Source organism: Diadema antillarum, unplaced genomic scaffold, assembly GCF_040938485.1.
Source record: "Diadema antillarum isolate AM-2024a unplaced genomic scaffold, OU_Dant_1.0 seq00001573_RagTag, whole genome shotgun sequence".
Taxonomy (NCBI): Eukaryota; Metazoa; Echinodermata; class Echinoidea; order Diadematoida; family Diadematidae; genus Diadema; species Diadema antillarum.
Genome location: NW_027272293.1, coordinates 602,331 through 731,105, shown reverse-complemented (window position 1 = coordinate 731,105; position 128,775 = coordinate 602,331). Strand labels below are relative to the sequence as shown.

The 128,775-nt window shown below is 38.5% G+C and overlaps 3 protein-coding genes across 3 annotated transcripts; all 3 read left to right on the top strand.

Moving 5' to 3' along the window:
• The first annotated feature begins 23,589 nt into the window (after nucleotides 1–23,589).
• LOC139710837 (thialysine N-epsilon-acetyltransferase-like) lies at nucleotides 23,590–68,984 on the top strand. The gene is made up of 4 exons (XM_071622754.1): nucleotides 23,590–23,707; nucleotides 62,198–62,371; nucleotides 67,711–67,751; nucleotides 68,643–68,984. The coding sequence occupies exons 1-4, from the start codon at nucleotides 23,590–23,592 to the stop codon at nucleotides 68,850–68,852; spliced, it is 543 nt and encodes a 180-aa protein (XP_071478855.1). The 3' UTR covers nucleotides 68,853–68,984.
• Nucleotides 68,985–74,164: 5,180 nt separating this feature from the next.
• On the top strand, nucleotides 74,165–92,474 carry LOC139710833 (uncharacterized). Its single transcript, XM_071622752.1, has 4 exons — nucleotides 74,165–74,556; nucleotides 89,806–89,946; nucleotides 90,886–90,977; nucleotides 92,062–92,474. Exons 1-4 carry the CDS (start codon nucleotides 74,391–74,393, stop codon nucleotides 92,389–92,391), a joined length of 729 nt encoding a protein of 242 aa, XP_071478853.1. The 5' UTR covers nucleotides 74,165–74,390; the 3' UTR covers nucleotides 92,392–92,474.
• A 5,267-nt stretch (nucleotides 92,475–97,741) lies between these two features.
• On the top strand, nucleotides 97,742–108,488 carry LOC139710827 (sulfotransferase 1B1-like). The gene is made up of 6 exons (XM_071622745.1): nucleotides 97,742–97,895; nucleotides 101,636–101,865; nucleotides 105,589–105,712; nucleotides 106,456–106,550; nucleotides 107,133–107,325; nucleotides 108,376–108,488. Exons 1-6 carry the CDS (start codon nucleotides 97,742–97,744, stop codon nucleotides 108,486–108,488), a joined length of 909 nt encoding a protein of 302 aa, XP_071478846.1.
• Nucleotides 108,489–128,775: the final 20,287 nt, after the last annotated feature.

The following is a 128,775-nucleotide window of genomic DNA, read 5'->3' as shown; positions in this document are numbered from 1 at the left end:
CCTGTCTGCCCATGAAGTGCCACAAAATGAAGATGATTTTAGACAAAGGGAGTCAACGCTGTTCAGAACATTTCAGGATACTTAAAGGACAAGTTCACCTTCATAGACATGTGGGTCGAGTGAATGCAGCAATATTAGTAGAGCACATCATTGAAAGTTTGAGGAAAATCGGACAATCCGTTCAAAAGTTATGAATTTTTGAAGTTTCTGCTCACTCAAGGCTGGACGAGAAGACTATTATAGCTTGTGATGTCACATGAGTACAACGATATAAAGAAAGAATAAAGAAAATTCAACATATTCTCACTTTTCTCGCATAAGAAAAGAACACCTGACTTCTCTCTTTCAGAAGGCAGGGGGAATAATATTACCCTTAACATATGTCAGTAACAAGTCGAAGAAATTTGCACTTAATTCAAAAAGTAAAGTTTTGTGAAATTCTCTGTTTATTTTCTTTATATGGTTGTACGCATATGACATCATACACTATAGTAGTCTTCTCATCCAGCAGTGACTACGCAGATACTTTAAAAATTCATAACTTTTGAACGGATTGTCGGATTTTCCCCAAACTCTCACTGATGTGTTCTACTAATATTGCTGCATTCACTCAATCCACATGTATATGAGGGTGGACTTGTCCTTTAAGGGTTAACCTCACTTTAGAACAACCTAGAAATATTCGCTCAACTGAGCAAATTTCAGCGTGCTGGACTGTTGACTTGGCACGATGGTGCTACTACAAGGTATATGTAGAGGGTTGTGCAATGAAAGAACCAACAAAAGTATACTGGGAAAAATGATTACTTACATTCATGAGAGTTTTTGCCATAATTGTTGGAGAAAATTAGTTTTAACGTTGAAAGAATGTAATTAAGTTATATACAGCCAAGCCTGTCTATAGCGGCCACCCACGGAAGGCGAAATAGTGGCCGTTATAGAAAGGTGGCCGACTTTTGTGTGCATTGTCTACATGCAAATGTATCATCGTTGTATACATCTATAACTACTTACATGTACATATGTGTTTAATATGCACACGTGTGTTTCATGCATTTAACAATGCCGGTGTTGATCAAGTTGTTGCACAGTAGCATAAATAATACAGTCGTGAAGAGAGCTTCACACTAGTGCATTATTATAACTAAATGAGTGATGAATGCAGGAGTGGCGGTCACCGAGCGTTACTCATGAATGACTGGCACGGCTACAGAGCAGAAAAAACACGCCTGACAAAATAATGCCTGAATTGTCGGCTCGGCTGCGGCTCCGTGTGACTCTATGGCCGCTATTATAATCTTATAGACAGGTTAAAATCTACCGCGGGGAAAAAATTTTGGCCGCTGGCCGCGTTGGACAGGTGGCCGCTATGCAAAGGGTCTTTAACAAGACTAATCGGGGAGGGGGTTCAGTGGCCGCATACAGCAGGTGGCCGCTATAGACAGGCTGCCGCTAACGCAGGATTGACTGTATTTACAAGGGAAATATGAGTGCTTCATTTCTGATCGTGCATCTCCTACCCCAGATATTATAGTCATCTGTACATGTACTGTAGAAATCAGTGGAGTACATACTGGCAATAAACAATGGTCTATTCACGAAACGTGATCGCGCCCAACTGAAATAGGTTATCATGGCAGTCGAAGGAATCTTAAAATAATTTCCAGAGGTAAAAAAAAATTCTCTATTGTAGATCACCGCCACTCATCAAAACATTTGATCACTCGAACTGAAACCAAAAAAGTCAAGATCGTTTAGAATTTAAGAGCATCATTATAGAAAAGATATTTTGACAAACATGCAAAATACCATGCTGTCTGAGAGATTTGCGTACGACTGTGTTGTCGTATTCTTTTGTGGTTTGAATGCTAAGTAGAGAAAATGTGTTTTTCCTGAAATCGCAATGTATACATTCATTCTATCTTGGAGGATGACTGCTTTCTTTCTTTTTTCTTTTCTTGTTTGCTGCACTTTAAATTCAAAGCAACATTAAAAAACGAAACGAAAACTCAAACTGTAACACCTCTTACAAAAACAAGTAAACTACAGTGTATACAAGCTGTCCACTTTCGATTTATGTGTCTGCGAGGACTAAAATGACATTCCCCTGACTAGCAGGCCACCTTCAAAGGGTCTACGACGATCTGAACAGTCAAACAGAAGTCACTCCGTTCCAGTTCCACCTCCATGGTTCCAGTTTGCAATGCTAACGAGGTCAAACATGTCAAATAAAGGTCGATTCATGATCACTTGTATGTCACGTAAATCTAAGGACGCCTTTTGTGTATTCAAAGAATTCAAGGTAAGTTTCAGTTTGCACAGTTCATACACCCGTTTGTACTTCGAGGCAAATTTTTACACAGTCTGCTCTGGAAAAGACTGAAATATACGTGATATATGATAGCCCTTGTTTGCCAAACTTGACGGGGAACTCAGAATGGCTTATTGTGACTTAAATTGACAATTCACTCGACACTCAGTCAAAGCATTATTAGCGATATGACGGTACAGTTCTCATAATGGAAACCCACCATTTTTATATACATTGTAGTATAGTGTTGAGTGCGTGGAGATATTACTCGCTTCCATCGAGAGAAAGGAAGAGAGGAAGGTTTAAACAGTGCACATGTAAAGAAAAATGCCTCTTTCTGCAATCCCCATCAAAAGTATAATGTAACCTCTTTTTTTCATTGATTACTTATGTTAATATTTCTTTACGTTCATGTACATTGTGCCTATATGTTAGAAATCATGTTTAGATGGAAAAAAATAAAATAAACTTGAACTTGACCTTGTACCATGTGCTTTGCTGATGGAAGGTAAAGATTAAGGTTCTTGATCTGCAGCTTCTCACTCAGTTATTTTGTTTGTTTTATTTCGTTTAAATTTCCATCTAAGAAGATAGCCCACATTTATACTATATACACTATAGTTGGTCTTCCATGCGGTCCAGTTGGAACTTAATCGGGAGGTGAGGATTCAGCTTGTATAACGTTTTGCGGGATATTTAGAAACCACTGTATAAAATGTTAAAGAGCACACAATTCTAAGGGGAATCAAAAGTTTGTTTGATGAAAATCAGTTTTGAAATTACTGAGATATCCAAAAACAAGGTAAAACAAAGAGATCCTAATAAAAGCCGTGGCCTGTCAATTTTATTAGAACTGCTTTTTTCGTATACCTCAGCCATTTTAAGACCAATTTTCATCAAATAAACGTTGAATCCTTCTTGGAATTACATGCTCTTTCATACTTCATAAGAGGTTTCTCATTATCTCACCAAAAGTGTCATAAACCTGAAGATAAGTCTCAACCAACATTGACCAAAACTATATTATACGTTCCCTTTTGTTACACACCCTGCTCTTTGCGATGAATAAATGAAGTGGGATCTTTTACGTGCATGAGTTGTGACTTTCACACATGGGACCTCCATTTTGTGTCCTATCAGGGGCAGAGTGTTTTGCTTCTTATTTAGAGGGGACGGTATGATTGCACACAACATGACAACGAACCCGGGTCCTTTGGATCTGGAGGCAGACGCGCTACCGACTGAGCCAACTCATGTGATCATCTGCTTTGACAGCAGCCCCCTCCATTTCCAAAATCTCTTGTTTGGGTACAGTCATACAGTTCGCAGCACAGATAGAATCAAGTTTCTATTCCCAGCAGTGTTTTCCTTTAATGCAATGTTGTATCGATTTCGCATAGCTTGTGTTGCGTATAGGTAAATGTTTTACTGTAACTCCATTTTTGTTGGAAGTCAAAATAAATGAAATGAAATGAAATGGATGAATGATTGAATGAATGAATGAATGAATGAATGAATGAATGAATGAAGGCCAAAGAATTGAAAATGATAGTGAAAGCTTTGAATATCTTTGTCATCTTCCAGCTGCACCGCCTGTAGTGGGACCAGTCTGCTTTATTATTCCAAACAATGTCAATCCACTAGCAAAAAAAAAAAAAAAAGATAAAAAATAAAATAAAATAACCCATGGTCATCTGAAAACGTAATGACTGCATTGGTCATGTGACATTATTGACGTCCTTATTCACAGAAGATAATGTGCTAAAACACTACAATTTTGTGGAGCTTCATAAACAAAGATGTTATGCCATGCATCGGTTGAACACTACTCACTACATTATATTGAAATTTCAGCACTGTTGCTACTGGTGAAAATTCACTTTTCACAATAATCCCTGGCAGTGAAGTATAAAGAATGTTCCTCCATTATCCATGAAAGATGTTACTTTCTCTAAAGAAGGAATGCAAGTTATTGTACAGTAATACATGCAATCGAACTACTAAAAGTAGGTCCTATAGCTCTGTGATCAAACAATAGCAGGCCCATAGGACTATACGTGTGTGTGTGTGTGTGTGTGTGTGTGTGTGTGTGTGTGTGTGTGTGTGCGTGTGTGTGTATGTGTGTGTGTGTGAGTGTGTGTGTGTATTGTGGAGGGGGTTCAAGGGGCGCCAGTGAGCCCCCCCCCCCTTATATTCCATCGACTTGTTACTGACATATGGGGATATTGTTCTCCCTGCTGTGAAAAAGAGGTAAGTCAAGCGCTCTTTCATTTTACTAGAAATATGAAGATATGTTGAATTCTCTTTATACTTTCTTCATATGGTTGTAGGCTACCTACATAATTTAGTAGATTTGAATTCGTTTTGTTTGTTTGTTTTATTGTTTACTTACCAAAACTAACTTTTTATGCCATTTTTCTAGTCAAACATGTGTGTGATGAGAGGGGCTGCAACTCCCAGTCTCGGCTTCCGCGACAGTAATTGATAGAGAATGCACTACATTGGGTTTAGCTCTCAAACAATCCACAGAATCAAGAAATGTCGAGCAATTAAACAAAACAAAAAATAGGATGAAAATGAACAGTGCAGAAAAATAAGGGACAAAGCAAGCTGACCTGCAGATTTAGGAGTGGTGAGTGAGAAATACCCTACTACACCTTAATACCTTGATACACATTGCAAGTCTCTTTTCCTGTCATTCAACAGCTTTATTCACACACACACACGCACACACACACACACACACACACACACACACACACACACACACACGCACACACACACATACACACTCACACACATACCACCCACCCACACACACACACACACACACAAGTCGATACAGTTGTCGTGTAAAAACAAACATCTTACATTCCATCTTTTCTGATAATAGTATTATACCGCCACGCAAATTGAGTCACTAGCAATACATCACGTTTAACGAGGTCCGGAAATCGGCCGCTGTCTTTCTCAATAAAGAATTAAATGTTTATTCTATATCCATAATCCTTCGATTTCCGTGGTGGCTGTGTGACATGCAGGTACATGAACCGCAATATAACACACCGGGCTCCCCGATGACTGCCATACACGCGCAAGAGGGACAGTCACGATTGACATGGCAACGTGAGAGAGTGGGCCATTGGTTGCTTCGGGGCGTACGGGCGGCGCGCCTCGTCGTCTGCTGTCATAGGATTGCCTCATCGAGACTCCACGCGTGCTTGTTGCGACAGGCAGCGCAAGTCAGCGAGTGTTCGTTCAAAGGAAACTATAGCGCACTTGAATTCCCGTGGGCAAAAATAGCCACGGCTCTACACCGTTCGACGTCGACCACAAGCTTCACTTGCGGGCAGACCCGTGCGTGTGATAGGAGGAGTGTTTCTCTGCGAGAACATAGGAGGAATATAGCTACTCTGATGCATTCACGAGATATGCATATGATCGTTGAAAAGCACCAACGCGTCAACCGAGTTTTGAGGAAGTATTATTACCTGGCAATAATGAACAAGACTTGAGAATTCTTGGATATTAAGACGGAAATATATACGTTCTCTTCCAGTAAAAGGTATGTACACGGTTTTCTAATGCACTTTATTGTATTTGAGTGAAACACAAACGGGTGTAATCACAGTCTAAACAAGGAAGAACGGATACATTGATAATATGCATTTCTGTAGACAGGAGATAGTGAAAGGAAGAACTATATTATCGCAAGGCAAAGGCGGAAACCCAAAATGGAGAGGGAGGGGAAGGGAAGGAGAAAAATGGGACAGCAGCCATTAAAGGCCTTGATTCAGAGTCATGATTCTCATTTCACCTACCCACTATGACAGAGACACAAAAAGTGCGATGGGCCATCTGTCTCCCGGAATGCAATTATCTATCTTAATTTTTGTACATAATTTGTACATAATCATCGTATGAACTTGAAAAAAAAAAAACACCACCGAATGATGTGTTCATATCAAAGACCAAATTAAGTGTCCTGTGGATTGCAGAGTTCATGAATAGATTTATCTACTTCACTGTTTTGGACCGCCGCCGTTTTAAACTATTGATAGATCGTACAGTACGATTACAAGTAAATAGTAAAGATGATAGGATCAGAATCCCAGAAGCACGCCCGCTTGCTGAGGAGGATGACAATGAGGAGATTCGTATCAGTTGTGTGACAGAGACTCGAGGTGGGAGGAACAGCTGTCAAAGCAATGGATGTCACTGCGTTATCATTTATACCCTAAATTCTGTCCAAATTGTGTGCAGTCTCAACCATCCTGCGAGGTGACACAGTACTCTCTTGTACTCCCGTTTTCAAGGCTTTACAGCTTGGCCATGGAGCTCCAACAAGTTGTATGTATTATAGCGCCATGGTTGAGACATCCGAATACGACGTTTGCACCAAAAACCGGTAAACATACATGCAGTGTGGAGATTATGTATGCTATAAATGGTATAAAGGCAATGCCGTAAGTTTGTTTTGGTTGTTCACCTTGCATTTACCAATCATGATGGACAGGAATACATTCAAATCAGAACTCTTGAGCTCAATTCAGGTTTCCTCATTGTCTGCTTTTCAATCCTACAAACCTGTGAATGCTGCTGGCAGTTTCCATTGTGAGTAATTTGCGAGTCAGACTATTCGGCTAATCGTCGTGATATACTTTCGTGGATGCATTCACTTCTATTTTTATCCATTTACGGGTGATACAATAAGTATTGTTGAGCTGTCGACCACAAGGTCTTGCCACAGACACTCAAGAGCTGCTACAAATTTCGCTTTTGTGGGTTATCATATTTACAAACTCGTATAAGTTTTGCAGGGCCCGCGGAACGTTTTTCAGTGTGTGTGTGTGTGTGTGGGGGGGGGGGGGGGGGGGGGGGGCTGCCGGACACCGGGGTGTCATGGTCAAGGCACCCCCCCCCCCCCCCCCCCGCTTAGACGCACCGGCGCGGCGTAGCCAGGATATGATCGGGGGGGGGGGGGGGGGGGGGGCGGTTACTATGCGAGGGATCGAAGCGACCGAGCCCGAGCGGAGAGAGCCAGAGGGGGAGGGAGTGAGAGGCGGTGCCCCCCTCCCACGATGGGTGAGAACTTTTTGCATTTTGATGTTGTAAATGGTGCAATTTGATGCATGTTTTTGCGTGCTTTATCGACTTGAAACGGCCCCACCTGTTTAAGGTAGCAGGATGTTTGATGTGGATTATTATTGAACAATTTGCCTTTAAAGTGGTTGCATTCAAATAAACTTCTTGCATTAATTCTTACAATGAATTTCATGAACGCTGTCGGTAAAAGGCGTGCACACGAGGGTGTACATAAGGGATATTTCTCCTCCCACGCGAAGATAACTTTACATTTTCAGACCTGAAATGCTGCGATCTGGTGTAAACTTTTGGTGCAGTACTTGGAATTTTTTGTAGCTCCCCCCCCCCCAAAAAAAAATGATAATAATGGAAAAAAATTCGGGCGTTTTTTTTTCAGGGAAGTGTTAATAGCAAAATCACGGAATTTAGCTCTTATTCTGAGTGTGCATCATCTCTGTGTTTGTATAAAGTCTAATGAGGTAGAGCTAAGGGAGGGTGTGGGAGTTGTTGCCCCTCCCTATCGACGGAGCTTTTGCGTTTTTAAAATTGAAATAAAGCGATCTGAAGCACTTTTTTGTGGGAAATTCGGAAATTGTCATTCCCCAAATAATACTATACTATAGAGGAGACGAATCAATGGGAGGGTGGCAAGATATCCCTCCCATATTCGAGGGAGCTTTTTTTTTTCATTTAGAACTGAAATTCAACTTGGGCACTTTTCTGTTGGAATATCTGGAAATTGGTCTATTAGAGAAGTGCAAGTCTGTGGAAGGAGACATAGCAGGAGGATGTGGGAGGGGATAAGCCAGGGCTATTCCCCCTCCTACATGAGGGAGATTCTGTATTTTCTAATTGCAGTTAAACGTTTTGGTGCACACATTTTGTGGCACCTGTATACTGTATTTGGAGAACTAAAAGTCTATAGGTATGTATAGCCATAGTCTACTTCTATGCACAGGGCGGGGCAAACTGGGAGAAAGCATGGGAGAGTGCTATCCCCACCCTTCCCGTACGAGGGAGCTTTTGCCTTTTTAGAGTTAAAATTGAGATATCTCGTTTATATACGCATATTTGATGGAATATTCGGGAAATTGTCCCCCCCCCCCAAAAAAAAAAAATGATCGGGGGAACTGAGAGAAGAAAGGGTTGATTAAAAGGGGATATTTTCCTTATAGGCCTACATGAGGGAACTATTGATTTTTCGGAATGTAAGTGTGGTGCTTAGACAGGAACTTTATGTAAGGGCGGAATCTTAGGAAATTCAAATTTTTAAAGTGGGCGTTGTGATTTTTTCCCCGATTTCCCCCCTTTTTTTTCTCTCTCTTTTTTGTCACGAACCAACAGTGGGGGGGGGGGGGGGGCTGCAGCCCCCAGCCCACCCCCCACCCCTGTTGCGCGGCCCCTGTTTTGTCGTTTTGTCAGTCAAAACACGCGACTCGGTGGTTATTCAGTGTTTGACAAGAAATCGAAGACTAAACAAAATCAGTCTCATGTTCTCTTAGTTTTGTTTGATTTGGTTTAATTCTGTACTTTTTTTTCTCCAGATATAGTAAAATAGATACAAACTGTGCAAAATAGAAGACACAACTCAACAGAGGAATCGTCAGTTCTATTCTCTCTAATATACAATAAACAGCAATGTTGTGAATTTTCATATTACATAATCGGTCATTGAGAGTATACAATATGAAAACAATACAAAAGAAAATGGGCCTACTGAGATATCCAGAACAAGTCATTCTATCACCATAAAAGGTGAGACCTGCCTTTTATTTAGATCACATTGTTTTACTTTGTTTTGGATATATCAGCCATTTCAAAACCGATTTTCATCTTATAAACTTTGAATTGTTTGCTCTGTAACATTTTCAGTAGCCTATCTCGCAAAAAGTAAAAAAGCTGAATCGACTTACCTCCACCATACCCTCCCTTTAAATTTCCATTATTTTGTTTTAATGCATTAGTGACTCTGGGAAGTGAATTGTTTATAAACGACGCCATAGTCACAGTCGAGTAACCTTTTGAACTCTTTTCACGTCCAGACCTGTAGGACATGACGTTAAATAGACATTGACTTTCAAACATTGCCGTAACCTTGTTACCTCATTGCCTATTGATTCTAGTCAGTATCGTGCAAGGTCTGTCCGGATTTCAGAATCCCGTAGAGAATGTGTTAAGTAAGTACGTTCCTGGTCTATTGTTAACTCGGCTTTTACCCACATTTTACCATCGTTAAGATTCTGTCCTTAGGTTTCGATTCTCGTTTAAATCGAGAAGAATTTCTAACATTGCGAACTTCATCCGTCTTCAAAGCCTTCTCCGATATGCCCGATCATGCTCCGGGTTTTCTTTGACCCACGACTTTCAGCTAGAGCAGTTGTCGCGTTCGGGGTGATGTTGAATTCGAGAATAAAATAAAATCGAGCTTTGGTGGTTTTACATAATGCAGAGTTTTAGCTCTAACGCGGTTGTAGGTCCTTCATAGTCAGCCAATTCGGAAGAAAGAATGAATGAGCGTTTCAGTCTGTTACACGCCCTTGAGGGGATGGGATGTTTGGTTACTATCGTGCGCTGCATCCAAACACTTTCAAAGGAGATTGAACAAGTGTTGCCTCTTAAACACTTTTCTTGATATTCATTGTCCTAAGCAAGGCACCTCCTCCGCAGTTTTGCTCCTCGCAAACTTATAGCGTGGTTACTTAAGTACGAGAATTCGATCACTGTCATGGTCGTAAGGATGTGTGGGTCAGAAGGTGTGAAAATGACAAACCGACAAGAATTGTTGTGCTTGTGCATGAACTTGATGATGAAGATGAGTGAGTGTATTGAAGGGGCGGGCGGATTCCAACAAGGACTTTCCAAAGACTATTGTCAACATTAAGTCTTTGAACATTGGTTACGATCGATATTCAAATCCAAGTGGTTTCATCATTGTCAGTTTCATCACAATTAGACGTAATGATCATATTGAAAATAAAAATTAGATAAGACTGCTGATCATGATGATTACTAATTCTGATCATTGTTATCAATTTCATTATATTTGTTATCATCACTATACCATGTATAATGACATCTGTCTCACTGCTAATGTACGCACTGCAATAAGACGAATGTAGCCTGTTGTACCACTGCTAATCACCCACGGTTCACCCACCCATCTCTCCCCCACCCCCAACACACATACACACACACACACACACACACACACACACACACACACACACACACACACAAACTCAAGAGTCTAAAACGAGAGAAAAGTCTGTGCATGTGTGGTGTACATTGTGGATAAAAACCATCCAGACATTGCATATAACTGGAATGGTGTCAATAGGGATTTACGCCTTGTAATCTCGAGAGAGTTTTTTTTTTTTAATCAAAAGACGTAAGTAAATACTAAGATATATAGGAATTTCACTCAGTATCGTTGCCTTGGGGACTGGGAGATTTAGCGCAGCCAGCCTGCCTTGTGATTGGTGAGCCACAATGTCATAAAGAAATACTAGCCGTGATGTATATCGGATGTACTCCTTTATAGTGCCGTGTTGATATGTCGCGGCGTGTCTCACCTTTGCCGAGCAAGTTAAAGGTAGGAGCGCATTTAAAATAAAGTTGTGAGATGCTAGCTCACATCGCGAGACGTCGTATTTACTTTTATAAGCCATGCGCTATGTTGTAAACAACACTGGAAAATCTGTTGTTTTGAGCGTAAAACGTTTGTGTTTTCATTCCTCGAAAATTAGGTGTTTTCTCATTAACTATGTAACCACGGAGAAACACTTAAAGACTTACTAAACTTGATAAAGAATGTTTTATGATGATACATAACAGAGTCTTTTCAGTTTGCTGTGAACGAGGAGAACCTGGTTTGGCTTCCAGAGTTCGCTACTTGTTCGCCTTTAGCAATGAAAATCCGAGTAGCTGGAGTAATAGTTTCCCAATACACATACCTTTCGGTGAAGTGGCAATTCATAAGTAGGTCGGCTGCCCTTGTGCTCCCAGTCCCGTGGCATGTCGTCTATACTGTGTGCTGAGATTACAGCGTGTCTGTACGTTTCACCCGAATGCTGGTTGATTGAGAGGGACAATTACTGTAATGAGAGGACACTTGTGCCATATTCTCATATCAGCTGGTGACATCATGCTCTAAGATAGTTGTGAACATGATATGGAGTCCAGTGTGGTGCATGCACACTTGTTCGGACAATAAGCAGCGCCCACCTCCTTCCTCCATTGACCATTGTTCCTCTTGGCCCACATGTTTTAGGCCTGCTTGGCAGTGCTGGGTAATTATGATGGTCCATTAGTCGCCATCGCAAAATAGTGCTTATTTCCCTGGCTAGATAAGACTATGTGACAGTGCTGGTCTTGATGAGATGTGTTCAATACCTGAACCACGGATCTCTCCTCACTCAAATGAAAAAAAAAAGAGATAAGAATCAACGAAAAAGTAAATGAGTCATTGCATAGTCCATCTTCTTGATTTGATTTCAATGTGATAAAATTCAATCATTTTCCACACAATAAAAAGGATAAAATCTCATACAAAGCAAAAGTATACATTTCACATATCATTGCAATTGGTGTAATTGTCACATACATAGGTCCGTCCCATGAATCCCATACTAACGAGTCTTTTTATCACAGTAGCGTTGAGCCACGCTCATTACCTCATTCATACTCCGAACCCTTTCATCTCCCTCATACTGAATGGTACTGATCCAATCTTCCGCATATGCTTGACCTTTCATTGCAATAAATTAGTGACTGTGTAGAGCGTATGACCAGAGTAGCTCTTCCGTTTTGAGATATAGAGCATGCAGAGTGAACACATTGGATCTTCGTCTGTAGGTCGAATTGATGCCGCGAGAGTCGAGTCGACTAAGCTCCTTGAGTCGAGGAATGGCCGGCTTGGAAGTATGGGAGGAGTTCATGTAGAGAGCATGATCTGGCACTTCAAAACGCGTATTCAGCTGTGTTCTGTAGGTGATAAAAGTTCTTTTACATAATATGCTAACAAAGAAGAGTGCAAACAACAACATCCAATAACAACAGAAAAAAAAATCATGGGCGTACATACTCGAGCAGGATTCGAGTATGTACGCCCATGATTTTTTATCATGGCTACTACTAAAACACTGATCAATTCAGTGCTTATTTATTTACGTCGATGTAGGGCAATTTGTCAATCAGTTGCAATGAAAACATCTCGACGGAAGAATTTCATGAATTTGAAGAAAAGAAATCAGTGACATAAATTCAGAATTGGAAGTGTCAGAACTCATCATTCATTGTCAGTGAGAGGTCAACGTTTTGCTAATTTTCCTCTGCTTACTTTTCGACGGTATGACCTCTTGCCCTTTAGCAGTTATGGATCAAGAAAAGTCAAAATGTCAAAGGAAGGAACTTGGACACAGTAATTTTAGGATATTGATGGTCCGGATAAAGAGTATGGAACGCACACAAACATCTTATCCGTTCATGGATTTGAAATTTGTGTGCATGTGATGTGTGCGCATGCGCTGGCCGTAGTATTGAGTGTATGTAGCTCTCCCAAGGTCCTCTCGACCGAGTCACATTCAGTCATCAATTCGAACAGAAAGGGACTATTGGCAGAACCAAACGTTGCCCGAAGCCTGTTTTCAATACTTCCAACTTAATTGGTAAGTCTTCAAATTGAAGAAATTTTTGGATTTTAAGTTGATATTTACCCGCGATACCTAAGTTTGTCATGATCCTGAATGCTACAATGCGAAGCCCCATTACGCCATGCGTATGGGGCTGCTGGTCGCAGTTAATTGCATGATTACTAAGACATGAGAGCACTTTGGGGCGAGTAAGTCTAACAGTGTTAGTTATATGAAAGGTACTTTAACCTGAAACACAACAAACTAAGACAAGGAAATTCAGGGAAACTTTTGAGGTACCAAAACTTTATATTATCTTTGATGGGAGCGCGCACGGAAGGTGACTCCACAGCATGTGCAGTGGGAAACTGCACATCATTCTATACGACGTTTCCCAGAAACGGTCGAAATTAGTGTCTGAATGGTCTGTCGGCTATACGATGATTCTTTATACGTCGTTTCGTTATCGAGTTTTGGTGTAAAATGGCATGCGTCTGAATAGGGGGTCAGACGTGAGAAAATAATTTCACACGAAAGCTTTCCAAGAATAAGTTTTAGCAAGCACAAAGACTGCACTGTTCATGATGGAGAAGATAATTCTACGTGTACTTCTGCCGTCGGGAAGGTCGTGAGTTTCAAAGTGGCAGGTCAAACCCGAAGTGGGTTGGCGAGATTTGTTTAGAATCGAACAGCTTCACAAGACTGAAGAGCTTGACGAAATACATTGCAGTCGTTCCATGATATTAACCGATTTGCTTACAAACATTTGAAAATAATCCATCTCATCTCAAACAAGCATGACATGATACACTTAGCTCACGGCGGTGATCCCATCCCCCCCCCCCCTCCGACCGTCTGTAATCTCAGACGTGTCTAAATAATTTCACACGAAAGCTTTCCAAGAATAAGTTTTAGCAGCACAAAGACTGCACTGTCCATGATGGAGAAGATAATTCTACTTCTACTTTTGCCGTCGGGAAGGTCGTGAGTTTCAACGAGGCAGGTCAAACCCGAAGTGGGTTGACGAGATTTGTTTGTAATTTAGAATCGAACAGCTTCACAAAACAGAAGAGCTTGACGAAATACATTGCAGTCGTTCCATGATATTACGGCTGTCCTGTCTGAAACGAACGGCCTCCACGTAAGTGTACCAATAATGCAAGTCTCTTCAATGTGCTAACGAGCAGAATAAACATGAGCACCAGTTTCACACATGCAGATTGAAGACACGTGCATGTGATACGTTTAGTTGGTGTAGTATTGGTGGTGATGAGGGCTGGGCTTTTAGCTTTTTGCGAGATACCAAGAAACAACTAATGAAATAGTACAGAGCATAAGAGGAAATCAAAGTTTATTTGATGAAAATCGGTTTTTAAATGGCTGAGACATCTAAAAACGAGATAAAACAAAGGGATCGTAATAAAAGGCGGGTCCCACCTTTTATTAGGATTGCTCTGTTTTGGCTATCTCAGCCATTTCAAAACCAATTTACATCAAATAAACGGTGAATTCCTCTTGGAATTACGTGTACTTTCATATGTCATGAGAGATTTCTCGTTATCTCACCAAAAGAAATGTTAGAAACATGAAGTTAGCCCTTTACCAAAACTATACGATCCCGTAGAAGACGTCAATATTCTTAGTTTCAAGATGTATCCTTTGTTTCTGTTTTCAGAAACTGAGGATAAAATAGAGGATAAACAGAGGATATTACGGACAAAATCTTCATCCATATAAATTACGCTGTATGCTCTATTATCCTTTCATATCTCATAATTATGATTTTCTGTTTCACAAGAGCATACATATCTCTTTTGGGGTAGAATTAGGTCAGTATGATATTCCTATAATTGTCTAAAGGGTATCATCCTGTTTCAGATAGTATGAACTTGCGTACTACTGTCATCAAAGACTTATTTTGCACTTTACACACAGTATTGACATTATTTTAATATTGCCATGTACGTATAACAGGATGTCCTTGATTCTTTACTTTGTGTATTGTACTTTGTTATAAGCCAGTTCACAGTTAGCTCATTTACACATTGGTACAAATGACCTTTCTTTTTTCTCAATTGGTTAGGCACTTCACTCATTTTCAAAGCAGCATGATACATAAGCATGCCCACATTCACGTTCAAACAAAGAATGAACTTGCACAGAGCAGGTTGACAAGAGTGGTCTATCAATGGACACTTCGGCAGGCATTCATTTCATTGTTTGGTGTTGAATGCATAAACAAAGTCTTTCTACAAACATTGCTAAATAACAGGCTGACTGTCAGGTGAATGTGCTAGTAAGCACCATTTACAAGGGTTACATGAATAATCATTACATCAGGAATGTCTGTCTAATGGCTCCGTTACAAATACCAGTAAGAACTGACTACGAACGCCGTACGAACGATTTTTAGACAATTTGGTAAGATTTACCTAAGAAGGCCATACGAAACCAGCGTTCGTAGACCGTTCGTAGACCGTTCGTAAGCTCGTAGCCTGGTCGATGGTCTTGTCCAAGATTTTTTTTTTTTAAACTTCGCACGAAACCCCCTCTTCGCAAGATATATTGGCAAGGCGGCCATACGAACGTCGTACGAACATCGTAAGAACTACGCAAGATTTTGTAGGGTCGAGAGGGCAAGCTACGCGGGCTTGTGACGAGGAGGTAGTTTCCAGCACGTAGAAGATTTTCCGCGGGCGAACAAGAATGTTTGCAATTTTCGCATTTGTTTCTTACCTACTAGACGCGTGCTACTTAGCGTCTACTTGCGTGCATTCCGTGTGACCTGCGTGAGAGCCAACTCCTGCGAGGTGCTGCCGGTAAGGATCTCCTATCTGGTGTTCTGCGTGTACTTCTGCGAGCGAACCCCACGAGTCACTCGGAACAAGTTTTGAGCATGCTCAAGGCCTTGTTATACCGTATCTGGGGAAGTTTTGCGGCTTGACTTGCGGGGAAACAAATTTGCTACCTGGAGCTCTCCGCAGTTGGTCCGTACCTGACAGTACCTAGCGCGTATCTCGCCTGTAGTTGCCCGGAGGTGCTCACGCAAGTTTTGAGCATGACTAAAACTTTTTCCGGGTGAGTCGCGGGGATACCAGGAGAGGTCCACGCAGAACGCCAGTAGGAGGCCCTTAGCGGCAGCACTTCGCAGGCAACTCCCTCGCAGGTACTTCGTAGTCCCCGTATGCAGCCAAGATAATGACATTCCTTGGGACTTTAGTCATTCCTTCAGAGGAATTCCTTCACTGAGTTGTCAGTCCCCACGCGACTGGTACAAAGGTCACACAGTATACCCGCAAGTAGAATTTAAGTAGAACGCGTCCAGCAAGTAAGACACATGCACTGGCTCGCCCAAATCCTTGTTCGCCCTCAGAAATTCCCGGTATGCTGGAAAATCCCTACACGCAACAGAATGCATAGCTTGCCCGCAAAGGTGTGACAGGGCCTAAACATGGTTGCGGGTAAAAAGATTTGCGTGCACACCTCCGGGTGACTACGGGTGAGATACGTGCTAGGTACTGTCATGTGCGGCTCATTCCGGGGACCTCTGGGTAGTAGAAATTGTTCTTTGCAAGTCGCACGCAAGGCTTGCCCGGAAAGGTGTGACACGGCCTTAAAATTCTTACAATGATTGTAAGAACGCCTTAAGTCGTTCACAGAGGTCTCTTACGTCTTTCGTAAGAATTCCTTTACGAACGTAGATTCTTACGGCGTTCTTACGAACAACTCTTCGAGTTTGTAAGGTGGTCGTGAGGGACTCGTAAGGCGTAGGTACACAATTTGTGCAACTGTTGAGTTTTAGGGGGTAAAAAGCCAAACGTGCGAAGTTTAACCCTCACTCTGTTCTAGGTGTTCAACCAGAGAGCATCTCTGTTAAATATGTGACCGCTACAACCACTCGATGTTCTTCTTCTTTTTCCTCCCCCTCCTCCTCCTCTACTTGCAGATGCAGCTGCAGTTGTAGTCTCCTTGGCACTACTGCCATCTTGAAGTATAAAACTTTCAATTGTTACAGAATTTTCGACAGGACACGGCAGCGTCTTTTTAACAACAAGACAAAATATACCAAAAATAAAATCGTAAAATCTTTCTACAAATGATTTGAGAGTGCCGTGAGTTGCACTTACGACTATCTTGCGACGAAAAGAAATCGTGAGATGGCCGTAAGTCTGACGAAAGAATACCTCAAGGGCCCCAAGGCGTTCTTACGAAAAACGTACGAATTCTAGGGCCATTGTATAACTGAAAATCATTTCGTTTCTCTAAAATGTCTGAAGTTGTTCTTGCGAATTAAACAGCGTTACGAAATTCGTAAGAAGGCCGTAAGAATCTGTGCCCCATCTACGAATCTCTACGAACTCAAGAATTCGTACGAACAGTGACATTCGTACGAACGCATCGTTCGTACAAACCTTTGTGACCGTAGCTTTAGTGAATTCAAAGACAAACACGCCTGATTGTGCCAGGGAGGTGGTTTCCACCTCCCTGATTTTACAAATGACCTTCTTCTGCTCACGCGCAGAGATGAACTGTAAACTGGCTTATTCTGTTGCAAGGCCCGCAAGAATAACAGTGTATAAACCACTGATGGGGCTACCCCTGGGTAAAGAATACTGAATAAAATGAATAGATAAACAGATTTATTTATCATTTTTAGGAAAAGAATTGATGTTGATGTGAAAAACGAGGCGCCAGACCAACCTCAGTGGTCGCGAATTTTGCGTAGGGTCAAGAGAGTCCAGTTTTATGGGAATTCAGTTTGACATTGCAGCTGACTTTCCCATGCCCTGTCCCTTTCGAATTGGACTATAGAGAAAAAAGGAAAATAGGAAATCCAAAGGGATTCGGACGTCTGCTGTGTAATTGGGGTCATGCCACGGCCTCCATGTCAAACTTATTTCAGAGAGGAAAAGGAGAAGAAAGCCCTGATTCAAAACTCTGATTTTTTTTTTTTTTTTGCTCCCTTCCTCCCCTGACATTTCATGGACACTCTAGGGACGTCCCCTGTCCGAGCCGTGAAGTTCCTGTGGTCATGAGGAGTCCACATCGAGCGGATGTTGCTATCAGATTATCGGATGCATCAAATTCTTAGCTCTAACACTGTCTCCTTGTATGGCGGTGAGAGAGGTTTTCTGAATATGTCTGGCATTTAATAGATTCTCTCAACTACCACCAGCTTGTAATACAGTACAAGTTTTTACCATGATTCTCTTACAAGGTTTGATGATAAACCTAGATCCTTACTCATGTTTCATGACATTATGTTTACTACATTAATTTTTCTATTCCGGTATCCATTGCCTTTTTTTGGGATGGGGGATGTTTTGCTCAGTAATCTGTTTGCAGGAAGACCTGAAAGTAATGCGACATATCTTATTTAAGTTAAGAGGGAACCATGCATACAAACAGTGAAAGGAAGAAAGACCTTTGGACTAAATACAGTATTACAGGAATTCATGCCAGAGACCTTCTTTAAAATGACCATGACGTTTACAAAAATACAAAGGGAGAAAATTATGTTTCGGCCAGAAAGAGAAACATCATTGCTGAACGCACACCTTGAAAAAAATTGAAGATATATTCCTTTTGATTTGATTTTGATTTGATTTGATTTATTTATTCTCTGTATGCCATATTTCCAAATACATCAACTTTCTGCAATTTCATTAACAAGGTACAAAATACCGGTAGTAAACTTTATACAATTTTCATCATTTTCATCAATTATACAATACATCTGTAGTATAATTACATGAGTAACATGTTAATAATTTGCATACAGAACGATTGCCAATAATAAGCACAACGCTTGATTGTTTGAAAACCGATAACAAATAACATTACAATGAAGAAAAACGAGAGGGTCCAACATGATGCTCGTGGAATAAGGGTTAGAGAGAGAGAAACAGAAAAAAGATAATGATCCATAAAGTATTTATTAACGAGCAGAGAAACAACGAAGTCTCTGTCCTTAATAGTCTGAGTGGTATTACATGAATATTTGATGCCCGTCGTATATTTAGGCTTTAAAACTGTCCTCTCTTTTTTTTTGTTTCACTGAGAACGATTAGAAGCACCATTCGTGTAAGTGTATTGACAGTAACCCTTGATAGGCTTACCACTCTGAATTTCATGTCTAGTATTTTGTCCAGACTGGTCCTGATTGTAACCCTGTTGATTAGGATCAAATAGATACTTCAGATCGATCACGTCCACCCAGCTGGTTTTTTATTCGTCTTGACATTGCGAGTATCCATGGCATCCTCATTGGGATGGGCGTCTTTCCACCTGTGCTGAGGTCATGAGAGGTACTATACCTGTTTAGAGATCCCTATATGCTTCATTAGTACCTCAGCAATGGCAGGTTCACATCTGTACACATGCAATAAGAGTGATACCAAAACACACCCATACACATTTTCTTGAAAGTACCTCTGCTGCCGAATCCCGACATGATAAGGACGTGCCTGAGAAACATAGCAAAGGAAAACAGAGGAATGAAATGCGAATGCAGATCATTTACTTCATCGTGATTGAGCATGAATTTGACGATAAGAATCCTCTCTAGAGTACTCTTTGATACATCAATTCAGCAACATCCTCACCATCCAACGTGATCAAGTGGTCGTATTTTGTGACCACATTACTTTCAGCAAGGAGGTTTTATACACTTTCAGTGACGTGGGGAAACGTCCACGGAAAACGATCGCCATAGCTGCCTCCCTGAATGTCCCCCATCGCTTGTCGGGAGTCTTTCTCTGGTTGTCATGGGCTACCTAGCGACGGGCGGGAATGAATACTTAGTACTTCAGTCGAGCTGCGATGTTTACACGATGTCTTATCGAGTTCGATCAACCGTAGGCACTGGCTCGCCATCTGAATACCGGCGCCAATACACAGGGACAATGTCTAATGAGACTATAGGCATAATTCAAGGCCGATCTCTGATGACCACTGCATGTTTTACTTCTCATGTGGAAATGACTGAGTTCGAGACTGGCAGAATCTAAAATGCCAATGTCGATGTGGAATATAAGGGAAAAACACAAAATAAAAACATAAACATAAATTTGAATATGCAGTCGATATAATGTATCATGGTCGAATTCACAATGTCGCAAGAGAAGTGGAGAATCACAGATAACGCTACATTTCCTAGCTGACAGTAATTCAGTAGAATTCATCAATCTACGCTGAAATCAGGGAGATTCCTGTCTCCCTGATTTAACTTTCGAAGTTGGACCTAACCACAGCTGCTCAAGTATACAAACGAACACGGGATCTCTATAAGAGACAGGTTGAATACCCGTCAGACAGAGCGACCGGCGAAGGGCATGCCATTTCATGACGTCATTGGTCGTTTACTGCAGTCAATTGGAAACGTTTGGAGACAGCAGCTTAATACTAGAATGCAGCCTTTAAATGTCACTCTTGAAACTTCTGTACTATAAAGTTAATTTCTCAGGGGATTATTCTCTCGTGTACCACCATGTTTTACCATCCCATCATCTACACTCCCCTCTCCCCTTTCACCCCTCTCCCCATCACGCCTCTCCCCCATCACCTCCTCTCTCCATCATCCCCTTCCCCTATCAGCTCCTCCCCATTACCCCTCCCCTCCTTCCCCTCTCCCCATTACCTCCTTTTACCCGCCATCCCCTCTCCCTTTCAACTCCTCCCCTACATTCCTCTCCCCATCATCCCTTTTCCCATCAGCCCCATCCCGTAACCCTCTCTCCATTACCCCCTTTTCCCCATCACCTCTCCCTTTTAACCCTCCCCATCACCTTCTCTTCCTGACATCGCTATCCCTATCTGCCCCTCTCCATTAACCCTCCTTCCCATCATCCTATCTCCACTTTCAGCCTCTCCTCCATTACCCCCTCTCCCATTATCCATTCCCATATATCCGTTTTATGATGACATATTATAATATAAATTACACACACAAAAAAGAAGACAGTACGGAAATTGTACCTTCCCTACTGTCGCTTTGGAGCTATCGAAAAGTCTAGACCTTAAATAATGCAGTTCTGCCGTTAGAATACTAGAAGGTTACGACGATCAAATGAATATTTCTTTTCAAGCCAACGTTGACAGAAAAGAGCAGAAGAACTTCTCAGTGTGTGTCGAGAAAGGTTTTTAGTCTGGAGCGATACCTAACGGTGAGTAGAGGACTTGTTCACTTTGGGGATCGCGGAGCATCAGTACCAGGGGCCCGTTGCATAAAACTCCAACTGCATTTTTTCCGGTTGAAATCACAAAATTCCGGTTGGAAGCTCCCAACCAGAGTTTTTATGCAACGGATTTTACATTCTTAGATTAGCAACCTTAAAAAATTCAGGTTTGGCAAATCCCAACCAGAATTTTCTGAGGTTGCTAAAAAAGTTTTATGCAACGGGACCCAGGCGTTTAGTCGCCATGTGCACCGCAAAATGCATTTGTACTTACTATCTATTCACCCCGAGATTTACTGAAGGCTACTCAGTATGACCGTCACTGCATTGCACTTTAGTAGCCTTAGTAGTAGAAAAGCTTTTCTTTCGTGTGAAATGACTATTGATAGAAAACGTATTATTTGCCTGAGCAGGGCTGTTGACAGGTCGAAGTAAACTGGGGCACATTTTCCTCTCGTAACTTTACATCCAATAAATGTAAAGAGAGAGAGAGAGGGGAAGACTTTTTTTTGAAAAAAAAAAGCGGAAGACTTTGGAAGAGTTCCCCTACAACTTATTACCTCTTGATAATGATATACTAGTAGTTTGCCATCTGAAACAGGCCTAAGAAGAACTGGGGGGCATTTCATGAAGCATTTTGTCCAACAACTTTGTCGGACAAATTTGCTCCCAGCCAATCAGATGCAAGGATTTCAGTAGCTTTTAACAGTTTGTCAGACGAAATATCCGACAAAACGCTTCATGAAATGACCCCCTGGTGTACAGTGTGAAATCTATAAGATCGGAGTATATACGCCGTTGACAGTACCACCAGGTTTGAATTTTCACTACATGGTATCAAACAGCTGAATCGTCAGTATTCCCCAATACTTTCTGTCAACTCGTGTATTTTCTTTTCATCTGCCTCATGTACTAAATGCTTCCGGTTACAAAGTAAAAGCAGCTGCGTCACAATCACCGTTCTCTAACCATGCACTCTCAGTATCATGGCAATAACAAGGAAGAAGGTAAATGAAAAGATTGAAAGGAAGAAACAAACGGAAAGGAAAATTGTCGATTGCAAAATGGGTTGCACACGGCACAGATTACAATTATCATTACAAATATAACACGGCGACATAAAGGTGTGATATTCAATGGAAATAATTTCGCTTGAAACGAAACCGTGAGGTGTACGTGATATTAGAGCATTCGTCCCTTCTGATTTTTTGTATTTTTTTTTTAAAGATTGTGATGGCCACAAGGCTTTCAAATTATGATTACCTGTTTATACTACTTCGTTTCGCACAGAGCTAAAGATAATTAAGAAAGGAAATGGTCAGTAGATTCAATTTATCGCAACTGATTGACAGATTAACTTGAAAGATTCAATCTAATCTTTCAGATTCTTGAAATGGTTTTTCACTCGCCAAGAACTATGATGAGTTCTAGAGAGATGCGAGAATATAATGACATGAGATTATGAAGTTTTGTTATAGGTGGTTTTTTTATATTTTGTTTTCTTTCGTCTCATGTTTGTGTATTCCCACTAGTCGTACATTGTAGTATAGGGTGCGACTAACTCTATGGCAGATGTGCGAATCCTTCGCTCCTGTATGGATGGTATAGGAAATCCATACAGTCTGTATAAAGTTTGTCAGTGGAGAGCATGTTACCCCTCCCCCCCACCCCCTTGCAGACCCACAAATAAAAAGAATGTTCATGGTTGTACTGGTTTATACAAATACACAATTATGTTTACATAATTATAATCTCTGTGTTAAAATGTGATGATTGATAATGCTATTTCTGTGTTTAGAACGGTCGTCTTAGATATATTTTAGCAAATGCCAAAATGGCCAATAAATATTTATTACATAATGTGTACCTTATAAGCCGTCGTAAGTTCAGTTATAGCAAAATTTCACTTCCAGATAAGCACAGAAAGGATAGATGTTTGTGTATTATTACTTGAACAAATGGAAAGAGATCACACTTTGACAGTTAACGTTTGTCCATAAGGCAGCTCTGGCACCATTTTAGCCCGATTTGGCCTTGGCCAACTTCACGTCACCACTCACTGTAGGAATTATTATAGGGTAGCCTTCATTGTTCATTGAATGGCTGTCGTGGTGCCGCCGGGATAAAATTCCTTCCTTACTTATGTTGACAAAACCGGCTTAGGAGCCATTGGACCGAATCATTTCCGAAAGGTACATCACACCGAGTGGACCATTTCCCATCGTCCTAAAAGGAATTCTTACCGATATCGTTCATTTAACTGCTCCCAACAGCAAACAGTGGCAAAGTCAGAGCGAGAGTTCATCCTTCCCGGAAGTTGTCCTTTGCCGTCGTCGCAGTCATCGTCGTCAACGCAGCATCAGTCGACATCGGTTTGGTTCTCATCATGGTGTCCTTCATCATCCGAAAAGCCACGCCAAATGACTGCGGACATGTATTGACTCTGATGAAGAAACTCTCTGCACTGGAAGGATTCGCAGACGAAACGAAAATTACCGAAGAAGGTTGGTGATACCATTCTTTTTAAAGAAAGTAATTTGCTTGTTACAGCTTGAGTCTAAAAACACTTTCTGAAAAGAAGACCAGTTATTTCCGTCAACGTACAGTATGCGAAAGACGGAAAACGGACGAAACCGATCTAAAATTTTGCAAGTTAGTATCTTGTGCTGAGACTGTTCTTGTATACAGACACAGAATACACGAGTATAAGGATATAATGATCATCAAGTCCGGTCTTTGTTCGAGATCTCAGTCCCTTTTTTTTTCATTTCCACTTTATTTCACTTCCAACAGACCATGAAAAAAATCACAAGGCTCTTACAAGTGCTATACATAAATACATGTAGGCCTATATATTTAACAATAACACAATGCAGGGAGTGATTAGCAGTCATAAGTCATTGTTAGTCCAAAATGTAGACTTACAATCTCATATAGGTACTGTCGATTTGAAGTACGTGTACGAATATATATTCTCGCAGATTGTGTAACGCCATCTGTATATGCATGCGACTGCAGTGTTTTCACACTTTGTTGGAATGAATTCAAATGAAATATGACGGCACAGCAGGTTTGATAGTCCACTTCGCATTCGAGATAGGCCTATTTTTCTTGCGCGAATATAGTTAAGAAAACGTTCAGCCAAGCCAAATTTTTCCTTTGTAGACGGGTACTCTATTCACTACTATACACAATGGGATAATAATCGCTATCAGCATGCAGTTGGAAGGTTACTTATTCATATTTATCGTTGGTGCGATCGTTGTATAGTGACGTTTGAGGAAAATGAGTGCATGAGTTATCCATTGTGGGATGACAAGGTACTTTACCATTTAGATACGCTGAGGTCAAGGTCAGAATTTTGTAGGTCATAAGGTGAATGTCAGCTTCCCAATATTCGTGAACTAAAGTTATGGATGACAACATAAAGTGCAGATTTGCGCAAATTAAGCTGAAAGCTAGATGCTTTTGTCGAAGACCACTGTCAATTCTTTGTAAAGGATTGTTCATACAATGAAGTCGAAGAAAAATCCCTCTTTTTTAATCAATGCATATTATCTTTCTTATGGCAGTAGTGTGGCAGACCAATGAATTAATCTGCTTTGCAGTTAATCGTTATAAATTTCTCCATGGGCGCCATGTTTACAAGCATCGCTTTGAATGAATCTTTAAAAAAAAACCAAAAAAACATAGCACTCTTAATGAATTCAATTGCAATTTACATTCTTTCAATAATGGTGTCAAGAAAATTTTACAATACCGATGCTGAAAAATAACAACTTAAAAGTAAAAAGTGAAAACGAAAGTAAGAAATAATGGTTAACTTCTAAAATTCATCCTTTCTTTAAATGAACTGACCAAGTAAAAACCAAATTCCAACAGTTTGGAAATACAGTGAAGCAGTATTAAGCCAAAATGTCAAAAGGTCAGCAAGTTTGCAGAATGAAGAGCCTGGGATTTTTAATACAAATTTTAATGATTTGCCGAGAGATTTACAGTATGTTCCAAACAACCCTGTCACATCATTGAGAAGAGACGTTAAAAGACATAATGTCTCCCACCTGTGGGTATGTAGGACACCACTCCCACGTGTGTTATGCAAAAGGACGTTGGCAAGGTATAGTGAAGGGACAATGTTGAAGTCGTTTTCAATTTTTATTGATTATGATACTCCAGTAATAATCGCCATTTTGTGATGTATTTACCACCGCCTAGATTTTTATAGCTACTTCATATATGTCGTGATTTATATTCTTCTCCTTCGTATGGCACAACGTGCCTCGTTGATACCCTTTGCTAACATTTACTGGTCACCTGGGGCGAACCATGAGCACGAAGGGTCAACATCACTCGCCAGTTTTCTGATGTAGGCATGTTGGAGACCCACATCTCCGGGTTAGCACCCTGTGGTTTGTGAATCTTCTATCGCACTTTCTGACAAAACAAAAGTCTGAGTTAATTCTTCATTGAAAGAAATTAAGTGCTGAGAAAAAAACACATACAATCGATTGCAATGTCATCTCCTTGTCCTTGTAACCACTTCCCATATACCTCCAGCTTCCCTATCACCCCCCCCCCTCCCCACTTCTACAGCCATCCCATGTAATGCTGATAAAGCATTATAGCAATGAAAGCTACTCTCCATTAATTAAGCTCTTAACTTACTTGAAGGGCATGTCATATAGGTAGAGTCGTCGTTTCATGTGAACTGGACCCTCATCATGTGCGAAAATAAAATTTTTGTTCAGAGAAAAAAGAAAAACCCCGAATACAAATTGAAAAACTGGTCTTAGAAGAGAAAATCCGTTGATGAAAAGAACAGAAAAGCAACCCCTACCTAGAAGTAACATTACATTGTGAACAATGTTATGGCAACATACAGTGCCAATAACTATGTTAACACTAGAGATTGTAATTTGTCATCACTGACAAATTAAGGTGATCCGATTTTTTTTTATCAATGATTCGAGTCCTGATCGCAATAGGCATGACCATACAAGTTTCATCTGTGTTTAGAGACATTGGCCGTGTGATGTTTGCATTCTCATTTAGAAAAGGGAGTCATATCTGCCATCTTTGGTACCAAATTCTGTATACACTGAATAACGAAGATACAGCAATGAATACATATGACCTTTGACCCACCTTTGCACTCCCAAGATTGCATCTGATGAAATAGTGGTTATTTTGTGAAATGATTCTCGCGACATCGTCTATACGTGTGGAAAATATGGGAAAGATAGGACAGGTATTCACTAAGATACAAGATGAAACATTTATGACCTTTGACCCTAATTTACATACCCAAGATGTTGTCCGATCTAGTAGTTGTTATTTTATGAAATAATGTACGAGACATGAACTAAACATGTGCAAAATATGGGGGTGATAGGGCATGTTTTTCTTGAGTTATTGCAAAGAAAGTTGCAGAAAGAAAGAAATATCTCAATACATAGAAGATAAGCTTTAATTTCAACCAATTTTTTATCGTAATTCCGACATCGTATGAAAAAACGAAGGAAATGAAACGATAGCGCAAAGTCTCAGCTACAATATATTAAAATCTGGGAGAAATTCACCGAAGGGTAAGTGAGCTAGTGCTCGATAAAGACAATCATGTCAATTTTCACATTAAAGAAAATTCCCTCCCATAGAGATAACACGTCATAACGAAGATACAAAAAGAAGTACATATGACCTTTGACCTCAATTTGCACAGACAAGATGGCATCTGAGTAAAAAGTGATTATTTTGTGAAATGATCCTTGTAACATGGTCTTTGCGTGTGCAAAATATGGGAAAGATAAGACATGTATTCACTAAGATACAGGGTGAAACACCTATGACCTTTGACCCTAATTTACATACCCAAGATGGTGTCCGATCAAGTAGCTGTTATTTTATGAAATAATTCACGTGACATGAACTAAACATGTGCAAAATATAGAAGTGATAGAGGCCGTTTTTCTTGAGTTATTGCAAAGAAAGTTGCAGAAAGAAAGAAATATCTCAATACATCGAAGATAAGCCTGAATTTCAACCCAATTTTTTGACGTGATTTTGACATCGTATGAAAAAACGAAGGGCACACTTACGGTAGCGTAAAGTCTCAGCTACAACATATTAAAATCTGGGAGAAATTTACCGAAGCTTAAGTGAGCTAGTGCTCGATAAAGATAGTCATGTCAATTTTCATTTCCAGAAAAACTGCACTCCCATAGAGATAACACGTAAACTGGTCAAATTTGACAAGATTACTTTTAATCCATTTTTACGAGGTGATACCGTTATCCAATCAAAATATTGTAATTCTATGTTTGAAAGAACATTAAATAAGCTACATCATACTGAAATCTGGGTGAAAATTGACTAAGGACTAGTGAGATATGCTCGAATGAACTTGAAATTTGATGACGTCATTTTGAAAATTTACTTTTTTTACTTTATTAAGAAATTTGATATCTTTTAATCATTTTGTCAGCATTGCCACCCCATGAAATGACATGTACAACTCATCAGCTTTCAAAATATGTACAGAAAATGGGGGGTCACCGTCCATCCTGACGAGTAAAATCGGATTTAAAATTGGCAGTTTTTTGGCATAGTTGCACTGTATATCGCCATTGACGCGCGCGCGGAATTTCAACTTTGACGGGCCCGTATGACGTCATATTGAGTCGGATTGATTTGAAACTTGGTATAAATATTCCTTAACATTTCAGACATCCGATCAAAGTGAAAAAACTGGAAATTTCAATTGCACATGAGCTGTGCGTGCGTATATGCGCGCGCGCGTACGCGTCCGTCCGATTTTTTCAATTTTTCAAAAAATGCTCCAAATGGTCTGAAACGTGTGCAAAAAAATTTTGAGCTCGATTGGAGCATACAAATATTTCAACGCGCGCGTACGCGCACGTTTTAAGAGAAAATATGAATTTTGAGAACATGAGTAGAATGCGCATAATTTGAAATATATGTGACGTAAATTTCATTGAAAAATTTCATTCCATTAATGAGATATGATTGAGAATGTGTTTTCATATAATGACGTCATAGTGACGTCACGGTCCACTGATCACAATGATACATTAGATTTGTCGTCTTTGGGACATGATGCATACATGGTATAATTTTGAAATTGATAGGCAGCGGACTTTCTGAGCTAACCTCTGCACAACTTTTGCGGAGAAATAAAGAAAGAAAGAAGAAGAAAGAATCCGTACAGATACAGAAGGTGATCCGAAGGATACTCGGATCACCTAATAATCAGGCTATTTTCTTTTCATGGCTTGTTTGATGAAAAGTAAAAGAAAACAGCTTGCGGCTGCTCTATTCGTCTTTCTCCTCCCCCGGAATGTTGTCTCAAAAATATCTCGAGTTATTGCTTCCCCTGACAAGAAATGAGGGAATTACATTAAACTTGTTGTTATCATAATTAAAAGTAAATTTGTTGTGTGTATGTGTGTGTTTGTTTGTGTGTATAATCTTATCGCCTGATCTTGATCTTCACAACTATTTCATGGTTCCCACTGAGCACCTGCTGAGACCTAGTTTGCGTTTAACTACAGTAGGTTCCATGGTACTTTTTTGCATCTCTTCTTAGTTAGGTGATCCGAGTATCCTCTCGGATCACCTATTGTATCTGTACGGATTCTTTCTTCTTCTTCTTCTTCTTCTTTCTTTATTTCTCCCCAAAAGTTGTGCAGAGGTTAGCTCAGAAAGTACTATGCCTATCAAGTTCAAACTTATACCATGTATGTATCGTGTCCCAAAGACGGCAATCGAACTAAAATCAAAGTGATCAGTCGACCGTGACGTCACTATGACGTCATTATATGAAAACACATTCTCAATCATATCTCATTAATGGAATGGAGTTTTTCAATGAAATTTACGTCACATAAAGTTCAAATCAAACGCATTCTGCTCATATTCTCAAAATTCATCTATACCTTAAAACGTGCGCGTACGCGCGCGTTGAAATATTTGTATGCTCAAATCGAGCTCAAAATTTTTTTGCACACGTTTCAGACCATTTGGAGCATTTTTTGAAAAATTGAAAAAATCGGACGGACGCGTACGCGCGCGCGCATATACGCACGCACAGCTCATATGCAATTGAAATTTCCAGTTTTTTCACTTTGATCGCATGTCTGAAATGTCAAGGAATATTTATACCACGTTTCAAGTCAATCCGACTCAATATGACGTCATACGGGGCCGTCAAAGTTGAAATTCCGCGCGCGCGTCAATGGCGATATACAGTGCAACTATGCCAAAAAACTGCCAATTTTAAATCCGATTTTACTCGTCAGGATGGACGGTGACCCCCCATTTTCTTTACATATATTGAAAGCTGATGAGTTGTACATGTCATTTCATGGGTAGGCAATGCTGACAAAATGATTAAAAGATATCAAATTTCTTAATAAAGTAAAAAAAGTAAATTTTCAAAATGACGTCATCAAATTACAAGTTTACTCGAGCGTATCTCACTTATCCTCTGCCAATTTTCTCCCATATTTCAGTATGTTGTAGCTTATGAAATGTTCTTTCATTAATGTAAAAACAACATTTTGATTGGATGACGTCATCGCCTCGTAAAAATGGATTGAATGTATCCTTGTAGAATTTGACCAGTTTACGTGTTATCTCTATGGGAGAGCAGTTTTTCTGGCAGTGAAAATTGACATGACTCTCTTTTTCGAGCACTAGCTCACTTTTGCTTCGGTGAATTTTTCCCAAATTTTAGTATGTTGTAGCTGAGACTTTGGGCTATCGTAAGTGTGCCCTTCATTTTTTCATACGACGTCGGCATCACGTCGAAAAACTTGGTTGAAAATGGCACGTGGCTTCGATGCAGCGTCATTTTGCTTAATACACAGGGCCTATGGAGCATGAAATAGGTCATTGCATAGCGCATCCGACTCGTAATCCTAAGGTCCCTGGTTCGAGGCTCACCCCTGCCAATATTTTTTTTTCATTTTTTTAAACACTTTTTTTCTTCTTTTTCTTTAGTTAGTCTTAATCTCCCTTCCTAACTTTATCTTTTTCTGGTTTTTTTATGCTTCTCCTTCAAATTTCTATAAAATAACATATTTTTTTCTTTATTTTTCTTTCTTTCTACTACTTTCTGTGCAATAGATGAACAACAACAATGGCTATCAATCCCATATTTTGCACATGTTTAGTTCATGTCACGTACATTATTTCATAAAATAACAACTACTTGATCAGACACCATCTTGGGTATGTAAATTAGGGTCAAAGGTCATAAATGTTTCATCCTGTATCTTGGTGAATACATGTCCTATCTTTCCCATATTTTGCACACGTAAAGACCATGTTACAGGAATCATTTCATAAAATAACCACTTTTTGCTCAGATGCCATCTTGTCTGTGCAAAGTGGGGTCAAAGGTCATATGTACTTCTTTTTCTATCTTTGCTATGACGTGTTATCTCTATGGGAGGGAATTTTTTAGATGTGAAAATTGACATGACTCTCTTTATCGAGATCTATCTTACTTATGCTTCGGTGAATTTCTCTCAGATTTTAATATGTTGTAGCTGAGACTTTGCAGTATCAGGACTCGAATCATTGATTAAAAAAAAGATCGGATCACCTTAATTTGTCAGTGATGACAAATTACAATCTCTAGTTAGGTGATCCGAGTATCCTTCGGATCACCTTCTGTATCTGTACGGATTCTTTCTTCTTCTTTCTTTCTTTATTTCTCCGCAAAAGTTGTGCAGAGGTTAGCTCAGAAAGTCCGCTGCCTATCAATTTCAAAATTATACCATGTATGCATCATGTCCCAAAGACGACAAATCTAATGTATCATTGTGATCAGTGGACCGTGACGTCACTATGACGTCATTATATGAAAACACATTCTCAATCATATCTCATTAATGGAATGAAATTTTTCAATGAAATTTACGTCACATATATTTCAAATTATGCGCATTCTACTCATGTTCTCAAAATTCATATATTCTCTTAAAACGTGCGCGTACGCGCGCGTTGAAATATTTGTATGCTCCAATCGAGCTCAAAATTTTTTTGCACACGTTTCAGACCATTTGGAGCATTTTTTGAAAAATTGAAAAAATCGGACGGACGCGTACGCGCGCGCGCATATACGCACGCACAGCTCATGTGCAATTGAAATTTCCAGTTTTTTCACTTTGATCGGATGTCTGAAATGTTAAGGAATATTTATACCAAGTTTCAAATCAATCCGACTCAATATGACGTCATACGGGCCCGTCAAAGTTGAAATTCCGCGCGCGCGTCAATGGCGATATACAGTGCAACTATGCCAAAAAACTGCCAATTTTAAATCCGATTTTACTCGTCAGGATGGACGGTGACCCCCCATTTTCTGTACATATTTTGAAAGCTGATGAGTTGTACATGTCATTTCATGGGGTGGCAATGCTGACAAAATGATTAAAAGATATCAAATTTCTTAATAAAGTAAAAAAAGTAAATTTTCAAAATGACGTCATCAAATTTCAAGTTCATTCGAGCATATCTCACTAGTCCTTTGTCAATTTTCACCCAGATTTCAGTATGATGTAGCTTATTTAATGTTCTTTCAAACATAAAATTACAATATTTTGATTGGATAACGGTATCACCTCGTAAAAATGGATTGAAAGTAATCTTGTCAAATTTGACCAGTTTACGTGTTATCTCTATGGGAGTGCAGTTTTTCTGGAAATGAAAATTGACATGACTATCTTTATCGAGCACTAGCTCACTTAAGCTTCGGTAAATTTCTCCCAGATTTTAATATGTTGTAGCTGAGACTTTACGCTACCGTAAGTGTGCCCTTTGTTTTTTCATACGATGTCAGAATCACGTCAAAAAATTGGGTTGAAATTCAGGCTTATCTTCGATGTATTGAGATATTTCTTTCTTTCTGCAACTTTCTTTGCAATAACTCAAGAAAAACGGCCTCTATCACTTCTATATTTTGCACATGTTTAGTTCATGTCACGTGAATTATTTCATAAAATAACAACTACTTGATCGGACACCATCTTGGGTATGTAAATTAGGGTCAAAGGTCATAAGTGTTTCACCCTGTATCTTAGTGAATACATGTCCTATCTTTCCCATATTTTGCATACGCAAAGACCATGTTACAAGGATCATTTCACAAAATAACCACTTTTTACTCAGATGCCATCTTGTCTGTACAATTTGAGGTCAAAGGTCATATGTACTTCTTTTTGTATCTTCGTTATGACGTGTTATCTCTATGGGAGGGAATTTTCTTTAATGTGAAAATTGACATGATTGTCTTTATCGAGCACTAGCTCACTTACCCTTCGGTGAATTTCTCCCAGATTTTAATATGTTGTAGCTGAGACTTTGCGCTATCGTTTTATTTCCTTTGTTTTTTCATACGATGTCGGGATGACGATAAAAAATTGGTTGAAATTAAAGCTTATCTTCTATGTATTGAGATATTTCTTTCTTTCTGCAACTTTCTTTGCAATAACTCAAGAAAAACACGCCCTATCACCCCCATATTTTGCACATGTTTAGTTCATGTCTCGTACATTATTTCATAAAATAACAACTACTAGATCGGACAACATCTTGGGTATGTAAATTAGGGTCAAAGGTCATAAATGTTTCATCTTGTATCTTAGTGAATACCTGTCCTATCTTTCCCATATTTTTCACACGTATCGACGATGTCGCGAGAATCATTTCACAAAATAACCACTATTTCATCAGATGCAATCTTGGGAGTGCAAAGGTGGGTCAAAGGTCATATGTATTCATTGCTGTATCTTCGTTATTCAGTGTATACAGAATTTGGTACCAAAGATGGCAGATATGACTCCCTTTTCTAAATGAGAATGCAAACATCACACGGACAATGTCTCTAAACAGAGATGAAACTTGTATGGTCATGCCTATTGCGATCAGGACTCGAATCATTGATAAAAAAAAATCGGATCACCTTAATTTGTCAGTGATGACAAATTACAATCTCTAGTTTCTTCATGGATTGGTCACCATGTTCTATACTTTGTTTGTAATGTTCTAGTGAGCCTGGCTGGCTGGATATCACGCATCATATTATTAGGTGATCCGAGTATCCTCTCGGATCACCTTCTGTATCTGTACGGATTCTTTGTTTTTTAGGTGATCCGAGTATCCTCTCGGATCACCTTCTGTATCTGTACGGATTCTTTGTTTTTCTTCTTCTTCTTCTTTATTTCTCCTCAAAAGTTGTGCAGAGGTTAGCTCAGAAAGTGCATTGCCTCTCAATGTCAGACTTATACCATATATGTATCATGTCGCAAAGACGACAGCGCAAGTAAAATCATAGTGATCAGTCGACCGTGACGTCACTATGACGTCATTATATGAAAACACATTTTCATGCATATCTCATTAATGGAATGGAATATTTCAATGAAATTTACGTCACATATATTTCAAGTCAAGCGCATTCTACTCATATTCTCAAAATTCATTTTTATCTCAAAACGCGCGCGTACGCGCGCGTTGAAAAATTTGTATGCTCAAATCCAGCTCAAATTTTTTTTGCACACGTTTCAGACCATTTGGAGCATTTTTTGAAAAATTGAAAAAATTGGACGGACGCGTACGCGCGCGCACATATACGCACGCACAGCTAATATGAAATAGAAATTTTCAATTTTTTCACACGGATCGGATGTCCGAAATTTCAAGGAATATTTCTACCAAGTTTCAAGTCGATCCGACTCAATATGACGTCATACGGGCCCGTCAAATTCAAAATTCCGCGCGTGCGTCAATGGGGATACACAGTGCAACTATGCCAAAAAACCGCCAATTTTAAATCGGATTTTACTCGTCAGGATGGACGGTGACCCCCCATTTTCTTTACATATTCTGAAAGGTGATGAGTTGTACATGTCATTTCATGGGCTGGCTATGCTGATAAAATGATTAAAAGATTTCAAATTTCTTAATAAATTAAAAAAAGTAAATTTTCAAAATGACGTCATCAAATTTCAAGTTTACTCGAGCGTATCTCACTAATCCTTTGCCAATTTTCACCCAAATTTCAATATGTTGTAGCTTATGAAATGTTCTTTCATAAATATAATTACACAATTTTGATTTGATGACGACATCACCTCGAAAAAATGGATTGAAGGTAACCTTGTCAAATTTGACCAGTTTACGTGTAATCTCTATGGGAGTGCAATTTTTATGGAAATGAAAATTGACATGACTATCTTTATCGAGCACTAGCTCACTTATGCTTCGGTGAATTTCTCTAAGATTTTAATATGTTGTAGCTGAGATGTAGGGCTATCGTAAGTGTGCCCTTCGTTTTTTCATACGTTGTCGGGATCACGTGAAAAAACTTGGTTGAAATTAAAGTTTATCTTCGATGTATTGAAATATTTCTTTCTTTTTGCAACTTTCTTTGCAATTACTCAAGAAAAACAGCCCCTATCACCGCAATATTTTGCACATGTTTAGTTCATGTCACGAAAATTATTTCATAAAATTACAACTACTTGATCAGACGCCATCTTGGGTATGTAAATTAGGGTCAAAGGTCATAGATGTTTCATCCTGTATCTTGGTGAATACATGTCCTATCTTTCCCATATTTTGCACACGTAAAGACCATGTTACAGGGATCATTTCATAAAATAACCACTTTTTGCTCAGATGCCATCTTGTCTGTGCAAAGTGGGGTCAAAGGTCATATGTACTTCTTTTTCTATCTTCGCTATGACGTATCATCTCTATGGGAGGGAATTTTTTAGATGTGAAAATTGACATGACTCTCTTTATCGAGCACTATCTTACTTATGCTTCGGTGAATTTCTCTCAGATTTTAATATGTTGTTGCTGAGACTTTTTAGTATCAGGACTCGAATCATTGATTAAAAAAAAGATCGGATCACCTTAATTTGTCAGTGATGACAAATTACAATCTCTAGTCTTCTTTATTTCTCCTCAAAAGTTGTGCAGAGGTTAGCTCAGAAAGTCCGCTGCCTGTCAATTTCAAAATTATATCATGTATGCATCATGTCCCAAAGACGGCAAATCTAATGTATCATTGTGATCAGTCGACCGTGACGTCACTATGACGTCATTATATGAAAACACATTCTCAATCATATCTCATTAATGAAATAGAATTTTTCAATGAAATTTACGTCACATATATTTAAAGTTATGCGCATTCTACTCATGTTCTCAAAATTCATATTTTCTCTTAAAACGTGCGCGTACGCGCGCGTTGAAATATTTGTATGCTCCAATCGAGCTCAAAATTTTTTTGCACACGTTTCAGACCATTTGGAGCATTTTTTGAAAAATTGAAAAAATCGGACGGACGCGTACGCGCGCGCGCATATACGCACGCACAGCTCATATGCAATTGAAATTTCCAGTTTTTTCACTTTGATCGCATGTCTGAAATGTCAAGGAATATTTATACCACGTTTCAAGTCAATCCGACTCAATATGACGTCATACGGGGCCGTCAAAGTTGAAATTCCGCGCGCGCGTCAATGGCGATATACAGTGCAACTATGCCAAAAAACTGCCAATTTTAAATCCGATTTTACTCGTCAGGATGGACGGTGACCCCCCATTTTCTTTACATATATTGAAAGCTGATGAGTTGTACATGTCATTTCATGGGTAGGCAATGCTGACAAAATGATTAAAAGATATCAAATTTCTTAATAAAGTAAAAAAAAGTAAATTTTCAAAATGACGTCATCAAATTACAAGTTTACTCGAGCGTATCTCACTTATCCTCTGCCAATTTTCTCCCATATTTCAGTATGTTGTAGCTTATGAAATGTTCTTTCATTAATGTAAAAACAACATTTTGATTGGATGACGTCATCGCCTCGTAAAAATGGATTGAATGTATCCTTGTAGAATTTGACCAGTTTACGTGTTATCTCTATGGGAGAGCAGTTTTTCTGGCAGTGAAAATTGACATGACTCTCTTTTTCGAGCACTAGCTCACTTTTGCTTCGGTGAATTTTTCCCAAATTTTAGTATGTTGTAGCTGAGACTTTGGGCTATCGTAAGTGTGCCCTTCATTTTTTCATACGACGTCGGCATCACGTCGAAAAACTTGGTTGAAAATGGCACGTGGCTTCGATGCAGCGTCATTTTGCTTAATACACAGGGCCTATGGAGCATGAAATAGGTCATTGCATAGCGCATCCGACTCGTAATCCTAAGGTCCCTGGTTCGAGGCTCACCCCTGCCAATATTTTTTTTTCATTTTTTTAAACACTTTTTTTCTTCTTTTTCTTTAGTTAGTCTTAATCTCCCTTCCTAACTTTATCTTTTTCTGGTTTTTTTTTATGCTTCTCCTTCAAATTTCTATAAAATAACATATTTTTTTCTTTATTTTTCTTTCTTTCTACTACTTTCTGTGCAATAGATGAACAACAACAATGGCTATCAATCCCATATTTTGCACATGTTTAGTTCATGTCACGTACATTATTTCATAAAATAACAACTACTTGATCAGACACCATCTTGGGTATGTAAATTAGGGTCAAAGGTCATAAATGTTTCATCCTGTATCTTGGTGAATACATGTCCTATCTTTCCCATATTTTGCACACGTAAAGACCATGTTACAGGAATCATTTCATAAAATAACCACTTTTTGCTCAGATGCCATCTTGTCTGTGCAAAGTGGGGTCAAAGGTCATATGTACTTCTTTTTCTATCTTTGCTATGACGTGTTATCTCTATGGGAGGGAATTTTTTAGATGTGAAAATTGACATGACTCTCTTTATCGAGATCTATCTTACTTATGCTTCGGTGAATTTCTCTCAGATTTTAATATGTTGTAGCTGAGACTTTGCAGCATCAGGACTCGAATCATTGATTAAAAAAAAGATCGGATCACCTTAATTTGTCAGTGATGACAAATTACAATCTCTAGTTAGGTGATCCGAGTATCCTTCGGATCACCTTCTGTATCTGTACGGATTCTTTCTTCTTCTTTGTTTCTTTATTTCTCCGCAAAAGTTGTGCAGAGGTTAGCTCAAAAAGTCCGCTGCCTATCAATTTCAAAATTATACCATGTATGCATCATGTCCCAAAGACGACAAATCTAATGTATCATTGTGATCAGTCGACCGTGACGTCACTATGACGTCATTATATGAAAACACATTCTCAATCATATCTCATTAATGGAATAGAATTTTTCAATGAAATTTACGTCGCATATATTTCAAGTTATGCGCATTTTACTCATGTTCTCAAAATTCATATATTCTCTTAAAACGTGCGCGTACGCGCGCGTTGAAATATTTGTATGCTCCAATCGAGCTCAAAATTTTTTTGCACACGTTTCAGATCATTTGGAGTATTTTTTGAAAAATTGAAAAAAATGGACGGACGCGTACGCGCGCGCACATATGCGCGCGCACAGCACATATGTCATACGAATTCCCCGTTTTTTCAATCGGATCGGATGTCCGAAATGTCAAGGAATATTTCTACCAAGTTTCAAGTCAATCCGACTCAATATGACGTCATAAGGGCCCGTCAAAGTTGAAATTCCGCGCGCGCGTCAATGGCGATATACAGTGTAACTATGCCAAAAAAACTGCCAATTTTAAATCCAATTTTGCTCGTCAGGATGGACGATGACCCCCCATTTTCTTTACATATTTTGAAAGCTGATGAGTTGAACATGTCAAATCATGGGTTGGCGATGCTTAGAAAATGATCAAAAGATATCAAATTTCTTAATGAAATAAAAAAAGTACATTTTTAAAATGACGTCATCAATTTTCAAGTTTACTCGAGCGTATCTCACTTATCCTTCGCCGATTTTCACCCAGATTTCAGTATGTTGTAGCTAATTTAATGCTCTATAAGTTTTGATCAATTAAAGTTTTAATCAGATGATTTCTTTACCTCGTCAAATGGATTGAAAGTAACCTTGTCAAATTTGACCAGTTTACGTGTTATCTCTATGGGAGTGCAGTTTTTCTGGAAATGAAAATTGACATGACTGTCTTTATCGAGCACTAGCTTACTTACGCTTCGGTGAATTTCTCCCAGATTTTAATATGTTGTAGCTGACACTTAGGGCTATCGTAAGTGTGCCCTCTGTATCTTCATACGATGTTGGGATCACGTCAAAAAACTTGGTTGAAATTCAAGCTTATCTTCGATGTATTGAGATATTCCTTTCTTTCTGCAACTTTCTTTGCAATAACTCAAAAGAGAGAGCCCCTATCACCCCCATATTTTGCACATGTTTAGTTTATGTCACGTACATTATTTCATAAAATAACAACTAATCGATCAGACACCATCTTGGGTATGTAAATTAGGGTCAAAGGTCATAAATGTTTCATGCTGTATCTTGGTGAATATATGTCCCATCTTTCCCATATTTTGCACACGCAAAGACCATGTTTCAAGAATCATTTCATAAAATTATCACTTTTTGCTCAGATGCCATCTTGTCTGTGCAAAGTGGGGTCAAAGATCATATGTGCTCCATTCTGTATCTTCGTTATGACGTGTTATCTCTATGGCAGGGAATTTTTCCAGATGTGAAAATTGACATGATTGTCTTTACCGAGCACTAGCTCACTTACCCTTTGGTGAATTTCTCCCAGATTTTAATATGTTGTAGCTGAGAATTTGCGCTATCGTGCATATGTCCTCCGTTTTTTCCTACGACGTCGAAATTACGTCGAAATCACGTCGAAAAACTCGGCTAAAATCAAAGCTTAGCTTCATTAGGTGATCCGAGTATCCTTCGGATCACCTTCTGTATCTGTACGGATTCTTTCTTCTTCTTTGTTTCTTTATTTCTCCGCAAAAGTTGTGCAGAGGTTAGCTCAAAAAGTCCGCTGCCTATCAATTTCAAAATTATACCATGTATGCATCATGTCCCAAAGACGACAAATCTAATGTATCATTGTGATCAGTCGACCGTGACGTCACTATGACGTCATTATATGAAAACACATTCTCAATCATATCTCATTAATGGAATAGAATTTTTCAATGAAATTTACGTCGCATATATTTCAAGTTATGCGCATTTTACTCATGTTCTCAAAATTCATATATTCTCTTAAAACGTGCGCGTACGCGCGCGTTGAAATATTTGTATGCTCCAATCGAGCTCAAAATTTTTTTGCACACGTTTCAGATCATTTGGAGTATTTTTTGAAAAATTGAAAAAAATGGACGGACGCGTACGCGCGCGCACATATGCGCGCGCACAGCACATATGTCATACGAATTCCCCGTTTTTTCAATCGGATCGGATGTCCGAAATGTCAAGGAATATTTCTACCAAGTTTCAAGTCAATCCGACTCAATATGACGTCATAAGGGCCCGTCAAAGTTGAAATTCCGCGCGCGCGTCAATGGCGATATACAGTGTAACTATGCCAAAAAAACTGCCAATTTTAAATCCAATTTTGCTCGTCAGGATGGACGATGACCCCCCATTTTCTTTACATATTTTGAAAGCTGATGAGTTGAACATGTCAAATCATGGGTTGGCGATGCTTAGAAAATGATCAAAAGATATCAAATTTCTTAATGAAATAAAAAAAGTACATTTTTAAAATGACGTCATCAATTTTCAAGTTTACTCGAGCGTATCTCACTTATCCTTCGCCGATTTTCACCCAGATTTCAGTATGTTGTAGCTAATTTAATGCTCTATAAGTTTTGATCAATTAAAGTTTTAATCAGATGATTTCTTTACCTCGTCAAATGGATTGAAAGTAACCTTGTCAAATTTGACCAGTTTACGTGTTATCTCTATGGGAGTGCAGTTTTTCTGGAAATGAAAATTGACATGACTGTCTTTATCGAGCACTAGCTTACTTACGCTTCGGTGAATTTCTCCCAGATTTTAATATGTTGTAGCTGACACTTAGGGCTATCGTAAGTGTGCCCTCTGTATCTTCATACGATGTTGGGATCACGTCAAAAAACTTGGTTGAAATTCAAGCTTATCTTCGATGTATTGAGATATTCCTTTCTTTCTGCAACTTTCTTTGCAATAACTCAAAAGAGAGAGCCCCTATCACCCCCATATTTTGCACATGTTTAGTTTATGTCACGTACATTATTTCATAAAATAACAACTAATCGATCAGACACCATCTTGGGTATGTAAATTAGGGTCAAAGGTCATAAATGTTTCATGCTGTATCTTGGTGAATATATGTCCCATCTTTCCCATATTTTGCACACGCAAAGACCATGTTTCAAGAATCATTTCATAAAATTATCACTTTTTGCTCAGATGCCATCTTGTCTGTGCAAAGTGGGGTCAAAGATCATATGTGCTCCATTCTGTATCTTCGTTATGACGTGTTATCTCTATGGCAGGGAATTTTTCCAGATGTGAAAATTGACATGATTGTCTTTACCGAGCACTAGCTCACTTACCCTTTGGTGAATTTCTCCCAGATTTTAATATGTTGTAGCTGAGAATTTGCGCTATCGTGCATATGTCCTCCGTTTTTTCCTACGACGTCGAAATTACGTCGAAATCACGTCGAAAAACTCGGCTAAAATCAAAGCTTAGCTTCATTAGGTGATCCGAGTATCCTTCGGATCACCTTCTGTATCTGTACGGATTCTTTCTTCTTCTTTGTTTCTTTATTTCTCCGCAAAAGTTGTGCAGAGGTTAGCTCAAAAAGTCCGCTGCCTATCAATTTCAAAATTATACCATGTATGCATCATGTCCCAAAGACGACAAATCTAATGTATCATTGTGATCAGTCGACCGTGACGTCACTATGACGTCATTATATGAAAACACATTCTCAATCATATCTCATTAATGGAATAGAATTTTTCAATGAAATTTACGTCGCATATATTTCAAGTTATGCACATTTTACTCATGTTCTCAAAATTCATATATTCTCTTAAAACGTGCGCGTACGCGCGCGTTGAAATATTTGTATGCTCCAATCGAGCTCAAAATTTTTTTGCACACGTTTCAGATCATTTGGAGTATTTTTTGAAAAATTGAAAAAAATGGACGGACGCGTACGCGCGCGCACATATGCGCGCGCACAGCACATATGTCATACGAATTCCCCGTTTTTTCAATCGGATCGGATGTCCGAAATGTCAAGGAATATTTCTACCAAGTTTCAAGTCAATCCGACTCAATATGACGTCATAAGGGCCCGTCAAAGTTGAAATTCCGCGCGCGCGTCAATGGCGATATACAGTGTAACTATGCCAAAAAAACTGCCAATTTTAAATCCAATTTTGCTCGTCAGGATGGACGATGACCCCCCATTTTCTTTACATATTTTGAAAGCTGATGAGTTGAACATGTCAAATCATGGGTTGGCGATGCTTAGAAAATGATCAAAAGATATCAAATTTCTTAATGAAATAAAAAAAGTACATTTTTAAAATGACGTCATCAATTTTCAAGTTTACTCGAGCGTATCTCACTTATCCTTCGCCGATTTTCACCCAGATTTCAGTATGTTGTAGCTAATTTAATGCTCTATAAGTTTTGATCAATTAAAGTTTTAATCAGATGATTTCTTTACCTCGTCAAATGGATTGAAAGTAACCTTGTCAAATTTGACCAGTTTACGTGTTATCTCTATGGGAGTGCAGTTTTTCTGGAAATGAAAATTGACATGACTGTCTTTATCGAGCACTAGCTTACTTACGCTTCGGTGAATTTCTCCCAGATTTTAATATGTTGTAGCTGACACTTAGGGCTATCGTAAGTGTGCCCTCTGTATCTTCATACGATGTTGGGATCACGTCAAAAAACTTGGTTGAAATTCAAGCTTATCTTCGATGTATTGAGATATTCCTTTCTTTCTGCAACTTTCTTTGCAATAACTCAAAAGAGAGAGCCCCTATCACCCCCATATTTTGCACATGTTTAGTTTATGTCACGTACATTATTTCATAAAATAACAACTAATCGATCAGACACCATCTTGGGTATGTAAATTAGGGTCAAAGGTCATAAATGTTTCATGCTGTATCTTGGTGAATATATGTCCCATCTTTCCCATATTTTGCACACGCAAAGACCATGTTTCAAGAATCATTTCATAAAATTATCACTTTTTGCTCAGATGCCATCTTGTCTGTGCAAAGTGGGGTCAAAGATCATATGTGCTCCATTCTGTATCTTCGTTATGACGTGTTATCTCTATGGCAGGGAATTTTTCCAGATGTGAAAATTGACATGATTGTCTTTACCGAGCACTAGCTCACTTACCCTTTGGTGAATTTCTCCCAGATTTTAATATGTTGTAGCTGAGAATTTGCGCTATCGTGCATATGTCCTCCGTTTTTTCCTACGACGTCGAAATTACGTCGAAATCACGTCGAAAAACTCGGCTAAAATCAAAGCTTAGCTTCATTAGGTGATCCGAGTATCCTTCGGATCACCTTCTGTATCTGTACGGATTCTTTCTTCTTCTTTGTTTCTTTATTTCTCCGCAAAAGTTGTGCAGAGGTTAGCTCAAAAAGTCCGCTGCCTATCAATTTCAAAATTATACCATGTATGCATCATGTCCCAAAGACGACAAATCTAATGTATCATTGTGATCAGTCGACCGTGACGTCACTATGACGTCATTATATGAAAACACATTCTCAATCATATCTCATTAATGGAATAGAATTTTTCAATGAAATTTACGTCGCATATATTTCAAGTTATGCGCATTTTACTCATGTTCTCAAAATTCATATATTCTCTTAAAACGTGCGCGTACGCGCGCGTTGAAATATTTGTATGCTCCAATCGAGCTCAAAATTTTTTTGCACACGTTTCAGATCATTTGGAGTATTTTTTGAAAAATTGAAAAAAATGGACGGACGCGTACGCGCGCGCACATATGCGCGCGCACAGCACATATGTCATACGAATTCCCCGTTTTTTCAATCGGATCGGATGTCCGAAATGTCAAGGAATATTTCTACCAAGTTTCAAGTCAATCCGACTCAATATGACGTCATAAGGGCCCGTCAAAGTTGAAATTCCGCGCGCGCGTCAATGGCGATATACAGTGTAACTATGCCAAAAAAACTGCCAATTTTAAATCCAATTTTGCTCGTCAGGATGGACGATGACCCCCCATTTTCTTTACATATTTTGAAAGCTGATGAGTTGAACATGTCAAATCATGGGTTGGCGATGCTTAGAAAATGATCAAAAGATATCAAATTTCTTAATGAAATAAAAAAAGTACATTTTTAAAATGACGTCATCAATTTTCAAGTTTACTCGAGCGTATCTCACTTATCCTTCGCCGATTTTCACCCAGATTTCAGTATGTTGTAGCTAATTTAATGCTCTATAAGTTTTGATCAATTAAAGTTTTAATCAGATGATTTCTTTACCTCGTCAAATGGATTGAAAGTAACCTTGTCAAATTTGACCAGTTTACGTGTTATCTCTATGGGAGTGCAGTTTTTCTGGAAATGAAAATTGACATGACTGTCTTTATCGAGCACTAGCTTACTTACGCTTCGGTGAATTTCTCCCAGATTTTAATATGTTGTAGCTGACACTTAGGGCTATCGTAAGTGTGCCCTCTGTATCTTCATACGATGTTGGGATCACGTCAAAAAACTTGGTTGAAATTCAAGCTTATCTTCGATGTATTGAGATATTCCTTTCTTTCTGCAACTTTCTTTGCAATAACTCAAAAGAGAGAGCCCCTATCACCCCCATATTTTGCACATGTTTAGTTTATGTCACGTACATTATTTCATAAAATAACAACTAATCGATCAGACACCATCTTGGGTATGTAAATTAGGGTCAAAGGTCATAAATGTTTCATGCTGTATCTTGGTGAATATATGTCCCATCTTTCCCATATTTTGCACACGCAAAGACCATGTTTCAAGAATCATTTCATAAAATTATCACTTTTTGCTCAGATGCCATCTTGTCTGTGCAAAGTGGGGTCAAAGATCATATGTGCTCCATTCTGTATCTTCGTTATGACGTGTTATCTCTATGGCAGGGAATTTTTCCAGATGTGAAAATTGACATGATTGTCTTTACCGAGCACTAGCTCACTTACCCTTTGGTGAATTTCTCCCAGATTTTAATATGTTGTAGCTGAGAATTTGCGCTATCGTGCATATGTCCTCCGTTTTTTCCTACGACGTCGAAATTACGTCGAAATCACGTCGAAAAACTCGGCTAAAATCAAAGCTTAGCTTCATTAGGTGATCCGAGTATCCTTCGGATCACCTTCTGTATCTGTACGGATTCTTTCTTCTTCTTTGTTTCTTTATTTCTCCGCAAAAGTTGTGCAGAGGTTAGCTCAAAAAGTCCGCTGCCTATCAATTTCAAAATTATACCATGTATGCATCATGTCCCAAAGACGACAAATCTAATGTATCATTGTGATCAGTCGACCGTGACGTCACTATGACGTCATTATATGAAAACACATTCTCAATCATATCTCATTAATGGAATAGAATTTTTCAATGAAATTTACGTCGCATATATTTCAAGTTATGCACATTTTACTCATGTTCTCAAAATTCATATATTCTCTTAAAACGTGCGCGTACGCGCGCGTTGAAATATTTGTATGCTCCAATCGAGCTCAAAATTTTTTTGCACACGTTTCAGATCATTTGGAGTATTTTTTGAAAAATTGAAAAAAATGGACGGACGCGTACGCGCGCGCACATATGCGCGCGCACAGCACATATGTCATACGAATTCCCCGTTTTTTCAATCGGATCGGATGTCCGAAATGTCAAGGAATATTTCTACCAAGTTTCAAGTCAATCCGACTCAATATGACGTCATAAGGGCCCGTCAAAGTTGAAATTCCGCGCGCGCGTCAATGGCGATATACAGTGTAACTATGCCAAAAAAACTGCCAATTTTAAATCCAATTTTGCTCGTCAGGATGGACGATGACCCCCCATTTTCTTTACATATTTTGAAAGCTGATGAGTTGAACATGTCAAATCATGGGTTGGCGATGCTTAGAAAATGATCAAAAGATATCAAATTTCTTAATGAAATAAAAAAAGTACATTTTTAAAATGACGTCATCAATTTTCAAGTTTACTCGAGCGTATCTCACTTATCCTTCGCCGATTTTCACCCAGATTTCAGTATGTTGTAGCTAATTTAATGCTCTATTAGTTTTGATCAATCAAAATTTTCATCAAATGAAGTCTTCACCTCCTAAAAATTGATTGAAGGTAACCTTGTCAAATTTGACCCATTTGCGTGTTTGCTCTATATATTGGAGTGCAGTTTTTCTGGAAATAACCGCCAATTTTAAATCCGATTTTACTCGTCAGAATTAATTGACGTTGATATCCCATTTTCTTTACACATTCTAAAAGCCAATGAGTTGTACATGTCATTTCATGGGTTGGAGATGCTGGAAAAATGTTTAAAAGATATCAAATTTCTTAATAAGATAAAAAAAGGAATTTTCAAAATGACGTCATCAAATTTCAAGTTTATTCGAGCGTATCTCACTTATCGTTTGCCGCTTTCCCCCTAGATTTCAGTATGTTGTAGCTTATTAAATGGTCTTTCATTATTATTACGTTACAATTTGATTGGATGACTGCATCACCTCGGAAAATGATTTAAAAGGAACCTTGTCAAATTTGACCAGTTTACGTGTTATCTCCACGGGAGTGCAGTTTTTCTGAAAATGAAAATTGACATGACTATCTATATCGAGCACTAGCTCACTTACCCTTCCGTGAATTTTCCCAGATGTTGCAGTTGAGACTTTGCGCTATCGTTATCGTTTTTTCAGACGACGTCCGGATCACGTCAAAAAACTTGGTTGAAATTCAAGCTTATCTTCGATGTATTTAGATATTCCTTTCTTTCTGCAACTTTCTTTGCAATAACTCAAGAGAAACAGCCCCTATCATCTTCATATTTTGCATATGTTTAGTTTATGTCACGAACTTTATTTCATAAAATAACAACTACTCGATCGAACACCATCTTGGGTATGTAAATTAGGGTCAAAGGTCATAAATCTTTCATGCTGTATCTTGGTGAATACATGTTCTATCTTTCCCATATTCTGCACACGCAAAGACTATGTTTCAAGAATCATTTCACAAAATAACCACTTTTTGCTCAGATGCCATTCTCGGTGTGCAAAGTGGGTTCAAAGGTCATATGTAATTCTCTCTGTGTCTTCGTTATGACGTGTTATTTCTATGGGAGAAAATTTTTCTAGATGTGAAAATTGACATGATTGTCTTTACCGAGCACTAGCTCACTTACCCTTTGGTGAATTTCTCCCAGATTTTAATATGTGGTAGCTAAGCTTGGCTTGTGCCGAAAGGGTGGGTTGGGTGGTGGCGCGTCGCGTTAATGGGAAAACCCCCCTTCGTCCAATGCCCCCCCCCCGGTTTTGCCGAAAGGGTGCGTTGGGAGCGTTGGATCGCGTCGCGTTGACTGGAACCCCACCCTTCGTCCAAAGCCCCCCCGGTTTTGCCGAAAGGGTGCGTTGGTACTTTTTCTCTTTTTCTCATGTAGCCCTATAAAGCCCAAGCTATCTTGATGTTATTGTTTGATGTTTCATCGTCACATTCGGCACATGGGTAGAGCAACTCATAGTCTACATGACCGCATACTTGATTTTTTTCATGGTGACACATAGAGGGCGCTATTCACCAAAATATAAAGAAATACATAGGAAATATGCTAAAAACATGATTTTTCTGTATAATTTCTTTATCCCCACTATGTGTTATCATAGACCAATATTTTTCATATTTGCCACAAACGATTTGCAAGTCAAAGCTCATTATTTTTTATGGTCGAAATTTCTCAAGGTCACTACATGGGGGCGCTATTCATAACAAAATAAAGAAATACATTATGAGACCTGAGATGTATTGTTAGGGATAGGTACATGCATATAGTTATCATATTTCATATACCAATAATATCGGAATTTTAAGTTTGCAGATTGATAATGTGATAAACAAATGATATTAGAGGTATAACTTGGGTGGAGGAATCAAAATGACACAAAATAGAATGGCAATCTTTGGAAAATACTGTTATTTTCAAGTATCTCTATTATATCTACTGTTTTATGGCATTGTTACAGAAAAACAAAGGAAATAATAGGAAAAACATTTCAGGGCCATAATTACTTCACATTTTGCTCCTTCAGCAAATTTCAGCCAAGAAACGCCCATTTTATACATTATAATATGGGTAATTGGAATTGGAACAGAAAAATATGCAAAATCTGACTGACATGGTTGTCAGTTTTATTGTTGCCATGGCAACCAGCAATATCAAATATAGCTTAATCATATATCAAAATGTTTGGAATAAGATTTTTAGAAAAGTCACCAAATTTGGTTAAAACTGAATTAAGGGCGAAGGAGTGGCGAATGAAAATCGGGTAGGGGGCACAATGTGCCCCCCCCCCCCCTTGGGCTTTATAGGGTTAAAGGACGAGTTTTGAATTCATATCTAACCAACTGATATTAAACAACAAATAGCAATTAGACCAAACAGTAATTGGACGAAATGATGACTAGACCAACTGGTACATATTAGACCAACTGATATTAAACAGTCTATTAGACCAACTGGCTGTAGACCAAGTTGTATTAGAGTGTAAACTGATCCGGACGATAGCCTCTTTGAAATGGTTGTTTGAAGGTTAAATATAAATTCAATTCTTTTGATATTACATAAGAAAAAGTACCAACGCACCCTTTCGGCAAAACCGGGGGGGGGGGGGCTTTGGACGAAGGGTGGGGTTCCAGTCAACGCGACGCGACCCAACGCTCCCAACGCACCCTTTCGGCAAAACCGGGGGGGGGGGGGGGCTTTGGACGAAGGGTGGTGTTTCCATTAACGCGACGCGCCACCACCCAACCCACCCTTTCGGCACAAGCCGCTAAGCTTTTGCGCTATTATTTTCTGCCCTTCGTTTTTTTCATACGATGTCAGCATCAGGTTAAAAAACTTGTTTGAAAATAAATCTTATCTTCTACGTATTGAGATATTTCTTTCTTTCTGCAACTTTCTTTGCAATAACTCAAAAGAAACATGCCCCATCACTTCCATATTTTGCACATGTTTAGTTCATGTCACGTACATTATTTCATAAAATAACAACCACTTAATCGGACAACATCTTGGGTATGTAAATTAGGGTCAAAGGTCACAAATGTTTCATCTTGTATCTTGGTGAATACCTGTCCTATCTTTCCCATATTTTTTACACGTATAGACGATGTCGCAAGAATCATTTCACAAAATAACCACTATTTCATCAGATGCCATCTTGGGAGTGTAAAGGTGGGACAAAGGTTATATGTACTTGTTGCTGTTTCTTCGTTATAGTGTATACAAAATTTGGTACCAAACATGGCAGATATGAGTCCCTTTGCTAAATGAGAATCCAAACATCACACGGCTAATGTCTCTAAACACAGATGAAACTTTCATGGTCATGCCTATTGCGATCAGGACTCGAATCATTGATAAAAAAAATCGGATCACCTTAATTTGTCAGTGATGACAAATTACAATCTCTAGTCTTCTTCTTCTTCTTCTTTATTTCTTTCTCCTCAAATCTTGTGCAGCGGTTAACTCAAAAAGTCCCCCACCTATCACTTTCAAACTTATACCATGTATGTATCATGTCCTAAGGACGACAGATCTAGTGTATCAATGTGATCAGTTGACCGTGACGTCATTATGACGTCATTATCTGAAATCACGTTTACATCAATATCTCATTAATGGAACGGAATTTTTGAATGAAATTAAGATATCATATAGTTCAAGTCAAGGTCTATTGATATATTTCATAAAATTTGGTCACGTTCATACTAAACGAGCGCGTACGCGCGCGTTGAAATTTAAACATGCTCTAATCAACCTCAAAATTGTTTTGCACACGTTTCAGGTCATTTACAGCATTTCAAAAAAAATCGACGGACGCGTACGCGCGCACGCATATACGCACGCACAGCTCATATGCAATAGAAATTTCCCGTTTTATCGCACGGATCGAATGTCTGAAATGTCAAGGAATATTTCTACCAAGTTTCAAGTCGATCCGACTCAATATGACGTCATACGGGCCAATCAAAGTTTAAATTCCGCGCGCGCGTCAATGGCGATATACAGTGCAACTATGCCAAAAAACCGCCAATTTTAAATCCGATTTTACTCGTCAGGATGGACGGTGACCCCCCATTTTCTTTACATATTTTGAAAGCTGATGAGTTGTACATGTCATTTCATGGGGTGGTAATGCTGACAAAATGATCAAAAGATATCAAATTTCTTAATAAAGTAAAAAAAGTGAATTTTCAAAATGACGTCATCAAATTTCAAGTTTATTCGAGCATATCTCACTAGTCCTTTGTCAATTTTCACCCAGATTTCAGTATGTTGTAGCTTATTTAATGTTCTTTCAAACATAAAGCAACAAAATTTTGATTGAATAATGGTATCACCTCGTAAAAATGGATTGAAAGTAACCTTGTCAAATTTGACCAGTTTACGTGTTATCTCTATGGGAGTGCAGTTTTTCTGGAAATGAAAATTGACATGACTATCTTTATCGAGCACTAGCTCACTTACTCTTCGGTAAATTTCTCCCAGATTTTGATATGTTGTAGCTGAGACTTTACGCTACCGTAAGTGTGCCCTTTGTTTTTTCATACGATGTCGGGATCACGTCAAAAATTTTGGTTGAAATTCAGGCTTATCTTCGATGTATTGAGATATTTCTTTCTTTCTGCAACTTTCTTTGCAATAGCTCAAGAAAAACACGCCCTATCATTTCTATATTTTGCACATGTTTAGTTCATGTCACGTACATTATTTCATAAATTAACAACTACTTGATCGGACACCTTCTTGGGTATGTAAATTAGGGTCAAAGGTCATAAGTGTTTCATCCTGTATCTTAGTGAATACATGTCTTATCTTTCCCATATTTTGCAAACGCAAAGACCATGTTACAAGGACCATTTCACAAAATAACCACTTTTTACTCAGATGCCATCTTGTCTGTGCAAATTGAGGTCAAAGGTCATATGTACTTCTTTTTGTTTCTTCGTTATGACGTGTTATCTCTATGGGAGGGAATTTTTTTAAATGTGAAAATTGACATGATTGTCTTTATCGAGCACTAGCTCACATACCCTTCGGTGAATTTCTCCCAGATTTTAATATGTTGTAGCTGAGACTTTGCGCTATCGTTAAATTTCATTTTGTTATTTCATACGATGTCGGGATCACGATAAAAAACTTGGTTGAAATTAAAGCTTATCTTTATGTATTGAGATATTTCTTTCTTTCTGCAACTTTCTTTGCAATAACTCAAGAAAAACACGCCCTATCACCCCCATATTCTGCACATGTTTAGTTCATGTCACGTACATTGTTTCATAAAATAACAACTACTTGATCGGACAACATCTTGGGTATGTAAATTAGGGTCAAAGGTCATAAATGTTTCATCTTGTATCTTGGCGAATACCTGTCCTATCTTTCCCATATTTTGCACACGTATAGACGATGTCGCAAGAATCATTTCACAAAATAACCACTTTTTCCTCAGATGCCATCTTGGGAGTGTAAAGGTGGGTCAAAGGTCGTATGTATTTGTTGTTGTATCTTCGTTATCTAGTGTATACGGAATTTGGTACCAAAGATGGCAGATATGACTCCCTTTTCTAAACGAGAATTCAAACATCACACGGCCAACGTTTTTAACAACAGACGAAACCTGTATGGTCATGCCTATTGCGATCAGGACTCGAATCATTGATGAAAAAAAAAAAATCGGATCACCTTAATTTGTCAGTAATGACAAATTACAATCTCTAGTTTCTTCATGGATTGGTCACCATGTTCTATACTTTGTTTGTAATGTTCTAGTGAGCCTGGCTGGCTGGATATCACGCATCATATTATTAGGTGATCCGAGTATCCTCTCGGATCACCTTCTGTATCTGTACGGATTCTTTGTTTTTCTTCTTTATTTCTCCTCAAAAGTTGTGCAGAGGTTAGCTCAGAAAGTCCGCTGCCTGTCAATTTCAAAATTATATCATGTATGCATCATGTCCCAAAGACGGCAAATCTAATGTATCATTGTGATCAGTCGACCGTGACGTCACTATGACGTCATTATATGAAAACACATTCTCAATCATATCTCATTAATGAAATAGAATTTTTCAATGAAATTTACGTCACATATATTTAAAGTTATGCGCATTCTACTCATGTTCTCAAAATTCATATTTTCTCTTAAAACGTGCGCGTACGCGCGCGTTGAAATATTTGTATGCTCCAATCGAGCTCAAAATTTTTTTGCACACGTTTCAGACCATTTGGAGCATTTTTTGAAAAATTGAAAAAATCGGACGGACGCGTACGCGCGCGCGCATATACGCACGCACAGCTCATATGCAATTGAAATTTCCAGTTTTTTCACTTTGATCGCATGTCTGAAATGTCAAGGAATATTTATACCACGTTTCAAGTCAATCCGACTCAATATGACGTCATACGGGGCCGTCAAAGTTGAAATTCCGCGCGCGCGTCAATGGCGATATACAGTGCAACTATGCCAAAAAACTGCCAATTTTAAATCCGATTTTACTCGTCAGGATGGACGGTGACCCCCCATTTTCTTTACATATATTGAAAGCTGATGAGTTGTACATGTCATTTCATGGGTAGGCAATGCTGACAAAATGATTAAAAGATATCAAATTTCTTAATAAAGTAAAAAAAGTAAATTTTCAAAATGACGTCATCAAATTACAAGTTTACTCGAGCGTATCTCACTTATCCTCTGCCAATTTTCTCCCATATTTCAGTATGTTGTAGCTTATGAAATGTTCTTTCATTAATGTAAAAACAACATTTTGATTGGATGACGTCATCGCCTCGTGAAAATGGATTGAATGTATCCTTGTAGAATTTGACCAGTTTACGTGTTATCTCTATGGGAGAGCAGTTTTTCTGGCAGTGAAAATTGACATGACTCTCTTTTTCGAGCACTAGCTCACTTTTGCTTCGGTGAATTTTTCCCAGATTTTAGTATGTTGTAGCTGAGACTTTGGGCTATCGTAAGTGTGCCCTTCATTTTTTCATACGACGTCGGCATCACGTCGAAAAACTTGGTTGAAAATGGCACGTGGCTTCGATGCAGCGTCATTTTGCTTAATACACAGGGCCTATGGAGCATGAAATAGGTCATTGCATAGCGCATCCGACTCGTAATCCTAAGGTCCCTGGTTCGAGGCTCACCCCTGCCAATATTTTTTTTTTCATTTTTTTAAACACTTTTTTTCTTCTTTTTCTTTAGTTAGTCTTAATCTCCCTTCCTAACTTTATCTTTTTCTGATTTTTTTATGCTTCTCCTTCAAATTTCTATAAAATAACATATTTTTTTCTTTATTTTTCTTTCTTTCTACTACTTTCTGTGCAATAGATGAACAACAACAATGGCTATCAATCCCATATTTTGCACATGTTTAGTTCATGTCACGTACATTATTTCATAAAATAACAACTACTTGATCAGACACCATCTTGGGTATGTAAATTAGGGTCAAAGGTCATAAATGTTTCATCCTGTATCTTGGTGAATACATGTCCTATCTTTCCCATATTTGGCACACACAAAGACCATGTAACAAGGATCATTTCACAAAATAACCACTTTTTGCTCAGACGCCATCTTGGGTGTGCAAAGTGAGGTCAAAGGTCATATGTACTTCTTTCTGTATTTTCGTTATGATGTGTTATCTCTATGGGAGGGAATTTTTTTAATGTGAAAATCGACATGCTTTTCTTTATCGAGCACTAGCTCTCACTTACCCTTCGGTGAATTTCTCCCAGATTTTATGTTGTACCTAAGACTTTGCATTTTGCATCTTGGTGAATACCTGTCCTATCTTTGCCATATTTTGCACACGAATATAGACGATGTCGCAAGAATCATTTCACAAAATAACCACTTTTTCCTCAGATGCCATCTTGGGAGTGTAAAGGTGGGTCAAAGGTCATATGTATTCGTTGCTGTATCTTCGTTATTCAGTGTATACAGAATTGGTACCAAAGATGGCAGATATGACTCCCTTTTCTAAATGAGAATCCAAACCTCACACGGCCAATGTCTCTAAACACAGATGAAACTTGTATTGTCATGCCTATTACGATCAGGACTCGAATCATTGATTAAAAAAAAATCGGATCACCTTAATTTGTCAGTGATGACAAATTACAATCTCTAGTTTTGTTATATTCCATGTATTTTTCCTTGAAAAACTTAAATGAAACGGAATGAATCGCATCAAATTCATAATGATATGACGTATTCTTAACACTTTCTCTGCTAAGCTTTCACCCCGATGCTGGAAATACGAGGTCTCACGGTGATTATAAGGCGTAAACCATCAGCAAACGATAATAGTATTTTATTTATGAAGCATGCGGTGAAAAAACAGGAACGGTGCTTTTTACCGGGATTAAAGGGGAAGGCTAGTAACTGATCAGTGGGAATCAGTGGAAATGCTGGGAGATGATTGTTCCAATCCTTATGGAATTCATTCAAGAGTTCATTGTATATCTATTGTTGTGTGAAAATGATTTGCTTCAGAACGGTCTCATTTTCAAGTAATGTGCAGATTAATGCTCCGTCACTGACCAGGGACGCTAACCTGGAAGCATTAAACTGCACATTACTTGAATATGAGACCATTCTGAAGCAAATCATTTTCACACAACAATAGATATACAATGAACTCTTGAATGAATCCCATAAGGATTGGAACAATCATCTCCCAGCATTTCCACTGATTCCCACTGATCAGTTACTAGCCTTCCCCTTTAAGCGCGTCCGACATTGAAGCGTGAAATAGCTCGATCGGGTAGCTTTTTCTTTCCGCACTGTGACAGAAATAGTGATAGAATATTGTTCCCTTCACAAACAATCTTCTTAAACCTTCCTCTAATGATAATGGCGATTTGTCGTTGAGGCAGAACGTGTGCTATTGTGTAGTAATAGTCTCTGAGGCGTAAGTTGTATTGATATTACCCAAATCCTCTTATTCGGTATGTGTAAAGAAGAAAAGAAAGGCCGTACGAGACTGAAAGCTGAAACACGAATGTTGACTTGATGAAAATATAAATTGGCCCCGAGACACATGAATGTAATTCCATTTCTTGTTTTAAAGTGACATTCACTTTGCGGTCAAAGGTTCAATCTGATATCGTTTGCATACTGCGTGATTGCAGCCAAATTCACTATCCGGTTAAACATAACAGAATTTTAAAGAGTCCGAAACATTCTGTCCTATTTTCATTGAATTCCTCCCGATCTCTTTGTGTTTGCTCTTTGAACGTTGTTCTATAACGACACACCTATACAATATCTCCCCGTCCCCTATTGCTCCGTTGTTACCTGCACTTGATATAGGGTCTACATAATAGTATATATACATATATATAAATAAATAAATAAATATATATATATATATATATATATATATATATATATATATATATATATATATATATATATAATGCATATAGGCCTACAGATAAGGTTTCAGTTTGATTAGAGTCTGTTCATACGCGGTAAAAATACCCAAATCATGCGTAATTACAACAGTGACTGACATAGTTTCCTATTCCTAGTTCACAGAACCTATCATGATGTAACTGAACTGTACATCTTTGTTACTTTTCACTTTTTAGCTCACCTGAGCTATTGCGATCGCTCTTCGTCCGGCGTCCTTCGTCCGTCGTCCGTCGTGCGTAAACTTTTTACATTTTCATCTTCTTCTTGAAAACAACAAAGCCGATTTTCCCCAAACTTGGCAGGTAACATCCCTAGGGGGTTAAGATCTCAATTTGTTAAAATGGGCACCATACCCCACCCAGGGGGCTCCAAGGGGGGCCCAACCCCCCCCCCCCCCAAATTAAGGAATCTTTAAAAATCTTCTCTAGAACCAGAAGTGATAGAGCTAAGTTAATGCTATGAGTTAGTACATTGATGACTGTAGTTTCAAGTTTGTTCATGGCGGGATCAGGGGTGCCCCCCTTGGGACCCAGCAAGGGTAGTGGGGAGGGGTCATAATGGGCCTAAATTGTACATTTTCATATTCTTCTTGAGAATCCCTCGATCTTCTTGAGAATCCCACGACCGATTTTCATCAAACTTGGCAGGTAGTATCCCTAGGGGCATAGGATCTTAATTTGTTCGAATGGGCTCTGACTCCCACCTGGAGGGCCCCAAGGGGCCCAAACCTCCCAAAATTGAGGAATCTTCTCTAGAATCAGAAGTGATAGAGCTAAGATAATACTATGAGTTAGTACATTAATGAATGTAGTTTCAATTTTGTTCAAAGCAGATCCAGGGGTGCCCCTCTTGGAGGCAGGGGGAGGGGTGGGGAGGTCCAAATGGGGGCCTAAATTGTACGTTTTCATCTTCTTACTGAAAACCTCATGATGGATTTTCACCAAACTTGGCAGGTAGCATCCCTAGGTGGTTAGGATCTCAATTCATTAAAATGGGCACCATGCCCCACCCGGGGGGCCCTCAGTCCCCCAAATTTAGGAATCTTAAAAAAATTTTGCCCTTATTGTACATTTTCATCTTCTATAAGAATGCCTGGTCAAATTTTGGTAGAGCTGTGAATAATGTAGTTTAGTGACTGCGTGAAAGGTGAACTTGCGATACTCAGGTGAGCGCAAGACCCCCGGGTCTCTTGTTCATATACTGTTTAGATTCACTAAAATCTACCCAGTGCTGACACTAGAATAAAAGGGAAGAAACGGGGATGACTGGTGGAGTACTCCTCAGTACAGTCGTGTTTCATGAGGCTATGAGAACATTAATAAAACCACAAGAAACCCCGAGACAGTTTATGATGTTTTGAAGCGCTGGGCCACCGGACACATATTGAGCCATTGTGTCTGACGTCTCTGAAAACTCTTTACTTAGTGGTAGCCTTTTTGTGCTTAATATTCCCAGGGCAGAATCATGTGGCAGAGGGAGAAAGAGAGAGAGAGAGAGTAGGGGGGGGGGGAGGGAAGAATAAAGGATCTTAAGGACTTGATCACACGAAGTATTCAAATATCTTATACTAAGTCTAAGACATTTGGCGGAATTATGTGGAACGTATATCGTGATATTTGCATTCATGCAAAAAGTAGCCGGAAAAATGAGAAAATGAACATTCCTTCCTTATTTCATCCACATTTCTTCGATGCATATCCCCTTTGTATCCCACTGCCACAGTACAACGCGTAATGCGTTTGAATTGTAGGCGATTATTTACATGCACTCCGATTTTACTATACTTCACATCGAACTCCATCTACATGTATTCATACTCCAGCAGCCAGGCTTCGATCGGAATCTTAAGGGAAAAGTTCATCTTATATGTGGATTCATGAGTGGATGTTGCAATATTGTTAGAACACATCAGCAATCATTGAAAGTTTGAGGAAAGTTGTTCAAAAGTTGTAATTTTTTTTTTAAAGTTTCTGCTCAGTCATTGCTGGATGAGAAGACTACTGAAGCGTATGATGTCGCATGCGTAGAACGATATAAGGAAAATATAAAGAAAATTTCACAAAATTTCATTCTTTTTTAAAGCACACATTCCCTCGACCTGTTACTAACGTATGTTAAAGGTCAATGATTACTATTCCCCCTGCCTTCTGAAAGAGGCAAGTCAAGTGCTCTTTTATTATGAAAGAAAAACGAAAGTATGTTAAATTTTCTTTATGACATTTTTGTTGTTGTTGTTATTTGTCGTTCTACACATTGTGACGTCATCACAATCTGTAGTAGTCTTCTCATCCAGCGACGGTGGCACTGAAACTTCAAATATTCATAACTTTTGAACGGATGTTCCGATTTTCCTCAAACTTCCACTGATGTGCTGCATTCTCCCAATTTTCATGTACACGAAGGTGAATACGTCCTTTAAGGACACAATGTAAAAGTATGGGGGCCCCAAGTTGAACATTTAATGTCGAACGTTGCTGAATGGGCTGCCTATTGGTGTTCAAATGGATGAAACATGACAAACATTTTTGGCATTGTGGCTATCTATAGATAGGTCTAGCTATATGAACAAAGTATCCGAAACGATTAATTTCAACGGAAGACTACATTGTTTTCGGTGAAAAAAAAAAAGACTGAGAAATCTAGCTTATTACGGTTAATTCGTTCGTTCTCAAAATGTTCACTTTGTGAGCATCTTTGAACTGGAGACATCTATATTTATGATAAAATATGCCTTTATGATAAAATGCGTGCTCATTAACAGAAGTATGTATGGATGACAGTTTAATTACCACTATTCATTTACCTAGAGCAAAGAAGACAACGACGTCTTTTTACCGTCGTTACTCCTGTTCTTCAGTCTCCCATTTTGACCAGCCACGCTGGGATACAGCTATAACCACATGCTTTACTGGAACTATTGAAAATGTCACAGTATTATAAAACGTATTTCTGTTAACAGCATGGAAAGGAAAATGCTGCTGCTCCACGTTTGAGAGTACAACACCTGAGCGCACGTAGCGTAATTCAAAGACTATATTGTGTGCTCCAAATGGATTTAAATATCAAATAGATGATCGTGTTCTGCAAATTGTGTTAGCATGAAATATATCTCGTAATTATTAGCCATGCAAGTAAGAGTGTAAATAAGACGATAAACAAGATACCAATGTAAACTAAGCTATAGGTGAGGAGACTTACACTCATTCATATGGACATTTTTATGTTCTCTTTTTGTCATACTGTGATAACAATCTCATTTGTTCTCTGTTAGCTAAATTCTCGTAATGTATGTGTGGCGTGGATCACATGCTTGTAGTATCCCGTGTTTATACAATTCTCCCAAACTCTGTACGCTATATTACACAGTTCGACAAGATTTTTTTTATAATGTGTGGTGTTTTCCTGACGTCGTTGTTCAAATGGCAAAAAAAAAAGGAAAAAAAAGTAATGTCACTGACATCAAAATACGGAGATATTCAAGTAAGTAATGCTGGTGATGACTGCACATGACAAACCTTTAATAGGCCCTAAAGGTTATCCGTAGCATCCAGAAAGTTCAGTGTGTGTGCAGCTTTAAATATGTATAGCTTAGCTTGATGGAATAGCTAGGTACGTACTCGAGAGAAATATAAGTCGGCCTTTTGGAAACTCTTGATGTGGTAATAATTACGTTCGATTTTTTCATGTTCGAACTCTGTGCTTGAAAAAAAAAAATCAGCACATGTTTTATTGAGTCTCCCCCTCTACCCCCCCCCCCCCCCCCCCCTCTTTCCCCACCCCAGCTCTCTTCCTTCTCGATCGATGCTTTCCAGCGTGAAAAGCCTCTGCACTTTCTGGCAGTATGTAAATGTAAATACCAATACAATTTGGAACATTGATTCCACTACCTGAATAAGTGCATGTCTAACAACGTGTCCTTGCTTTGCCCAGCATGATGATTATTAATTGCAGGTGTTGTAGTGATGCGCATGCCCGAAATCCTGGCATTAGCCTTCAACGGCCTTTTCCTTTCACTATCTGTGAGTCTCACGGAAGGTCGCTACTTCATTAACCATCGTTGATCAATTCTCACTTCTCCTTCAACTCTTTTTGTGCCATGGAGTCAAAATGAGCACAAATTTCATATTCGTACCTAAGTATACTAATCTATAATGGACAGGAAATAAACATGGCGCACAGAGGGTAAGGGAAGTCTCGTCGCTAGCTGATTGTATTTCAGTAAGTTCGTATGATCAAACACAAGTAAACAAACAAGCAACCACACACAAAACAAACAAACAAACAAACACAACCTATGGACAGAAAAAAGGTGAAAGAGTTCATACCCTGTAAGTGGGAGTGTATACTGCTAATAATTATCTTGTCCATTTCCCGCCAATCGTAATGGTATGATAAACATAAAGTCTTCGACGCAAGAATGAATACGCAATAATGAAATTATGACTTGATTAACTCATGGGAGAGAGAAACTGCTCTCTGCCATCTCATTTTGAGTAAATCATGTTGAGATGGAGATGGATAGGAGATAAGGAAGAAAAGTTTGATTACGTTTTAAGAGCAAACTTACACCCAACACATCCGTTTCGCGTTTCTGAAGATAGTAGCCTAGTATCCCTGGCATACAGTGATAGCTTTGTAGCAGCATAGGGCAGCCAGGATTTCAAGATTGAGACCCCTGTCAGTGCAGTGAAGCAGGCAGGGAGAACATGGAGGTGTGTGTGTGTGGGGGGGGGGTGAGGGAGATCACTTTTCTGGATCACATCAAGCCACCTGGAAGGTCAAGAGTAGGTCACAGATGATGAGTGAAGACAGGAAGCCAACTACTTCCCCTCATGCCGCTAAGTTCTAGAAAAATTTGTCATTAACGGATTTTTATGTTGAACACGTACAATGTTTTTCAAATCACCCGTGTAATGGGGGATGCTGCATTTAAAAATTGCAGACCTGATTCGTCAAGCGTCTGTTAAGGGTAGTGAACCATAAACAAATGTGATCAATGAGAAACAAAATGTGAGTGGAATGTGGTTAACTGAAATAAGGAGGTGGTTAGAAAATTACATGTATATTCTTCACCCCGTAACTTGTAGATGTAATGTTAAAATCATTTAGCAATGATGACTCTGTGAAAAGGAGAAAAATATTGTTGCTCAGTTACGAACAAATAGGAGAAATTCTCATCATCGCCATGTGAGTGTGAACGATATCTACTTCTTTTTCTTTTTTTTTTTGGGGGGGGGGGCTTAAAAAATCCAAAGCTTTTTTAGCTTGCGCAAATGCAGGACATTCTTTTTTCTTTTTGTCAATCTTTTATTGTTTAAGTCAGTTAGGAAGGTCTACATAATAATGTTTCCCTTCGGTCACACGTGGCTGTAAATCATATCACCGCCGGAATTTTAAGAGATGCTGGTGTTGTGCTCGTAACTCAACCATAATTATGATTGATTCTCACCGTCACGTGACATTCTCTGCTAATTATGCGCCATTCATAATCAAATCGAAGGTGTCCAAGGTGACGTCTACTTGTAACCACCACCCTTCCCCTCCCCCCCCCCCCTCTCTCTCTCCCTCTCTAACGTGTTTGTTTAACATTCTGTCTGGTATTACTCATCTCGATGAAGAATAATTTGCATAGATGAATACTTGTCATGAATGAGGAGCAGATCAAACAAAGGACAGTGACGTCTCATCAATTCTGTATTTTTGTAACGAATATGAAAGACATGACAAGGATTCAGTTTCTTTCGACCTTTTCGCGGTTCAGTTACTCCTATATACGTTGATTTTTACTGTTAAGTTGCGCCATGGACTTAATTGCCTCTGACAAAAAAATTTGTGGTTGCTAATACTCGAGCAAACTAAGTCAGCACTCATATGTCGTGATGAAAAATATTTATTCGTGACTTTAACAGACTAGCCTTCTTTTACGACAGCGCAAAATCTTCGTCATCGACGGTAAGGTCAACTTAAAACAGACACTTTCATACTAGTTGATCGAAAATTTCACGCCTGAAAGTTTCGAACACGAACCGCATTACAGCCTAACACAAGCTTTTTCCTACCTGATATCAATATTAATTATGATTCGTCATAATTCAGTAATTTAATCATAACATGAAGTGATAAAAATTCGTTGTGATACGAACGCGACAGTATGGAAAAGAAGGGAAACTATCAACGATCTCTTTTTTTATATTAAGTTGCCATTGGTCAGTTCGGGATGACCTGTCCAAACAATAACTCGGAGGGATTGCACTGAAGGCTATTTCTTTGTTAACGCCATTAACGTCATAATACGCTTTTGCATGTTCGTTAGCTCGCACAGTATGAGTAATCGATCATTTCCAATGGCGATACATTTACCAGAACAGAATAATCTCGAACGAATTTGGGACAGATACGTAGAAAGACAGAATAATCTTTGCGCATAGCAGGAGGTCGGTCAACAGGCGGACGTGTGAATTATGGAACAGACCAACAAATCAACCTACTCGTGTGATGTTACAATAATATAATTTGCTGGCAAAGAAGCAAACTCCCATTGCAGTGTATTGACAGTGATAAATTTGTTCACTCATCGTGCCGCGGAGATACAATTCATTCTTGCTTATAGGTAACAAATTTGATTACATTTCGTTATTCCCAAGGTTCGCTACTCCGAAAATGAAATAAGCTTCCTTATCTGAAAGGTTTGTTTATCCGAAAATGAAATAAGGTTATTTGTTATTGCGAAGGATCGTTAATCCGAAAACAGGAAAAAAAAAAGGTTCATAAGTCTGAACGGTTGTTAGTACGCACTATCTTCACATTTTCGGATTAACGAACCTTCGGAAGAGCGTACCGTATTTCATTTTTTGATTAAATAACCGTCGGAATAACAAACATGACCCACAAGACTGAGGGATGTCACAGTTACTGCTTGACGTGAAACAAATTAAGTCACCTCAATACCTCTTTTAACAGCATGGTTACCTCAGTACTTTAGTGTCGAATATAACAGCAACAAAATCTCATCAAGATCAGCTGCAGTAATTATCTTTTTTTATGGCGTATATAAGTGACTTCCGCAAATGCACGAAAATTGGGTGTATCGTCATTAGGGTAATTAAAGCGCCAAAAGGTGTAGTGACGGAGCATATGACAGACATTAGTTTTGTCATGTCTCGAATTTGCGCAGTCAACCTTGCCAGTGGATAATCCAGTTTGATAAGCCCACATAATATCTTCAATAACGTTCAGTCTATTTGATGACTGCCAACCTAATCATAAAATGCATATATCACAAAGGTAAAGATCAATTGGGCATAAAATCAGGTGAGATAAAAATTGTCAGAGATCTCCACTGTTTTTTTTTCTCTCCCTCTCTCAAGATCTCAGACGAGATGGTTTTGGTCCCGACCCGGTCTTCCAATGCGCCGTTCTTGAGAAGATCGACAACGGAGTGAGTAGCCTCGTCGGGTACGCCCTCTATTTCTACGGCTTCTGTTCTTGGAATGGCAAGATGCTCTACTTTGAAGATCTCTTCGTAGAACGGGAGTATCGCGGTAAGTGAATTAAAGGGATAAAACGGGAGTATCGCGGTAAGTGAATTAAAGGGATGGTATAGTTTCAATTGAGATGGGGCTTCAGGTTTCCAATATTTTTTGACAATGACTTTTTTTTTAACAAGGAGAAACTTCTAAAGGAAATATGAAAGAGCAAACAATAACTGTTGTAAGAGGAATTAGAAGTTTATTTGATGAAAATTGGCTATTGAAATAACTGAGCTATCCCAGATAAATCGATCCTAATAAAAGGTAAGACCTATCTTTTAGTAAGATCACTTTGTTTTGCTTTGTTTTTGAATATCTCAGCCATTTCAAAACAGATTTTCATCAGTTTCCTTTTAGAATTGACTTTTTAATTGAATAGAATTTGACTTCCTCTTAGAATTGTATTCTCTGCCACATTTCATAAAGTGGTTTTTAGGTATCACACAGAAAGTTAAAAGCTGAATGTTTACCTCAACCAAAATTATACTATCCCCTTTATGGAGTAGTTCTTTGAGGTACTCAGAAAAGCACTATATAACATATTCACTTTCCCCTCTTCATCATACATTCTGTGTTAATTGTTTGTCAAGGAGCTCATTACGTTTGTACAGTACATTCCAGAAGAAACACACCAGGGGCAGTATAGCCTGGGTAAATATTAATCGTATGGTCCTCACTCCGAGATGAGCTAGTACGAGTGCAGCTATGAAAGGCAGGTGTGTGATCGAATGGCACTCCACAAGCAAAGTGAAAACGAACTGTATAGCATCAGAACGATGTTACAAGCCAGGGTTACATGCTTGCAACTATTGTCACGCTTAGACTGGCTGAAGAGTGTGTGTACATGGGAACCGAGAATTCGTTCAGACAAAAAGAAAAGGAAAACAAAAACCACAATTAGTCTCTCCTGCTAGTATGATGGTTACATCATCTTACATGTGATTGTGTAATAGTGTGTGATAGTGTGTATGTGTGTGTGTATGTGTGTGTGTGTGTGTGTGTGTGTGTGTGACTGTTTGTGTTTGTTTGATGGAATACATCACATGCGAATGAAATGTAACCTCTTCCTTAGATGGGACCATTGTCTCGTGTAACTGTGTAATACTTTTTCCAAGTAGGGACTTTTATTGCAGGTTTTTAAGAACGTCCAGGTATAGGTGTTACCTGACCAACTTTGCCAACAACTACTCTGAATCCTCAAGCAAATAATGACATAAGCGACTGAATTTTAAAAGGAATGCGAGAAGGTGATAACTGACCAAAATGTGAAAATTAAGCTGACAAGTTTCATGATGAGGAGAGGACAAAATTAAGCAACGCCAGCTCACTTTAACTGAATGCATAATCAAATGAAAGAAGAAGAGGAAGAAGGCAAAGAAGAAGAAGACAAAGAAGGAGAATAAGAAGAAACAAATGCCGAAGGGTTTTATCAAAGATTCTACTAACCATTTTGTTCATTTGAAGATACTGCTTTGACATTGACTGATGAATACATGAATTATACAGTGTCAGTTTCTGCCTCCTTGACTGCTGTGTTCATTTATTCAGCAGTTTCCGCACATTATACCAAAAGTCAAGCCAACATCGGCACACATTAGTCAACTTCTTGTACGGTGGTGTATAGTTTAATGAGCTATAGGCTTATTACACAGTTTCACAGAACCGTAAGATTGATATACAAACAAAATGGTTACAGCTCGTTATTTCGAAGGTTCGTTATTCCGAAGATTCGTCATTCCGAAGGTTCGTTAATCCGAAAATGTGATGAGGTTTGTTATTCCGAAGGTTCATTAATCCGAAAATGAAATAAGGTTCGTTATTCCTTGATTGTATAAGGTTCGTTAATCCGAAAATGAAACAAAGCTCGTTGTTCCGAAGGTTCGTTACGGACCCTTTATCACTTCGGATCAACGAACCTTCGGAATAACGAACCCTATTTCATTTTCGGATAAACGAGCCTTCGGAATAGCAAACCCTATTTCATTTTCAGATTAACGAACCTTCGGAATAACGCCTCAAATGTTCGGATTAACGAACCCTTTTTCATTTTCCGATTAACGAACCTCTAGGTGTAGGGAATTTGTGTGTTTCGGATTAACGAACCTTCGGAATAACGAACCTTCGGAATAACGAACAGCACCCAACAAAATCACGTACCGTTAATCCTTTTTCTCTCGCCAAAAATATCTTTTTGTTATTCCTTACGCGATTAGAAGCCACGAGTTCTTTTCGTGCATCCTTTTCCCCAGGGTTTTTTCTGTCTCAGCTTGCATGGGAAAATACCAGTTACTTTTATCCACCTGTTCCGCCACGGTGATGATAAAAAGATTGGTATCTCTTTATGGATGGCACTCCCTCAAAGATTACAAGGGTGATGCCCATTCAACAAAGTCATCAATCGCCTTTCAGAAAAAGACTTTTTCAAAAAAAAATTGTTGTCATATGCAAGGATTACAAAGGCACCTCATGGCAACATATGTGTGCGACTTTTTTACTTGACATTTGAAAGAGTAAACCATTTTGGAATAAATAGAACGAATGTCGAACGAAGTCAAAGGAAGATCTAAATACTGCCAACAAAATGAGTGAAGCAAAGAACGATGTCTCGTTGGTGAGTACACGTGAGTTAAAGGGGCATAATGCCGCACAAAAGCTTGATAACATTCCAAGAAATGAATACACTGAAAAAGACATGGTCAGTTTTAAATGGTCATTTTAAACGTTATTTCAGACCATTCACTTTTTACCCACATGTACTGGGGTGAGCTCTCCTTTTGAAGTCCCTTTCCAGAGCCTCGTGTGTGATGCATACAGTACATTTTACTTTATCAACACAGTGCGCAAAAAAATTCCGATAGAAAAGATTGATCCACTGAAACCCGAGCTAATAAAAGGTGGATAAATCAATAAATAAAGTTCAAACAACATATCAGCCAAAATCTGTCTGTACATCGAGAGTATACTGTTAATTGTAATACAAGTACTTTGAAATCTATTGCAAACAGTAATTATTTCAAAGTACAGAGAAGGAAATTATCACGAATATATCACGCTATATTCATTGAACCGTGTGTACCACGAAAATATGATGACAAAAACAGCTGTGCAGCAGCAACAACAACAACACACCATGTACCTACAACGTTTTAGGTCCATGAACACACATACACACGCACACAAACACACACATTCCCCACATGTGTGTAAAAACATGCACACATACACAAAAGCCGTACTAAGGGGAGTTACCAAAGGAAAAAACAAAAAACAAAAAAGAGAAGAAGAAAGGAGAATGAAGGAGCCAAGAAGAAAGAAGAATTCATCCTGTCATCGATCACACACTGTCACAAGAATACTAAAAACCTCCAGAACACAAGGAAGTAAAGTTGCACACTTTCAAGAAAAGTTCATTCGATTGTTGCTGCTGTTTTGATTCTTGTCTGTGTGAGTTAATGTGCAAAACAAAACAAATTTGAAGCATGAGGATTTAGAGAGACAAGCGAGTTTTAGGTGAGTCTATGAGGGGTGTGACGGTGAAGACGTGTCACGTGATTTATTGTTATTTACACAAGCTTATCTAACGTTGTTATGTCACAGTAACATTCATCACATATTATATATGTAACATGTATACAATGGTGTAAATTCATGCATGCCGCCATGGAGTCCCATAAGGCACCATTTTGGAACCACTTCTTTTTGTAACTGTGACATCATAAATCCATCAATAGGGATCATTCGTGATTTTGATGACAATGCGAGCATTTTTCGCTCACTCAATAAAATCGAAACGTTAATACGCAGCTTGCACTTTGGACTATTGATAAGATATACTGAGAATATCATCTGAGTATCTTTTTGCATAAATAAAACACATTTTTTTAATGCAATTAAAAAACCTCAATTCCATTGAACATAAAAAAAAATACTTCCCCATAGAACAAAAGCACAGCTCGAAGTTTCTTGATGTTATTGATGATGGTTTAACATGGCATGGTCATCTAACCACACTACAGCATCGATCTCTTGGGTCGAAGGTATATCTCAAAAGATAGGAGAGGGATTAAAAAGAGATTAAGATTTTTTTTTTTTTGTTCTAGGTATGCTTTCTTCTTTTCTATTCAACAAACCCTGAGACGACGTCTCTGTGAACGGTTCTATTATTAAGTATCAAACAGTGGATTACCTCGAAGTACAGAACACCTAATCTATATGTATTATTATTCCTCGGAGAATACAATATAATAACAGAACGTTTGTAATAATCATATGTGCGATATGATAGCGTATCCCGTTATTAATAACCTGCATATTCTCAGTGACGCGAAACAGTAGTTTTCATGTGTAGATTTAATACAAGAAAACTCGAATTTCGATAATTAATTTTGCAGACACCATAAATCTTCCCGTGATAACCTGACCATGACGTTAGATTTACCAGGAAAAAAATGTGAATGAAACAAAATATATATTATGATTATGATTCAGGACGGCTCGTACTTGTAATATATTAGATACTGTACACTGATTTGGTCGATGCACACTAGTGTGAGGTATATTATGGGGATTGTTTCTCTTTTGCTATGATTTGTTTCACGTTCATACCTAACTATTTCCGTATCTTTTTTAAAAAATCTATTTCTGTGTAGGGATGGAATGCAACAGATGTGACATAATATACAGGGACATATAGTGATAAATGCCTTGGACGAGGTGGAGCAATATGAGCGCTGATATGGAATCAAGCATTTTCCGATGCATTTAATCATTCGTACTTGAAACAGAACGAACTTTCCAATGCAGTATCTAGGTTTAACCTGCTAGAATATCGTTGTGGTAATTATCATGTACACTGCCTTTCTGGAAAGCGTCAATCACACGGTCATGGTCACAAAACAGCGAATATAATTTTGACGCTCCGGAATTAGGCTTGATTAGATGTTATATCCCAATACATCCGGTATCGCGTCGATTGAGAGTCGATGGCAGGGGCTTCCGTTTCCAATTGGTTCCCAGGGATATATGGGATGGCTGCCAGCCATCACGCCCACACTAACGACCGCATCAAGGCTTCTGCAGATTGTTAGACACACATACACATGCTTCCAATTCTAGGGGAAAATTTGTTACATCTCACTCTTTCAAGCTCGTTGGAGCTGACGTCATAAAGCAAAACAAGACATAGTGAAGACTACAGCTCGCCCTGATGGGAGACTTACATACGGCTATGAGATAGCAAATCAAAGGACATCTGTAATTATTTACATATCAGCCTTCACTTTTCATTCAACTGCCCAACTAATCTGTGTGTTATGTCATTAATATTCTTTTCCCCCTAATTTCTCTTTCAGGGATGGGTCTTGGAGTAACATTAATGCATAAAGTCATCAAGGTAAGTACCTCACAGGGGTCTCTGTAACCTGTTCCTCTGAGTGAAAAACACAAAGCAAACCACGTAGAAACAAAATAATGCATTCATTGGTATTGATAAACTGAGGACACCTCCTCCCTCCCCCCCCCCCAAACACACACACACACACACACACACACACACAAAACCGACAAAACAAACGAATCATGTCTGTTAGTATGAAAAACTATTTTGTGACGTCAATATGAAATGAAAATGTTAATGTTTTGTGCAATTTGCTAGAGTGCTGTTGATATTATGCAGAGTTCACACAAAAGTGATAGTATGCACAGCAATTTTACGTAACTTTGTAAATCATTAGGCTACATCATGTTGATGCATTTAATTATTGTAAAAGCCCAACTCTTTTCCGATAGATTTTTTTTTTCAAATTACCACCAAAAATCCTCTTTTAGTAAAATTTGTAGGAAAATTCACCTTTTAATAAACCTTTCCAACAGTGAAACTTCTCCGTGTTTTTGTCATTAAAGAAAATTATTAGTACTTGCAATATGTCAGTACTGTGTTATATTTAATTATAAAAAGCTACTACATTGTACATGCAAAATGTACTGAGAAAGAAATAGGGTGCACATCGGAATCAAGAAATCTGTCCATGTACATGTATGGTGTCTATGACAAAGATTGCTATTTTAGAATTTATGAGGACGAGAAAAAAGTGTAAATGACCAGAAAGCTTCGTAAGAGCAGTGAAAATTTTCATGAAACAAGACACCAGTCTGACGCAGGCACTTAATAATAAGACACAATTATGGGTAACCTTTCGTATCTTAATAGGACCTGGTCCAATGAACCAGTGAATAAAGATATTTACTACCGAGTATTTCCCCTCTACAATCCTTTTGTCGATAGATGGCGGTAGACCGTGGCTGTAAGTGCATCCAGGCCTGCGTGGTCGAGTGGAACACCGAGGTACGTCAGCTTTACCGGCATCTTGGCATTGAAGACTTGACGGAGACAAAGAAGTATCACCTGTTAGCCTTCACGGGTGAGAAGCTCAGTAAGTTCGTCAAACGAGAGTCCTTCATCAGCAAAGACATGATCCTCAAGGCAGAGCTGTGAGGTATGGGGACTGTGACGTCATCGCAGGTGTGCTACCAGGACTGGTCGCGAAGTGGACGCAAGAACCTGCTGATGGACAGTGAGAAGCGGGCATCTGTCGTCACACGCGGCCGGTGTGTCGTAGAGGGGCCAATCGAGGGCGCTCTCTACCGAGTCCTCGTGACAATAAAGAGCGATAATATAAACATATTTTCCTATATGAGTATTTCTGGCTGTGACACCTTTTACCCACTGATGTGCATTTCAAGTCAACAGAGCACACCACTCTCTCCTTCTCTATGTAAAGGGCCAGCTCTTGGTCTACTGACATAAGGAAACGTGTGATGATGCCATTGTGATAACTATTGGAGAGAGGGTCTCATAGGACTATTAGGTGCGCCTCGATAAAGCAATCGGCATCTCTGATATAAGACACTAAGTTGATATGGCGCTGGAGATGTGGCGCGTTACATCAGATCATGAAACTTTTTTCTGGAGTTTAACCCTACACGTTGATGCTTGATTTTTCAGATATATCAAGTATGTTTTGTGAGGTGATTTCTTTCCCATCCCCCCTCTCCCTACCTCTCTCTTCACGTCTTCTCTATAGAATAAAATATGTGGTACGAATATTACTTTGGTGTCGAGAATACAGTATATATTTCTCTAATTATGTCTGTCGCTCGAAAGCATCAATGGAAGGGTAATCCAAGTGATGTCCAAAGAAACAGTGTATCTTACTCGTAGCATTTTTCAGAAATGTATATTTTGTGAGGACTATGATGATTATATCGGTTATCCATACAGCTTTTCATCTAAATTCTATGTGAGACGTTAATTTAAAAAAACAACAACAACGAGAATGTTAGATCTGCTGACATTATTTATGAATGAAGAAATGTCAGTCTTAAATATTAGGATATCTATTGTCCCGTGTACATACAGTATTATGTAAGTTAAAAAAAAGTTTTGAAAACGTAATCATTACAGCATCAACACGATGTGATGTAGTATGTGTTTTTGTTTACAGTTACCTATGGGATTGAAGTCTAGCCCAAGCTTGCCGAAGATGAAGTTTTATTGTGAGATATTAAGCAACCACGCGGTGTGACTCGTAGACGGAAAGTACACGTACACTAAAGACTTGTACATTGTAGTAGAATGCTATTAAGGGAGAGATCACATGTGGAGCAGCAGCATTAATCGAGGATTATCTCCCGGGTGCCTGGCTTGGGGCGCGGGGGTGCTCACATGATATGAGCGGTATTTTGATCAGTACTTGAAATGAAAATCTTCTGTCTGAAAGTTAGTTTCTAAAAGTTTATATATATTTCAATTCAAATAGACACACGTTGAAAACATAATAAATCCTAACACATTTGAAGTCATTTGTGTCTCTTTACTGGTAATGCGTAGCATTTGACTAACCCATAACAGAGTTCCTCACAGCTGTCGCCGACAAAACAGTCTGCAAAAAAAGGCTTTCGGAAAGGACGCTAATCTTTGAAATTATTTGTAGAGATTTGACGCTCTTCCTTGAAAATCATGACTAATGATGACAAGATTTTTTTGTGTGTGTGTATTAAATAAAACTTTATGAAATTAATCTATCTCAGAGGTGATGCACTATCAAGCAAGCTGAACACTTATCCGAACAAATGACACAATAAGTGACTCTCATTCCATGTGATAGTCGTGGTCATGGCGCAAGGGGCGGAAAATTGAAATGCATCCAAATCTGGACAGTGCGTTCGTAGGATTATTCATCACATTCATGATATAAGTCAAGAATCAATAAACTGAAGAAAACAATATTATATCGTGTTGTCGACTAGAAATCAATGCCTTCATATGCGCACAAATCAGCATGTAGCGGTATGAACTATTTCAGAAAGAAACACTTTAATAGAAAGGACGCATCCTTTTAAAAAGAACGTCGTCATAACAAGTATCTGGTAATAAAGGAGTTCGCCTGGTGCATGGATGATAGGTTGATGATCGGTACAGTTTTTTATGTGTTTTGTAAATGAATATTGCTTTGCACTTATATTACACTACTGTATCATCTTGCCAAACTCATAGCTTATATGACTACTTTTAACTCAAGGAAGACTTTTGTTTTTGTTCATCATTTTATATTGGTATAACTATGCACAAACATTGGCATTGCCAATCAAACATGTAGTAGTTTTTTGTAATAACGATGCCGCGTCATCGCCTGTGTCAACCAATCAACTGATTGTATCGCCCACAGTCAGTCGAAGTTGCGTAGTGTGGGATTTGAAAAATCAAATGAGTAAAACAAATTTATATACTGTATGCACAAAGCTATTGCTAAGAGAATGTACACTTAGCTTTCCTATTACACGCAATTTTGAAAACTGTTCACATTGTGACACTACGTATTGTGTCGATGTTGCTTTGTGTTAGTGATAACCTTGTTGCAGATGTCAGAGTGTTGTTGTATTACAGCGATGTGATCTATTCTTATTTCTTCGAGTGATTTTGTTACTGCTATTGAATAATTCTTAAGTTATGATGTATGTAAACCTATGTTTGTCATCTTCTGTGTCATAACATGTGTAAACACAAGCTCAACCTGTGAATATTATGGAGTGAGGTTTTCTGGTACACTGTAGTGATTTGAGTCGTGTTGGTGCTTTCAATAAGCCAGTTCATAATCAACTCATCTGTAGATATTTGTACAAAAGCTCTTTCTTTTTTTCTCAGTTGGTTAGGCACTTCACTCGTTTTCAAAGCGACATAATGCATAAGCTTGCCTAACCTAGCAATTTATGGAATTCATATCCAAACAAACAAGAACTTGCTTAGACCATGTGACCGGAATGGTCTCGTCAATTAACACTTTGAGAAGCAGGCGTTTCATCGTTTTGCATTGAACGTCTTAACAAACATTTTCTTGTTAATATTACTGCCGAATACTAGGTGCTCTTGCCATGTGGATTTGCTGGCAAGCAACATTTCTAAGGATTGCACGAATAATCAGTAAATATTGTTAGTACATGTAACGGTTACATAATCTTCTGCTCATGCGCAAAGTGAAACCGAGAACTGGCCTATTTAGAGTGACATTGGGCGAGCGCCTTATGTGAGAGGGTGAGGACAGAGAGGGAGGGAAAGAAAAAAAAAAACAGAGACAGACAGACAGACAGACAGGCACACACGCAACACACACAAGGCACACACACAGACGTTTGGCGTATACTACATGTATTAGTGCCGGTGGTGCGGTAAGGGTGTGGTGCGGGTCAGAGCTGAACCCGCAGGTGGCTCTGCGGCTGGTAGTATACCGCCCTCTTACGTTGAATTGAAGAACACGAGTCGGGCAGTTGACAATGGTATGAGTAGTGAATGCAAGACGTATGTTTCCCTTAGAATGTCAGGTCTCTGAATGAAACACGACAACCTCCTCGCTTTACAGTGGGAAGTGAACCAGAAAACAAGTGAATTTACCACTGTTCTAGGTATACATGTATATATATAGATGCAAGAAATGTTGTGCCAACGTTTAAACTTCCAGGTCGTGGAGACATTATATAGGCGTAAGACAGTATAATTAGTATTCCACGGGAGACGTAGCTTCTTCTTCCTATTTCCTTTATTCTGTGTTCGAGCTTTTCGGCCGTGTCGGCCTTCATCAGGATCTATACAAACAAAATGACAAATGTGCCACTGCCAGTGATAATTATAACACGACTTACATGTATGTGAAATAACATCGCTACAAAGCTCAAACACAAAATAAAGGAAATAGGAAGAAGAAGGTATGTCTTCCATGGAATACTAATTATTCTGTCTTACGCATAAGTTTATACATATAAGTAAATATATATATATATATATATATATATATATATATATATATATATATATATATATATCGTATTTCATTTTTGTCATTTTCCTGCACAAACGCGCACGGGCTCACACACACGCTCACACCCACACACATTTTACATGTATACACATACACACATACGTGCACATCGTGGATGTTCAGTTCAATTTACGAACGTTAACTCAGGGTTGTATCGTTTACCTGATCTTGATGGGTTTAATTATGATTAAAAAGTGACATTCTTAATTCTGCGCTGAAAGCACTAGATTATCTTTACTTTTGCACTTCATGACCGGTGATAATTCCCCCCCCCCTTCTTTTATACGCAAACATTCCCCGTTTCTTTTTTTACATCAATGCACCTATTATACATACATGTACATGTACCTCAAACGAGTCAAATGCACAAATCAAAATAAAATGGAATGAATAGAGCCAGTTTCTGTGCATAGCTGGCTGAAACAGGGACTCTGGTGGGAAGCCGGACAACATCTCTTACCACCTTTCTGGCTGAACGGCATAGTCCAGTCTGCTTTCGTGTCGTTTAGATCGCGTATTGGTGATTGATGATTATCACTCGCCTACAGGGTGGAAGAGGAGTACTCTAACTGGTTCGAGATCAATCCCCTCATCGTCGACATCATGAAATGTCGTCAAGGAGCCCGAGGGAGGGGGGGGGGGGGGGGAGGTGATAGGAGCATGCGTGGAGGAGGAGGAATGAGGAGCGGATGGCAACCATTCACGTATCGTGTTTCAGGATGTCGAGGAGGTTGAATATTGCTCAGGATTAGGGCGTGTCGGGAAGGGGAATGCTTTGTTATGCTGTTGAGAGTGTCTAAGAACACCCTACACATCATGCTACCATATCATTGGTAATTCAAAAGCATAACGGTTATAATACACATAATTCATTGAATATATCAAATTCTGATGTCAAGTTCAGATTGAGGCAGACATTAATCTAGACTAATAAAATTACTGGTGATGGTAATATGTGGACATGGTCACCACAGGAAACTCGCTTACTAGGAGGAGACAAGGCCTTAAATACGACATCATTGTTATATCAATCACCTTAACTTCAGATTGTCGTTGGTAGTGTTAGATATATCTGTGCCACTTGTATGACGCACTCGCACTCACGCACACACAGTTTCAAACAAAAATAGCAAGCACAAGAAAGATAGTAGCCTCCCTCACGCCCCTTCCTCTTTCTCTTAACCCGTCAATATTCCAATAACCTCACGCTCTGTGCGCACTCCCATCTTTCTGGCAATGGATAGAAATGCTCTATTTTGCTCCGGGCGGATGCCTAGGCATTGTCTGCCAAATTGTGCGTGCTCTGTGTGTGCGCACGATTGCTCACCATACACGATTGACACGAGCTTTTGGCGACACCCGCATCCCAACACAAAAGTGATAATCAATCTGCAGTTTTCGTCACCGCGACACGAATGCTAATCGCATGTGAGGCGCGAAACATTTGGGATGAGGTCTGCGTTCGATTCACCAACACACATGATTTGACATTCGTTTCAACACTACTAGCTACGCAGGAGTAACTCGGTAGTCGGGAGACTAGCCACATCATTGTTCTCGCTGCGTCGGTTCCATCCACGAGTCTTTGAATTTTGCATCCGCCACTCCGACGTGTCCACGTTCTTCTTCACAAGCCTCCCATCAGACGTTCAGCAGTAAATATGTCTGGGAACAACAATTACGCTGTCGTGCTCAATTTCTACGAGAAGATTGATCCTCCGCCAAATTTCCCGACCTTCGTCGACGGATGGCACAATCTCGGCAAGTACGTCCGGAAGCTAGACTACTTCATTGCTACCCAGCTCCATCGCAACGTCGACGAGAATGGTGAGTATTCGTAAACATTGTTTCGACACCGAAATCGAAGTTGACACTGACATCGAAGCCGACGCCGGTATCATTCTAGTTGTCTCTGATGCATTTTCATTCAGCAATCAAGCACCAAAATTACGAAAATCTAGAGATATCAAAATTACGATGTATTCTGTCAAACGGTGGGAAAACAGATTTTAAAATAACCAAAACATCCTGAAAAATTTATCTGCAAACTAAACTTTGACTTCATTCTTGGGACTGGAGCGTAGATCTGGCCTATACAAATGTCAGATCAGGGCTAGCGCTACCGCTGAATCGAGACCAGTTGAACTACTGTGGCCCAGACTTAGGTTATACCGTATAGCAGAAATACATCATGGTCACATACACAGATAATAGTCAGTTAGAATCAGGTACGCTGATCGCTGGTGTCACCAGGCATAGGAATATAGTAAAAATCGATGGTTCAGAACACTTAGCCCCAGGTTACCTTATCATCTTAGGTTTCTTTTAAATCGTTAGAATTATCGTTTTGTTTAACAAGATTAATGGCAGGTAACGGAGGCCTATTCGATTGATCGATAGCAAAGAAAATATACTTTTTTATCCTTAGAAGGTGCACCTAAAATGGACAGGTAATAAGTGTTTAATGGATGATGAACTAACGTCCAGCAGATTCATCTTTGCGTGGGTAGTTTTCACGTGACTTGCAGTCATTACTGGACAATGGCACATTTAACCACATGGCATGGGTAATGTCTGTGGTAAGCAAAGCTCGTGTCTAGTTACCGAATACAAAACCATCAAAAGCAATAAGACAACATTGTATGCGAAATACACACCTTGAGATGAGCGATTTTTTACCTTTAAAAGAAGCGCCAACTTGTAAGATCTGATCGCATGGTCTGATTTTGAAGGATAACAAGTGTTCATGAGACTTCGTGATCTTTTCATCTTCGAGAGCTTTAAGCATGCCATTTGAGGAGAGAAATTTAAATTGTGTGGACGTGAATGTGAATAAGAATGAAATATGAGGATGTTATTATTGGGAATCACTGTAAAAGGAATGCGTTAAGATGAACTTAAGGTGGTGAGACTTTGGTTGGTGTATGTGTGGGGGGGGGGGGGGGGGGGCGGGTGTTCAAGGGAAGAATTGGTTGTAAGGACGACACAGCGGGAATGTCTCCTTCCTATCACGTTCTTACCTCGCACGATCACTGCCAACGAGTCGCAATAATACATTATGTCAACACATCGAAGGCTAGAAAATGTGCAGTGCTGGTCACCAGTACATCTTGTCAGAGTCAAAGTACTTCCAAACTTTCATCGTGGTTTCGAACTCAACAATGAAGAATAAATATCCTCAGGTGTTGCATTCAGATCGTGAAAAACCCCTTCCCCAGCTCCATTCCTATCCTGGACAGACGAACAAGAGAGATGATCTAACCCTGAGTGTACTTTGCGGTAATATCAATCTCCGTTTGAGTGATTTTATATTTCCTATGTTTTTGATAGACCTTGGAGCAAGAGAGCAAAGAGGAAGGACGAATTTTAAAGAAATTTTAAACACCTCTGTTGGGATAATCGGTGGTATGTATAATCGCTGGGAATATTAAATTGTACTTAATGGAGGTTGTATGCACTTTATAAAGCATGACACATGCTACATAGACAGACAGACAGACAGATAGATAGATAGATAGATAGATAGATAGATAGATAGATAGATAGATAGATAGATAGATAGATAGAAATTTTGATAGATAAAATGTATGATTGAGTGTTAGGTAAAAACATGTATGAGAGGAGAAAGGGAATTACGTGTACATGGAATCAGCGCAACATGTCATCAATATTTGTTATTTTTTGTATGTTCACACCTTGATTTCATGAATGATTTACTGTTCGGATAACATGACATCCTTATTGCAAGCAAAGATGCGTAAATGTGTTGAAAGGAAGTCGGAAATAGGATGTTCCATCCATTATCTTAAAATTATCAAATGAAACGTCACCTTAAAAACGTCTGCGGAAATCAGTTGTCCTAATCTGACAACGAATTAAGCCAGATATCAGGATATTTCGACTGTTCCTTTGAGACGCTTCGATGAAGCTCCAACGTCAACATCTTGAATGAAAAAGAGCAACCTTCAAAGTGTGGATATGACTTAAATCAAATACTAATGATGAGATTTCCAGCCAAATCTCTTGTGCCCGGCAATCAAGTTCATTCAGTACAGTGCATGTATAAAAACACCTACATCAGCGTGTATATACTTCCGAAGATTGCAATAGATTAACCTCCGAAGATTGCAGTGGAATGGCACCTCAAGTCAAATGAGGCTTTACAATTAGAGTAAACAGACACGGGAATGAAATAGGTCTTTAAGAAAATCGGACATCATTGTAAGTACGTTGTGGAGTTATCTAAGTTATTATCATTATATATATGTTCTAACGAAACGGTGCTGTCAGCTGCAACCACAATTTAGATGAGGTGACGATATCATCGTCTCATAACACTGGAAAATTGATTTGGAAATGAAAATCATGTTTGTAGCAACTGAAAACCCTTCTAACTACGATGTCAACTTCACTGAGTTCTTACACACTTTTAGAGCTTCCATGATATCAAACCTTAAATTGCGATAACGTGTCATTATACGTCCAACCTTGATAAACTTTTTGTTTTTTGCTTTATTAATATTATATTACTACCAACGCTCTTGAATATGGAGTGATGTTTCTTTTAAAAGTCCACGACTTCACTCTGACCGTCTTCGTCTTTTTATCGAATATCAACATCTATCTCCATATAAATGCATATAGATATATACATATACATATATATTCATACATAATAAAGTGGTATATATTTATGAAATGAAAAATATATATACATATGTATATATATATATATATATATATATATATATATATATATATATATATATGTATATATATGTATATTTGTATGCATGTGTGTGTGTGTGTGTGTGTGTGTGTGTGTGTGTGTGAGTGTGTGTACACTGCCGTTTTCCGTTTTCGCTTATCTCTACCCCTCCCACTTTCCCAACTCTAACTTTATACCAAGTGCATTATTATGTATTTTATGTGTTGTTTTATTCAGATTTTATTTCAGATTCTCCTTTTGATAATAGAGTGCTTATAGAAACAAAATACTAACGTCAATGTTTGACGATAAAATATACTGGAATTCATATCGACGCTGAGTTGAAATGGAATATTCATGTAGATAAAATGTGCCAGAAAATCAGTAGATTGATTGGTTTCCTTGGAAGATTAAGACATGTTGTAAATGAATCAAATTTGAATTTGATATACGAATCCGTTATTCTTCCACATTTTGATTACGGAAACGTTATCTGGTATCCGCTCCACAAAGTTCTCTGTCAGCCCTTCAAAAGTTACAGAATAGAGCGGGCCGTATGATTATGAGAGTAAATCCATATTCTTTTGTTTCTACTCAACATATTCATTATATTTTGGGCTGGGAATCTCCTGAATACCGATATAAGAAAAATATGAGCATGATGATTTATAAGATATTGCAGAACGTTCTCCCAAATTGCATGTCTGATAATATTTCTAGAAGATTTCTGAATTATTCACTTCGTTCAAATCAGAATTTTAATCTTCCAAAGCCAAATTCTAATAACTGTAAAAGGACTTTTTTTTTCTACAGGGGAATATCAGTGTATAATCAATTGCCCAATGAATTTCGTAATGCATTGACCTTAAGATCTTTTCAAATGTTATTATATGATTATTTAGATAGAGCATTATAGTAAAAAAAAGACACAATGAAGTACCAAATGTAACTGCCGTTCTTGTTTGTTTGTTTGTTTGTTTGTTTGTTTGTTTGTGTGGTTTTTTTTTTTGGGGGGGGAGGGGAAGGGGTATATGAGTCTTGCTTTTTCTTTTGTAGATTTGTTCTCCTCTTCCTTTCTTTTCCTTGCCCTGCTTTTCTATACCTATCTCTGATTATTGGTGACTCTCACTGTACCAGTTTGGTGTATGATTTTCATTATGTTTGTTTTTCTTATGTTTTGTATATAGAGCGTATTATTCTTGTATTGTATTGTAAATTCGGGACCCTGTGGAAGAACAGTCATATTTTGCAGATATGACTGAACGGGCAATCCCCCGTTTCTTCATACTGTACATATATGCAATGTATATGCAACTTGTGTGTATTTTTTTTAAATCTAAAGACGGAAATAAAAACAAGCAAACAAACAAACAAATATTTCTAGATATCTCTAAATACTCTTCAGTAGTATCAACATGAGTACCATTGATATACCTCTTGTCTTCTATCCAGATGTGATCTATAAGAATACTAAATCACAGTCAATTTTTAATCAACGACAGAGATATGTTACTAATTTCATGGACAAACATTTAAATTGAAATCTTGAAATTCAGAATACAGTTAAAGAGAGAGACAGATATAGGTCCTACTAACCACTTTGAAATTTTATAATTTTCCACGAGGAAAAAAAAAATCTTAAACATGTTTCCGTGGCATATTATCTTTAGGTGTAGCAGACAATGTGGAATACACCTGTATATTGTTGACATTATGTAATACTCATTTGCCCTTTTTCGCGACGCAAGTTAATTTAGTTACATCGAAATCAAGTCTTTACAGAAAAAAAAGAAACTTTCTGTGTATACTGTACAAATAGCGTCCTATTATTAAATTTTACAACAATCCAAAAGTTTGACTATCATGAGAGACAGCAAAGACAACATTGGTCATTGTGTTATTGTTATCTTTGAAATCACATTTTTCTTTTACCGTTTCTTAAGAGAGCAATTTGATTATGGACCCATTAAGAAGTCATAATGCTGCTTGGGTGATGTTGTTGCCGCTAGCCTTTCCAAAACTTAAAACAGAAAACATCTGCAACGTATTTTTCCACATACAACTGTTTTAATCACGGACAAAACAAAGGGAAAACAAAATCAAGAGACCGAGCAATTTCCTGGGACGACCTGAACACACCTGCAGGCCGCCTGTTAGGTTTCGCATTTACAGAAATGTAATGCAAATATCTCCGGGGTAGCATGCTAAATACAGCAGCAACCTAACCACTGGGGTTCATAAGCAGCTTGAACAGGGCGCTTTTTGATCACACAATGACCTGATGTACGTAGGAGACATAAAAGAGAGAGAGAAAGGGCGAGGGCGGTAATAATGGCGACCAACAGCCCACGGGTACACAGTAATGTGACGGCTCTCTAGCCACGAATATTTTGACCGAGTTGAATAGGACATTATCACACTCGGTCGATGACACATACTACATTGTGTGAATTTTTTCTATGATTTTTTTTTTTGTACGAGCGTCGTTTGCCCTTTTTTTAAAAAGGTCTTTTGAAAAGAATGAAATTGCTTCCACCACAATGTGAACAAACACAGTAAAATCAACCTTTGAAATAAACGGTGAAATAATGGTGAACCATTCCACCCCAATTCCATCATTATTTAGTTATAAAATAAGAGGAAAAGAATCTGCCAGTCTTTCGAAAACCGAATTCCGACTCTTGCTTTGTCTGTTTTGTATTTATTCATGGCATGCAGTATGCAGTATTCAGTTGGCATAAGAATTCCAGTATGTCTTTGGTTTTGTGACATGTAGAAAGGCAAGAAATAGGCCAGAATGTATATACTATATCTTAATATGATATTTAAATGATATGTAAATGATAAAATCTGTCAGCTATCTTAGGGCCTTATCCCTATGCCATAACAAAACAAACATTCCTGTTGAAGTAGGTACAGTTTCTTAGAGCAACTCCATATCATTTTTGTCCTCGCGCACGTGATCATATTCTTGGAATATTATGGGATTACAATCTGCCAAATTCTCATTGTTTTATGCACTTCTCATTAAAGAACCATATGAAAAACGTTAAAACAAACATTGTTACGCATTCACACAAGGATAGGTATTTTCATACTCACAGAGGCCTATAAAAATTTGTATATATTATATACACACACACATATATATAATGTATTGCCGGGTATATGCATACTTTGTGTGTAGATAAAGATGTACAGAAATGTAATCGTCATTTAGATATAAGAATCAACAATATGTGTTGATATGAAAATACTTGATAATTGGGTATGACTGTCACCTTTCAAACCCATGTCCCGAATTCTACAGGGATGAAATCACATATTTTGACACTTAATAAGTAACTTTCTTCGGAAAAAAAAAGAAATCCATTTTCCAAGTCAGATGTTCTATCGTGGTGACTGTAAATAGGGCACGGTTTGTTGGCAAACAACTTGAAAATTAAAATCTTGTATAATCTACCCATTCCAACTGAGATTAAATCAGTTATTTTACATAGTTTTAGATTTTCTACACGTTTCGTTCACTACGGTTATTGGAGTAACTATATGAATGAACGAAATCGAGAGATTATTAATGAAGTCGTTGCTATATTCCATTAATGAGATTTTTAGGATACATACACCATCCTGCCCCCCCCCAAAAAAAAAAAAATATGTTTGTTGTACATTTGCCACTTGGCCCCAAATTCACCCTGCAGCTACAGGCCCATTTCATTCACATGTAGTCGTCTTCCAGCCATCTACCTAACTAGGGCATCCACCTGCATTAAGTTTGTGTACTGTTTTTGTCTTTGACTCAATGTTTACAGCAATTGCTGATTATATATTCCTCCGTCTCCCCAGAACATAATAAACTTTCATTGGATGAAATCCTGAACCGTTTAAAATTGGTTCATATTTCTTACAGACCATGTAATTATTGTTACAGTATTCTCAGGTGCGCTGTTGAAAGAATTCAATTAGCTGTTAAATTTAATCATATTAATTTGATTTGGTATCAAAATAGGACAATTAATGAAAATTTATGTTCGGGTGTTTGGTAGACATGTGATGACATCATCACATCCTTCTATTTGCATATTCTGACTGATATAACTTTTCCCAGAATATGTAAAACATCAAAATTCCACAACTTCCTTTTTTGATGGATTTCGATGCCGTGCACCTCTACGGTCCCAATTTTACTCTTATTCATGAACTCCAACCTGAACGTGGTATGGAATAGCTCTTTCAGGTATCTTTATGTGATTGTCGTTAAAAGGAAATAAACCCAAATAGTCTATATATGTGGATGAAGTACATGCATCCGTAATGTCTGAGGAAAATCGGACAATCTGTTAATAAGTTATGACTTTTAAACGTTGCGGTACGGCTGTCGCTAGATAAAAAGATTAGAATTCGTGATGCCATAGTAGGACAACGATATTGAGGAAACATAGAGAGAGAATTAAACAATTTTCTGTTTTCTAGCATAATAAAGAGGCACTTGGTATTCAAATGTCAGTGACAAGTGGAAGGAAAGAGTGATTATCACAAAAATGGAATTTTGTTGAATTCTCTTTGCTTTTTTTCTTCATATTGTTGTCCGACTGTGACATGAAAATATGGTAGTCATCCATGACCTTAAATTTTAAAACGGATTGTCTGAATTTCCTCAAACTTCACTGATGTATTTTACTAATAATTCTGCATTGACTCAAACCATAATCATATTTGGGTTCCGAATCCCCTTTGATGTACATGTTGCACTGAAAACTGATGAAAGACCATCGTTGCGAAATGTTGATATTTAAAAATCAAAACAAAACAAAAATAGGATACCGAAAATAGCTGTAAAATTAAAAGAAAAATCCAAGTTTGGATGCAAAGAATGCATTATCTTTTCTCGTTATCACACACACACACACACACACACACACACACACACAACGCACGAACAAAGAAATAAAATGACCTAAAGTTTCCTGGATGATAACGCTTTGAATTCTTCGACCAATACCGTTGTAATGCCAGAGGAATGTCATGTACAATGTTGACAAATGTTTTGGCAGCTAGACATGCCCGTTATCATATTGTCACTTTGCCAACTAAAAAGAACATTGACTGTAGAGGGGAAACAGTTTCAAAACGGAGGATGTAAATCGATTATTCTAAGCGATAGCGCAAGACAGTGTGCGTGGCTAGGCTTGTGTATTCGTATCGTGTATAGGTGGAAAGTTTGTGTATATCATGTATATGCGCATTTGATTGGGCGTTGGATGTCGCCACCCAGGGTCGTAGATTGGAACGATTAGTGATGATTATTCATTGTAGAATGGTCTGGGCCCCAGAGCAATTAACGCCTATTCCGGCAGTGGAAATGGACCAATTTTGAGCGTGAAACAACTCATCCTGTGACAGAGATGCTTTCCTGGGACTCGAGAGAGCAACAACATTTAATTCGCAAGAATCATTCTAGTGATTTCATCGACTATATGTGACATTCATTCACAAACTGAGTCTCAGATAGGGTTCTCGGAAAGGTGTTACGTAATCTGAATTTTCAAATCGTTTACTAATGTCACTTATATAATATTATGGTCACTATAATGCAAGAGCAAGGAAAAGTGGGTGGTTCTTAAAAGCACCTGCTTTTTTTCGAATGAAATTGAAATACCTTTGCAAATTATTATTGACCAAAACTTTAAATCAAAATGTATAAAATATGAGATCAGATGTCACATCTTAAAAATTCAAGGCCTAGTATCAAATCAGTAGGTATAGACTCAATATGAGCCATGAACTTACTGAAAACATCCTCATTCTTTTGCTTAATTTTCATGACACTTATACAATTGTGTTTTTTAAATATACTTCTTAATCTTTAGCTTCAATATAGTGTGGAATTATACAGTATAACGCCGAAGATTGTCTTGGCGAAGTGGTCGGCGTATCCTGCCTACAAGAAACAGGTGGTTGGACTTAATTCAAGACTTTGCCAATGTTTACTGTCTGCAAAGTGTGTAAAACATGCACATCTAAATAAACAGGATATGATTATGTGGTATAACTTTTGCCCGTCTATCGAGGACAATATCAATCAGTAACAAGAACAACGCCAATGAAATGAAAATGATTCGCTCTTGTGTTTTTTTTTCTTGTGATTAAACTGTAATAAAAGTGGTAAACTACAACATAAATGTAGAGCTCAAGATCAGAACATTTCTTCCTGTAGCATTATTTAAGGGGGGTGGGTAGGCGGAAAGCTCTTTAGATGATAACTTTTGCAAGAGGGCTGTCTTTACTAGGTGATTATCACAGATACATACATTTGAGGCTTGGCAAAATGTGTCAATTATGTGAGATACAAACTTCACTGAGAGCCTTATGTGGGCTAACTGGCGAGCTGGGACACCCAGGAGGCTGTCAGAAGGAAGAAGGGATAACGTTTGCCCGTACAGCTGATCTCACGTAAAACGCTCGCTTCTACTCCATCTTTCAATCACTTAACACTCTAGCAGTCTCCGGGCACGACTATATGCGAATTCAATCAAAGTGTGCTGAGGCTGTGCCCTCGCACCTCTTTTCTTCGCGTGTCCAACTTAACGACTACCGATGTCAGAATTATCGTCACCATGACAACGGACTGCATCCCTATCCATCCTCGTTATCCCAACCTAGAGTGGATTGAGGAACTGCCGTTGGGCAGAGGATGTGAAGGTAGAAACGAACGTTGATTCATCGATCCTGACAGCTTGTATTATGATTTCATAATGGGGTTTTATTGCCGTGCTTCCAGTTGCAAAATGTAACAACTTTGGATTACTCGTTGTGATATCAAGTCTTGTTCCCCTCATCAATGTCAGTTAATCAAAGCCACCTTAACGCAGCGTATGTTTTTGTTCGTTTGTCACTTTGTCCGTCTGAGTTGATTTTTGTTGTTATATTTTTAAAGAGTCTACATAAACATTTCTGAGCCATTCCGAGTCATCAATACCAACTGTCCACTATAGCGATATTCGATCACCATCGAAAAACCTTTCTTTTGTCAGTACTGACATCTTTTGATAGTAGCAATACATCAAAATATTGACATTCTTATCATCCTGCTGCGTCTGTCTCCTTTAGGTTAGGTCTACTTCCTTTGCCAATATATTTGCTAGTTGATAATGTGACAATGAAAATGTCCTCTTGTCGAGACTGCTAGTAGATCTCTGCATTATACTTTCACATGAGTCTGATCATCTGCTCTCTAAAGAGAAATACGGATGAGAGAAACAGAGGAGAGAGACAGAGGCGGAGAGGAAGAATCATGACGTGAAGCTAGCTAAATTTCTTTGGTATCCATTCGTTTAGTTTTGGTTGTTGATGTTGATTGGAAGCTTCTGGAAAACGCTCCCTCCTCCGTTGTGACTTTCAGATGATGAAAGTGGATCTGATGTCGTTGAAAGTCGGCTCTTATCGCCCAGACAGCGGTATTTGTTTGGCTGTCTGCTGCATTCTTCACTCCAGTCTCTCTCTCTTCAGAGGACCCACGAGGAAGATGAACCATCGGGGAATGAAATGGGGAAAGCCAGATTAGACTTTGGTGACATTCGTAAAGACCACGATTCTCCGTCATGATTGCCAGTAATCCCCTGGCATATGTCACGCGTGTATTCTCAAGAGTGCATAGCCTTGCCAACATTTCTCCTCCGTGATACAACTCCGTGAATGTCAGAAAGTGTGTCGTGAGATGAAAAATGGCGATATCTGTATATCCATGTAATAATGTGACTACAACATCAGAGGGAATGATATAAACATTCTGTAATTTCGATCGATTTGAATGCAATGGTCATGGATTTTAAACAATAAAGGCAAAAAGCGAACATTTGGGAAAAAAATCTTTTGTAGGAAAAAAGAAAAGGATGGAGAGTGACATTCGTCTTCATTTTCAGTTTACCATCCACCCCAAAACAAAACAAAACAAAACAAAACAAAACAAAACAAACAAACAAACAAACAAACTAAGAAGCAGAAGCTAAAAAATTGGTTTCTCTGTGTTTGTGTGTTTTTATAGGCATTCCTCGTTTGGTTGCGAACACAGTCGCAGTTGTCTTGCGCCATAGATGCTCCATAGTATAGAGCCTTGGTACAAGCCTGAATAAGTGATATCAAATAACGTTACATTCGTCAATATGAATACACATAATATTTAATCAACTTTGCTCCAGTCGTTTTATGTTTATTGATCATAACTGAGGTTTCGAATTACATTCTCCACACAAGCCAGGCAAACACTAATCCCCAGGACACTTGTTATTACCAGCCCTCTCATTTCTTTGTCTGAGAATGTTCGTCATGTCAGAATCTTGTCTTGAAAATTGTTCAACAAGAGACAAGATTTTACTTGAGAGGAGACGAAGCCTCTAGTCCGTGTAAGAGGCTGTGTTTAGAAGGCATTGTCATCAATGTCTTCTCAGCAAGGACGTGGGTTAGACGTTCTCGTTTTTCGAGAAAATCTAGACAGATACCATTAATATTTCTGGCAAAAGCTGAGCCCTGAAGGCTATCAAAATGTAGAAGCCTGCTGATTACAAAAGCCTGCAAATCACTAAACAGGTTGTGAAAGCTGTGTAGTTAGTATTTGCTGTCTTCCTTTTCAGCATTTCTAGAGTGGAGTGACGTAATCATGCACAGGAGACGATCGGGGCGAGCCAGGTGCCCGTCACCATGCCGCTCGTGTCTCGCAGCCTCTTGGGGCATCGCCGGACTGAGCATTCATCAGACTTGCAAATAACGGGCGATGATCGATCGGGGAGGATTTGATTTCCTGCCATGAAATGTTTGCATCACCGTCTCCACATAGACTGCTTATTTCAAAGTGTCTTGTAAGGAGAAGGGGGAAGGAATTTGGCACAGGGCACTGTGACTATGTGAGGATTCTGACCAGGCGAAATGTGGCAATGAATTACTAACGTCTCCTACCCCATTGAATATAAGATATACTAGTACTTGAAAGGTTGCTTAGAGTAACGAGAGTTTCGCAAAAAAAAACATATAGCTAAAAACATATATAGCTAAAGAATCTGAACTGCTTGGTGATATTGAGAACTTTCATTTTTTTTACTGTAAAGAATATCATGTAAGCGTATAACAAAACAACTCCCCCAAAAAAGAGTTCCGTGCGCATGCTGTTCTTCCGATTTCCAAGGTAAAACGTCTGGAAAAGTTTACTGTCTATAACTGACTTGATTAAAATTGCCAGGGTAAAGTGCAAAGTGATTTTGATGATACCTGTGAAAGGATGCTGGGGCGGAAGATAATCTATCAATTGGTCTTCCGTCTGCATCAGAAAACACAGGAAAGTCATCGATAGCGGAATATTCGTGTTGTCAGCAACTGTTAATCAGCAAATACAGACAAATGTCATATTATGAAAGAGTGAGCGATAATGTGAAGATATGAATACTCTGTCGAAGCGTCGATCTGGTTGGCATTATAAGACCCTATCTTCTTGAGATTATTTAACTGTTAAAAACTTCAGTGATGAAATGTGTTTAGTCTGTCACGATTAAGCGCGTGAGACATGAGCGTTGTGAAATGCATAATCTCTGGACATGCCGACAAAATAGCGAGTGATATCTGAACAACTATCAGTTCCCTAAACGGAGGGGAAACAATGATCGATGAAATTAGCTCCTTGGGTAGTCGAACTTTTCATTCCTTGTTGACATAAACGATGACTCACAACATTAAGGTGTAGTGTTGCAGCATGGTTATAAGTTTAATGAAAGAAAGACGTGTTCTGGAAGCATACCGGTCTTCATATCAGACTAAGTTTGTATGCTGAGGAAACCATGATATCTGCCAAGTCGGATTCAATGCAGTAAAGTGAAGTGTTCTAGCATAGATAGCATTATTTTAGTCCAAATTTACTCTTTGATATTTTTTTGTTCGTCGAAAAACATTTGCATTGTAAAAATTGATATCATGCCATAAACTTGTGACGTTGCAGTATACATTTCTCTATGCATGGAGAAGATGTTTGCGTATGATAATCTTTGTATTTGATGAGTTTCTACCCTACCTGCGTTATGCAGTCTGGAAGGAGGAGACTAATGTGCACATCTTTCATCTCCGACAGTTTTTCCTTCGCTTCTCTTTTCCTGCTTTTATTTTTCCTTCCATATCTCACCCGGTAGTCCTTAAGCACGTAAGCGGGGAGGAAAAATGGGATAGCACGAAGCAATATTCCGGAAAGCCCATCCAGGCCAGGAGGAGAAATGAGGAATGCTCGATGCCATGCTCTCCAAATCTTGCGAACAATAGGATGAGTCATGTAGCTAGGATCTAAAGAGATCTAGACATAGACTAGCTCTCAATCCCTCAGACGTGATTTCGCGTTAATTCATGTCAATAGGAAGTTTAAAGAAGAGAAAGAAAATAGTTCCCCTCTCCGGAATGTCTAGTTCATGTCTGGTTACTCTCTATCGTCTTCTTTTAAAGACAAGCAGCACACAAATTTGGAGTATGTAGGATGAGCACTGATAATAAATCATATTTAAAAAGCGGACATCGTTTAGAAAATGAAGATCAATCTCTCTCTTTAACAAAAAAAAAAAAAAAACCCTCTTAAGCAGGCCTTCAATATACCCATTCTTCCAGTGACTTTTTTTTAATGAATCAGATATACACCATTCCAGGAGCACTGTAGGTTGGACAGTGATAGGATACACACACGACAAAATGTGCGGCAAAACATGAATTATTAAAATCACAGAAGCGGCGTGATGACATCCCATTTGCAATATCAGATGAAAGAAACAGATAACATTAACATAACATAACATATTTCCTATCGATTCGGTGACGAGGTTATGAATTACGCAGAACCTGAATACTAACGGTTGTACCCAGATTATGAAAATATAAAAAGGATAAAGAAAAGAATCTGCCAAAGAAAGCGTTATATCAGGATATTCCGTTGTTGTTAAAAGCGTGTGAACATAACATAATTAGGCCAGTGGGCTTCTGATTTTCAAAGTTGTACAACATATTTTATGTGTATGGGCTGATATTATAAAAGATTTTGTAATTCTCTTTATTATATTTGTTGTTACTTCTACTGTTACTTATGTTAACAATAAAAGGGTTATACACCGCAATACTTTATAGTGCAGTTGGTTAACATTGCATGAAATTATCATTACTGCTACCTTCCTGCCTAAGGTCTTGTCAATACATCGATATTGTAGAATAGTAACCCTGACATTTTACGTGTATTTTGTGATCGTCTTAAATACGAGATGATCGTTATCCTCTGTGATTTTCATTGTCTTTATTGGCATCCATTGTGTTATCGGCTTTTGTTATCCTCTTTGTCAAATCAATGTCAACGTCTTTTTTTTTTTACATAGATTCCCATTGCTCAGTGAAAAGCCCTATGAATGCTTTTTTATGACCCCAGGTACGCCTCTCTAACATAGTATGTATATAGAGTGATAGGGTTAATAGATGTAGTGTAATTTGCGTGTTGGGGGAAGAGGGGCATATGTCACTTTTCTCCATGCAGAGAGATTCGACATAAAAGGAGAGAGTCCCCCTACGGTGCGTGTGTTATTAGCAAACTTGAAATCTTTCGAGGTACAAACCAAAACAGTTGGTTTATCGGTGATTTTCTCAACTTGAGAGATCACAGAATCGATAGGGAAATTGTTCCATTTTTCCTTCTTCTTCACACTTCACACTTTGGATTTTTATCACATAGGTTATATCGCAGGCGGAGAGTCATTCAACGCTCTGAGTTCAGTTGACAGTGGTACATGACAAACGTTTCGTAGCAATTAGCGTTGGAACAACTATAAGATACATTAATTCAAGGCGAACAATATAAAAAGAAGGAGTTCGACAATGCATCTTCCATCGAACTTCCTCTCCTCTTCTTTCAATTCGAGAAGTTTTATAACATCGTAATAGATATACGTTGGCTGAAACTGAAACCTTACATTTCAGGAACTTTGTCTCTGCTGTTGCTAATGATGATGATGATGAAACAACATTTGTATAGCGCCATTTATCTGTAGAAACATTCATAGAGGCCCGGCTACCACAACGTGTCACATAATCCTTCACAAAGTTGATGGAAAAAACAGGTTTTCAGTTCAAATTTGAAGGTATCGAGGTTGGATGCACAATCGTATGACCTGTTCATCACGATAATGCCCACACGAGACTTCAAATGTTGTATAAGTTCATTAAATTTGTATTAAAATGGAGTTGACATCAATTTCTTTTATTGTTAATGTTTCAAGTAATCAATTTTAGAAGAACTGCCATCTTCTTTGCTCTGCTGTTTCCTCTTAATTGACTTTCTTTTGCACTTTATTTTGTACTAAATGCAGGGAGGTACAAGTACATGAACTTTGCCACGTTTAACGACACGGATGAGATGGTGATGAAGGACATGTCGCAACCTTCTATCGAGCTCCTCCAAGCGTTGGGAGAAAGCCACGGTCCTCCGGGACTACAGACCAACTATCCTGGCAAGTAGCTTAATTATCTTCAGCTTCATTAGGAAAGAACTTTTTTTAAAGGATATGAATATATAAATGAATGTATATATACATACAGATCAGTACGTACATAAACATGATTATAATACATATATGCACTTGTATTAGTAATATTGATTTAACAGGCAATAGCAAAGGAATGATAATGTGAAAATTAAAATCATATAGCTATAACAACGTCAATTCTTGTAACTGTCATATTATTATCGTCAATAATATCAACAGCAATATCATCATAACAAACTTATTTGGCGAGTATGTAGCCCTCTGGTCACTGCTGGTAAAAAGAATTAATGGAGACACATAATACACTAACTGTGATAAAGTTGATACCACTGTTTTACGTTTCCGCGATACCATGGATACCTTGACAAACATTAAAGCCGAGAATCTGGCAAAATAAAACGATTTGGTCAAACATGATTATGATTTGTGATTTTCGTTCAAATCTTCTTTGCTCGTTTCCGAACTTCAAAGTCTCAGAATGTTTTGAAATTTGGAACTCCTTATGAAGTATGACAGTCTGGTGTTCTGATTTTGATTACTGCATTTTATTGCTTAATCTCCTGCATGTTTGACTAGATAATAATTTCATGAATGATGTCTGTGAAAGGTTTACTTTTTAGAAGGAAATCATACAGATAACCAAGGCAACAGATCAGAGTTAGAGAACTAGCAGAGAATTACTTGGAGCAGGAGGATGAGGAGTAGAAGGGAAGTTATGATCGCTAGAATCTACCAGAAAAGGAAAGCAGAAGACAAATGAAAACGGAAGAGGAAAAGCAGTTACTGTAGCAAATAACCACAAGCCAGAACATGCAGAAAACGTAAACTGAAAGTGATGCTAAAAATAATATATGATAACGGTATTATAGTCAATCATGTTTTCATTTTTTCCATAACTCACAGGAGGCTATCACGAAACGAAGACGAGTGAGGGACCAGTAGCCCCAGATCTTCCCGCCAAAACCGAATCCTGCTTCTTAATATCTTCATTCAAGGTGAGTATCTGTGCTGCAATGATAAATTTAATTTAGCATTTTGCAGTCTTGTACAGCTCCATAATTATGATGCTTACTATATTTTTTCTAACCCAATTCCTTAATTGGCTCTGTTCTCTTTCTTCTTCGTTTTTATGCATATCTTTTGCAGCAACGTTGTACAGGTTTCGCCTGCGTATATACGCATCTGTTCATTACCAAAAACTAGAAAGGCCAATATTGATTAATTTGAGCAGAAATATGAAGTTCTAAAATAATAAGAGCATGTATTTGTATCATTCAGGCTTTCCTGCGTTTGGGGACCGTCGATTTCTATGAAACGCTGATTTTTCGTACACATTAATGTTGTGCTTTTTGAGCAATAAGATGGGACCTATTAAGAAATGGAGGAAGAACATTGTAATACCCACCCCCCCCCTAAAAAAAAGTACACTACATTAGATCGAAGTCAAGCTATTACAATGACTTTGTTATTTCACTGTGTATTACAGGAATGGACAAAGAGTACTCTTTAAAGGGATGATGTATTGGTTGATGTGAGGATTCAGCTTTTAACGTTTTGCGAGATACTTAGAAACCACTTTATGAAAATGTTAAAGAGCCTACAATTCTAAGAGAAATAAAAAACTTTATTTGATGAAAATCGGTTCTGAAATGGCTGGGGTACCCAGAAACAACATAAAACAAAGTGATCCTACAAAAAGTGTTATAAAAGGGGGGTCTCATCTTTTATTAGGATCGCTTTGTTTTGGATATCTATATAAGCCACTTTAACATCGATCTTCATCAAATAAACTCTTGATTACTTTTAGAATTATAGTCATTCTATTTAATATTTCATAAGAGGTTTTTCTCTTTATCCCCCCCCAAAAAAAGTCATCAAAACACGTTGGAAACCTGAAGCCCCATCTCAACCGAAACTCCATACCATCCCTTTCAGAGTGAGACATGAGGGCGAAGCAGTCTCTGATGGTTGTACTTACTGGTGAACTTCGACTTGATTATTTCATTCAGTTTGAATATTTGCAGATTATATTCTTCTATCAGGAAAATGTCACGCGATTATGTCATTTTCGTTGTCCAGGTAACGACTGACTTGGATGAAGTTCCCGCTGAGGAAATGCTGGAGGAACTTGTTGGCCTCGAACTGTTGCAAGAAAGCGCTGCAGCATCCGAGCAGTACGAAATCGGTCCTTGGGCCCTGTACCGGCGCTTCACTCCAGCAATTCCTTTCCAACCTTTTGATCTGGTCTTTCGCTGCGAGTTACAGGGGCTAGGCACTGATACGGAGCCAGCCACGGATCTGATCGAGAAGCTCCAACAGGCACCAACGCTGGAGGGAGTCGAGCGCGCCCACACGGGGCTCTACATCGTTGACTCGGAGAACGTCGTGGAAAAGTGCACAGAATCATAGACAGCGCCACCTAGTGAAGATTTAACGCTAGCACATAAGATGTATCATGCATGAATTAAAAACGGTAACGGAACAACTTCCCACTGTTCGTGCTATCAAGAATAATTTTTTTCGTTTTATTCAGAGACATTGCAAGTATTGTGAGTTCTTAGGTATGAAGCAAGTAATTGATATCAAAGCGCCTTGAATCTTCATCATTTTAAACTTGGTGAACTAACGTTATCTTTCTGTACCTGACACACCATTGTGAATACATGTATACTCAGTGCATGAAACGGCTGCGTAACTTGGCAACGACATAACCATTAGCATGTAGAAGCAGCTGGTATACTTCATATCTAAATCATTAGAACCAAAGGCTTGCCGAGCAGCAAGGATAAACATTTTTGCTGTAGCAGGTTCATCCTATGACAAAGCTCAGTCAGGATTATTTTCGTTTGGTATGATTATGGATGTATGTGAGTATGACGTATTATGACAGAGGTTTAATTTATGCATATTTTCAGGCATCTTGCTGATGAAAATGACTTCAGACATACGCAAAAATGTATACACAAGATGATTCATTTTTGTGTGTTCTTTTTTAATCTTCTGGTGCTTTCCTCTGTCTTTCTTTCTTCGTCACCCTCTCCTTAATTCTTCTTTCTATCAGCAGTTGTTGTACTCCTCATCGGCACAGCGTAAATCGGCAACCATTGTTGTTCACTAATAATGTCGGCCAGGCCAAGCGGTTGACTAGCAGTCAATCGACTGTTTTATTATTTCGAGCAGTGGATTCTTGTTTATGACGGAGTGAATCCCATTCGACGTTACGTGTCATACATAAACACTTCACAATTTAAACGTTGAGGATTTCGTATATTTTATTATGCAACAAACGTATTTCTGACAAACGGAACAGGGAATATCAACGACTGTGTTTATACCTCTCCATCATCATAACATGAGTCTGTTCAAGGCGTCAAATCGATGTAAATAAAACTGCAATACTAAGCTTTATTCAAGTGACATAACTCGTAGACATACTCACACACAAAAAGAGTATGCACAATGTAAGAAGTTCCTTTAAAAAACTAGATATAAATGACGAGGTTACAGAATATCCGTGTTTCAAATGTTTCCAAGAAACGTTGATCGATATTGGTCTAAAATGTACAAACAAATTAAATGACCTGGTGATGTCATCGTATCGAAGCTCTCTTTCTGGTTTTACAATTACAAAAAAAAAGTATAAGAAATTAATCTTCATTCACGATTTTGTGAGATTATCATGAAAGGTTAAGACTTTGGTCGACGATTTATCAATTCTTTATTCCCTTACAAGATTATAATTTGTAGAAAGAATAATATTTTATCTTCTCTTTGATGTGAAACAAGGACATAATGGTGAATTTTTCTGAACAGGATAATAAGAAACTTTACGGACGACAACATCACATTCTTCAATTGTCATTTCGAAGCTTACTATATGATTACACACCTGTCTTATATTATGTTTTCAATTTAGTGAACTTCTACTATTCTGTTTGTTTTAATATATTCTATTCACTACGGTCCACTCAAACGAGAGGAGGTTGTTTTTATTTTCTTTTACCTTGAGCAGCTTCATTTCAGCCACGTAGTCTCAACGGAAGTGACGTAACAGTGTCATGATGTTACAAGCAAAGATGGACATCTTTCATCACGTACAACGACGTATGAAGGATCACTAGCGTTATAATTATAGGAAGGAAACGAAAATTCATGGAACAGTATAATATTTTATTTTTGAAAAAAAAAACACCAAATTGATCTTACCTAAAGTAATCATGTCATTCCGATGAAACATATCATCTGCAAAATCATTGTGTAAATCATTCGATACCGCAGTGGCAAAAATCGTTCTACATCAAAAGAAAAAAAATGCAAGCAAATTTGATATGAGGCATATCTGACAGAAAATCCAGGCAGTGAATAAGAATAAAAATAAGATGTAAACCTGGACAAAAACAAAAATGAAGAAGGCGTAATTTTAGTCGAGTTGTCAGCACCAGCTCTAACAGTGCGCTATAAAATGTACTTTGTAGCGCGTAGATGTACAAAGAAGTAAAATTAAGACTCTTGTAAATACACATTTGTCAATGAAATGCAAACTATAACAAACATGTTAACCCGCGCCTTAACTTGTACTTTCATCGCAATATTGCATGCTGCATGTGCAGATTAACGTGTTTAGGTGTTAGTGTCATTGTTTTAGACAGAATGGTAGTAGAAGCATCGTCTGAAATTCGTGATTATGTATAACGATGGACATCTGCGCACATTTTACAGGCTGTTTGAGTGTGTTGATTGTGAAAATAAACTGATTCTTTTTTTTTTGTAACACAACTGGCATGGAACCTGATTGAAAATTCAACAATAATTCAGTGTTCTTATCAACTTATACTGCTCTGCTTGTTTTACAAAGCAAATAGATGCATTAGTCAGAATGTCTACTATGTGGCACAGAGTTAAATTAGCGCTGTATTTCATCCATACTATATCGTCATGTACTCAATAGAGTAGTATTAGAGAATACAGAATACTGACATTGCTTCCAATGATTGATGATTTCGTTTGTGATCTTATCTTAGCGATCAAAATGATTTCATGGCATTACTTTTGTATCTTCGTAATAATAAATGATGTAATGCAAGTGCATTTTGGGCTGTTGCTAATCGTCATTGATTCCCGATGCTTTCCCAAAAGAGCTCAGAGAGAGAGAGAGAGGGAGAGAGAGAGAGAAAGGCAGGGGGAGTTTGATATGTTTTAAACCTCCACTAGTTATGTGCGAAAGTTATCCGGTTTTATCCATCTGAATAACTCCATGCACTTACGTGCGGTGAAACAGGCTGTCAATAACTATGACCCTTTCAGCATTTACGCAACAGAGCCACAAGAGGGCGTTGCATCGTATTATCGTGTCGGAGTGAAGACGCCTCGGGAGCCGATAGCCTAACTCCGCGTCAAGCATGACTCAAGAACATATCCTGCATTAACAAGAACATCAAGAATAATCAAGTAGCCAAGAATCTTTTTAAACCGACCCGTATACTGTTTTGTTTTTCTTTTAGAAGAGTCTAATTGTACTGTTCGAATGTATATACCTTCCTTGATTATCCCATATATTACAAAATATGACCGTCGCGTATACTGTTTTGTTTTTTATCTCGAAAATTCTCGTCGTGCTGTTCAAATGCCATCCTTGATTATCCCTGTATTGAAATACATCTAGTAAAGTACGCGCTCACTAAGCCAATGGTCAGTGGAATATTTAAGGGAAGGACTCGTGAACATCGTGTAAGTATTTAATAGCATACAACATAGTCCCAGTAGCATACAGCTCTTCATGAAGTTAATGACATTATCCCCTACAAGCCACTAACGTACCGAAATCGGAAAGGAAGGTAGCGAGAATAGGCAGTGACCAACAAGAAGAGATAAAGTTTTCCGGAAATTCATGATAAAGGTGTGTGTATGTGTGTGTGTGTGTGTTGGTGTAAACATAATACAGTACGTCTGTGTGCGTGTGTGTGTGTTTTCGTGTATACATTATACAGTACGACTGTGTGCGTGTGTGTGGGCGTGTGTTCGTGTATATATGTGCGTGTGTGTGTGTGTGTGTGTGTGTGTGTGTGTGTGTGTGTGTACATCGGTGTGTGTATGTGTTTGTGGCTGTGTTTGTATGCATATGTGTGTTGTGAATATGTTATCTGTGGGATGTGATTAACCTGTTCATTTCTCTGTAAACCTGATCGGTTTATCTTCCCAGTATCAAGGGATGCATCTACAGTTTTAAGGATTTTGGACCACAGACAAATATTTGATAAAGTTATTTCGAGAAGCAATTCTGAATTTAGCCGGTCTTTCAAGAGTTATTTTGAGCGTTTCTATTTACACTCCTTAATTGTGATAAAGAAAACTCTTGCAGAATTCGGGAGGGGGAGGGGGACTAAGGTATACGATATACCGCTCAACCTGTACATCTGATGCTTTAGCACATTGACTACTTAATTAAAGGTACAGTTTACCTTTGGGAGCAGTGATTTAAAAAATGTTCGAGATGTCACATTTGATGCATAAGTGTGTTGGCCAGTTGTATCACAAAACATCCTACCATTTACGAATTTTGCGATAAAGCCTAAAATGTAAGGTGATACCTCTATTTTTTCAATAAACCATAGCTGTAGACGGTTAAGTTCAAAAACATTTTCATTATAACTATTGTTCACATTTTGTATATTTAACTGTACTTAACAGTAATCATACTGATTTAGTTTTTACATTAGTTGTTTCCATCCCTAACTCACATTTTTGAACTTTTTGAAGCTCTACAGCTGGGTTTTTAGTTTCATCTGCAAATGGTTAATTATGCCTTTAAAAGGAGCAAGCTCTTCAGTAGATGCTGCGAAAGTTGTGACTTAACCCGTTCAGGACGGACTGATTTTACTACAACACACATTTCCTATAGACACCTGCCCGAGCATACTCGGGACTAGTCCTCAACGGGAATGACCAGTCGAATGAATTCATTTACCTCGATGGAGTAGAGTTTGCAGCGCAGTCATTGTCTGTAGCTATGAGAAATGTAATTGTGTCCACATATTTCCTCATCACTTTCAATGCCCATTCTATAAATGAACTAAAAACTATTTTAAATTTCTAATTGTTTTGCATAAAATTGATTTTCTCATGTATCATACCGCACTTACTGTCTTTTGTTTAATGTCGATGATATCGCAGAACGGAATGAATTGCTTTAAGTGTTTTTATATGTTATCATTATTCTACATTTGAAATTTAATCAAATTTTACTTATCGCATTTATTTATGACAAAACTTTGTGACTGTGTTAACATGTTTCCATCATGTCAGAACAGCAAACGAGCAAGATAACGGAATTTTCTCCAAGTTATGGAATTACAAACTTTGCGAAGTTTAAGACGCAAGAGACATGGTCTTCGCCTGCTATTTAAATGGCGTGGTGAACAATCTCGCACAGATAACAAAAACTCCACTCAGTAGTCGGCTAAAGTAGGCATGTCGTCAAAAGACGAGCGCTCAGTTGAGTCAGTAATTTGTGCTATCAGTTATTCACACTCGGTACACAAAACTTCGGGTAAGTATCTTGGAACACAATGGAGCGGGGTATTAGCTGGTAACGGAGCATGCGCCATTTAACATACCTAAAAACTTCGCCTCCCAAGAAGCGATGCACATTGCATGGTCATCGTTTATTCACGTATAGTTGTGAAGCTGAGAACGTGCGTGTTGGAATCCAACATCTCTAAGCACTCGCAGAAGTTTCACGTTTTTCTGAGACTGCAGCAAAATGGGGTCCACACCGGAGATTGACATCTTCTGCAAGACCCAGGAGTACAAAGGGATGACCTTGATGGCCATGCAGATGCCTGAGATTTTTGAGGCCCTTCAGCAGTGGGAGCCACGAGATGACGACGTCTATGTCGTCACATACCCCAAGTCGGGTAAGGCTCTTCTCTCCCTTTAATTCCTCCATCCTTCTCCCTACCCCCCTTTCTCTCTCATTATTACTAATACTACGCAATCATGATCATTCTGAGTACAGACCAATGTAGCCCATACAGTCTCATGCTATTAACATTTATCGCCGCAAATTGTACTTCAACAACGAAATGAACGCTTCAGTAAGAAAAGTAAAGAAAGAACCCAAATGAGCTGGAACAGAGAAGAGAAAGTGGACTATGAAGGTCCAATGCCCACAAAACACTTTTACGAAAGCGGTCTACAGAATCAAGCGAGTTAATCACAGTCAAGATGATCTGATCATTGAAGAGTTGCCATAATCCTTTTTTTTTTGTGGGAATGTGAGAGTTAAAATTCATGAAATTCTTCCGTCAAGAGGTTTTTATGCAACTGATTGACAAATTGCCCTTCATCGACGTAATTAAGAACTGAATTGAATAAGCACTCAACTCTGTGCTTAATTACGTGATGTAGGGCAATTCGTCAATCAATGTGAGAGTTGCCATAATCTCCTTTTTTTGTAATGTGTGTCAGGGGCGGATCCAGGAATTCCATAAAAAGGGGGTGCCTTAAAGGACAAGTCCACCTTCATATACATAAGGATTGACAGAATGCAGCAAGATTAGTAGAACACATCAGTGAAAGTTTGAGGAAAATTGGACAATCCGTTCAAAAGTTACGAATATTTTAAGTATTTGCGCAGTGACTGCTGGAAGAGAAGACTACTACAGTGTATGATGTCACATGCGTACAACTATATAAGGAAAATAAAAAGAGAATTTCACAAAACTTTACTTTTTGAATAAAGTGCACATTTCTTCGACTTGCTACTGACGTATGTTACGGGTAATATTATTCCCCCTGCCTCCTGAAAGAGAGAAGTTGAGTGTTCTTTTGTTATGCGAGAAAAATGGAAATATGTTGAATTTTCTTTATTCTTTCTTTATATCGTTGTACTCATGTGACATCACAAGCTATAGTAGTCTTTTCATCCAGCCGTGACTGAGCAGAAACTTCAAAAATTCATAACTTTTTAACGGATTGTCCGATTTTGCTCAAACTCTCACTGATATGTTCTACTAATATTGCTGTATTCACTCAACCCACATGTCTATGAAGGTGAACTTGTCCTTTAACAAAATTAAAGAGGGGCGCACGCCCCCCCCCCCCATTTTTTTCTTTGTTTTATCGTATTTCTTTGGTTTTAACAAAAATTAAAGGGGCGCGCCCGGTGCGCCTTCGCCTGGATCCGCCACTGTGTGTGGAGAAACAGAATACGTATAGCTGGAGAATCGATGGGACATTCACTGGAAAATGTATATGATAGATTATTTTTTCAAAGCGTCTTTTTGTGATACAGACAGCGTAAACTCACACAGGGTTAACACGACACGACCCCGAGTACAGAGATCTCACATTCTGGTGAATGAGAGAAGTCAGTTTTCAACTTGGGGAAAAGAACTAGGTGTACTTTGATCGCAAAGAGCGGCAGTATACTTCTGTGAAAGCAGGGAGGTGGATATACCTCCCTGATGAAAGTAAGTCGGTGGCGTTCGGCACACACGTCCTTATGCCTCGCTGGCCTTGCGTAATAAGTACATGTATTTGTATCAGCCAGTGGCCGCGGTTACACTCTATGAAAGCTCTCCCTTATCACCATGCTTACAGCCCCAAAACTTACGGCGTTGAGCACTATAATAAAGAGACAGACCCTATACTTCGCAGTGTACAGTTTATAAATTTGGGGGTTGTTTAGCATGGTTACTGAACTGCCAACTCACAATTTTACTTGAAATATGACAGAATTACTGTCCTAAAACGGCATAATGGTTCCTTTAGGTTAATTTTGATGCCCAGGTGAAAAATACTGTCAGTGAGAGCTTATTTCCTCTTAAACGGCTTTTTTTTGCAATACTCTCCAACTCTGTACTTTGCTGAAATAATCACAACCACAGGTTTTTTTTTCGACAGAAATGATACTCCGAAGCACATCCCCTAGATAAAAACAAAAATGAACAAACAAGCAAACAAACAAGCACTGGCCTCACTTCATGTTAAAATTGATACGTATAAACGAGAAAAATGTACAGATTTCATTCTAAAAATTTGTTGGAAATCTCTTTTGGAAATTTCAGGTTTCATATATTTTCACGGAAAGTTTTTGTAGCTTCTATGCACATGTAAAATAGACTGGATAATGATGTCAAGTTTTTCAATTTTCCCAGTGACCTCCACAAACTTTTCACTAAATTGATTGTTTTACGTGAAATCTAATAGAAAAACTTTCATATTTATTAACATTTAAGCCCGATGGGAAAATGCTATCATGGAACTTTTATGTTTTCAATGCCTCGTCCCTGCCTATGGGAACTGTATACCCTATAGTAACACATTTATAAAGACTGAGGTGGTGTACCCCATGCTTGGTGTATCTTCGTCAACCTCTCTCATTGTCGAGGCTAGCGGTAGATTTTACTCAAATGCAAATTAATGCATACCTGGAATCTTCTTATCTCAAAAATGTGTTTTGAATTAAGTAACCTTAACATCATTGACACGGGCATATAAGAATGTAAAAGGTGAGAAAACGAATTGTAAAATCAAATCAAAGAAATCTCTTGAATCAAATCATCGTTTAAGACACAATGTTTTCTGATCTACTTAACCCATTATCTGCCAATGAGTCCAGTGTTCCCATTTTTCACATAGATGGATAGGAGGTGAATGTGGTGCACAGAGGGTTGATATTGTACAAAAGCCGATACACCAACGTGGCCACGTTTATATAGGTCATTTTTATCTGATTTGGCACACATATCTTATGTAATGTCTTAGGATCTGGTATAGTGTATGTGTGTGTGTGTGTGTGTGTTTGATCGGTTAAAGGGATAGTATAGTATTGGTGGAGATGAGGATTTGGCTTTTAACTTTTTGCGAGACACCAAGGAACCAAATTGTACAGAGCATACCATTTTAAGAGGAATTCAAAGTTTGCTTGTTGAAAATCGGTTGTGGAATGGCTGAGTCATCTAAAAACAAAGTAAAAGAAAGCAATCGTTATAAATGATGGGTCCCACCTTTTATTGTTCTCATAAACTGTGAATTTCATAAGGGGTTTCTCGTTATCTCACCAAATGTTAGAAACGTGAGTTTAGGTCTGAACCAAAACTATACGATCCCTTTAAGTGTACATGTTTGAACAGTTGACCCTCGTTTGTTTCGTATCACCTTATCTCATGATAAGAGTCACAAACATTCCAAATAAGGCATGGTTTCAGAGCCAAACACAAACATAGGTGCATGGAAGAACTATGTGACCCTGACAATAGCAAGGCGTACAAAACACCAACCATTCAGCCCAATTCCATACTGAGAATTTTTGGATTTCTTTGTGTGAAATATTATAATGCTGTATGCACACAAACACGAATATGGGTAGGCACATAAAATATCCACATAGGTACACAATGTTCACGCATGCATACACATCACATACATACTCTTGCAGACGAAAACAAAACCCCAAACCAACAACAACACTTGTATAGGCCTACCTGCACATATTACACGCATTTTACAGACATGTAAATACTCTGTCCCATTCAATATGAACACATACAAATTCACTGTCAGATGATAAACTCTACAGTCGGAGAACATGTGGAACACCAAGAAACAAGGTATTGGAATTGTCTTTATTTTCTTTATCATGGCAATAAAGGGACACACTGGATCTTCGAGATCGCCTCGCTGATCATGAACGACGTGCAAGTTGACAAGATCGACCGCTCACACATGACGTACGCCTTAGACCTGGCTCTGGCGTCTACCAAGGATGGTACCACAAAAGTGATCCCGGGTTACAAGGCCATGGAGAGCTGGTCCTCACCACGTGTTATGGGCACACACGTCCCTGAGGAGTTCGCGCCAGAGCAGCTCAAGAAAGCTAGGGTAAACCAATGTTGAAATCAGGGACATAAGTTTGACATAAAGTTTCCATTTATGCACTTTATCTTGTACATCAGATTAATCAAGGCATTTTGTTGTTTTTTACCCCTTTTAGTTTGCGATAGCTGTGCACTCAAATTCGTCTATAACTTCCAAAAGTTTGTTGTTCTTGTTGTTGTTGTTTTGTCATCATTCAAAAGCTAAGTGAAAAGGAAGATCTCAGTTTGATTTGATCGGTAATAATGAGCTTTATATAAAGAATTATAATTTAGAAAGATTAGACAGGAATCGATCAGGTGGAGGCATCGCATTGTATATCAATGACAACATCAATTATCGTATGAGATATGATTTAATGCATGATAATTTAGAATGCATGGTAGCTGAAATATGCTTAGAAAGACAAAAACCATTTCTAGTTGTAATCTTATATCGACCACCGAATGCAAGGTCAGAAATGTTTAACCTCATACAAGAATGTTTTGAAGTTCTGGAAGACACAGGCTATGAATATATCATCCTTGGAGACCTTAATTGTGACATGCTGTCGAGTCCTAAGAAGTGGCAGGCAGAAAAATTATCTGATATCTGATATTGTAAATGATTTTAATTGTCAACAAATAATAAAAGATCCGACTAGAGTAACAGATATATCTCAAACACAAATTGATGTGATTATAACAAATGATTGTTCAAAAATACAAGACTCGGGGATTGTGCAGTTAACAATCAGTGACCATTATATGGTTTACTACGTCAGAGGTAGGCAAAAAGAAAAGCCACAAAAGCATAAGTTTAAGTATTTTCGAAATTGGAAAAAAGTGAACTGGGATGTTGTAAAACAAGAGTTTAATGAACTGAAGTGGGAGAATGTTTTAACATGTTCTGATTGTCAGATTTCTTGTGACAATTTATATCAAACTATCACAGATAAAATTGAAAAACATGCTCCCCCAAAGAAATGCCGAATAAGAAATAAAATTTCTCCCTGGATGACATCTGAAATACTGGGTCTGATACGAGAGAGGGACGAAAAGAAAGTGAAAGCAAAAAAATCCTGTTCAGAAAAGGATTGGTATGAATACAAATCGCTCAGAAACAAAATCACGTCAATCATTCGCAAACGAAAACGTGAATTCATTGCATCATGTATCAATGAGAATAATGGAGATCGAAATTCGATGTGGGCGTCACTCAAGCACTTACCTCCAAACAAAATAACGCAGTCTCTGGTCAATTCAGTCAAACTAGGTGATGGTCACTACGTCACAAACCCCAAAAGAAATTGTGAATGCATTTAATACCCACTTTGTTAATGTAGGTAAGAATGTTCAGAATGAAATACCTCACGCGGAAAAATCTGCATTGCATTTCCTTACTCAATTAGAAGATTCATTTCAGTTTCATGAGGTTTCAGTTCAGAAGGTCACTGATCTGTTGAAAAGTCTCCCCAAGGGTAAAGGTTGTGGACCTGATAATATATCAGCCGAATTAATTCATGAAATATTACCATATATAGTTGTACCTCTTCATCATATCATAAATTTATCTCTGAAGAGTGGAAATGTACTAGAAAACTGGAAAATTTCAAAAGTAACTCCCATATTTAAAAAAGGTAGCAGAGAAGTTATGGACAACTACAGACCAATTTCCCTTATGTCTGTATTAGCTAAAGTTATTGAGAAGATAGTATTTGAACAAATATATAAATATGTCACGGATAAAAAAATCTTAAACGAAAACCAATCGGGTTTCCGACCAAATCACTCCACCTATACTGCAGTTTTGAATACAACAGAAGATGTTTTAAATAATGTGGATGAAGGATTGCTTACTGGTATGGTAATGTCAGATTTTAAAAAAGCTTTTGATAGTATATAGTTCATCAGATTCTTCTGGATAAACTCATTTCATTGGCACACGGGGTACTACCCACAAGTGGTTTAAGTCATATTTGTCCTCTCGTTCTCAGTATGTTTACATGAATGGAATACGATCAGAGCAGGCTACAGTTGAATGTGGGATACCACAAGGGTCTGTACTCGGCCCGTTACTGTTTTCAATATACATTAATGATCTCGGTAAAGTAGTACAAAAATCGAAATTATCATTGTATGCTGATGATACTTGTATATATTACAGTTCCAAGAATGTACCTGAAATTAAGTCAAGTCTTGAAAGTGATTTACAAGCTATATCGAAATGGCTTGCTTGCAATAAACTTAAGTTGAATTTAGTAAAATGTGAATTTTTACTAATTGGTACACGAAATCGCCTGAAGAAGGTAGATAAAACAATTACAATATCGTTAGATAGTGATGTGATTAAGAGAGTAAAAACTACAAAATATCTCGGCATTGTTATCGATGAGTATTTGGAATGGGGAGCACATGCTAAACACATGAAGTCCAAGATTGTTAAATGTGTATACCTTTTAAAGAGGATTCGATCGTGTATATCTCTGAATGAAGCGCTGATACTGTATAAAACTTTGATACAATGTCATTTGGATTATTGTGATGGAGTTTGGGGAAATACTGGAAAGGGGCATATTGAACAGTTAAACCTATTACAAAAACGAGCACTTAAGATTGTGCTCATGGTGAATAAAAGATACTCAACAGAACAACTTTTCCACCAACTTAAGATTAATAGAGTTACAGAGAGGATTAATCAAAGAATGTTATTTTTTATGCATAAAATCTTATACGGTGTGGTCCCTGACTATATAAGTCGCAGATTTAGTTTTCGAAATCCTCATTATATTACACGGAAGTCAGAATACAGCATCTGTGTTCCTCGAGCCAAAACAAACTATGGGAAAAGACGATTAGGATACAGGGGGGCAGTGGCCTGGAATAATCTAACTACTGATCTCAAAAGTATAAGATTTATATCTATTTTCAAGAAAAAAATAAGAAATTGTTTAGAATAACATGACAAATAAGTTATACATATATATTTTTTTTGAAGTACTGCATATAATTCCATATTGATGTTTTAATGGATTTTTAGGTATAAATGGTAAATGTTTTGGATGTTGGGGGGGGGGTATATATATCATTTGGGAGGGTGGGACGGTGATACATAGTTTGTTATATCTATGTTCATTCTGTGATTATTGTGTAGATTTGTGTTATGTAAGTTATCATGTAAAACCGTACTTTTGTGGATGAAGTGCAACAAATGTTGATGTTTTTGTTTGTTTTTACTTAAATCATTTCTTATTATGTTAATATGATTTGTGTACACTGATTCACGGCCCCATTGAAAAACAGCATATTTGCTGATTGGGCTTTTTATCCGTGGTAAAATAAAATGAATGAAATGAAATGAAATGATAGAATTAAAATGATGACCGTTTAAAGATCGTATAGTAAGCTGTTTGTAAGATCAATCGGGACCCTGAACATGGTGTCATATTCAACCCTTCTTACCACTGAATCATTAACTTTTCATCACAAGTTACAACTTATCTTCTTATATCTATCAACCATTTTAATCAATTAATCATTTGAGTGGAAGGCTATGAAAAGTTATGAATCATAAATAACACACATCATTACAATCACTCCTAGTCAATTTTGCTGTGCAAAAATTATAATATTGAAGACAAATGATTTATTGAGAAATTCCATTCTCTAAATTAATTCGTGTCCAGATCCTAGCATATAAATGTTAACAGTATAATCCATTACACGGTTATAACTTCGTCTTTGCCCCCAGATCATCTATTTCTCTCGCAACCCGAAGGACGTGGCGGTGTCTTACTTCAAATTCGCTGAGCCAGCCATGCCCCCGGAGATGGAGGGTTGGAAAGGCTTCGTTCCTTTCTTCTTATCTGACAAAAGTAAGCCTAAAAGTTTCGGCAACTCAACTCAGTTCAATTCAGTAAGCTCGACGTATTCATATACACGTCTGCAAACATTTTAAAACATTTTTGAATGGGGAAAAAGTCGAGGAAATTAGTGGGTTTTTTTTTCAAACAGAAGTAGGAATTCTGAAAGCCGAAATATGGAATTGGGAGCATAACCATTTTTTTTTTACTGTGTCCAAAGAGTAGATATCCCGACTGAAACTGGTATATAAGTTTCTTCCGCCACAATGTTTAGCTGAGATAACAGTGTTGTGATAAAGAGTAGATATCCCGACTGAAACTGGTAAGTTTCTTCCGCCACAATGTTTAGCTGAGATAACAGTGTTGTGATAATAAGAAAATTATAGTCTATGGCCGCATGAGTATGAGATCAGAGATAACCAGAGTTAATAGAGATCTCTTTAAAATCAAAGAGAAAACCAAAATGAAAAGTTCAAATTTAATTTTTAGCCTTCAAAGTGTGATAGTTGTTTATGTGTACTAATTTCTGCATTGTACAGTATGGAGCAAAGTTTACACGTAACCATTCAGAACACATAGTTATGCTTTACGGATATATAACGCATCGAAGTTACCAATTTTACTAAGATCTAACCGATTGGGCCATGTATTCTTCAGCAGAGCATTGCTCTCGTCAACATCGCTTGGTCTGTCTTTATGATTTCAGTCCATTAGAATATCAGTGATTTTGTTTAAAATTCTATTTGTGTTTGTAGTGTTTGGTGGGACTTGGTTCCGACACGTCAAGGGATGGTGGCAGCACCGTGATGCTCCAAACATTCTTTTCTGCAAATACGAAGATTTCCACAAGGTAAGTCGTGATCAATAACTAATCAATATCAATAGTATTGTCACATTTAATCAAGAGTGACTTAACCATTACTCTCCTTAGAACCTTTTGCCGACTTTTTGATGCCTTTTTTGTTTTGTTTTGTCTTTTCGGGTCAAAGTTATGGAGCCCAAGAATCACCATTGCTGAGATTAACGGCGAAACATCTGTGTTTGCATCCAGTTTAAATAGTCCAATTTCGATATGATCTATTTCTTGATGGAATTTGTACAGAAATTGATTTCTTATCGTTGCTTGCATTTGCCCTGAGTTGTTTTCAGCAAATTTGGAGTTTCCATTTCAACGGCTTAAGGCCACCACACCGGAAATTCGTCAGGGTGGTTAATCATCTATACCGGATCTAAGAATAATGTTTCTTGAACCAATACGTATTCATCATCAAAATCTGTACAGAGGAATTGTCAAAGGCGCTTTGATACAATTCATTTAATTCCATCACTATCCATTTAATTATATCTATCCTTCCGAAATGGCTTACTGTTTACATCCATGTATTCGCGTTTGGCATCCCCTTTCCTCCTACTTTGATCTTTTTCTCCCAAGGACCTTCGGGGGAGCATTAAGCGAGTGGCGAACTTCCTGGGCCGCAACCTGACCGAAGAACAGCTAGACAAGATGGTGGAGTTGACGGAGATGAAAGGAATGCAGAAAACGTACCAGAAGATAGAAGAAACTATGGGTGAAGACGGCAAGGCGGTCACAAGATTATTCGGACAACTTCCCTATCTCAGGAAAGGTAACAGGATTCACTCTTATGTCGACTGTATACAAACATGTTTACGAAACCATACATGTCAATACTGGTAGATTACTATACATAAGCATTGTCCGACATTGAAAAGCAGGATGTATAAATTACACTCCTCCCCGTCCTATACATGACGATTGTATAGACTTCAGGAGAACAGACCGAATCGTTTGTCCAAAATGTGATTTAGGATCCTAAAGCTACCCACTCATGGGGAACGGTTCTGGCAACAAAATTGTTATGTACATGTTAAAGCCTAGTTTTCTGGGAAAGGAGATGCTGTTTTTGTTGTTGTTATCGTTCTTGTCGTTATGAATACCTTTAAAATGAGTGGTTATTAAGAATAGAACTGAGGTGCTATTCGATCTATGTTGTTTTAAAAGATATTGTCATAGTATTTTGTTGTCAGTATTATCAACGATGATGGCGCCCTATCTCCACTAAACGTCAGCATTGTTCAACTAATAATTATAATGACGCTGCCTGTTTCATGCCTGAAAATGTCGTCGTATTCATATAGTTTTTCAACATAAATTTCACCCCTTGTCTCTTGGCAGACATTTCGAGTAAATTACAAATTTGAAGAAATTAGTACAGTCTAGCCAATCACAATAATTATACTGTAATTGTAGTATTTCTCATCCGTCGGAGTAAAAAGAACATCAGAAGCATCATACACTGTACCAAGAAAGTCAAAGTGTTCGGACTAAGTTTTAGTGTTCGTTATATGAATATTTTTATAGAATAAACCAACGTCCAATAAGTCGTAAATATTGTCTTACGTTTCCACCTTAGCTCTGAGCTTCTTTCTTCAATCGCTTGTTTTTGTGCTCATTTTGTTTGTTTACCTGTTTCCCTATTTTCATTCAAAACGTTCCATGTGAGACCCGACGATGACATCATGTCCATGATGCCCTGAGGATTTGGGAGACTAATTTTCTCTTTAGAATACCGTGATTATAATAAATAAAAATTAAATACTCCTAATTACCTACCATGAGACTAAGAATAAGACTATTAATATATTTGTTCTTGCAGGCAAAGTGGGTGGATGGAAAGATCACTTCACTGTGTCACAAAACGAGCAATTCGACCAAGTCTACGCCATGAATATGGAAGGTTCTGGGATCGACTTCGAATTTGAAATATAAACCAAGTAGGGTCTATAGACTTCCTCAATGATACTTTTTACCGATTATGTAACTACACACTGACATACACGCACAAACATACACGCACACACACTCACACACACACAACACACGCACACACACACACGCACATTTCAACAGCTAAATATGCACAATGATGAACAACATAATTATTCAAATTCATGAATTTCTTCCGTCGAGATGTTTTCATTGCAACTGATTGACAAATTGCCCTACATCGACGTAAAGTAGGGCAATTTGTCAATCAGTTGCAATGAAAACATCTCGACGGAAGAAATTCATGAATTTGAATAACAAAGCAGTACCCGCTGCATGCTGTAAGGATTAGAACCAACACTTGCTTTCGGGCGAAAGCTCGGTGGTCTAGTGGAGATGACGCCTGTCCGGTGATCAGGAGGTCGTAGGTTCGAATCCTGCTCGAGTATGTACGCCCATGATTTTTTATCATGGCTGCTACTAAACACTGATCAATTCAGTGCTTATTTACGTCGATGTAGGGCAATTTGTCAATCAGTTGCAACATAATTATTATTTATACGTACACAATGTCCCTGCACAAACCTTCAGTATGGCTAGAAAGCAACATCGTTTAAAACGTCAGCGTAAGGCAGACCATTTCTCACTGGAAACAGGGCATGAAATATAAGTATAAAGCTTCTATAAATAAAAAGGAAATATAGATTTCTGATATACATTTTATGCATATCTGTTATGGAGGGAATGTAATACAAACTTATGTGTAAGTTGCCGTATTGTCAATTGTGTGACCAGTAAGAGACGGTGATCACTACATATTCTTCCTCGAACTCGTACTTTTTGCTGCTGCCAAGGACGTTGTCACCTTCTGTTTTTTAACACTCAGTTCTTAACGTTAGGCCTATGTAGTTTTTTCAGGAACTCTCACAGCGCATTGCTATCATTGACTACTGTAAGGAACTTCATTTTGACCAAACCTGACAAATTATAAAATGATACAAAAATACACATCAAAAGCTGAACGAAATGTCGCCATTCTTCACCTACTCAACCAGTCGCCTCCAATATACAGTGACACTCCCATCAGTACATGATAGCACGCTGATACCCATAAACGGTTGTTGATGTAGAAACCTTTAGCCATCAGGGATTGAAAGTCAACCCTTCGGGGATCTTTAACGTATACAAAGAGTGATGTCATTAACATAGATTTGATACTTACGGGGCAAGAGGGTCTCAGGTACAAGCATAGATTTGATTCTATGAGCTAAGTGTCTTTTCTTTATAAATTATGCCTCGACATTGTACATAAATGTATCTCAGTAATACAGTATTTACTCAGATAGTTATGTTAGATGATATTATTACAGGTGTTGTGTTGATATGCAGAAAACTGATCCATGTCATGTTGAGCACTCAATTCGCGATGTTAAGGAAATCTTTATTCCTATTGTGATGAAGACTAACTTACTCACTACAACAGAGTCTATTTCCTTACACACACTATGATAGAATAAACAAACAGACAAATAAACAAACAAACAAGGAAATCAGATGCTCTCATCATATTGATAATTAGAGCAAGTCGCAATGCATAATACACAGTGTAATTATATTCATGTTATTCTTACCATTGACGTTATTTCTAATAAAGTTGTTTTTTTATTCATTACCATCAGTGTCACTCTTTGACATTTTTACTATTCATGCAGCAACAGTTGTGATTGTGGTGATGATGACTGAGGGTAAAATTATTTTTGCTGTGTGTTGGTTAGAATTTAGGACTCATTGACACTGCCACGGTTGTAACTGTTCCGTCCCACTTTGTTCAAATTTGTAAAAACCTGTTTTTAAAGGCCGTGTCACACCAGCCTTGCGTGCGACTTGCAAAGAACAATTTTGACTATCCGGAGGTCCCCGTAGATGATCCGCACATGACAGTACCTAGCATGTATCTCAAAAGTAGTCGCCCGGAGGTGCGCACGCATATTTTTTTACCCGCAACCGCGTTTAGTCCCTGTCACACCTTTCCGGGCAAGCTACTCGGGCTTGTTACGTGTAGGGATTTTCTAGCATACCGGACATTCCTGAGGGCGGAAAAGGACTTGAGCGAGTCAGCGCTGGTGTCTTGCTGGACGCGTTATACTTGCGAGTGTACTGTGTGACCTTTGTACCAGTCGCGTGGGGGCTGACAACTCAGTGAAGGAATTCCTCTAATGGAATGGCTGAAATCCCACAGAATTTCATTATCTTGGCTGCATACGGGACTGCGAAGTACCTGCGTGGGAATTGCCTGGGAAGTACTGCCGCTAATTCAAGGGTCTCCTACTGGCGTTCTGCGTGGACCTCTACGGGCATTCCCGCGATTCACCCGGAAAAAGTTTTGGTCATGCTCAAAACTTGGCTGCGGTTAAATCGGACTTGCGTGAGCACCTCCGGGCAACTACGCGCTAGATACTGTCAGGTGCGGACCAACTGCGGAGAGCTCCGGGGAGTAAATTTGTTTCCCCGCAAGTCAAGCCGCAGAAGTTCCCCCGTACGGTATGACAAGGCATGAATGAAAATTGCAAACATTCTTGTTCGCCTGCTGAAAATCTTCTACGTGCTGGAAACTACCTCCTCGCCACAAGCCCGTGTAGTGGTGTGACACGGCCTTTATAAGGCTTGTGTCAGTAAATCTGAAAGAAAGATAACCCCATCTGTCATGTTCTGTGTTGAGGGTGTCTTCTGCAAAGATAATTTTGACGCATTGAGAAGGTGACTATATATCATCCCGTGGTTATCCAGCATGGACTACGCAACGGGCAGCGGATAGGGTAAGATCCAAGCCCCTGGGAGCCGGGGGTGCTGGGGGTGCTGCAGCACCCCTGACTTTTTGAGCAGGGGGGCATAGCACCCCTGTGAAAAATAAAAGTTGGGGGTGCTTCTGCACCCCCAACTTATATCTTTTTACAGGGAAAATTGCTTGTTTTTTTTCTATAGAAAATTGTCCAAATATCCCACCCAAAGTGTGCATCAGATTGCTGAATTTCACTTCTGAAAATGCGAAATCTCCATAGCGTAGGAGGGGGATACCCCTCTCACGCAGAACAAGCTTATAAGTGCAGACAGCACTATTAAAGCATTTTCATTGTCCCTGGATATTTTGCTTTTCCTACTTTACTATTGATTTTTTTTAAAAATATGCTACCTGAAGGGCTCACTTGATTGCTGAATTTCAAATCTAAAAATGCAGAAGTTCCCTCATTTAGGGGGAGGGTACCCCCTTCAGGAGAGCGTCGATGGAAGGGGGCAGCATATCATTTTGCCCCCCCCCCCAGTAATTTCCAAGATGTGGATTTTTTTTTATTCGACACTGTCCCAATCTTCACACAAAGTGTGCACCAGTCAATTCTAAAATGCAAAATCTTCCTCGTATTGAAGGGAAATACTCCCTCTCACGATATTTCCCTTTCTATTCTAGAGTAATGCAAAAGCTTCCTCGTATGCAGCGGTGCGGGGTAGTTGCCAGGATATTACCCCCCTCCCAATGATTTTCGGGATGTCGGAGATTTTCTTGCTTTTTGTGATGGAAAACTGTCTAAATATTTTACCGAAACTGTGCAAGGCATTGTTGCAGTTCAATTCTGAAAATATAATGGGTTTGTACCCTCTTCCACATCCTCCCCCTTTGGTCCTTTCCCATAAGATTGACATATCTCCGAATGATTCTTTCATCAATAGATCTGTCATTTCTGTTCAAAAAATGCGAAAGTTTCCTCGTGTGGGAATATAATATCCTCATTTCATTTAGGCCCTAACCATTTTCCCGCTTAGTTCCCCTCCATACGTTCCATAGACGCAGTGGTAGTACACTTTGTGGATTGATGATTTCCCTAATTCCACCAAAATGTTTTTGCAAGATAATGTCAATTGGATTCTAAAAGTGCCACAGTTTCCTCGTATTAAATAGCCTCAATCCCGGAATAAAAATATTGGATGGGAGCTATGCAAACACATCACTTTGCCCCCACCCTCCCCATCCCCCCCCCCCAAAAAAAAAAAAAAAAATCCCCACGATGCGGAAAAATTTCTTGCTTTTTTTTTAAAAATAGAAACTGTCCAGATATTTCACCCAAAGTGCACAAGATCGTTTAATTTCAATTCTGAAAATGGAAAATGCCCCTCCCCCGTTAGGCCAACTTCTACCCACTTAGTAGACTTTTGAGATCGACACTTTCTGAATATTTCATCAAAAAGTGCGCACCAGATCTGTCACTTTGATTTAAACACATCCAAAAGTGCCAAAATATGGGAAGGGGATATTCTCTTTCAGTTTACCTTTCTTCCCCTACTACATTTAGTAGGCTTATGCTTCTTTGTTTGACAGTTTTTCAAATGCTCCATCATAAATGACTGTAATTGTGTAGAACCAATATATCTTCATTTCAATCCTTAAGATACAAAGGCTCTCTCGATTGGGAGGGGTTAGAGGACACCCCCTTCTAAAACCCTCCCCCTTGCTGTATTAGCCTCCACCCCTTGCATTGATTATGATATGGCTACATTACATAACATATTAAATCAAAAATGTGTGCCAGAAATTCCACATCTTTGAATCACAATCATAAAGATGCAAAAGCTCTCTCATGTAGGAAGGGGATACATCCTCCCACATCCTTCCCCCACTTGGTCTCCCTCCATAGATGACTCACTACACTTGTCCGATACAAATTCCAGGATATTCCACCTAGATTTTGTGTCAGATTATTGTACATTGTATTTCAATTCTAAAAATGCAAAAGCTCCGTCGTGTGAGAGGGGGCTACCCCTCCCAACCCCGCCTCCTCAACTTCCATACATTTATTACTCAGTGATGATGCACACGCAGAACAAGAGCTGATTATACCCCCGATTTAATGGTCATTCACATTTTCTGTGAATATTCATTTTTCATACTCTTTTTTTAAATTTCACCAAAAGTGTGCACCAGATCACTGAATTTCAGGTCTGAAATCCAAAATATTCCTTATGTGGGAGGGGATATATTCCCTCCCACAACCTTCCCCCCTTAGGTCCCCTTCCATGGACTTATACAAAGTGAAGACCAACAAACGATCTCCTTCGTGTGGGAGGGGGATACCCCTCCCACACCCTCCCCCTTTATGTCCCCGTCCATGAACTTATACAAAATGAAGATCCACACACACGAACGCTGATACAACTTTCGAAATATTCCACCAAGAGTGTGCATCAGATCATTGTATTTCAATTCTAAAGATGAAAAAGTTCAATCGTGTGGAAGGGGCCTGGCTACCCCTCCCATCCTCGCCGCATCAACTTCCATACAGTTATTACAGTGATGACGCACACGCAGAACAAGAGCTGATCATACCCTGATTTAATGGACATTTACATTTCTGTGAATATTTATCTTTCATACTTTTTTTTTTATTTCACCAAAAGTGTGCACCAGATCGCGGAATTTCAGGTCTGAAAATCCAAAATCTCCCTTATGTGGGAGGGGATATGCCCTCCCAAAACCTTCCCCCCTTAGGTCCCCTTCCATGGACTTTAATATACAAAGTAAAGACCAACAAATGATTCTCTGATACAAATATGGGGATAGTCCACTAAGACTGTGCATCATATCGTTGTAATTAAATTCTACAAATGCAAAAGCTCCGTCGCATAGAGCCACCTCCCATCCCCGCCTCATCAACTTCCATACAGTTATTTCACAGTGATGACTCACACACGGAACAAGAGTTGATTGTAACCCAATTTGTAGGTCATTCACATTTCTGTGAATATTTCATTTTTCATACTTTATGAAAAAAACTCACCAAAAATGTGTGCCAGATCGCTGAATTTCAGAAATGAAAATTCAAAATTTCTCCAGGGTGGGAGGGGATACCTCCTCACAGTGATGACGCACACACGGAACAAGAGTTGGTTGTAACCCGATTTAATGGTCATTCACATTTCTGTGAATATTTATTTTTTACTTTTTAAGAAATTTCACCAAAAGTGTGCACCAGATCGCTGAATTTCAGGTGTGAAAATTCAAAATCTCTCCAGCGTGGGAGGGGGATACCCCCTCCCACACCCTCCTCCGTAGGTCCCCTTCCATGGACTTATACAAAGTGAAGACACACACACACACACGAATCAAGAGATAACAGATACCTCATTCAACAATTCATCCATGAACATATAGTCCACGAGTATTCACTTTATTTTTTTGATTGAAGAATTTCAAAATTTACCACATAAAGTGTGTTGAATTTCGAAAAGTTTCCATGTGTGGTAGAGGGCTTTCCCACCTCGTTTCGATGTCCCCCTCCCCTCCCTTCACCTTCCCCTGCCCCCCCCCCCCCCCACCATTTACTGAAACGCTGCTAATATGATCCGGCAACCGAACGGGTGGGTCAGGGGTTCAGCACCCCTGTGAAAAAAGTTGCTCCCAGGGGCCTGGTAAGATCCAAGAACCCCAAAGGGATAAAAGGAACACTCCGAAGCATCGGGTAGTTCTGTCCTTTGTCAATATACGATATCATCACACATTCGACAACTATAGGGCATTAGTGTTACTTTGAGCAGCCCAAAAGTAGACTGGTTTATCCAAGGGATAAATCACCATGAGAAGAAAAGACATACAGAATAACCTGCACTGGTTGTGACAATTACTATCTTGTCAAGACATGAATAACGCTGAAGAATAGCGCTAAAGAACACAAAAGGGCCCTCAGATTCAACGATTCAGCTCACTTTGCAATGAATGTAAATTTCAATTTCAATTTCAATTTATTTTCATATTTCTCGATGAAAAATTACATCAAATATAACAAAATTAAATGAAATACATGACATACATAGAATATTGCAAATATGTAAAACATAATAGTGGTCGATCTGTTAAGTTTGGAATCTGTGAATGAATGCTAAAGAAATATGAAGGAACCTACTTAAAAGCGAGCTTGTTGAGCGTAGGTCCCGGTTAAAAACGAGTTTAAGATTGAGAAGGGGAGTACGGGTACAACAATGACCGGAACATAAGAGAAAAACAAAATAAAAAAGTACAAATATACAGTTATATAGCAAATTCTTCTCTAGTGCAGGTTAGGGGTCGGAAAAGCCACATGCTGTATATAGGCGGATGAACCATTGTCGTTCTGGCAATACAATATGACTTGATATAATTATAATAACAATGATACCGTTTAGACAGTATTAGAAATGTGTACATTGCGTGTATTAAGAAGGGAACACATGCACCTGCAAATCCATTAAAAAAAGACATTCAACAACCAGTTGCAGTGCAGTGAGAATGTGAAATACCAGCTGTTTCCTCGTCCCAGCTATCATTAAAGAAGGAAAAATATACATAAACACAGTGATAGAATTTAAGGGCGCAAACAGCTGGGCTCTTAAAGTCTGGTTTAACATGACAACAACCCCGGAGTACAGTTAGTCCATGGGCCAGGCCAGATATTGGTACCATCTGAGGTGGCAAAACCTTTTTGGTGTCATTTTGTTTGTCGGGCATATATATGCTTATCAAGCTATGATAGCATTTCCAAATGAGTAGCTTAGTCATAATAAATGAATTTTTAACCAATTTGGTCTCGTTGTTATATCCCTATACTTCTGAACCGAAACTAACCGCTATACAAAGAAGAGCACTGTCTTCTGTATGTTCCATAGAGCTGTAAAATGCAGCTCTATGGTATGTTCACAGGTGTTCTGTTGTAAACGCGGTGCGCTTGGTCTTTATTCAAGGCAGCGAAGGGAATATCCAAAGGTTATGATGTCCACAGCGCTTAGTCTTTATTCTAGACGGCAAAGGGAATATCCAAAGCGTATGATACAGTGTATATCCTTTTATCTAAAAACAACAACAACAACAAAAGCAATTCATCGTGAATTTTACCGTATCTTTCAATTATGTATCATTTTCCGGCGAAAACGCTACGGTGAAAACGCTGATACCACGCCAATGTCGCTCCATTTCCCTCCAACAATATAAGATAATGCAAAAACAATGTACCGGTACACTACGATACATGGTAATGAATAATATTGTAGATGGACAGAGTGATTTTTGTTTAAAACTGATGTATTTATTGATAGGGTAGTATAAAAACAGTATAGATAATCCCTTTCATGAGGAACTTTAGACATGATAACGGTACATTGGTCTACATAAAGACTAAGCGCACCGCGTGACAGCTGTGGACATCATAACCCTTTGGATATTCCCTTCGCTGCCTTGAATAAAGACTAAGCGCACCGCGTTTACAACAGAACACCTGTGGATATACAGAAGGCAGTGCTCTTCTTTGTATAGCGGTTTAGTTTCGATTCAGAAGTATAGGGATATAAAAACGAGACCAAATTGGTTAAAAATTCATTTATTATGACTAAGCTACTCATTTGGAAATGCTATCATAGCTTTATAAGCATATCTATGCCCGACAAACAAACTGACACCAAAATGGTTGTGCCACCTCAGATGGTACCAACAACCCATTTTTCGGGTCTTGGCCCATGGACTAAGTATAACGGGATAGTCCTGGACAGCACAAAACAGAATTTCAATGAGCTGATGTAGCGTAATTATTCAATAAATACTGTCTTAATTTGCATTTGAAGGATGATAGTGATAAACAACCTTTGAGTTCAGGGGGAGGTCGTTCCAGTATTTCGGTCCCGCATACATAATTGTTTTCATCGCGAAAATAAATGATATCCTCTGGCGTAATTACACATATAGAAAAAGACAGAAAGAGAAAGAGATGGAGAGAGAAAGGGAGAGAGAAGGGGGGGGGGGGAGGGAGGGGGAGAAACATAGAACGAATCCCATGCTATGGACTTTTAGGTCGAAACTACTTTTACATACGGCACTCAACTGGGCCGGTTCAGTGCCGTGAGTCGCCCGCCCTCTTTCGTCGATGGACATGATGATTTTGAGCCTGCATGAAGAGTTGCTAAGAGCCGGAAAAACGGATGATCAACTGCATACAAATAATTATATTGGCATTAATCTAATGTTCCTTGAGATAAGAGGAAAATGAAAAAAGACACTTTGTCATGGATTCGAAATGCACCTAATTTCCAAAATGTATACCCTTGTATTGTAATGCATATTATAATCTTTATAAGAAGAGAAATTTTGTCTCATTTCGTAATTACAAAAAGTAACCTTTTTTTTTTTGCCCTCGAAATATTTATCATCAGCCTTAGATAGATGTTAGGTTGGGGTTGTTTTTTTTCAAGAGTAAGCAAAAAACCAACAAGATGCTTTTCTATCTGTTAATTAATCTTCTAGTTAGTATAAACATTGCAAATAAAAAGAGACGAGAATCAGGAAAATCTCTGACTTTTCACTCTTTTCTAATCTAGAAGATGACAGAATACATACAGGTTGTGAGGAATAGGGGTCAATCGAAACAGTTACTTCAAGTGTTCACATTTCATATATATATAATTTTTACACAAGGCAATTTTAGAAAAATCAGATTTGGGTTACCATATTGAGAGCAATCTTGAATATTTCGAATTCCTCAAGGATGCAAGAGTTGCAAATTCAAGATAGAATTGAGCCATTGCAAAAAAAAAAAAAGAAATTATGGAAATTCAAGTTTTTAACAGTCATTTTGGCGGCCATCTTGAATCAAAATCTGACTTTGGAACCCAAAATTTAATCTTATAATCTGCTGATTATGTTGATTTTGTAATATTGGCATTCACCATTATGAAAATTATGGAAATTTCTTTTTTGACAATTTTTCACTATTTATAGAAATTAGGAAATTTGAGTTTTTGGCGGCCATCATGAATCGAAATTCGACTTTGGAACTCAAACTGAAATTATGACTATGTGTTCTTATGATTATGTAGATTTTTTTTGTATTGATAGCAAAATGCATGATGGGAAAGGATGTTTTACCATCACAGTTGGCTCTGCAGAATGGACTCCCGGTGAACACAAAGCATGCTGCTTTAATCTCCCGAGAGCACAATTTCACGTTACACCGATAAGTAATTAATAGCAAATTTAGGATTTTGGCGGCCATGTTTACTTTGAATATCTCTAGGTCTGATGCAAGAGTTGAATCATAAAGATTCGGATTCAGCACCCTGGAACCAAATTAAACCATCATTTTCTCGGCGATTCATCATCATAGGAAAATGCACAAATAGGATTCTGGTGGCCATCTTGAACATCTAAAAACCCTCAAGGGTACAATAAGATGGCATAGCTCTTCCAGATTCAGATTTATGCCCCCCTCGAAATTCAAATTTTCAATTTTTCACCAATTATTTTATGGATAGCATTTTGACGGCCATCTTGAATATGCAAAAACCTTCAAGGATGCAAGATGCATTTGAATTTGAATTGAATTGAAAATTGATAGTAATGGTGAGAAAGAAAGACAATACCTACCTAAGAGTTGCAGCATCCGTGCAGATTCGGATTCAGCACCTTCGAAATAAGTTAAAGCCGTCAACAAACAACAAGAGCAACACGAACATGACAACAACAGCCCATCAGGCGGAAAACCAAAACTGACTTTGGCACCCAGTATAGGTTTTGCCTGTTAACTGGATGGTCATTCATAATGTGCATTTCTGACCAAGGAGCGCCTAGCATTCCTTGCTCTGACCAACCTTCTTGCTCTGACAGGGGAAGTAGGCTTTTTCAACAGAAATAGTACATATCATATTTTAGATTAAAGAAATTGTCCTGCAATGATTGGTTGAAATAACTTCACGTGATTATAGGTATTCTCACCTATGTCAGAAAGTTGCCATGTCTGAAAAGTACTGCAGTACTATTCATGCTGGTTGCAAAATGACGTCACAAAGCAATTCTGAAATTGTGCGCAGCTTTGTACCGTCACTCTATGAAATGTATCAATTTTTAACAAAACAATGGTGACATCACAAAGCAATTCTGACATCGCGCACCACGCCAATAAGCTATTTCTAACAAAACAATTGTGACGCCACAAAGCAACTTCGGCACTTGCGCACTGCTTTGTACCGTAACTCTGTGAAATGTAACAGTTTATTACAAAACAATTGTGACGTCACAAAGCTTCGTGACATCGTGCGTTGGGTCCCTTCACAACTCCTCATCCATCACACGACTTTTCGCCTCACATTTTTCTTTTTTAAATTCAATCATAGTTTTATTTCCAATCAACGAGAATCAAAACATAATACAAAGTATACATGTCATGAAATAATATTGTTCAAACATTTGAAAAGATTCATGTAGTATCCGAGATAAATTATATAACAACATATATTTATATATATATACAATAATTAGGAGGAACAATACATATATACTTCGTGGGCGTGCGGAAAATAGATTCGATTATGGAAAATAGTGATCCACTAAAAAGCAAAGCTTGTGGGACGTGGATCACTAGATAAATAATAAGTAAATAATATACATTCGAGGTTTTTTTATAGCTATTATATTTGATTTCCCCATTTCCCCTTCTTTTGTTTAGAATTTTGATCCAAAATATGAAACATTATACTTTGCCTAATTTCGAATTTCTGGTTGACTCCAAAAGAACTATTCACTTCGGGGCTGCGCCCCTCAGTGAATAGTTCTTTTGGAGTCACCTCTGCCCATAGTCTTAACCAGAAACTCCCAAGGCAAAGTAGGCCTATATTCGTATACATGTAGGGGAGAGCGGGGAGAAGTGGGACATTATTTCAAGTTCGCCGATTTTCTTCTTATATCTGTTTATAGAAGAGATGATTACACTTCCTTTCGGGCTTGCATGAAGGTTCATATGGTAGGTAACATAAAGAGCTATAAACTGGGGGTGGCACTGTTTTCAATTTTCTGCAGTTAATAAAAAGAAAAAACCTTATTTTGGGGGAGAAGTTGACCCACCCGTGGGTCAAGTGGGACAACGGCAAGGGAGAAATGGGACGGTGTTTGTAAAGTGTGACATCCTATAGAAATGTCGGAAATGCCAAAGTTGGAAGGCGTAATGAAACATTGGTAATGAAAACAGTCAAACATGCTTTAAAATGATCTTTATTTTAACAAAACAAGTTTGAACAACATGTTTGAAAATCTGAACTGTTTTACATGTAATGCTATTATTAGGGACAAATGGGACACGTTGTCCCAACTGTCCCTCACATGGCATATACATGAATATGTACGACTGCTCAGTAACCACGCAGGCATTTGTCAAAAACAAGTTATATTAGTTGCATATCAATAAGGCTCACCACCAGCTTCAATTGTGTCCTTGAAATCATGAATACAAAGACAACAGGTTAATTAGCCTGATTTCAAAAAAATGTCATATTTTGGGGAAAATTTTCAATAGCAATTTATACATACTTAGAATTTGCCGAGCTGCATGGCTTTCTTAGTGTGATGTATGGTTGCTAGGGGCTTATTGTAGATATAAGCCAATCGCTGATTGGTTGAACAGTTTTTGATTCAGAGAACGTGTCCCACTTGACCCGCGTCCCAACTCACCCCGCTCTCCCCTACTGTTCTATTTCTGTGTGTAATAGCTCCTTGCTTTGACACCAGTCCACCAGTGAAAGTGGTAGGTTCTGCAGCATTGGCAGCATTCTTTACGAAGCTTGCTGCTTTGGTTCAGTATGGCTGAATGTGAAAGCACGAGCGAAGGTCGCGATCGCTGCGCGCGCGCGCGTAATTACGATTCGGAGCTAGAGATGCGACGCGATTGTTGAATCGTTTGGTTGACAGACGAAGCTTCGTTCGCTTTGCGCAACGTCCGCAAACCGGAAGAAGGGATGCCTTCTTCATCTACCGAATTCACGTAAATTCATGGCGTGAATGCGTGACCAACATTCCTCTGGCTGGTCTGCTGTCTCAACTGCTCCTGTAAGACTCGAAAAAATATAATCTGCCGTCATCGTAGGATTGTATTTAGTGCACATTTTGCATTATCAGGCATCACTGCTGCGGATTTCTTCCCTCTGCATCAGCTCTGATCCTCGGTACGTACGTTCGCGTTCGGCGACGAGTGGGGAAGAGGAGAGGGGAGGGACCGAGGGAGAGCTGTGCTGTGAGAGATCAGAGGAGTGACCCTACCCAAGACAAATTGACAGTTCATTTCACTTGAATAATAGACAACGGTTGCCCCTGGGGTGAGTACTACTTCGTTCAGGATATGAACTTCCTTCGGGAAAGTGTCAGTAAGTGCTCATGTATCATCCATGTGTCGTATAACATTCTTGTAAAAAGTAAAATCATTTACGGTAACGACCAAATGAAAATGATGAAAGAGTGTCGCTTTGTGACTGCGCCACCTCTCCAAGTGCAATGTGTATCGGATTTGATCATGGAAAATAGCTCCATGGTTTCATCGCAACACTATGTATTGCATGGCAGTGGGAATTCAGGCGGTGGCGGTAGTCTGTGATTATTTGGCCGTGTCCGTATAAACGTGTGGTCTCTGCTGTCTATCTGGTGGTGTACTGTCATAATCCCGTGGGCGTGCTTAAAATAGATCGATTTCAACAAACTGTGTTGACATTACATTCACTGATTTGAGTCGGAGTCACTTATACATGTAGAAGGTCTATGACTAGTATTCATGATGTCATAGATCATCATGTAGGCCTAATATGTGAGATAGCTTGATTTGAACAGGTGTTGAAGCTTTGGCGATGTGGAGATTTTTATGCTGACATTTTTTTATCAGCTGGATCATGGAGCTACAAAGCTTCATGGTTGGCTGAAGGTGGGGCTCCCTTTATTTACTAATCGTCTGTGCTGAACATGTCCAATATCGCTCGAGTGGAATACCTACCACTCACAATTATCGCCCAAACTATAGCATACATACCATGAATGGAAACAGTAGTAGGCCTACAATATATTTTATGCCCATTTTCTTCTTCTACCAGTTTCAAAGTTATCGTTTCTACCTATATGTTTTTATTGATTCACATTCAGTATTTTCTCTTCTTACCCCTCTCTTTAATCGCTGTCTTTCTCTTGATGTGACATGTAATGAGCCTATATTTTGACAGTTGTTTCTGTCTTTCTGTCATATTGACCATGTAACATTAAAACTAAAGTGAGTTGTCAATTTGCTAATCATATTTTAGCAGGTTTTATATGAACAGATTATATATTTCATTTCAAATTTTACTGCCCAGCTCAGTTGTAAATCCTAAGGTCCAGTGATTAATAGAACTTGATTTGTCTCTTTGAGACCTGAAGGGAAAACTCAGTCTCTTAATTTCTCTGTATTATTTTTATTGTATGTACTTGATTGATAAGGTGTAGGTCTCTCTCTTTCAGTAGGCCGTCCTTATTGTTCAAGTCTGCCCGTATATCCCACTCTGCATTTGTTAGAGAGCCTTACCTATCTTCATCATCATAATCTTGCAATATACTACACCTTGTACTTGTTTGGATAATATTACAGGCCATTAATTTCAATATAGTGTTCAATATCTCACTATGATCTAATGCATCCAAACATTTTGAAAAGTGTTAACACTTTGGGAGTTATAGTTCTCTATCTGCATGGTTTGTTGAATAAGAAAGAAATGCTGTACCGGTACGGTGTTAGATATTCCTTCTGGACACATTATCATGTAGACCTACATTTTTGAGATAGATTTTACATGCACAGCCTTTAAGTTTAGTGATTAGTAAGGCTTCCATATTGTCAGTATACCAGAAATGTATGAGACATTTAATTCATACGGCTCTTTCTGCCTTCATTTTACTTCCATAGGGTTCCTTTGACCATTGATCTGTTACCAAAGCTCTTTGATCCTGCATAGGAGCCCTCTGTTGTACTTTGGAGGAAATCAATACTTGTCGCTTCAACTGGGGACTCTCTTTGTTGTCAGGCTTTACCATGGTTGATTATTAGCCCCAACATGTCAATAATCTATCATTCACGTTGCAATGGTGCTCATCTCAGTCGTTCAAAGCAGCATTAGAAGGCAGTGTAGCATCTATGCATTTTTTTTTTCTCAAAATATAGAATTTACAGCTAGGGAGATTACATCAACATTTCACAATATCTTTGTGTGTGATAAAGTGAGTTTATGGTATATGGTCTATTTTTAGATCATCGCGTGTGATTTAAGTCAAAGTGCGGTGGTCATTATACTATAGAGTATATATAAGTGTGATATCTTCTTGGTTGAGTCATGTATGGATTCATATGACGATCCTCTAGTTTGAATGAGGTACATCAACCTCGCAAGACAAAATAGAGACAGCATGAAGTCACATGCCTCAAGATGCATCAGAAGTATCAATATTTCCTCGATTTCTACTCACTATCTACAGATTTTGACAAGATTGAGACAAGTGAATACTGTTCTTCTAGATTTGTCTTTCAGTTGTGTCATTCTGTTTAATATGTCAGATATTTGCCATGGAGAAGTTTACACTTTCAGTATTGTGAAGTGTAAGAGCAAATTAAGGTTATATCTTTATTTATAAGGAAAAAAATATCAAAACAACAGCAGTAACAAAAATAGGGTGCTCACACACAGAACAAAAATAGTGAACACCTCCCCCTCCCCCCCCCCAAAAAAAAAGAAATATGAAAAACAAGACAAACTTTGTAAAACTGAAAGGGCAGTGAAGTGGTACATTAGGGCAGTGAAGTCGTACATTCTCTTCTCAGACCCTGTCAATCCTCTGGTTTTCAACTGACAAAATATTTTTGAAAATTTGCCTTGGGCTTTGATGATGATCACATGAAAGAAGGGCCACCAATGCACAATCATGGAATAGATGAACAGCAAAAGGACTCTTTTGACAAGACATTTTTGGTAGTCCCACTTCCCACATGGTGATGTTAACATGCCAGTGTGCTGACAGTCTAACTCTTATAATGGTGGAAAGGCTGTTTGAATGGTTACCCTTTCTTGCCGATCCTAGTAGGCAGTGAATGGCTGCCCGCTGAGTTAAATACTTGTCATTTAGAGCAGTTATCCATTGTCCCAGAACGTGCTTTCTAAGACCTATTCATTCCATTTTAGTCCTCCGGCAATCCACAGGGTACAATATAATGGAAAGGTGATGACTGTATGCAAACACTTGGAGCCAAATTCCTATAGTTGGGAGGGGGAAGGGGCTCGTAGTCAGTCATGGGGTGTCTAACTTGTTGGCAGCTTTTGTTGTTGCTCTGACTTATAGTGGGTTGGTACCTGGAGGCAGTGAACTTGAAACCATGGGGCTACACTGTACCGTAAAGAAGTGAGAACCCTGCTATACTAGTGTGATAGATTATACCAGGTGTTGTTTACCTGCTCTCTACGAATAGACTAAATAGTGGTTCATATTGGTTGAGCAATATTTCTTTTAGAGTGACATACTTCCATTCTAATCTATTACTGTTTTCCACCATAGGATTTGATGTATTTTGACTAACTATGCATGTCTAACAGTGTTGTCATTTTCAGAACTTCAAGCTAGTGTCCTTTATGAGGAGGAGGCTTTCCACAACAAGCAAAAAACAAAAACAAAAAAAAACATAAATGTCAAATTTCCTGTAGTGTTCCCTTGTTTGACAGAAAGAAAGAGAGAAAGAGAAAGAAAAGAAATCTAGCAGATATAGACTTTTCATTTGCATGTTATACTGACTATCAATATGTAAATATGTAACTACTATGACTTCATGTAAATATCAAATCGATGATCGCCTGCAAGCAGTACTCCAAACCATAAAATGCTCTGACTCTATACGGTAGTGTACCAGTATACCTCCAATTGATAACCTAAGATTTGTTTCAAAATGAGTTATATGACCAAAACTTGCTGATGTGATGACTACATTGAAGCTATAGGCTTCCTACTTGTCATCAAGATACCTTTAATAAAGAGTAGACTCCTGACTGTAAAAGTGGATATTTTGGCACTACTAATTTTCCGCGCTCAGCTGGGTAAGATCAGTTTTACATGTTCATAATTCTGTAGAATCACGACATCAAATACTGGAACATTTGGCAAGCAAAAACATTCACATACTTTTATTTTCACGCTAGTTTCTGGTTGTATGAAATGCATGTAAATTTCATACCTCAAAAATTTACATGTTTACAGTAGTTAACCAAACAGAACAGGGAAAATTTCAGGACAATAAGACCAAGTGTTAGAAATTCATGTACCGGTAATATTAAAGTTTCTTGTGTTTCTGCCAACCAATGATGTCCAATACACTCACAGCCATATTTCCTGACATCTCCCTACGTTCATACATTGTATAGTACAGTGATATCATAAGCTTTCGTCTGAAGTGTGGTTCAACTTAAAAATTTAGCCCTGTGTTTTTCTTGTCAAATCCATTGAAACAGACTGGTTTTCAGTAAAGCTGCTTACTGTGGCTTGGAAGTCATTCACCGAATTCACTGAGATGATTACACAGGAGAGAACAAACAAAAGAAAGGGAATAAAGAGGAAATGGGAAAGAGAAAAATCTGGTAAGCAAGAGGAAGTAATTTGATACTTGAAAGCACAAAGGAATTTGGCAAAGTTTGCTGTTCAAAAGTATCCTGAAGGACTATTTTATGACATTTCATTTTCGTCTTTGGGTTGCTTAATTTTTGGGAATTCTCTCCTTTATCTTTTAAGCAGTGAATCATAAAAACAGGGTGTGGTATATCCAGTAGTACATGTACATACAGCCATGTATATAAGTCTTATATTTTGAAAAAGAAAATAATATTGGGAAATATACAAGTTGGGTGCTGTCATAATGATAAATATTGACATCATGAATGTAATTTGTGTAGGCCTACATACAGATTGTATGATGTTTATTCCCGTACCTGCTATATTCAAGGCTCTGCGGTCACTTCTGATTTCTGTATGTGGGTAGCTCGTTGCATGTACTGTGCTGTTCATAGGTTATGTGATGGAGGAGGAAATGAAATGACAAGTCAGATTGAGGTGTAGGGGATGTACCGTATGTAGAAAATATTCTAGTTTTCTATTGTACATTGACAATGTCATCCCAGGTACATTGTATGCAGCTCGCTGTGAGCTTCTCATTCTGCAAGGTGTTTGCCTTGTGCCTGTGATACAGTTTCATTCAGTTTACAACCTCTGACAAGGATCTGCTAAATTCTGTTTGCCATGAGTCACAGGTTTGTAGCATTTTATGATCATAGTGTGCTTGTGTACATAGTGACTATCTCTTCTTACATTGTGTATAATTTGTGTTTGTGTGTGTGTGTGTGTGTTTGTTTTTGTGTTTGTGTGTTTTGTCATTTCAGTGTCATTCATTTAGAGGTTACCAACATTTGGACTTCTTGTCTGATTCACTCTTAGACCAAGTAACTGCCTGCCTTATGGGGAGTATTCTCTTTGAAATGCTTTACACAAGAAAAAGAAAAAACAAAACTATTTCATGAAGCATAATGAGAGTAGCTGTATAGACAGGCAGAAATACATGTAAGGTGTAAGACAGGACAGGAGAGATCATTCAGAAACACCACCATAGATTGATTCATTCACTGTCTGCCTTTCTCTTGTGTTCCTCCTCTTCCTCTACGTCGTGAAAGAAAGCATTCAACCAAGACATGACCAGTATTCATGTTCTGTGTTTGCTTTGTTGAAAGCTCCCACGTGAAGGCCATTGCATAGTGGTCCAAATGTATTCAGGGAGCAACCATGATAACATTTTGGTCACTTCATGTTTGAATTTCCTTTGCCTGGCAGATTCATTCAGTCCTATTGTGTACTGTAACGTTTGGGGGAGGAAGAGTGGTACGAGTCTGTTGTTCACTAACTGATATTTATTTTTTTTTTTTTACTTTTAGTAATATATGTGAGTGTAATCTCGTGTCAAATACCAGAGATTACCAATTGATTTGTTTACATGCATCATATGACCCTTCTGTATGAGAATGGTAGTGGTATGCAGTGAATATATGTACAGTGTATGTGTGTGCTTTTTTATGTTTGAAAGAAAGAGGAAGAAATGTATCACATCTTTTCACTATCTTCGTTGTCATGGTGGAAAAAAAAATTCCCCAAATACCAGTAACGTGCATAGAGTTGATTGAACTTACAATGTACAATGCCTACAGCACAAAAATATGAGTCCTGTCTTCTAATAGAGGAGTCTACTGAATCACTGATAGTAAAGCAATGGCTGTTAGCACACACATACAGTGGGTAACTATTTAAAATACATTTACTAGCTACATGTTTATTATGTATGTGGGCACATTACTTGTGGCTGGGTGCATGCAGAGGCCAGGGCTTACTGCTCTTAATGCATTGATTTCTTGAGTGGTTTATCATTTCAGATCATCAGCCAGGCAAAAGACTGCACTAATGTTATCCTTTTGTGCAGTGAGTAGGAATTTTGACATGAAAATGGCTATGATAATTATATTCATGAGTGATATATCTGTCACAATTCGATATTGCAAAAAGAAAGCCTTCAAGTAGCAGTACTACAATTATAAACATTTCCTGAACTAGGACATGATCAGTGTCCATGCACACTCAAAGCTCTGTGTGTAGGCTGTGTAGGGCCAATTTGTCACCTCAAGTGAATACACTCAGGCTGAAGTGACAATCCAAATAGCTATTAGCATAGTTTACATTCCTATCCTGTAAAGTAAATACACTTAACTGCCTAGTGCCATGATTATACCTGTAATCCTATGGCATCCCCTCTTATCATACACAAAATTTCATTGATATGTTGTGGATGACTATATAAACATCAAGTTTGCTAAAATGCCCTTATGCAGAAGGGAAAGTATTGTTATATATATTCACAAGACATGTACTAGTTGAAATTCCTGTACATTATTACAATCTGAATAGAATGGAAACAAAATTGTCATGGAAGGTCCTGTTCAAACTAACTGTATAACAGGGTAATTGGGGGAGTGGTCTATTCAAGCTTACTCATGATCCTTTTCCATGGCCACAGAGCACCACACCTTGTTTGGTCTCTACCACCTTCTGAATATGCACTGTAGACAGGGCTGTCAATTCTTATGCAGTCAGTGTGAGATACATGTACATAAAGTGCAATTCACCCAATTCTAACCGTTTCACACCAATTTTCATGTTTAACAAATTTTCTCACTGAACTAATGAAATAGAAAATTGAAATAACAAAAAAATACATGTAGGTTGCCTACATATTAAAATGATGACAAAAATATGCACCAGATTGCACCTTGAAATGTAAAGTTGGCACTGTCAAAGCTCCCTACCGTGCAAGGGGGAACACCCTCCTCCCCTTCTATACCAAATGTATGGCCTAACATCAATACCAATATCCTAGAC

Excerpts from the sequence above, each read along its gene's own strand:
- LOC139710837 (XM_071622754.1), top strand. The coding sequence starts at position 23,590 with ATGGTGTCCTTCATCATCCGAAAAGCCACGCCAAATGACTGCGGACAT. Across the intron at positions 62,372-67,710 it reads CGTAGAACGGGAGTATCGCG|GGATGGGTCTTGGAGTAACA; the intron begins GTAAGTGAATTA and ends TTTCTCTTTCAG. Across the intron at positions 67,752-68,642 it reads TAATGCATAAAGTCATCAAG|ATGGCGGTAGACCGTGGCTG; the intron begins GTAAGTACCTCA and ends TTTTGTCGATAG.
- LOC139710833 (XM_071622752.1), top strand. The coding sequence starts at position 74,391 with ATGTCTGGGAACAACAATTACGCTGTCGTGCTCAATTTCTACGAGAAG. Across the intron at positions 74,557-89,805 it reads TCGCAACGTCGACGAGAATG|GGAGGTACAAGTACATGAAC; the intron begins GTGAGTATTCGT and ends TACTAAATGCAG. Across the intron at positions 89,947-90,885 it reads ACTACAGACCAACTATCCTG|GAGGCTATCACGAAACGAAG; the intron begins GCAAGTAGCTTA and ends CATAACTCACAG.
- LOC139710827 (XM_071622745.1), top strand. The coding sequence starts at position 97,742 with ATGGGGTCCACACCGGAGATTGACATCTTCTGCAAGACCCAGGAGTAC. Across the intron at positions 101,866-105,588 it reads AGCAGCTCAAGAAAGCTAGG|ATCATCTATTTCTCTCGCAA; the intron begins GTAAACCAATGT and ends CTTTGCCCCCAG. Across the intron at positions 106,551-107,132 it reads AATACGAAGATTTCCACAAG|GACCTTCGGGGGAGCATTAA; the intron begins GTAAGTCGTGAT and ends TTTTCTCCCAAG.